The sequence below is a fragment of the Lissotriton vulgaris genome, chromosome 7, assembly GCF_964263255.1.
Source record: "Lissotriton vulgaris chromosome 7, aLisVul1.2, whole genome shotgun sequence".
NCBI classification, from domain to species: domain Eukaryota; kingdom Metazoa; phylum Chordata; class Amphibia; order Caudata; family Salamandridae; genus Lissotriton; species Lissotriton vulgaris.
Window position 1 is genome coordinate 1,201,263,425 of NC_141695.1, and position 144,179 is coordinate 1,201,407,603.

A 144,179-nucleotide genomic window follows, 5' to 3' on the forward strand; every position below is an offset into this window, starting at 1 on the left:
ATCATTCCCAAGACGTTCAAACCACGCTGAGGATCGAACATGGATCCCCAGCTCCGAAGTCTGCAGATCCCTCTGTTGAGCCACTTCCTCTTCTCTGCAGGCTGTGCTCGCATTAGCAGTAGCTCGCTCTCAGGCTTTTCGTTTCACTATAGAAGCGCTTTCTATGAGCCCCAGTAATATTATACAATTGCAGGTCTTCTCTCTCCTCCTTTCTCCCAGCCCCATTATCCTCCTGCCTTCTTGCACCTCCTCATGGGCCCTCTGTTCTCCCTTCACCATAGTGCCACACCCTCTCCCTCATCTCACAGCCTTTCTCGGTCTGTCACTCGCGCTCTCTTCTCTTGTTTTGTGTAGGCACAGGGAGATTAAGTGGTTTGGCCAGAATCACACATGTGTGCCCGGCGCCGAGATTCTAACTCGGTTACCAAATAGGCAGCTCTGGTCAGTACGCTATATTCGGTCCCCATTTGCCACTGGCGAGCATTTTTTTGGGGCATGCGTTCTTTCATTTTCTCCATTTGAGCTTGAGGAACAATATTGCCTCCCCCGATATGGTTGTCATGTTGGGCTTCTTACACATGGAGTTAATTTGTCGTCTTTTATCTTTCTCGGCCACTGTGCCTGAATGAGAGGTCTGACAAGGTCTGACAGGGACTAGGTATGTTAGGAAATGGGCAGAAATGTATGTTTTTAGGTTGAGCCTAAGCCATCTATCTATCGCCCTTACTCTATCTATCTATCGCCCTCATTCTATCTATCGCCCTCACTCTATCTATCTCCCTCACTCTATCTATCTATCGCCCTCCCTCTATCTATCTATCGCCCTCCCTCTATCTATCGCCCCCCTCTATCTATCGCCCACCCGCTATCTATCTATCGCCCTCCCACTATCTATCTATAGCCCTCCTGCTATCTATCTATCGCCCTCCCGCTATCTATCTATCGCCCTCCTGCTATCTATCTAGCGCCCTCCCTCCCTCTACCTATCGCCCTCACTCTATCTATTGCACTCACTCTGTCACCACAGCATCACTCAGCACCACTGCAGCATCACTCAGGGGCACCACAACATTACTATGCGCTACCACAGCATCACTGAACGCCACAGCATCACTCGTCGCCACCACAACATCAAACAGCGCCACCACAGCATCAATCTGTGCAACCATTCAACAACTTGTTCAAATATGTTCTCTCAATGTTTCAAGCTTTATTACAAATGTCACAAAAAATGTTAATATTTCACTTCTGTTCTTGGATTTGCGTCACAATAAAATACACTGAACATAATCTTCAAAAAAGTTATTTACAAAAGTTTAAGCTATTGCCATTATAAATTACAATAGCTTTTATTTAAGTATTAATTATAAAACGAATTTTAAAGCCATTGTTATTTGTAATATCAATACATCTAAGTCACGTAAATACAACACATATTGCATTACAAATGCTATAGGTGTCACATTTGCAAAAGTTAAAACTATTGGCATTGTAAATAACAAAGCTATTAATTTAGCTATTAGCAAAACCAACACATAAATAACAAATTTGTCATTTACAATACCAATTGCTCAAACTTTCCTAATGCGAGGCCTATTGCATTGCAAATGCTTGTTTATACATGCTGCATTCTGAAGCACACATAGAAAGCCTCTTGTGATTGTTTTTGTGCAGGAAGGTGTCCCTTCCTGCACAATAACAATCATCCACTCAACGCAAGCAAGGGAGCCTGCGTTGGCGTATGGCAGCCGATTGTGCACCAGCACAGGGATGTGTCATATTAGTGTAAATATGACGCATCCCTGTGCTTTTAAAATGACGCTGCGCAGTGCAGCAAAATGGCTTGCTGTGCCACTCTGCGTCATTTTGTTGTAAATAATGCCCTCCCTTTTCAATCCTCCGTCATGAAATGTAGGTAGGAAGATTGGATGGCTCCAGGCGGACTTGATGGAACCCCTAAACTGAGAAGCCACAAGGTCTAACAGTTCTGTCTGCAATCCTGCCCATATCCCATATCATTTTGGGAACATGCCTGCGAGGTTAAGTCAATCGCTCAAACTAAATGTGTGAGACCGCTGCATACTACTGAAAGGCATAAGTCGACACACAGTCCTTTTCAACATTTTATTTTGTACCAAAATAAATACAATTTGATGGCAACTCCTTAGGCATTGTGGAACAAAAAAAACTCATTTACAGTTTTTACAATGCTTCAATAATAATTATAAACAATAATCCTTAAAAAGAGCAGCACGTTTGAGAGACAAGTAATGGACGTACGCTTCTACCGATCTGATGTAGGAAGGAATAGGTCCATCATGGCTGTGCAGGCAGAATCAGTTGAATGTCAGATAAGGTCTAGCATATAATTGATTTTGCCCCACCCTACCTAACCATTAGAGGTGATTCTGGTCATGGAAAGTGGTCCTTAAACCCCTTCCTTACAGTTGACTGGCAGCCATTGAGATCCTTGTAGACATCTTGAATGTCAGACATGAGTGCAACGAAGAGCCCTTGTTGGTCTGATTAGTGCCCGAGGAGATGCCTTTCTAATAGAATTGGATCTGTTTGAAGCACTGTGAGTCTAAGAGTGTCTATTTGACAACAGGACCGGAATTTCACTATTGCCATTTTTGGGGATTTGAGTTACAAGGATATTTCTTAAGTAAAAACAATGTCCCGTGTGTTATTCCTTCTGGACAATTTTGGGCCCGATTTAGAATTTGGCGACTGCGTACTGTGCCACAAACGTGACCAAGAATCCATCCGCAAGACTCTAGATCAGGCCCCAAGTATTTAGGGGGTCACTTGTCAAAAGCATCGGAATATAAGTAGGTGTCTCACAAGTGGGACTAGAGTCTCCGGAAAATGCCTTGGGCCCCGTCTCCCTCAAAACTTAACAAACTGATATTGTCTAGTGGTTAACCTGTCGACCATGACTAAAGATTACATCCCAACTTTCCCACTTGACCAAAACATGTGATTTCTGGCACATCACATCATCTCCTTGTGCCTCGTTACCCTCATCTGAAAAAATTAGAAGCGCTTTGAACATGGTAACATTGGCATTAAGTGCTATACAGATATGGACCTTTGCATTTTACGAAATATTTGCGACCCTAAAGTAACCAAAATGCAATGGGCCTCATTTATGAGAAATGACGCATCGTTGGCTGAAAGCAGTGATGCGTCACTTCTCAGTGTGCACTCCTTGCGACATACCCGATGTGTCATATTTACTGTATGACGCATCATGTCGCAAGGATACGTCAGTATTTCTGAGATATCGGTATGGAGCAAAAGTGACGCATTGCTGGAGTGTGTCACAAAAGTGACGCAACTCCAGCAATGCGTCCTTTCACATGGGCCAAGCCCCATGTGAAAGGGCCTGCATCAGTCTTACGCCTGCTGTGAGGCAGGCGTAAGATTTTGACGCAACGGCATCCTAGAAGGGACGCAGTGAAATCTCATAGATTTCACTGCTTCACTTCTAAGAGGCTTTTTTGCGGGGGAATGCCCCCTGCATACATTATACCTGACGCAGGTATAATGTAGCGCAGGGGTTTACAAAGTGACGCATCTGTTTAGATGCGTCACTTTGTAAATAGTGCACAACAGGAGGCATGTTTTACGCCGCCGATGCGTCAGAAAAAGTGACGCATAGGAAGCGCAAAACTGACGCAAAAGCCTCGTATTTGGGTGGTAATTATCCCACCCAATACATTCTGATACAGCCAAGTCGGAATTTATCAGGTGAAATACATTTTCCATCAGTTACTGGTTCTCTCATAATGAGTACATTGTACATGATTTAAGATTAAACCGTTTTTTAAGAATAAAGGATTAATCTCCCACATATTGTAAAATTCCTGAGAGGTAGAGAAATAATTCCAGAAGAATTGTATGGTTTCAGGAGTAAGGATTCATCTCCATCTGAGCCAGAAGTTTGGGGAGGATGAATAAATACAGCACAGAGTAATGAACCAGCAATCTCCCAGTCGAGTGAATGGAAAGTTTTGAATTAATGGATTCATCTCCCATTAACATAAATGCCCAGGAAAAAGAACGGTCTCCCAATTGGCAAAATAAAGTTCCAGAAATGATTGGAAAATCTCCTAAAAAGTTTAAATGGATTCTCTGAGAATAAAGTAAGAACCTCCTTATATATTTACCTATGTCCAGTGCGGAGTTGGGGGCGGCGGAAGGGAGGGGAAAGAATCTAGATTCTGGAGTTTTTGCCTATCAGTCGATAGAAATATGAATGGGACAAATTCATTAATTTGAAAACTTGCATAAGCATCAGGGATTCATCGACACATAAATCAACTCTTCACGGGAAAAACATTATTCCCCATGCACATTACAGTGTCCATGGACTAAGCATTATTTTTATATGCAGTGTTTGGTGGGTAGCACACACCCTGCAATATGTTACAAGAAGTCTCTTGAAGAGCACAAGTCTTTCATGACCAAGGGATCCTTTCCAAATAAGTCTCCGGGAATGGACTATGTGTTCTTTGCACTACTCTTCATGTCTTATTTCCATTTCTCCACTCATTGCCTCTTCTTGGCGATTTTCAGCTTTCGATGTTTGGTGCTGTCGATAGCATGTTGTCTATGGGGCGCTTGAAGTATGGTGCACTCTATAGAGAGCCTGACGTAACCAACAACTGGAGCAGTTCCCTCCACCTTGTATGTTAGTCTAGCCACCCTTCTGAACCTCCTCTCTTCACAGAAGAAAGTGACTGATGTCCTGGAACAGACTGCTGCTCATAACAGGAGAGAGCGATGTTCTCTACTTTTTGGTCTTGACAGAACAGCCCATAGTTAGAGACATTCAGAAGGGCACTCTTAAGTGTGTCTTGTGGAAACTTGCTTGTCTTCCTCCTCCACTTAAAATATTGGGATCCTGCAGTATATATATACTAATCCCAGCAGTACCACCATCTCCATTTGGGCATTAGTGGTGTCAACAACAGTGTCACTGGTTAGGATGTTACTGAGGTTAGCCTTCCCCAGTGAGAATGTGTTGTGGCATTTATTTAACGACTCATTGCATTATTGCTCCAACGTAAGCTTGTGCACTGAACATACAACAAGGAATCACACACTTCAATATGGCATCCAGGTTGGCCATCAGTGTTCTGTGCTTCTGAACACTACAGAGGCAAAATGTGAATAGTGGCATAAAGTTTATGGGATCCCAGTCCACATACGTTCACCGATTGGGATTCGAGAACAGTCATTTATACAAATAGAATCAGCCTGTACAATTTCATTCATGTTCAGTCCATTGAATGGAGCTCCCTAAACCTCTTCTCATCATGAAGCAGGGGAGATCAGAGTCTTTAATGTTTATCGTTGATAGCAGGAGAGAGGTTGCAATCTGTTTTGCTTTGTCAACCATAGTGTGGAGCCCCACTAACCTCCATCTACCAAAAGACTAATAATGGGAGAAGCAATCTCTTGTTTTGGGTATTTGGCTCAACCTCTCACCCCTAGGGTGCCAGCATTTCCACCACTGGAATGCCTGCAGTCAAAACGTGCATCCTGATGTGGACCACAGTCCTTCCAGGACTTGGTGGCAGATGTTTCCTCGAGCTCTTGGCCAATCAGGGGCAGCAGACTGACTTCTGGAACGAATGTCCATTGGCCTCAGCCCTCGTGGGCCTCCTTGTTGTTTCTCCTGCGCATCTACAGGTCAGATGGTGGAGATGAGGGATTTGAGAGAGGTCTGGTTGGTGTCCGAGAGGTTCTTGTAGCTGTCATAGAGGCATGAGCAGTCTGAGTGGTCATCCCGGACTCGACCAGCCTTGCTGCAGATGACTACCTTGGTGTGCTTGTACGCCACAGACCATGGTTCACTTCCCGGGCAGTTGCACCGGGCCTTTGGAACTTTCACTGTGAAGACCCCTTCTTGGTTTTTCTTCTGGAAATAAAGGCAGGTCCTGTGGATGGAAAGCATGGGGTTAGTTGTCAGCACATCAAGCAATGCATTCCGTCAGAGTCAGCACCTGAAGCAATATCTACATCACCCACCCATCTGGCAGCAAGAGGCAACAAACTTTTAGGAGGGGAAGGTTTGTGAGTTTAATGCTCAACACTGATATCTGGTTGACCTGCTGGTACGATGTTCAGTTTAAGCAAAGCAACTCCGCCATTTGTCATTGACAGGTCAGTAAATTGAAGCATATAAAATGAGGTATAGGAACTTGTCGTTCGTAGTCTTTAGGGGCAGAAAAAACTGTAGATGAAGTAAAACTTTTTATTTCTCTCGGGCCGACCATTCTCCAAAACCACCCAGTTCTCTAATGTTTCTACTCTGTTTTTGGACTAAATGTTTGCAGGTAAGTGTGCATTGTGAACATTTCTAGGATGAACAGAAGGCTATATGGGGAAGTAAATGGTAACAATGAAATTACTTAACGGTATTTCCATTACTCTGCGTTCATACTTCCTATTTTTAAAGAACAAGTTTTATTGATGTTTTTATTACATCAGGGCCTGACCGGCCCTCGCATGAATGCATATACATAAATGCAACCAGTCTCGATGACACTAGTATTACATAATCAAACAAAGCAAGCAGAGACATGCCACTACCCCTCAGAACCATACTTCTTTATTTTGATCATTACTTTTGAGGTGTGTATTCCACGCCCAGACAGGTTTACAAGCTCAATTATCTGTAAAAATAATAGACAAATATGACCTCACCAGGCAGATATAATAACGTACCACTGCCTTTAACGTTCTGAAAATACCAAGCTAATGAAAAGAAATCCCCATACTTAATCACCCTTTCACTTCAATCAGACTGGAACCAAGAAAGGGAGAAATGGATGTAATGATAAATACAAGGAAGTATGAACTCGGAGAAATGGAATTAGTAGTAAGTAATATCTACGTTACCTCTACATCACCTTCCTTGTGCTTCTCATTGCTTTTGAGGCACACCAACACTATAATTTAGTACGAATGGCTTGAGTAAAACTTGAGACAAAGTAAATGCTCCCAATATCCATGGTCTTAAAATATACCATGCTTTTTTTACTTCATAGCAGATAGAACTTTAAAACCAAAGACGATTTCTTGCTACACAGCATTTTTAATCCTGTAGCTCTTTAGAAAGGTAGGTCTGTAAACAAAAAGTGCTTCGGCTAGGAGTCTGTCTGTCTTGCCTGCCGATCCGAGACAGTCGTGGTTGGCAATCGCTTGGTTGGCGAAAGCCGCTAGAAACTGGAGAGCGCATGCGCAAGGACTAGCGCATGCGTGAATATCCTATAAAGTCCTTTCTTTGGTACAGTACGACGCTTTGCGTTCCTTCCGGTTTTCGCGCATCGCTTCCAGGTTAGTGGTGGCGTCCGAGCATCGTCAGGAGAGGTCTACGGTTCCACCTCGGCCCTTTGATTAGCGTGCACCTTTCTACTCAGATAAGTACAGGTGCTTTCATGTTTAGTTGTTAACTCGAGTGCAGTTGACTGCCAGCATTTGCTTGGTGTTGGAGTTTTGTTTTGGGTTATTTGTTACACCTCATTACGGGGTTTGTTTGATTTGGCCTTAGAAGCAGGGGTAGTTTTTATAGTTTCTTGGCAGGAGCAATACAGATTGTGCATGTAAGCTCCAGGAATTCTTCTACGCCTTATTTAAAGAGACAAAACAGGTACGGCCAGTTACCTAGGGGTCTACATCTGCATTTTCAGTCTATGGTGATACTTATTATATCGCTTATGTTTTAGGGAATCACCAATAACAGACGTGTGGTACTTCTTGTGGAGAAACAGGGAGACATTCTTCTCACGGCACACTAAGCATTAGGTACCTTTATATATTGCTCATGATATATAGATTGGTTTCCATTATACCAGGAGAGTTAATCTAATATCCCTACCTTATAGGAGCAATCTTTCCTCTGCATCATTCTATCCACTTTCTGTGAAGACAACAGAAGCGAAGTCAGGTACAGGTAGATGCCCTGTGTATAGTTTCCAGGTACTAAGTATCCTTGTCAATAAATATTCATAGTCTCAGATATACTAGACCCTCTATTAATCATTGTTCTTTATTTATAGGAGAAGGTCCTGAGGCCATAGGGAGTGCTAACCAGTTCTCTGCGCATCCTGGATTAAGATTCCTGTGTCTCCCCCAATCTTTCCTTGTTGTTTCCCTGCTTTCCCTACATTGGCATCATCTCTTATCACCAGTATATATATACCTCGTTGGTGTAGAGTGAACCGGTGTGGGGGAGTTGTGGACAGAGCTTCAACTCCGTGGTGTTTCCGAGGCATCCTCCTACAAGGCATAACAGAACGCAAGCCTTAACACATATTTGCCGCCCAAACACCATGGAGGTGACACTAGCTGACTTAGCTAATATGATGGGAAATCTACAGTTAAACACCCAGGCCTTAGCCACCAGATTAGATAGGATCGATAGGGATGGTTCGGGGGCCGTCTCGGGCTCTCAGACACCAGTTATACAGGTGATTACCCCTGCTCCCCCTTTACCACTTGCACCCCCAGAACGCTTCACAGGAGATCCTACAAGATGTGCGGCCTTTATCAGCCAATGTCAATTGCACTTCATGTGCAAGCCCACTTGTTTTCCTACAGACCAAGCGAAGGTGGCTTTCATGATTTCTTATTTGGGAGGCTCAGCTTCCAATTGGGCAATACCATTGATTGAACGAGATGATCCATTATTATTGGATTACGATAGATTCAAGGGCTAACTGCGTAAATTGTTCGACAAACATACATTCACCCATGCGGCTGATACGGAGTTACTACTGTTGAAACAAGGAACTAGGGATCTGCCTACTTATATAGCGACATTTAATCGTCTAGTTGCGGAAGCCAGTTGGCCACAGGAAAAACATAGTGCCTTATTCTATAAAGGGCTACGTGATGAACTAAAGGATGCTTTGGCTCATGTGGTGGATCCTTCAGATTCCTGTCCTGAGTTGATTGATTTAGTGGTCAAGTTAGATCATAGACTGGGAGAACGTAGAAAAGATAAGACGAGATATGAATATAGCAAAACTTTCTATAGAGAAAGAAAAACAGAGTCCGAGTCTAGTACCGTGCTGCCCTCAGAAGGAGTAGAACCTATGCAAATAGGGAGTGTGAAAGGTCCAATCAGTGAAGCGGAAAGACAAAGAAGACGAGATCTTAAACTATGTTTATATTGTGGCAAGGCCGGCCATTTTCTAAGAGAGTGCCCTATCAAGCCAAGACAAAGCAAAAGGTCGGAAAACTAGAAGACCCGAAGCCAAAAGAGACTGAGGCATCGGGTCATTCAGGATCTATAGTCTCCTCAAACTCTCTCGTTCAGAGTCACTTCTTTGTGCCTTCTTTATTACAGTGGCAACATTCTCAAACACGAATACCTATTATGATAGATTCCGGAGCCTCCGGTAATTTCATGGATAAAGGATGGGCTCAACAACATGATATTCCTATAGCACAAAAAGACATCATAGAAGAAGTCTGTACTATAGATGGTAGTACTCTGAAATCAGGGCCTATTACTCAAACTTCTGATACCATCCTAGTGACATTAATGGATATCCACACAGAGAGCTTGTTGTTTGACCTCATTTTGTCACCACAATTCCCTATAGTTTAAGGCTTACCATGGTTAAGAGCCCACAACCCCTCGATCGATTGGCAAAAGGGCAGTATTGGATTTGATCCCGAAATTTGTAAGGACCATATCAATCATTCTGTATCACAAACAGAACAGGGGGAGGTGAAAGAGGTTCACTCTTTGCATGTCGAACAGAATCTGGTTCATAAAGGTTGTAGCGCTACCACACATACAGAATTGCAAATAGACGAACCAGACACTTCCTTGCCAGAAGTCTATCTTCCATTTCTGTCGATTTTTGATGCCAAGGAAGCCACATGTTTACCCCCGCATCGGGTATATGACTGTAGAATTGATTTGCAGGCTGGTGCACGTATTCCCACTAGTAGGGTTTATGCGTTAACCGAAAAGGAGAATGTGTACCTGCGAGAATATCTCGATAAGATGCTAGACTTAGGTTTCATAAGGGTGTCTAGATCTCCTGTATCCTCAGCCCTTTTTTTATACCGAAAAGGGAAGGGGGTTTGCGGTGTTGTATTGATTATCGCTCCCTCAATGCTGTTAACCTTAAAAACCGCTATCCGCTCCCTCTCATCTCCTCTTTATTGGATCAGGTAAAGACTGCCAACTTCTTTACAAAATTAGATCTAAGAGGTGCTTATCACCTAGTAAGGGTAAAGGAGGGAGATGAGTGGAAGACGGCTTTTTGCACGAAATATGCTCTTTTTGAATATTTAGTGATGCCGTTTGGCTTGTGCAACGCCCACTCTGCTTTTCAATATTTCATTAACGTTATTCTGAGAGACATTTTGGATCAATATGTCATCGCTTACATAGATGATTTATTGATATATTCCAGTGCACTGCAGGAACATATACTTCATGTACAGACTGTCCTACAAAGATTACGGGACAATTTCCAGTTCTGCAAATTGGATAAATGTTTTTTCCATAGATCACAAGTAGCCTTTCTAGGGTATATCATTTCATCTAACGGATTGGAAATGGATCCTCATAAGGTACAAGCTGTGTGCAATGGCCTGCACCTACCTCAGTTAAGGAAGTGCAACAGTTCATTGGCTTTGCCAATTTTTATAGGCGCTTCATTAACTAGTTTTCAGACATAGTGACACCCATTACCAGACTCCTACGAAAGGGAATTCCCTTCGTATGGACATCCGAAGCTGATGTAGCATTTCAAAAGCTGAAGACAGCCTTCACTAGTGCTCCTGTTTTGAGACATCCTGATCAGGGTAGTCCGTTTGTGGTAGAAGTGGATGCTTCACAGGTTGCGGTAGGAGGAGTATTATCACAAGTCCATCCAGAAACAGGAGAATTGCATCCAGTAGCGTTTTATTCTCACAAACTGACCGCTCCCGAAGTGAACTATGCTGTAGGGGAAAGGGAGTTGCTCGCAATAAAGAAGGTACTTGAAGAGTGGAGACCTTATCTGTTAGGCACTAGATACACGGTTACCATCATCACTGATCATAGAAATCTCCAATACCTTAAGACAACTAGAGCCCTTTCTATGAGGCAGCTCAGATGGACTCAGTTTTTCAGTGGGTATGATTTTGAGATACATTTCCGATCCGGGAAGAAAAATGGGAAGGCTGATGCTCTTTCACGGTTAGGGTTTGATTCCTTACCTTCAGCAGAGGTACCACCTCCTATTGTAGACACTAAGAGAATCATCGGGGCTGCCAGTAAGGAAGAAAGGTTTATGAAAGAGGTGCATGATGCACAGCAAACCCCCCAAACTATGGAGTACCTGAAAGATCAGGAAACCCAATGGAAAGACGGGTTAGGTTACGTACAAGGAGGTCTATATATCCCCACAGTGCCATTGAGGCAAGAAGTTTTACAATGGTGCCATACACAGGGCTTAGCAGGACATCCAGGATGCAAGAGAACTTTCGAAATGGTGAAACGTTATTGTTGGTGGCCCAGTATTTCAAGGGATATACAAGAATATGTGAATACATGCCATGTGTGTGCACAGGGTAAAGCTTCTCACACTAAACCAGTAGGTCTGTTAAATCCTATTCCGACCCCTCCAGGTCCGTGGCACACAGTGTCTATGGATTTTATTGTGGAATTACCTCACACAAATACAGGGAACACTACAGTATTAGTAGTTGTAGACCTATTCACTAAGACCGCACACTTCATTCCTTTGCCTGGTTTACCTTCTGCAATGAAGCTTGCCCAAGTATTTTTAAGGCACATTGTTCGGTTGCATGGCATACCCTTTGTTTTGATCACTGACAGAGGAACCCAATTTGTTTCACGTTTTTGGAGACAATTATGTGGGTTATTACAAGTGGAAGTACGTTTGTCATCCAGTCACCACCCCCAAACGGATGGACAAACAGAGCGGGTTAATCAAAGCCTGGAACAGCTGATTAGATGCCAATGTCTCCAGTCTCAGAAGGAATGGGACGAAGTCATCTGGTTAGCTGAGTTGACATATAACAACAGTCACCACTTCTCCACGTTATTCACTCCTTTCTATGGGTCTCATGGGTTTCATCCTAGAGTATTGCCTATACCCCTTTCCATCACCTGCAACACTCCCTCAGTATCTGCTTTGGTGCAACATCTACAAACTGTGCACAATGCAGTGTCTGACAATTTGGACAAAGCCAAAACACAATATAAGAAAGGGGCAGATGCGCATAGAAGACCAGAATCTGTCTATAGGGCAGCAGATAAGGTATGGCTGTCATCTAAATACATAGCATTGAGAGGGGCTTGTAAATTTCAGCCTAAATATATTGGCCCTTTCCTTATCTCTAAAGTCATCAACCCAGTTGCCATGAAGCTTGATCTCCCTGTGTCCATGAGAATCCACCCCGTTTTCCATGTCTCGCTTCTTAAGCCAGATGTGCCAGGTACACGTTTGCCATTGGGTCCACCTCCTGTTATCGTGGATTCAGAAGAAGAATATGAGGTAGAAAGTATAGTGGACTCCCGTAGGAGCAGAGGTAGACTGCAGTACCTCATACATTGGAAAGGGTATGGCATTGAGGAACGCAGTTGGGAGCCTGCAAGTCAAATTCATGCACCTAGGTTAGTGCGTTTCTTTCATAGACGTCATCCTGGAAAACCCAAACCTGTTGGGGGCAGTTTAGGTGGGGCGTACTGTCATGCCTGCCGATCCGAGACAGTCGTGGTTGGCAATCGCTTGGTTGGCGAAAGCCGCTAGAAACTGGAGAGCGCATGCGCAAGGACTAGCGCATGCGTGAATATCCTATAAAGTCCTTTCTTTGGTACAGTACGACGCTTTGCGTTCCTTCCGGTTTTCGCGCATCGCTTCCGGGTTAGTGGTGGCGTCCGAGCATCGTCGGGAGAGGTCTACGGTTCCACCTCGGTCCTTTGATTAGCGTGCACCTTTCTACTCAGATAAGTACAGGTGCTTTCATGTTTAGTTGTTAACTCGAGTGCAGTTGACTTCCAGCGTTTGCTTGGTGTTGGAGTTTTGTTTTGGGTTGTTTGTTACACCTCATTACGGGGTTTGTTTGATTTGGCCTTAGAAGCAGGGGTAGTTTTTATAGTTTCTTAGTAGGAGCAATACAGATTGTGCATGTAAGCTCCAGGAATTCTTCTACGCCTTATTTAAAGAGACAAAACAGGTACGGCCAGTTACCTAGGGGTCTATATCTGCATTATCAGTCAATGGTGATACTTATTATATCGCTTATGTTTTAGGGAATCACCAATAACAGACGTGTGGTACTTCTTGTGGAGAAACAGGGAGACATTCTTCTCACGGCACACTAAGCATTAGGTACCTTTATATATTGCTCATGATATATAGATTGGTTTCCATTATACCAGGAGAGTTAATCTAATATCCCTACCTTATAGGAGCAATCTTTCCTCTGCATCATTCTATCCACTTTCTGTGAAGACAACAGAAGCGAAGTCAGGTACAGGTAGATGCCCTGTGTATAGTTTCCAGGTACTAAGTATCCTTGTCAATAAATATTCATAGTCTCAGATATACTAGACCCTCTATTAATCGTTGTTCTTTATTTATAGGAGAAGGTCCTGAGGCCATAGGGAGTGCTAACCAGTTCTCTGCGCATCCTGGATTAAGATTCCTGTGTCTCCCCCAATCTTTCCTTGTTTTGTTTCCCTGCTTTCCCTACATTGGCATCATCTCTTATCACCAGTATATATATACCTCGTTGGTGTAGAGTGAACCGGTGTGGGGGAGTTGTGGACAGAGCTTCAACTCCGTGGTGTTTCCGAGGCATCCTCCTACAAGGCATAACACTGTCCTGGTGGTTTTCAGCTTCTATTTGCTGAATTAAACAAACAAATCCTCAGTTTTCGAAATTAAGCAAATCTATCTAAGAATCTGCACTCTTGACACTCAAGGTTTGAAGACCTTCCTCTTCCAGAAAAGTAGAAGAAGCACAAACCTCAGGCACAATAATAGCAAATGTCAGATATTCTAATGTACGGAGGCTGGAGCATACACGGCATAACTCTATTCTCTTGGCAGTAGTGATTGCCACCAAAATGAACAGCTTTAGAATTAACAGCTTTAAACCAATCTACTCTAAAGGCTGAAAAAGAGACGTTTTTAGAGATTAGAATACTAACAGGCACAGCATATAACAACTAGGAATCAGGTTCATAATTGAAGGTCGAACGCAAGAGAAACCCGTGAACAACCACAATGCCAGATGAATCTGATTTATTTGCCTTCTTGTTTGGTTGGCATCTCCTGCAAGAAGATCTCTTATTGGAATATTGGTTTATATCCCCATAACGCCAATAAGATGACTTTCCCTTAAATAGGACAACATGTTTTCAGTCTTTAAAAACCACTGTAAAAACTATTTAAAGTACTCTTTAGCAAGGTTGTTTTCTCTGAAGTATTATCTTTCCAGTCTCTGATGGCGCTTGCCCACAACAAATGCTCCTGGGGCCAGTACTGATGTCCTGATTGTACCATATGAAATGTGGCCTCTTGCTCCATATGGATCAATAATTCAGAGCAGCCCTCTTCATCTTGCATGACAGCAGCAAAATATTCAAAGTCGTTCACTAAAGATTGAGCTACATAAGCTGTAGAAGTCCCAAAGTCATCCAAAGGAACACCCTTGTAAACCCCCAAATTACTTTTAAGTATTCAAATACTTGCCTCACTCCTTCACTATGTATATATTTTCCAGAATGAGAAGTGCTTGACTCTGTTTGTGATGAGGATGACGGAGAATCATCATGATGCCTGGATGACCCTTTTTCCGCCTTTTCACTTATGTTGTTTGCTCATAATAAAACTGCCTTCCCCTCTAAAGAGGAGAAACCCCCAATAGGACTCGCTGGTTCACTCCAATTGGATAAATGTCTCTCTTTAGGAGACCACTTAGACTACGGAGTTCACTCCTCTATTTATGCTCCCCATCCATGTTCAAGGCTCCTTCCTCCCTTACTCATGAAGAAAAAAAAAAGCAGAGCATTTTGGTGGTTTGCAATACACGTCTAGCACTGGATTCCGCTATCTCTGACATATCTTTGAAAACAGAAAGGGATTTAGCTGATAATGTGGAGACAAAGGAAGAGCTCTGTTCAACTGGTCTGAATCCAGATTCTGAAACTCCTCAATAGGACTGCTGCAAGATGTTTCCGATGCCTCTCCCCACACTGAAATATTGCTACGACAGTTAGATATAGGGGCTTTGAATGAGTACCTCCTTGGTCTGTTTGCATAAGTTTTTTCACTTATGTTGTTTGCTCATAATAAAACTGCCTTCCCCTCTAAAGAGGAGAAACCCCCAATAGGGCTCCCTCCAAATGGATAAATGTCTTTCTTTAGGAGACCACTTCAACTACGGAGTTCTCTCCTCTATTTATGCTCCCCATCCTGTGATGCTGGCATCTGTCATCACCAAAGTCCATTCTGAACTAGTTTCCAGCACTCTTGACATCACATTCGAAGGAATAAGCCCCCACTCAAGATCTATCCTTGTATCTCTTCTGTTCTGAGACCTCAATTTCAAAAATTGATTGACAAAATGTTCAGATGAAATCAGGTACATGTGAGTAGATATGCAGATGATGCCATGTCCTCCTGTATTTTAATCATTCCTTGTTCTTTGGAACATTCTATGTCAGGTAAGTCTATAGCTGATTCTCCATCTTTTTCCAATTCATTACTGGAAGATAGACAATCATCTTCCCTGTCTGGAATCTTGCTCTTGCTGTTGCCGTAAACAGTAATGTGTAGTATAGATGCCCTGATTGTACCATATGAAATATGGCCTCTTGCTCCATATGGATCAATAATTCAGAGCAGCCCTCTTCGTCTTGCATGACAGCAGCCAAATATTCATAGTCTTTCACTAAAGATTGAGCTACATAAGCTGTATAAGTCCCAAAGTCATCCATAGGAACACCTTCTGGAAACCCCAAATTACTTTTAAGTATTCAAATACTTGCCTCACTCCTTCACTATGTATATGTTTTCCAAAATGAGAAGTGCTTGACCCTGGTTGTGATGAGGATGACGGAGAATCATCATGATGCCTGGATGGGCCTTTTTTCTCCTCTCCCTCTCTGCTTTCAGGGCATTGGATACTGCATCCTAAACTAATGGATGGATGTCTGTAGATGTCAAGTCAATACTCTTGGTGCATTCTGATCCAGAGACCTTGCAGAATGTCTAGAAGTACTCCTCCTATGTCTCCCCTATATTCATGAAAGGAGTCAGATGCCCTTTCTTAGAGCCTCTCTTGTCATCCATTGATAAGCAGATTATGACAAGAAAAAATAATCCCTTTATTTAGGGAGAAAAGGTCTTACCAGCAATCACAATGAAGAAAAGGTACCCCCTACGTATTTTCAGGTCCAAGAGGAGAGGGAAACAACAATAACTGAGCAAGAGCCTCTTATCTGACCTATATTGCTTTTTAATATGGCCTCCTAGGGTTCATTTGCAAGACAGATCCCTAAAATCAGTGTCATACACCAATATTAATTCAAAGACTTTTTTGTGTTATTATTTATATTCTGCATGTAGAAAAAAATATATATATATTTTTTTTAGTTTACTGTTATTCGTTGCTTATAAAAATTCATGATATACAGATACATATAACAGTTGTACAAAAAAAACAATTGCCAATATACATGTAATACTTCTAACCTTTTGTGTGTGATAATTCTACAGAATTTGAACATTATGTATCAACACATAGCAGTAGGTTGAATTTGCATAGTTACAGAAACTAACAAACTCTTCATCTGTGACTGTATTGGAAGCAGAAAAACTGTCAATACAACTTAAAATCAAAATACATGCAATTTATACATATATAAAACCCCACACTCAGTCATCAACACTTCATTCTCACCTGTCAAGCCATCTCACTAATATTTTGCATATATTTATAAACTCTCTGTTGCTTTTCTACAGCTTCAGAAAATAAGCTTCAGAAGTTTGAAGGGAATCTCATAAAAAATCTTCACAAATGGACATGGTATTTTGAATCTAGATCCCTTAGCATTTCAAAACAAATATCTTGCCTTCCAAAGTGAAAATATATACTGGTCTGCAGACTCGGCCATGTAATTCAAGATCAGTAGAGGTCATCTCTACCCAGAATTTTGGGGTAAATTCCATACCCATCATTTTTACAACCTCTTATATATGTGTACACTAGGGGACAAGCTATACAAGGGGGACAAACTAGCATTTGCTGTTTTGCCGAGGACATGCAATGACTGAGGTGGTGGGAAAGCTCCAGCGGGGATCCTTTCCCATCAGTGACTTACCGTTTCCTGAGGCTGAAGGAGGCAATGACCAGGATCAGCAAGAAGGCTGCAGTCCCCGTGTACATGGCCCAGGCTAGGGAGGGACAAAGAGAGGTGTTAGTGGTGAAAAAAAGCACTGAGCTCTGGGATCAAGCATGGACCAGGATCAGGGTCAATTAGGTGGATCACATGGGAAGGAGAAGCATGAATCAAATATGGAAGATGTTCAGGGTTTGAACAAATGCCTTAAACAGGGATCAGATAGAATGTAGGCTGAAATGTTGAACAAGTGACATATCAAGGATAAACACAGAGAAGGATCAGGGTATAACCCACTGTAAGCTGAGAGCTCAAACAATGAAACAGGGAACAACAGCAGAGGAAGGTCGGGGTCACTTATGGAGAAGGATATAGGATAAAACAAGACTCTCTCAGCTGATTTGGAGTAGGGTATTCAACACCCCACAAGGTTAAATGTCAAGGGGAGAGAGGGGTCTGGTGTGAGAAAGAGACCAAAGTAGGCAGTAAAATGCAGAACAAGGACTCGTGTCTCTATTTTCAATTTACAGTTCTCTGGGGTCGTGGTGAAATACAAAGCAGTGTGGAAGTACAAATACAGAACATTGCACAGAGTCAAGCATGGTTATGGGCCAACTAGATTAGGGTTGGGGGGCATACAAATAGCAGGTTCACAGGCCAAACAGTAGCATCAGGGGAAGAACATGGAGTAAAATTATGAGGTTAACTAATAATATTAACTTTTATCGTTGGAGTAGGTGAAACGAAGAGCTTGGTTAAGAGTCAAAAATGAAGTAAGCTAAAATAGTTTAAACGAGCCTGAAAAAGCTCAAACGAGCCAGAACTGGCGGCAGCCTCTTCTCCCTGACTGCTGGCAGGCTTTGGAACGCTCTTCCCCTCCACCTCAGGAAAGAGACTGGTCATCTTGCTTTCCAGAAACAACTTTTGGTAGCCGTGCGCTTTATATATGTTCTTTTCATTTCATTTAAAAAAGGAGCTGAACAAGCCGTCAAAAAAACAAAAAGAGCCAGGTTTAAAAGAATTAAGAGAATTCAGGGCCCAAACAATGGTCTGGATTTCCAATATATATGAGTTTTGCATCAAAAAATGGAGCACGGTCAGACATCAAAAAAGCGAGACGTCAATAAGGTGACATACAGATAAAGGTCAATGGTAAAACAAAAGACCTGTATCCGAGTTGGGCTAGGGGTCACACATACTTGGGAATCAGAGGTCACACATAGAACAGGGTCAAGCCACTATTTGAAAGTAGATATTTCCACATATGGTTTGCTGCATATGCCTTTACGTTCCGTTTTCAGTTCTTCCAGAAGTGTCTGTATCGCTGTCGCTCGTTCCCTATTATAAAGTGATTGCACAGATTTCAGCACCAAAATGGAGCACTAGAGAGGTAAGGGAAAACATGTGCTTGAAGATGTAGACCCAATAGTTGGGGTTTAAGCTCTAGCCTTACTTCCATTGCCTTGCTGATGGTATTGAAACAATCTCCCGGTCTCTTCCTCAAGACTAGCCTCGACTACGTCACTACCCCAGACCGACTTCTCCTCTTCCTTTTACATTCCCAGGCTCTGAGTCACCTCCCTCTGTCTCTCAGCCTACCTTGTACATCATCCGCTGGGACTAAACTTACCTCCAGTGCTGCGGGCAGAGTCCTGCGAGGTAAGGGTCCAGCTGGAGTTCAGTCTGTGCGTGGAGGTGGGGGGCAGCAGGGAGCCCCCACTGCTGTCCGTCTGGGATGCCCACTGCTTTGGAGTCCATCCATTCTGCACACCTGGAAGAAGAGTTGTATGTTAATTACAGAGGGGAATCCTTCACCAAAACGGGGGAGGATGTCTACTTTTTCAGTATGTCAGCAAATGCCAAACGCTGAATGGGCTCAACTCACTGCCATCCTGTGGTCGGTCAGAGGATTGCACTGTCTCTCACCCAGTGGGGGAGCAGAAACCAGTCGGTGCAGCACTGACACCCACTGACCCTTTGACTAAAGGTATTGCTCACTGGTTACTCCTTACTGCTAACTCACCTGTCTCATATTAAACCTGTTGTTACTTTGTCCACAAGCAACATTTTACTGTTGGAACAAGTAGTTTCACGGTTCCCAGTATAAGGTAGGCTTATCATTTTCGGCACACTAAGTACTGTTGGCTAAAAACACACAGCGGACTGACCATGCCACTTATCATCACACAAGACCACTTGGTAACTATGAATACTTTTGACAGATGCGGAGGCCAGTTTAGGCTAATCTGAAATTTTTGTGGGACTCGGGTCACGTATGTGACGCATGGCTCTTCTCTGGTTTTATGGTGATAACTAATGGCCACTAAGGTTACCGGTCTTTAAAAAAAAAAAAAAAAAAAATCAAACAAGCTTTGGCAAAGTCAATAGTCTCACCTTTATGATACGTGTGCTGAGGTGTTGGCATTGCCAATGTTTGTCTGTAAAGTATTCTTTTTTAAAGGTAAAAGAAAAAAAATCGAAATTCTAGATGAAAATTTAACACATATCTTGTAGTATCTCAAAAATGTAAACTGAAAGCAATGTTTTCAATCTTTATTTAAATGGCATGGTTTATTTTTCAAATAGGGAATTGTCAGCACGTAAAGGGAAAAGCTTGCCACGGTTTAATAACATTCTACAGCATTCAGTAAATTAGACCTTGTACGGTATACCAGGGACAGATTTATGGACCTCCAGGAGAAGTGTTATGCTAAGTACACTTTCTGCCTCAGACAGCTGCTGATTCAGTGCAGTAGATGTCTCTTCTCTCTGCACCATAAAAGCATTTTTTGTGCCATAGTCTGTGATTTCAGGCAGTATCTGAAATGCAAAACATACCAAAAAAAAGTCTGCTCTTCAACCATATCCCGGCAAAAACATCCCTGATGCGGTGCTTTTTTTTCTAGAAATGCTGGGAGGGGTGCGGAGCAACAAAGCATGAGGGGGGTTATTTGAATAGAGGGAGCAGCACACGAGGGCGAAAGAAAACACCTGCACTCTCATGGAGTGCTGAATGAAATAAAAAATAAATTGTTTCCTAAATGTGTAAGTGGAATAATACACATCAGCCAATGAAAAAGGTCATAAAGACTATGCTCCCGGTAAGGGACAAACTCAAGAAGAAGGAAAAGCAAATTAAAAATGACAATAAAGCCAACCAATGGAAAGCAATGTGCAGGCTAAGTTCACAAAAGGTCTTCTGGAATCACACAGCTTGCGGTCTGGTTGGCAAATACAGACTTAGCTGTGGCAGTGTGTTGCCATGATAAGAGCAAGGCCTGGAGTAAATAGCCCTGGTTGCTCCCCCTTCTGCTGTGCTTGGGGCCTTTGCACACTCACCGCGGTAGGCCATGGCGAAGCCCTGGGCATGGAAGATCTGGTCAGAGCGGAAGGTGACGATGAGGTAGTTGGTATGCAGCAGCATGACAGCTTCTGGGCGGTGTCCGCCATCGAAGCGGCCCAACAGCAGGCGGCTGTGCCCATCTCTTAACTCCAGCCGGTCGTTGCGGTCGCGCACCTCAAACAGCTTGAAGGTGATCTCCAACGCCGCCGAGTCCGAGGCCTTCACCTCCCACGTGCAGTTGCTATCGGCTCCGTAGTCGTCGGGGAAGTCCGGTGAGTAGATGACTCCGACAGACTCTGTGGCATTTCCTTCACAGGCTCCGACAGACACTAGAGTGGGGCAAATTTTCGGTTTCACTATCAGTACCACTGCTCATTTATGCACTGCACAGTACAACCTGAACCTTTAATGGCAGCTTGAAATATCATGAGGCTGACTTACAAAACTACTGGCATACCTTTCTAACTGACTCAAGTTTTACGTTTCACCTATGTTTAAGATTTATTTGAGAGTTCCTCTTAACTAGCAATTGTTCCCATTAGCACCGATTCTTTGCGCATGTACCTTACTCGTTGCATGAACAGCCACAGAAATATTAGGTATTTACATAGACATATGTTGTGTCCTTAAGAATGTGTAGCTTATGCACTAAATATGTTATCCATGCATGGAAAATAAAAGAAATATGATTTTGGTTTAATTCTAATTTCCTCTATTATAAACAAGTTAACATGCTTTCCACATCTTTCTACACGAACTTGAAAATATTTAAGTGTATTGTGCACTTACGCCACCTTTCATTCAGCTTGCACAGGTACATTTAGGTGGTACTTAATTTTCAGAAAATGGTTGCATGTGCATTTCTAAACTTCTGTGAATCTCCCTGAAATCTACTACTTTGTAGACATGTATTCATTTTACATAGCATAACCTCCATCATTCATGCCATGCCTACCTTTCTTCAAGGATACATTTGGAATTCCTACCTCTTCATATTTAATGACATCAAATTCAAGCACATTTTGTAGTATTTACATTTCTTATGAATGATCATTTTGACATTTCAGAGTGTACACATGACTCGGTCGTGGTGAGAGGCTAGGTCCCATACTGGCCAAAAAGCATGTTGAAACATGTTGACTATTATGGGGATATAGGGACAATAACATTCATAACAATCTAGATACACTACTTCTAACCATACTCGGGCATACACAATAAAGGGAAACTGTGGTGACCCTTAGATATTTATACTTTGTATAAACCTTCACTAGGATAATATCGAAAGTGCTTCTTCTGACAAGGGTAGTCCCATCCTGGTTTATAGATGTCAGGATGAGACCCAGTGATGAAGCATGCCACTAATAGAGTGAGAGCGGTCTCAAAAAACAAAAAGATTAATACACATGCAAGTTCCATTTCCCCAACAGTTGGATCACCGTAGGGTTGCTGGATACTTTTTGTGCATTCACTGTATTAAGGGAGATAGTATCTTAGATCTCTACCAAAAAGCCTCTTTTGCTCCCCCCAGCCCACCTTTAGATGTTGAAAAGTATATGGAAGATATGTCTCACATATGCTCTGCAGAAATGATCAGTATGTATGTTCATGTGTGAAAGTACGCTAATGACAATCTTTGGTATAGCACACAACACAAACTGATGTTTTTGCATTTCATAATTAGTTTATATTACGGTTTAACAAAATCTATTTTATCCAACCTTAGAGTGACAAAAGATTTAGTTAAATCTTGCAGCGATTCAAAAGTATGTCATGCAGGTTACATGGAGCTGGTTGTAGAAGGAGCAAAACTCAACAAACTATATCAAAATTGTAACTTGCGACCTGCAAATAACACAAGGATTCCTGCAGAAAAAAATTAACCCACTGAGCTATTGTACATACAATACAAAATCTGTGAACTACCCTTACACCTTTTCTCTAGAACAGGAACAATAAACCTCTCAATGTACTCAGAACTATATCATAGAGGCCATGATGTATATGGAAGATATTAATATTGTGCATAAGGCCAGCTGAATCAGGTGCTGAGGTAAAATTGCTCTTGGAATAATTACTCAAAAGTTATGAAAGTGGTTGACATTTACAAACTATGAATTAAACTTGTGCGCTATACATTGTATTAATAATTTTCATATGTGCTTTTTGTAAGCATGATTGTAAAGTGCATCTTGGGTCTGTTTTCACAGCTCTCTGATATCAACATGGGTTACATCTGCGACTATATATACTGCTGTACATCATAGGCATATTGCAAGCTACTGAGGAGTGCCATCATTATATGGATGCACGGGTCCAAGTGCTTTTATAAGGTAATTGAACGCTAAGGTGACTTGCAATACTAATGTGAAATCAGGGGATATTTAATTCTTTATAATATGTGGGCATTTCACCTTGAAATCAACCTTATAATCTCACAATAATAACTCATTTTTTATAGTGCTTAAAACTGCACCTTTTAAATGTCTATGCGCCTTACTATACAAGTATACTGTTACTAAGCATGGGCGGAAAATCCGTTACGCTCGCGGATTTTGCGGATTTTCGGGAAATCCGCAATCCGCGAGATTTGCGGATTTCCCGCAAAATCCGCAAATTCGCACGCAGCGGATTTTTTTGGCGGCGCGCGGCGTTGGTGATACAATTTTTGCGGCGCGCGGCGTTTATCATCGTTTGCCGAGTTGTTTTTTTCGATAGTTTGCGAGTGCTGCGCCATTTTGGATCTTGCTGTGTGATCCCGCGGGAATTGGCGAGCGCGATTACGTCATCGCGGCTTGCCAGCGATAGTTTGTCAACGCGAGTACGGCGAGATCACGTCTCGCGGTACTTCGCAATTGCGAGATTTGAGATGCGGCGAGCGAAAATATAAATTTGCAATTCTGCACAAGAAATCCACCAGCAAGCAGCATAAACCTTCTAGAAATGATGATTTTTATGTGAATAACTCCTTAGTTTGACATTTGCCTGCACTTTTTTAGCGAGGAGTCCATTTTGGGGAGGGGGGCAGGGGGGTGGGAGGAAGGAAGTGCCCCATAGTCTTCAACTTCCTGTTCCTGTTCAGCAGGCTCCTCCCAGTGCTTTGTCCATCTCCTGGTCACTTTTCATTTGGATGTGGACCTGGAAGGATTACTTTTTGTGGATGCTGCTGGATCTTTGGATTTGAGGCCTTTTTGACTTTCTTTGGATCACTGTTGGATTAGAAATTTTACAAGTAAGTTTGTTTGGGGCATTACAGTTGCTGCAACTAAAATTTTGGGATTTTCGATTTTTGGGCTGTTTTGGGGCCTTTTGCCCAGGGGTACTCAGTGGTGGGTGGACTGATTCTTTCTGTGGGTTGTCTTGAACTTAAACATCATGGAGGCCATAGATGAATTGGGATTGTGCTGATTTTTCTGTGTTTTTCGATTTTTTTTTGTTTGTAAAATTTTGTGTTTTTCGATTTTTGACCTGTTGTTGGGGCTTGACCAGGGGTAGTGAGTGGTGCATGGGCCTAGTCTTTCTGTGGGCTGTCTTGAATTTAAACATCATGGAGGCCATGGATGGAATGGGATTGTGCTGATTTTGCAGTGTTTTTCGATTTTTGGGCCTGTACTTGTGGCCTTTTCACCAGGGGTATTTGAGTCTAGCATGGGCCTAGTCTTTCTGTGGGCTGTCTTGAATTTAAACATCATGGAGGCCATGGATGGAATGGGATTGTGCTGATTTTGCAGTGTTTTTCGATTTTTGGGGGTGTTCATGGGGAGGGACATGCCATGTGGCTGGTGGCCATTTTGAGTGCAGCTACAGGCACTGGCCATGTGCTGGCAGGCAAGTGGCCATTTTGAATGCAGGCTTTGTTGTTAGGCCTCCAACCATTTTGCCTACTTTTCAACCTTTATTTATGCCCAGGGGTAGTGAGTCTTGCATGGGCCTAGTCTTTCTGTGGGTTGTCTTGAATTTAAACATCATGGAGGCCATGGATTGAATGGGATTGTGCTGATTTTGCAGTGTTTTTCGATTTTTGGGTGTGTTCATGGGGAGGGACATGCCATGTGGCTGGTGGCCATTTTGAGTGCAGCTACAGGCACTGGCCATGTGCTGGCAGGCAAGTGGCCATTTTGAATGCAGGCTTTGTTGTTAGGCCTCCAACCATTTTGCCTACTTTTCAACCTTTATTTATGCCCAGGGGTAGTGAGTCTTGCATGGGCCTAGTATTTCTGTGGGTTGTCTTGAATTTAAACATCATGGAGGCCATGGATTGAATGGGATTGTGCTGATTTTGCAGTGTTTTTCGATTTTTGGGCCTGTACTTGTGGCCTTTTCACCAGGGGTATTTGAGTCTAGCATGGGCCTAGTCTTTCTGTGGGCTGTCTTGAATTTAAACATCATGGAGGCCATGGATGGAATGGGATTGTGCTGATTTTGCAGTGTTTTTCGATTTTTGGGCCTGTACTTGTGGCCTTTTCACCAGGGGTATTTGAGTCTAGCATGGGCCTAGTCTTTCTGTGGGCTGTCTTGAATTTAAACATCATGGAGGCCATGGATGGAATGGGATTGTGCTGATTTTGCAGTGTTTTTCGATTTTTCGGGGTGTTCATGGGGAGGGACATGCCATGTGGCTGGTGGCCATTTTGAGTGCAGCTACAGGCACTGGCCATGTGCTGGCAGGCAAGTGGCCATTTTGAATGCAGGCTTTGTTGTTAGGCCTCCAACCATTTTGCCTACTTTTCAACCTTTATTTATGCCCAGGGGTAGTGAGTCTTGCATGGGCCTAGTATTTCTGTGGGTTGTCTTGAATTTAAACATCATGGAGGCCATGGATTGAATGGGATTGTGCTGATTTTGCAGTGTTTTTCGATTTTTGGGCCTGTACTTGTGGCCTTTTCACCAGGGGTATTTGAGTCTAGCATGGGCCTAGTCTTTCTGTGGGCTGTCTTGAATTTAAACATCATGGAGGCCATGGATGGAATGGGATTGTGCTGATTTTGCAGTGTTTTTCGATTTTTGGGCCTGTACTTGTGGCCTTTTCACCAGGGGTATTTGAGTCTAGCATGGGCCTAGTCTTTCTGTGGGCTGTCTTGAATTTAAACATCATGGAGGCCATGGATGGAATGGGATTGTGCTGATTTTGCAGTGTTTTTCGATTTTTGGGGGTGTTCATGGGGAGGGACATGCCATGTGGCTGGTGGCCATTTTGAGTGCAGCTACAGGCACTGGCCATGTGCTGGCAGGCAAGTGGCCATTTTGAATGCAGGCTTTGTTGTTAGGCCTCCAACCATTTTGCCTACTTTTCAACCTTTATTTATGCCCAGGGGTAGTGAGTCTTGCATGGGCCTAGTCTTTCTGTGGGTTGTCTTGAATTTAAACATCATGGAGGCCATGGATTGAATGGGATTGTGCTGATTTTGCAGTGTTTTTCGATTTTTGGGTGTGTTCATGGGGAGGGACATGCCATGTGGCTGGTGGCCATTTTGAGTGCAGCTACAGGCACTGGCCATGTGCTGGCAGGCAAGTGGCCATTTTGAATGCAGGCTTTGTTGTTAGGCCTCCAACCATTTTGCCTACTTTTCAACCTTTATTTATGCCCAGGGGTAGTGAGTCTTGCATGGGCCTAGTATTTCTGTGGGTTGTCTTGAATTTAAACATCATGGAGGCCATGGATTGAATGGGATTGTGCTGATTTTGCAGTGTTTTTCGATTTTTGGGCCTGTACTTGTGGCCTTTTCACCAGGGGTATTTGAGTCTAGCATGGGCCTAGTCTTTCTGTGGGCTGTCTTGAATTTAAACATCATGGAGGCCATGGATGGAATGGGATTGTGCTGATTTTGCAGTGTTTTTCGATTTTTGGGGGTGTTCATGGGGAGGGACATGCCATGTGGCTGGTGGCCATTTTGAGTGCAGCTACAGGCACTGGTCATGTGCTGGCAGGCAAGTGGCCATATTGAATGCAGGCTTTGTTGTTAGGCCTCCAACCATTTTGCCTACTTTTCAACCTTTATTTATGCCCAGGGGTAGTGAGTCTTGCATGGGCCTAGTATTTCTGTGGGTTGTCTTGAATTTAAACATCATGGAGGCCATGGATTGAATGGGATTGTGCTGATTTTGCAGTGTTTTTCGATTTTTGGGGGTGTTCATGGGGAGGGACATGCCATGTGGCTGGTGGCCATTTTGAGTGCAGCTACAGGCACTGGCCATGTGCTGGCAGGCAAGTGGCCATTTTAAATGCAGGCTTTGTTGTTAGGCCTCCAACCATTTTGCCTACTTTTCAACCTTTATTTATGCCCAGGGGTAGTGAGTCTTGCATGGGCCTAGTCTTTCTGTGGGTTGTCTTGAATTTAAACATTATGGAGGGCATGGATGGATTGGGATTGTGCTGATTTTGCAGTGTTTTTCGATTTTTTTGTGCTCTATAACTGAACTGATGTTCCTCTGTCTTCCATTTTTTTTAGGTGCACAAGACTCAAGAGAACCACCAGTGCCAGGAAGAAGTCCTGCAGCGCTGTGTGTGTGCAGCATAACGTCACGCGACGTCACGTCTGGCCTCAGACAACTCTACAATTCGTGCAACTGCGGCCTGCTGTCTGACCTGCTCTGAAGAAGATGGCCCCGCCCCCAAAGAAAGTTCTCCGTAGCTCCTCTAGCAAGAAAGTTGCTAGTAAGGAGCAGAAGAAGCAAGTTACCAAGGAGGCTGGTGTGCTACCCGCCACTTTTTTTGGGAGCAAAAAAAAAAGTACGCCTGCAGCAGCAGGATCTGCTGGGGACCAAGCTGAGAGCAGCACCCCTGCTCCATTGGGTTCAGTGCCTCCACCACCACGCCAACTTAAGTCAAAGCCCTTGAGTGCTTCAGAGGCAGTCAGTGTACTTCTCCAATCACCATCGACCAGTGATGTTGGCTCATCGCAAGAAAGTAGCAGCAATGTCCCTGAATCAACACAGGTTGTTGTAACTCATCTGACAAGTGTTGAACAACCACAGCCGCAACAACAACACCATGTGCAAGTACACGCCCAAGTACATGTGGAAGGAGAGGCAGCAAAAGGAGATGCGCAAGCAAAGGTGCATGGAGGTTCACAAGTGCCCACAATAGTTGTTCCTCCCGAAGTAGGGGCACATTTGGAAATCGACAATGAAGCCGAGGTATCATTGGAAGCCACTCCTCCTGATGATCATTCATTGTCTTCCACATCCCTAGCAAGGAAAAGATCAAGGGGGGTGTCTACATCTTCTTCAAGCCCACCTCGTTCTGATGCAAGTGATCTGTCTTGGGAACCACAACTGCGGTCTGACAGTGAGGCACACCATGATCTGACACCGGTACCTAAGCGTAAAAGGAAGGTCGTCCAAAAACTCAAACCTATGGAGTGTGATGAGGCTCAACAAGAAGTGACAGATACTGCTGGTGATGAAGCCTCCCACGATGACGACGAGCCAGTCATCACAAAGGTCACTGCAGCCCCACCGGGCATGCAGCAAAGAGACATTTTGACCCTATCCCGAGAAGCTGCTGAGCGTGATGATGATGTCGGCGAGGAGGCAATGGAAATGGAATCATTAGATTTGGAGTTAAGTAGTACACCAAAACCTACCGCTTCCATATTTCTTCGCAAGAAGGTACCCACCTCGTCCTCGACCTCAATTCGTGGTGGTGAAAGTGCAAAACGTACTGAAGTTCGGCAATCCACATCCTCCACTTCATCTGTCATTAGCAGCAGGACCACCACCACCAGTATCGCCGCCTCCTCCGGCCCCCGAAGACATTTCAAGTCTCCAGTTTGGGACTTCTTTAGTGTTTGCCCAAAAAAGGAAAACGTAGCCATTTGTAGCCTTTGTAAGCTTCGATTTAGTCGTGGTAAGCTTGGTTCTAACTATGGTACCGGAGGCCAGAGAGGTCATCTTGAGAGAAGGCACGCTGTCCAATGGTTTCCGCACCTAGAGGCGGTCAAGAAAGCCGGAATTGCACGTAATGAAAACGTTGATTTGTCATCTGCTGATGACGAGGAGGTAGAAGAAGACGATTCAAACACTTCACTTACACCCAGTTCCCATGTCAGCAGCACACCCCATGGGAGCCACACTAAGAGTGTGGGAGAGAGTGAGACATCAATGCGGAAAAGTTCATCAGCGAGCGTAACTGGGTCGAAGAGATCATCATCATCCCGTAAATCATTGGTCCAGGGCAACATTAAAAAGATGTTGTTTACAGAAGCGCAATATGAACGCAACCACCCAATGACCCGTCTGTATAACACTAAGCTGGCTAAAATGCTAGCTCTGGACCTTCTCCCTTTTTCTTTTGTAGAAGGGGTTGGTTTTCTAGAATTAGTGACAGCGCTCTGCCCTAAATGGAAGGTTCCTAGCCGGTTCTATTTTGCCCGAGTTGCGGTTCCAGCACTACATGAAGATGTTCTGAAGGTGATTGGGGCAGCTTTGCAGAAGAGTGCTGTTCACACTATACATCTGACAACAGACATGTGGACCAGTGGCGCAGGCGCTGATTACATGTGCATCACTGCACACTGGGTCTCTTTTTCAGGGGCTAAAGCAAAGCTAAACTCAGGTGTTGACACTAACATTGTTTTTAAAGGTGCTCGGAAACATGCAACACTAGCCATGTTTGGTTTGGAGAAACGTCACACAGCAGAAAACATTTTGGATGTCTTTAACACAAAGGTCCTTAACTGTCTGTCCCCACTAAAACGCAAGGTTGGTTATGTTTCCACGGACAATGGCGCCAATATAGTTAAGGCCATGAGGGACGGTTACTATTTCAGAGTGCCGTGTTTGGTGCACTGTATAAACCTGGTTGTCCAAAAATTCTTGGGTAATAAACGCAGTGCAGCGTACAGTGTATTGGAGAACTGCCGAAAAATTTGCAAGCATTTCAGGCATTCTTTTAAGGCCCGGAAGCAGCTGAGGAGCATGCTATATCAATGTCAAATGCCAGTGAAAGCACTCATCCAGGAGGTGGTAACACGTTGGAACTCAACCTTCTACATGCTTGAGCGTCTGTATGAGCAGTATACGGAACTCGATCAATATTTCTTGAAAGAGGGTATAGAGGAGCTGAGGATGGGTGGGCCGCAATGGAACATAGTTGAAAGCCTAACACGCATGCTTCGTCCTTTTGAGGTCTTCACGCGTGCAGTCAGCAAGGAGGACTCTAATTTGGGAAAAGCTATCCCATTGTTGTACATGCTGGAGGACCAACTGAAGGAGGTGTGTTCTGTGTTTGGAAAAGATGACAAAAAGAAAGACTCTTTGCTTCTGGCTGAGCAATTATTAGAGCTCCTACAAGGTGATGAACGTCTTAAAAAGATCCACTCAGAACAGCATTACATTTGTGCTACTATTCTGGATCCACGCTACAAAAAGGCGCTGGTAGGCAGAGCATTCTTTCCTTTTGGTGATGAAGATGTTACAAAGTACAAACGTTGGCTAGCCTTGTCAGCCAAGAAGTTTGAAACAGAACGGCTGGAAATTGAAGGAAATGGCAGTACATCAGCAGGCCATCCCCAGTCAAAACAATCCACTTCTGCACCTGTGGCTGTGGCACAAGTGACCTCTCAGCCGTTAAAGACACCGGCAACCGGATCATCTGCACGAAAGACAACAGAAACATTGGAGGCTGAAGAGGATTGGCTAGCTCTGCGTGGGTTTGGTTCTCAAAAGGTCAGAGGCACAGCAAGAGCTACGCAAAGTGGAGGAACCTTGGAGGAGGACCTTGAGTCGATGGTGAAGGACTATCTGAATGACTCCACAGAGGTCTATGTTAATTCTGACCCATTGGCGTATTGGCATGGGAAAAAAGAATTGTGGCCACAGCTCACCAACCTGGCTTTAAACTACTTGTCTTGCCCACTCGCAAGTGTGTCTTCTGAACGGGTTTTCAGTGCGGCTGGTGGGATTGTAACTCCCAAACGGAGCCGCCTCTCGCCCAAAAATGTGGAGAGGTTAACAATGATCAAGATGAATCAGCACCTCATACCACCAGATTTCAGAGTACGAGAGAGCGTGCCGGATGAAGAGGAGGTGGCCAGCAACATAGATGAGGGAATTTCTACTCTGTCAGGTGGCACTGACCTCACCCTGGCTGAATTCGCAGAGTATGATGACAAAGCCTTATTCTTATTCCTGGACCGTGATACCGACTTCGAGCCCTGAAAATGAGACAACGAATCAATAACTTTCTTTTTCATCCTTATTCACTTTTATTCCTGTGTGTCTGTCTTTCTTTGTTGTGCACAGTTAATATAATTCAAACTTTAATCAGATAATCACAAAAACAAGCCCATCAGCAGAACTGTCTTCACTTGTTTGCTAATTTATTTGAAGGTGCCGCAGTCTGCATTCCTCAGGTTCACAAGTTCAGAAGAACATGCTCCTCTATCCTCCTCCTCCAGACTCCTATTTCCATCAAAGCAGAGGGCTGGTTTACGCCCAATGAAGAAAGACTCAGCACTTGTGGGGGTGTTGTTCTACCTCTTTGCAGGTGAGTTGACGGGTCTGGGGCCATTGCTGGGAAGCACTAAAAGTGGTTTGGACCAAATCCGAGGGGGAAAATTTTTTGTGTTTTTGATGACTTGCTTGCCTTTGAGGTGCTCTTAGGGGGGGTTCCGTCTGTTTGTGGGTGAGTTTCGTGGTCTGAGAGCATTGCTGGGACACTCTAATCTTGATTGCATTTGCTTTTCAGGAAATCCGTCGTGCCAACCCCGACTTATGGCCTAGCTACGCAGCGCGTTTGGACCGAAGGCCCAGAAATATTGCAAGTATGAGATTTTGCTTTTGGCCTGTTTGGGGGTGTTATGCTTCTTGGCGGGTGGGTTGACGGGTCTTGGGGCATTCCTGGGAAGGTCTAATACCGGGTAGAAGTGGCTGGGACAAAATCCAGGCCGATTTTTTTTTTGGCTATTTCTGACATTTTGCTCTATGTAGCGTTTTCGGGGGCCTGTTTGGGGGGCTTCCTGGTGTTTGCGGGTGAGTTTCGTGGTCTGGAAGCACTGCTGGGACACTCTAATCTTGATTGCATTTGCTTTTCAGGAAATCCGTCGTGCCAACCCCGACTTATGGCCTAGCTACGCAGCGCGTTTGGACCGAAGGCCCAGAAATATTGCAAGTATGAGATTTTGCTTTTGGCCTGTTTGGGGGTGTTATGCTTCTTGGCGGGTGGGTTGCCGGGTCTTGGGGCATTCCTGGGAAGGTATAATACCGGGTAGAAGTGGTTGGGACAAAATCCAGGCCGATTTTTTTTGGGGCTATTTCTGACATTTTGCTCTATGTAGCGTTTTCGGGGGCCTGTTTGGGGGGCTTCCTGGTGTTTGTGGGTGAGTTTCGTGGTCTGGGAGCACTGCTGGGACACTCTAATCTTGATTGCATTTGCTTTTCAGGAAATCCGTCGTGCCAACCCCGACTTATGGCCTAGCTACGCAGCGCGTTTGGACCGAAGGCCCAGAAATATTGCAAGTATGAGATTTTGCTTTTGGCCTGTTTGGGGGTGTTATGCTTCTTGGCGGGTGGGTTGCCGGGTCTTGGGGCATTCCTGGGAAGGTCTAATACCGGGTAGAAGTGGTTGGGACAAAATCCAGGCCGATTTTTTTTTGGGCTATTTCTGACATTTTGCTCTATGTAGCGTTTTCGGGGGCCTGTTTGGGGGGCTTCCTGGTGTTTGTGGGTGAGTTTCGTGGTCTGGGAGCACTGCTGGGACACTCTAATCTTGATTGCATTTGCTTTTCAGGAAATCCGTCGTGCCAACCCCGACTTATGGCCTAGCTACGCAGCGCGTTTGGACCGAAGGCCCAGAAATATTGCAAGTATGAGATTTTGCTTTTGGCCTGTTTGGGGGTGTTATGCTTCTTGGCGGGTGGGTTGACGGGTCTTGGGGCATTCCTGGGAAGGTCTAATACCGGGTAGAAGTGGTTGGGACAAAATCCAGGCCGATTTTTTTTTTGGCTATTTCTGACATTTTGCTCTATGTAGCGTTTTCGGGGGCCTGTTTGGGGGGCTTCCTGGTGTTTGCGGGTGAGTTTCGTGGTCTGGGAGCACTGCTGGGACACTCTAATCTTGATTGCATTTGCTTTTCAGGAAATCCGTCGTGCCAACCCCGACTTATGGCCTAGCTACGCAGCGCGTTTGGACCGAAGGCCCAGAAATATTGCAAGTATGAGATTTTGCTTTTGGCCTGTTTGGGGGTGTTATGCTTCTTGGCGGGTGGGTTGCCGGGTCTTGGGGCATTCCTGGGAAGGTCTAATACCGGGTAGAAGTGGTTGGGACAAAATCCAGGCCGATTTTTTTTGGGGCTATTTCTGACATTTTGCTCTATGTAGCGTTTTCGGGGGCCTGTTTGGGGGGCTTCCTGGTGTTTGTGGGTGAGTTTCGTGGTCTGGGAGCACTGCTGGGACACTCTAATCTTGATTGCATTTGCTTTTCAGGAAATCCGTCGTGCCAACCCCGACTTATGGCCTAGCTACGCAGCGCGTTTGGACCGAAGGCCCAGAAATATTGCAAGTATGAGATTTTGCTTTTGGCCTGTTTGGGGGTGTTATGCTTCTTGGCGGGTGGGTTGACGGGTCTTGGGGCATTCCTGGGAAGGTCTAATACCGGGTAGAAGTGGTTGGGACAAAATCCGCGCGGAAAAGCCTTTAGTTTTGGCACTTTTTGTAACTTAGGGTTCGTTAGGGTTAGCCCTAGCAGCAGGATTGCATGTGTTTCGGGGTGTTCTAGATTTTTCAAACTGAGTTCTGGGGTCTTAGAGCACTCGTGAGAATGTGTAATTTTGGTTGCAAGTCATTTGAAGAAAATCCATGGTGGGAAAGGGGGGATTTGGCATAGTTAAAGAAAGCCTTTGCCACTATTCTTAACTTAGGGTTCGTTAGGGTTAGCAGTATTTCTATTGCATGTGTTTGAGTGGGGGGGATTTCGAGTCTTGGAGCGATGCTGGCTATGGCTACTTTTGCTTGGTTGCTTGCAAGTGGTTTGAATGCAATCCACGGTGGGTAATGGGTAATTAGGGTACTTCGGCCTACTTTTACTTTCAAAGTAAGTTTTGTCACCAGTTTTCTGCTAGGCCTCGTTTTTTGAGATTTGATTGGGGGTCTTCTACATTTTTGCGACTGGCTTTAGTAAGGGTCTGGGTGGGAGCACTGCTAGGAAGATCTAATTTTGTTCTAAAACACAGTTTACAGTACACCTAGCTTGAGGGGCAAGATCCGCTACATTAATTTGCCCATACTTATTTATCCTTCAAAAGGTGACTCAGAGTACGCACTTTCAAAAACATTGTACTGTCTACTAGGAAAAACAAATTGTGACTTTTTGCACTCCACAGCCTACATACCTTATATTTATTTATCAGTGGTGTTGTAATATTATATCACTTCCTGTTTTTCGTTGAATAATTACAGGCCGGGTTTCAGTCTCTGCAATGGGGAAAAAAGGATGGAGTCAGGCTTCACAGTAGCGAGCCACAATTCAGCATCAGGCAGGCAGTGGACAGGGTGTCTTCTGGTGACCAACATCGGTGGACGAAGCGTCGGCTGCAATGGAGGAGTGCCGCTAATAGGAGGATTTTTTTTCTGCGGGCAACTTACTTACCACTTCCAACAGGACCACTACAACCACATAGATACAGTATCCCTTGCCTTTTTCTCTGACTGTGACTGCATTTCTTGGCTCTCTCTCGGCTTCTACATTGATCCCTTAACACATCACTTAGTCCACTCCACTATCTGCACCACACATAGTCATTTGTAAGTGCTCCTACGTAATTCGCAAGTCGCAGCACGCCCCAGGCCGTAGAGGACTGGGATGGCCCCAATGATGAAGCATGTCACCAAGGGGCAACCCTGGTGAGTGAGGGGACACCTAGAAAAAAAGCAATTTCTCCTTTTCTATCTACTATACCTTCTGTCAGGTTACGCAGCCCCTAAGCGCCTACCGTACTATGAAACTACATTTCCCATGAGTAGGCGGGAGACTTGCAAACTATTTAGTGAGACTATATGAGAGTACCCTTGTATGTTAGGACAGCACTTCACTGATGCCTGTCTTGTCTTCTGTTACAGGTATCCTTTCCCTGCTGACCCTACCTTTACCCATCCCACATTTTTTATTTTAGTTTGTTATTTTTCTCCCCCGCCTAATGCCTCGAACACCCTGTGTTTACACTTCTGGGTGTTGGTGACATTTGGAGGTGGAACCATATTTGCATCGACTGGATCACGGGGAGTAAACCTGACACCTTCCAGACCAACCCCATTGAGTGTTGTTGTGAATGGATTTATAGTGACCAGCAAGGCTCTCGGGTATCTGGCTACAGAGACCTTATGTTGAATATCGTTATCAATAATTCCACACAGGCCCTGTACTGTCGCATTCTTTCTTTCCACAGTTGTCGATGATATATTCTTACTCTGCTTGACAAAGAACCATTGCTAATGTGAAAGAACTTCAACCGAATTAGTAGTTATACTTTACCATTTGTTAGGCTACAATGTGGCACTGCTCTACTGTACTTCTGTCACCTGCTATATTCTCAGTTGTACCGTTGAATTGCTCAGGAGGACAAACCAGATTTCATTTTCTTTTTTTTCATAGGCATGCAACTGCCACTGTGTCACACCACTAGTACCACCGCTATGAGGAAATTTTATCCGACCAAGATTGCCAACGTTATTCGGTGTTTCCCGTGGAGCCAGCCCTGGGTCTAGCCCTACTTTCAAACACAAATTACAGGTAAGATAAGCGTTTGGTGGTTTGGGGGTATAATGGAGTATTAGTACGAGAGACGAGAGACTGAAGGTAGTACTACTAAAGTCCTAGGACTCTTGGATTCACTTCACTTAGTCTGTGAGAGGCACTTAGTGTTGAAAACATTTGGGCATTTACACTTAAAGGAAGAAAATGGAACTAAACTTTCAGGAAAACAGTCAACGTTAAACCCCCACCCACCAGGCAAGCAGTAAAAAACAGGTATGCTCAGATAAAGTTTGAAAAAGTATATTTATATCCCTAACAAAATAATCTCCCGCAAGACCCTCCCTAACCCCAACGATTGTCCTTCAAAAGTCCCCAAAAACCCAACTCCCAATTCCCACCCCCCAAAAGTCTCTAAAAAAGGGGCAAGGGACACTATGGGTGGATGCTGTTAACTTTTTGGGCCAGGGCATCATGCTCCTCGCGGAGCAAGGCGAGCTCCTGCTGAAGGCGGGACACCATCAGGGTAGTGCGGCGCAGGCGTGCCTTCACTGCCTTGCAGGTGCAAGGCCTGTGAGAGGCAGCTGTTGGCCTTGCTGCTCGGCGGTGGCGTTTGCCTTTGGCAGCCCGGCTCAGTCTCGGTGGACCACTGTGCTGGGTGGCAGCCCGTGGGGCCACGGAGGCCGATGCAGACGACGTTGTTGTAGTTGTCGACTGCACACTTTCCACGTCCTCCAGGGCCACCAGCCGCCGATATTCCGCAACAGTGGCCTCGATCCTCCGTTGCCGGGCCGCTCTAGCCAGCTCCTTCCTCCTTGTTCGTTTGGAAGGAAAACCTATATGAAGAAAGAAAGACATAGTCTGTAACCAATGCTCTTTAAGATTAACTCAATCATTCAGCAGAAATTTGTGCTGCAGTACAACTAGCAACTTGCAAGCGCATTACATAACTATTGAGGCCAGTATCTATCTAACCTCACACTTCTTCATCCTTGCTCTAACATTAGTGGGAGTTTAAGGAACAAATTCTACGAGCACTGTGGACTTCCATTGGAGTCGACTATGAAAGTACACCAGTCTTATTCTTCTTCTTATCTCTTGTTTTGGAAAATTGGTACGTTATTTTCTGCAAGCCGGCATAATGCCAGCGCGGTAAACTTGCACCCGAGAAAAAGAGACGCACGCCATGAGGAGTGACCTAGACTTGCGTTGCCGTTGCGTTACTGTACCCGTCCAGTACATGCAGGTGGTGAATCTCTTACTTTTCTATTACGGGTGGCACTGAGAATACTCTGTTACAACTCAAGGGCTACTGCTTAATTAATTTAACTTTCACCCTACAGTGGAAATGAGTACTAGAAATGGAAAATTGAAGAAGATAAATAATCTGATTATCTATCACTTCACATGGGATGTTTTTGCTTATATATGGGATGACTTTAGGTGCTTTGCTTTTTATTGAGTGACCAGTGATACATCCACACATGAATGACTGAGTACTACTAAACTTATTAAGAGAGGTAGGGAGTGGCCACCATAATAACCGGATCTATGCAGTGCTTGCAATACAAACTACTGCTACTATTTATGGTAGTATTTGGACAAAATTAAAAGTTCTTTTCCTTGCCTTTCCTACACTGGAACGGACGTGCGGGTGCAGTGTTACATGCTCTTCAAAGTTACACTTAGTTCATCCACTGACCATCTACTCTCTCTAGATCATGGGTACTCACAAACTTTCTCTCAGGGGCTACATTTACAGTGTAGTTTGGGGCCGAGGGCCGCACTGGTGGGGGCGGAGTCAGAGGGGGCGGGGCTAAAGCAAAACGATAACTTGTGACCATGAGGTTGCACACAGGTCCCTGCAGCAGATGCCCTCATCCACTGAGCCACCAGACCCAGCATTTACATACATCTCTCTCCCTCCTGCTCTCCCTCCTGCCCTCCCTCCATCTCTCTCTCCCTCCTGCCCTCCCTCTCCCTCCCCCTCTGTCATCTCACTGTGTGTGTGTGTCTATCTGTGTCAGCCTTCAGCCCGGGTTGAGACCGCTTCCTCAACGCGCACACACAGACAACAACACCAAAGTACTTAACAGGTCTTTCAAAGACCATTAACATATTATTGAGGCTTTGTTTGTTTTAGCGCCCCTGCTTCTCCACCCTGACAATCACTGCTTGCCCGGCCCCACAGAGCAGAGGCTTTGTTCTATTTCACCTCTTTGTGGCCTTGCATCTCCACTCTGCTCTGTGGGGGCCGGGGGAGCAGTGATTGTCAGAGTGGAGATGCAGGGGCGCTAACAGGTGAAATACAAAAAAGCCTCTGCTCTGTGGGGGCCGGGGGAGCAGTGATTGTCTGCAAGGTCTGCGCACCGCCAACGAAGGCTTGCCGGGCCACCACCGGCCCGCGGGCCGTACTAGGAGTACCCCTGCTCTAGATACACATATGCTATCTAAGAGTCAGATAGTAGCATGATCCAGGTATATGGACACATACAGTTTCTGTGTCACCCACCCAGGCTGTTGTCCTTCCACCCATCATTGCTTCATCATTCACCCAGCCATGCATCTCATATTCTTGCCTTCCCAGCTAGTCTTCAATCTCAATAAGTAAGGAATATATAAGAGCTTACCTCTGGCCGCCACCACCACCGTCTCAACTCTCACAGCTGCCGCCGCCGCCTCCTCCCCTGAAGAATCGCTCTCCGCCTCCGTGTCGAGCACCACCACCTCCACACTGGCCCCGCCACCAGATGTTCCACCTACAAAGTACATTTAAGAATGTTAGAATAAAGCACTCACTAGTCACTAGTATTTGGTCTAGGAATGAAGACATGTGAAAACAATGTAATTTGTGACTGTCTACGTTAAAGTTAAAAAAAATGTCCCTTTTTCCAGGGAAGGTTGTCTTGCTGCACTTTTTGGCACAACTGATGAAGGCTGTTTTTTTAACACGCACCATTTTTCTCCACACAGACAGAAGAGGGACTTCTAACAACAAGATCAAGTTGAAACCAGGTGAGAGCTCGGCTCGACCACAAGAAATGTCTTCAATTAATCGTCAGCACTAACCACTTTTCCATTATCAGTTAAACGTTTAGTTTTATTATGACTTCATTTTAATAAATGTGTTTACTTTTAATAAAGCTTTTAAACTTAAATACAATCTGTGTTTTTTGGTCCAGACTAGAGTGACTGAGCGAAAGGTTTTGCAATTTTTGCAAGCATGAGTCCAGATAGAACACTTCAAAAGACATTATGGACAATCCCAGAGGACTGCACTAAGTTGATAGAGCTATTGCTGACTAGAATCATGGGAGTTTCGCCAACCGTGCAATCTTAGTTAGCTACACAGACAGACTAATAAGAATAATCTAGTAATACCACAGGGAGTCATAGTAGAGGCAGGATAAGAATTTAGATACAGTCTACAAGAAGAGCAAAGACAATTTTGAAAAAAGTCAAATGAGGAACGCTAGGAAAAATAGGTACTAGTCTAAAATGAAAACTTACTGGGGCCAGCAGAGGAGCCCTCGCCTGCCCGATCCTGGCCCTGTTGATGAACAGCATCCGCCGCCTGCTGCTCCTGTGTCCTCCTCTCGCCCCTGGGGGGAGCTGACGTACAACATGAAAGAAAGAACAGAAAACATGGATGATTGTTGCTTGTCAATGTCAACCAAATCAAACATTTCAAAAGAACAATAACAAAATATTTCTGCGAAATTATATTGATTATGGTTACTTTTCATTTATTTGCGGACCTGTGACTTCGAAAGTCACGTAACTCACTAAACAAAGTACTGAAACGTTCACCTAGGACTGGCAGGCAGCAGTCCGCAGGCAAGACGCAAAGTGACAGACAAACTCCATTGTGATTTCAGTCAGATCAGTGACAACACTAACAGTTGCCTGCTACATTACCAGTCATTTAAATAGTCAAACTATCAATCCACCGCCACTATTTTTCTTATTGTCAGGGTTACAAAGGAAGGGGCAGATTTAAGCCCTTGCGGCTCTTTTGCGCCGTTCTTGCGTGACTTTTGTGACGCAGCAGCTAAACAAAAAAGGGCGCCATGGTGCGGCGTATAATATTATAACAACGTGACGCATTTGGGAGATGCATCCCGTTATAAAGCCCTGCGCCATCAGGGGGCGTTCCGGCGCAAGGGAGGGCATTCCTGCGCTGGAACACATCCTAATAGTGGCTGAGGGAAATCTACAAAATATCAATCAGTCACCTTTAGGACAATGATGCGTCACACAAACCCTGCACCTGCTTGAAGCAGACGTACGGCTTGACCCAGCATTGGGGAGATAGGGTACCCCAGAGCATTGATGGAGCTGCGCCATCGTTGCGACGCAACTCCAGCAGTAAAGCTTCGGTGACGTTTTGGGCCCATGGTGCGCCGCATTGCAAATACGGCGCACCATGTTTGGTGGTGGTAGCGGGCCGCACAATTAATGGCGCATCCCTGCTACTTTGCAGGGATGCGACGGTAATTGCAATTCTGCCCCTTAGGGGCATACTTACTTACGCGTTCTGGCGCATCTCCAGAGATGCGCCAGATCAAATGCGTCACGCAAAACTACCCTTGCGACACGGCAGATGTGCCTCATTTACAATGCGGCGCGCCCTGGCGCAAGGGTAGGCACTTGCGTGAGGCATCTCGTCACGTAAGAGCGGCGCATCGCTGGAGTCACGTCGCCAACGCAATGCAACTCCAGTAATGCTCAGGGCCACCCAATACTTAACATGCTGTGTCAGTCCTTTCGCCTGCTTCGAGCAGACATAAGGAATTGAATTGACGTAGCAGCGTCGCAGAAGTGCCTGCGTTAAATCTTGTACATTTCACGCAGGCAATTTTGCGAGGCGCACAGCCGCTGGACCGCCCACCCTGCGTACTAGGAACTCACCCATTGTGGTGCAGGCCCATGGCTTTATAACATGACGCATCTCCCTAGATGCGTCATGCTGTAAATGACTCGCAGGGATGCGGCACGTTTACGCCGCTGTTGCGTCACGCAAGGCAACGTAAACGTGGCGCAAGGGGCTTGTAAATGTAATCTGCCCCCTAGTGTCTAGCATTACGCAGTTCTGTAAAGTACACTCATACATAATAGTTACTCAGGCCAATGAGACCACGAAATAGAAAACAAATAAGCATAGTAGCAACGCCACTGAGAAGGAGAGCAGTGCACCTGAAATGCACAGAAGATTTTGAAATATAATTTAACTACAATGTAATCGTCATCAGCGGCATTATTGGCTTGCTCCATGTAAAAAACAAATATTTGCAATACAACAACACAGAGCAGGAGAAAACATCATAGTAGTGAGTGATTAAATGGCTACTACTACTCACCAAGCCCGGGGATCTCCAAGCCGAGCTGGTCCAGCAGGTCGCGCTCGCGGTCCAGGAGGTCCGTCCAGCGATGGGTGACCTGGCTGTAGGTGCGCTGGACCCCGTAGAGGTGGGATATGGCCCAGCACACCTTCTCCCACCGCTTCCGGCGCTCCCGCATGTTGTAGCCGCCGGCCGCGATCCTGCCGCCTCCTGCGATGGTCCTGGGCAGGCGGCGCTGGACGAAGTAGACCAGCGCGCCCACTTCCTCCGGGCTGAATATCTCCCGTCGCGTCACCTGCTCCCCCCTCAATCTCCCGCATGCTGTCCTGCCACTGGGTCCAGCACTACTCCCCGCCGCCGCTGCGGCCCTCAAGTGCCTGGGCAGCTTCACGGCGCCTGGCTTGACCATGGTCTGGGCAGGTAAGGTAGGAAGAAGTAGAAAATTAAGAAAGAATAGGATAGGGAAGAAGAAAAGAAAAGAGTTTAAAAAAGTAGTTTAAAAGTAAAGAAAAATAGCAGAAAAGACAAAAATATACAGCTAGGAAAAGAGAGGGATAGATAAGAAGCAAAATCGTAAAAAAAAAACTGAAAACAAGCAAAGGATGGCAAAGATACCAAGAGGATTAAACACCATGCCCAGACACAGGAAATGAATGAAAAACAAGATGGCCGGCGCCCGTTCACGAGCGCGAAAGTAAGTTTGCGCGAGATTTTCCTCGCGATCCCGTGCGAACCTCTAGATTTCCCGCGCGATCTCGTGCGAACCTCTACTCGCAATGCGCTTACTGCGCGAGATTATACATAGCGGGCGGAAACGGAAATACGTCACGCAAACAAAATGGCCGCGCCCGTACTCGACCTTGGGGTAAATTCGCGTGTTGCGCTGCAAGCGGCTCGCGAATACTGCAAAAAAACTCGCGAAACAACAAGCCGCAAAAAAATAAAATGCTCATTCGCACGAATTGGCGGCTTCCGCGGTCGGTTTCGCACGACGCCGCGCCCCGCGAATAGCGCGAAAAACACCGAAAAACGATTTCAGCAAAAGCAAAAGCAATGAGCAGGTGCAAAAGGTCAACCTCATGATTTGTAACGATTCTTTGTAGTGCTTCCTGAGGGGGCCCTCCAGAATTCGGTTGCCTGCTTGCAACTATTGTGTGACCCTGCTCTGACCTTAACTGTATGCCACAAAGGTCCTGATTTACAGCTAAAGGAGCAGACAAGCAGGTGCCAGGCTGGAACTTTAAATTCTTTCAGTGACACATTAATTAGCCCCTAATTCATTATTGTCAGTTGGGGCAGGGCAGGTGTTGTAACTAATTTTGCAACAATGAAAGCACTTAGCAAGTGCAAAAGATCACTAATCAGGGCGCACTAAGGAAGCAGGTGCCAGCTAAAAAAATATTCTGTGACACATTAATCAGCCCCAAATTAATTCAGGTCACTTGAGGCAGGGAAGGTGTGCTTTGCTTTGCCGAAAATAATGTACACTGGACAACCAGAGGGTGTGGTGATGAAACAGAGGGTGGCATGGGTGGGCCAGAGGGTGGCATGAGTAGTCAAAGAGTGGCAGTGGTGACAGAGAGTGGCAGTGATGAAGAAGAGTGTCCCAAACAGGCTGGACACGTAGAAACAACAAGTTCGCGAAACTTGCGACCCGACAGGTAAGTTCGCAATTTGCGACATTGTACAAAACCCTCGCGAACTGGCAGAAACCCGCGCAAACACAAAAAAAAAAAAATCTGCAAATTCGCGAGAATTCGCGGATTTTGCGGATTGCGAATCCGCAAATCCGCAAAATTCGCGAACGCGAGATCCGCAAAATTCGCTCATGCTTAACTGTTACCCAATTTTGGAGCTATTGCTTCTTACAGTGACCAGGAATCCCAGATTTGCCAGAACTGTTCCAGTTTTTTACCAACTGGCCGGGTATATGTGAGAAAATGCAGCACAAGCCCCAGATTTCAGAGGTTTGACTGAACAAACGGGAAGACACGTTTTCCAGTGTGAATTATGTTTTGTCTGCTAGCAGAAAACAAATTAACACAGATGATGTTTTAGTAAAAGTATCATTGTCTGTGTATTTGCTATGCTCTGAGCAATGTTCATTGTGTCATTCTGTGACTCTCGGATGATGCAGCATTGTAGTTCTACTGTATAATGCCCGGGTTTGGTTTTCAAAGTCCAGTCACCCTATGTTTTCCACTTCCTTCTGTAACGTACCTCCTTTTGATCATAGCTACCTGTGGCCCTCTCCCCTGACTACCTTAGCTGTCTGTTGTAAGAGCTAATGAGATCAATACACAGTTGTGGCATATTTAATACTTTCATTGACTCATTGGTAAAGTCAATGAATCATTTTCTACTTAACAAATAAATTCACATGCTTGGAACTATATCACCACCATGTCCCCACTACGTGTATTACAGGCACTGAGTGCCAGTCGAGATGGCTTTGCAAATGCTTGTTTTTGTCCCTTGCACCTAAGAAGCTATGGGCCATCCACATTTTTGGGTTGCTTCACTTCACGCGTTCCTTGTCAAGTATGTGTTTTTTTATTTTCATTCTACTTCCTGCTTTAATGTTGATGCACTGGTGGTGCTCCAGACCACAGCACTGTCTCTGTGTCCTGGAAGGAACAACATAGTGCTTTATACACTCCTGAATGGGCACAGAGGCAGAGCTACTGTGCCCCAGCCGGTGTTTAATTTGAGTCGATGTTTGCCAATCCACCACAAAGTGGTGTTTATCTATTTTTGTACCAGGGCACTTCAGCAAGAGTTTGTAACAACTGAATATACTTTAAAATATTTTAAAAAAAATAACATGTCAGCAAGGCCATCGTCACAGCCTCGGCGATCAGACACTTTTATTGGCTTAGATGGAATCGGCAAAATTATCATAATTTGGAGTGCGAGACTTAGTGGGTATCAATACCAGTGGCCTGGGCTCGAGTCGGGGTACCACGCGGGTGGAGGGCGTCCCCCCACTTATTTTACCGGGCGGACGACGTCCCCCCTGCTAAACAGCTGAACTTCATTCTTTGGCCTCTCTGGGACGAGATTGCAGCTCATACATAGCACGCTGCTCACGCGCTGACAGATCGGAGCTCACAGCGATGGGTAGCAACTGCAGAAGCAAACGGGGCCTCTCTGCAATGGAAATATGTAGGGCTGCGACATGGTCGTCGGTCTGAGAGCCCTTTTGTTAAGCATTATAGGTAGGGGTGGGCGGCCAGCTACGCTCCGTGCACGGAGTGTGCGTAGTGCCGCATACTCCGCATTTTGCGGAGCGGGCGTAGCCAGGCGGCACTACGCACGCTCCGCAGACGGAGCGTAGCTGGCCGCCACCCGCCTCCCTCCCGCCCTCACTAAATACTTTAAATGAAAAGTTTAAATTAATTAAAACGCACTTACCTTGCCCGCCGCTGCCCGCCGCGTCCCCGGGGCTCGCTATCTTCATTGTTCCGTCTTGTTTACTAATGCGCATGCGCGGGCGGCCGCGCATGCTCATTTCTCACGAGAAAATGCGCACGCGCGGCCGCCCGCGCATGCGCATTAGTAAACAAGACGGAACAATGAAGATAGCGAGCCCCGGGGACGCGGCGGGCAGCGGCGGGCAAGGTGAGTGCGTTTTAATTAATTTAAACTTCATTTAAAGTATTTAGGGAGGGCGGGAGGGAGGCGGGTGGCGGCCAGTGGTGCGTGCGTAGTGGGGCTACGTGGAGTGCGGAGGTGGGCGTAGTTTCTCGCCCACTTCGCGTAGCTCCGCGAAGCCCCACTACGCCCACTACGCCCAGGGCTAATTATAGGTTGGAGTTGAATGACTCCGTAATTTTTGGTCCTGGAGTTCCTCCCGTTCCCAGTCCAAAAACCTCTCTCCCTCCTTTGCGGTCTAATTCCTCAATTCAGTTAGTTAATAAGACAGTGTATTGTGGGGAGAGGAATGTATTTATTTTGTTTTTCTTAGGAAGTGTCCTAATTGCAATAAAAGAGGGACTTTGCATAGGGCGATTCTGTGGAGGAATCGAACCTTTCTCATATGGTATGGTCTGTAATGGGGGATGGAGCTATGGTTTCTGTAAAGTAGCAAGGCACGCTATGTTTTATTTGTGAGTCTCTTTTTTAATTCTTACACATTGCAGAAACGTATCTAACAACGAGAGGGCACAGCCAGACAAGTAACACACCTCTTTCTCCTGTTTCTGTGACCGCAGTGCGCAAGTTTGAGTTGTACCTAATAACTAAATTGTGACAGTTTGCCCCCTACTTGCAGTATTATCACATCGAAGGGGTGAGCGAGGAGAGGCAATGCCACCATTCGTGACGTCACTCCCTGTTGTGACGTCACTTCCGGTGACAGCGTCCCCCCACTTCTTTTTTTAGGACTTGTGCCCTGCCAGTGGCTTTTGCAGCGCTGTCTGTGGGTGTGGGGGGTGCAAGGGAGAGGTGTCTCTCAGTGGCCAGAGCTCCGGGCTCACAGTACGATCCCCAGAGTCAGCTCAGCTCAGCATCATCTGATTCTGGGCAATAGTTCGCTTAGTCTCCCCGATGACCCACCCAGCGCCTTGAAACCTTAAGGGATGATATATTCGCACTTTACAAATAGGAATTATTATATTTATTATTATAACTTGCAGCGGCCTCCCGGTGAATTATCTTGGGCCCTGGCACTTCTATTTTTGATAACAAATGAAGCACTGGCGCTAGCTTACTTCATGTTGGGAAAGCAGCCTACAAACCATATAAATAAATAATAAATAACATCACACCACTGGAGGCAGTCCCCAGGCCCTAAAGCTGATTCTTACCGTTGTAGATGCCGATCCTGCCATCACCCCCGCACAGCTGGCTTGACTTGCCGAAGCAGACCTGGTCACACTCCACAGCGCTCACTGGTTGATGCCTCTCCACGTCCACATCGTTCCCACAGAAGCAAGCGTAGCCTGCCTCCACCCCGGCATACTGAAACAAGAGAATCAAAATCCTGGATAAGGCCCATCCTCATTCCAGACTCAGCACCAATGCACTCACCAAGCATCTTATCAAAGACCCAACTTCCAATCTCAAACCTAGTATCTAAGCCATGATCCATTACCTGAGCAGAGACCCAGCATCCATGTACAGGCCTCTAATGTCCACAGGTGCATAAGAATGTCATCTCTCCTTAGGCCTTGCATCTATCCACGGGCCCGCCGTGTAGCAAAGTGCTCACAGCATTGAGCCACAGTCCCAGTTACCCTACCAAGATCTGAGCATCTACTCAAGCTTTGGCATCTATCCACAGGCTCAGCATCTACCCACAGGTCTAACCTCGGTTCTATATTCAATCCAAAGGCCATAAGTACAGGCTAAACATCTACGAAATCAAACATATACCCAGATTCTAGCTGCAGATTCAGTATCCATTCAGTCACAAGCCAAACATCTGCCCACATACCCACCATCTACTGAAGACACAGCGTCTACAGCTGGCACAGCATCTGCTCATAGACCCTGCATCTCCCACAGGACCATGTTCTATCCACAGGTCCAAACTCTATCCCAAGGCACCACATCTACCCAAGGCCCAGGGTCTAGCCACAGGCCCAGCATCTACCCACATGACCAGGACCTATACACAGGCCAGCATCTAGTGGTAGCATCCATCCACAGGCACAGTATCCAATGAGAGGTCCAGCATCTATCCACAGCAACAATCTCTATCCTTAGGTGTAGTAGTTGGATCACTTACAGAATATCGAGGACAAAAATATTGTGTGTCAAAAATATTGAGGATCAAAATATCCAGAAGGTCAGTGTAAATAGGCAAGTATAGATATACTATTAAGAAAGGATGATTAGTGGCAAGGCTTATCATGCGCAAAATGTTTTCAAATATTCCCCTAAGTTAGGTACAAACTATTTATATAGTGTGCTCCAAGGACGGGGACAGCCACTCATATCCCCAGAATTGGACTAGTGAACCAGTCCAGTAGAAAAAAAATAGATTGTCCTGAGCACAACACCATATGTATCACAAAAAGTCCAATCAATCTTCTTTATCCACAATGATTTTATTCTCGATGTTTGATAAAATCTTCTCCAAATCACATATAGCCTATTGATTGGACTTTTTGTGATACACATGGTGTTGTGCTCAGGACAATCTATTATTAGATATACTATTCTTAACTCCACATCTACGTACCTTGAAGATATAACTATCATCAAGTTACATATATGTGGAGTTATATATAGTAAAACTTTGCTAACCTATAGAAACTTACCTTCACCATATTCTTGTCCCCGATATTCATGACACAATCATTTGTCCCCACGATATTTTGGACTCAGTATTTTGTCCAAACACCTAGTAGCTCTCTATACACAGATATAACATCTATGCACATGTCCATCATCTCTCCACAGGCCCAGGAGCACTCCTTGGATAGAGTACCTACCTACAGGAGCAGCATCTGTCTACAGGTATAACAGCTATCCGCAGACACAGTGCCACGGGCCAGGATTTAGCCAAAGGCACAGCATATGCTCACAGGTCCAGCATCTATCCACAGACGCATCTCTCTCTACAGACCCCGGGGCAGATTTACAAGCCCCTTGCGTCACTTTTGTGACGCTGCAATGGCGTAAAAGTTGGGTCCCTTTTACAATGTGACACATCTAGGGAGATGCATCACATTGTAAAGCCCTGCATGACATTATACCTGCATCAGGTATGATGTACGTAGGGTAGGCGTTCCCACGCAGGAAAGCCTTGTAAAAGTGACGCAGTGAAATCGACAAGATTTTACTGCATGACTTTTAGGATGCCGCTGCGTCAAAACCTTACACCTGCTTGAAGCAGGCGTAAGGAGTGACGCAGTGTATTGGGAATAGACAATTGCCAATACTGCAATTTACTTACCTCACGACTAGGCCATGAAGAACAGACTCAAACTGGTTCTTCGAAACAATTATTCATTTGAATCAATCTATTTATTTCAAATTTAGGAATCAAAACACCTTTTTTGAACAACAACTTATTCTTAATTATCAAAAATCACATTAAATATACAGGAGAGAGAAAAAGGAAAAGAATGCTACCTAAAAGCGTTTGCATTCTCTTCTACCACACGTTCTAACAATCATTCGCTCATGTGTCCTCATTCATACTCATATGCAATGTTCCCTCTAATTATTTTCCTCTGTGTGCGTCAGAGTAAGGTCTCTGTGCGCTGTAGCCAAGGCTATGTGCGCTAAGAACCTGACCGCACGTGTAGACCAGGGCTTTGAGTGGGATGAAAATACTTGCAGCTGTTACTTTTATGGCCGCGTGGTGCTCGTTTTGCCTTGTGACTTATAAATACTTTGACCAGAGCACCCTCGGTGGCACTAATGGACACAAATAGATAGTTTAGAAGTTATTGTGCAATATCTGTAGCCAAACACTTTGTTTCTGATATAATTTACTGCACTAACTGTACCGCACAATATATTAATTTTTAGGTGGTAACAACAGATCTCCTTAAGAGGATATGTAAATTCGATACAATTCTATTTTAGCATATAGTGCTACAGATTTGCCCCAATCTTACTTCATCCCAGTCCAAAGAGACCACCCAAATGACCCAAGCCCTACCTACCTCTCAACACAACAAGCCCAGCCATAATAGTGTGCTCGGGCTCTGCCCGGTTTCACCTTCTTACTAACAGAATAGTGCGGATGCTAACTAACGAGAGGAGTGAAAATGGGAGACTCCCCGACTCTCTGCTCGTCCTGATAGTGCCCGTACTCAGGGGCTTCCTTGTCGTCCAGTTTGTAGTCAGAGAATTTAGAGTAAAACTGCACCCCGTTTTCCTTGGCCAAATGGTAGTTTCTCAAGTCCTGTATGATGTCCATAATGAGGTTGAGGACGGCGCTGTCTCAGAGCTCGACCGGCTCAGTTCTCCCTTTGCAGCCTCCAGAAAGGGGCTCCTCGGATGGCTCATGGCAGTCAGGCAGTTGGGGACAGCCTCCGACAGCTCTGGCTCCTGCTGCGAGACGCAAACACATGTTCACGGGAGGAAAACTGCAAGACCCTTATCAAAAAATATGCAAACATCACCCATGCACTTTCCCTGCAATTCTCATGTATGAAGAACGGCTGTACGCACATAGAATTCAGCTTAGGGAAGCCTGCCTGCTGTGCTGGATGCACTCTGCAGGGCATACAGGCTCTGCTTAAATATTGTTCTAAACACATTTACTGAGCATTTGAACACTTCCCTTTTCATCAATACATTCTTCCATTGACTATGTCTGTATACAAACCCCCGTCCCATCCGCCCATCCATCCCCTAGCCATCTATCCATCCAACCCATAGTGTCAATCATCTAGCATCCAAGTAAACTAAATCCATCCATCCATTCATCATCCACATATCTTACATACACACTATCCACACACTCAAACCCTTCCAGCTACCCCTTAAGCCCACCCATCCAACCCATAGTGTCTCTGATCTAGCATCCAAGTAAAATAAATCCATCCATTTAGTCATTCATTCATCCATCCACATAAACTTACATCCTCCGTATCTACACGCTCAAACCCATCCAGCTACCCCTTAAGCTCATACATCCTTACATACAGCTCATTCACCCACTCAAACCCAGCCAGCTCCCAAACCCATAACCCGTCCATCTAGAGTCCATCCATCAGCACATCTCGAATTTAAATAAATCTATCTATCTATCTATCTATCTGTCTATCTGTCTATCTATCTGTCTGTCTATCTATCTATCTGTTTCTGTCTGTCTGTCTGTCTGTCCGTCTGTGAGTCTAGCTGCAGAGAGAATGCAGACAAATATGTGTGTTCAGTACATCTACCTCTGCCAATGTGGGTACCTTCTGTATATTTTCTTTATTCTTCCCTCCCCTTTGTCTTTTTGGCAGCATGTCTATTGTCATTCAACCTGTACATACACTATACACTAGCTGTATGCATTTATATTTTTCTTTCAACTTTTTCTGTATTTGCCAATGTATGTTTTTTATCTCTGTCTATCTATCTCTGTCTATCCATATGTGGAGAAGTGTGGCTCACTGGTTAGAGCAGGCAGACCCTGAAGCAGAGGTCAGACCTGGGACCAGGGTTCAATTCCCGACGCGGCAGGGTCTTGAGCTCAAATGTCCATGGACTCGATAATTCTCGCTTCGGTGCCTGACCTAATCATGGGTTCACACTCTGCAACTCTGGGCATTAAGCTTGCTTAATCTCCACAACGGCCCCCCTGCGGCGGGATGCCTGGCTTTCACCTTGGGGATGCCCTGTAGGGGCTATCTCACAGGGAAAAGCCAGGACGGGTTCCCAAGGCAAGCGCGGAGATACCCCTTCGGGGGTTGATTCAGGCGCTATATAAGAAACATAATAATAATAATAATAGTTACCTCGGTGTGCAACTGTTTGTCAGTCAGTACATCGTTAAGTGTGTTGTCTATATTTGTCTTCCGGGCTTTTGTCCCTGCTGGCTTCTCTGTGCCTGTGTATTAATTCTATGTGTCCGTCCCTTTCTCTCTCATTTTCTGTTTCTGCCTGCTTGCATCGTGGCCGCCTGTCTCCTAGGAATGTCTGTCTTATCTACCTTCGTACTTGGGAAACTTTCCGCTGCTCTGGTTGTCTGTGTGTATGTCCGTCTGATCGAGGGTCTGCCTGCCTAGCCAAATAATCTAAAAGTGATTGTTGCATGCGTGCCACTACCACAAACAGTGTAAAGTATTTCAAATACTGTAGCAGGAACCTGCACATAGTCTTATAAGTAAGCAGAAGTGTGACATCAAATAGATATCACCCCAGCCCCACGCCCCCTCTGATGATTTACCTGCTTTTGACACGACTTCCAGGTGTGCCTTCCTTTCCTAGATTCGATGCCTCTTTCATGAAAGATGAAGCACCAGAAGAGACAGCAGCCCCTACCTTTTATCATAAAAGTTTGCAGACAGTGCTTTGAAGGGAACTATAGAAGTGCAGGGACTTACTATTTAGAGTACCTGCTTGCTCCTGAGGGGTGCCAGTACTCCCCAATTAAATGTATTGCATCACTTCTGAAAAGTGCCGGTATTCAAATTAAAAAAGCGCAAGTACTTGGCACCGGACAGTACTGCCCATTTAAAGCACTGGTTTAGGACTCCAAGAGCAAGCCAGACATGCTCAGTTTGCCAAAATAATTAAACAACAGGGGGTGATGATGGACAGAGTTTCTGAATTAAGCAGAATACTCTCACCCTCTCAAGAGATCAGGGCTGGATCCAACACCGTTTTTTAGCTCACTGCACCATCCCAGCTCAGAACCTGGCTATATGCAAATTAGTCTGTTCCTGTCCCAGTACATGATGGGAACAGGGCAAACCAAACTACAAAGCCAATTCTTTCACTGGGAAGGAAACAAGCTTCCGGGGACCGGTTTCTGGCATTACAGCCGTCTTCGGCCCGGCTTGCTTGCACCATCAGGATTCAAGCAAACCGGGCCGAAGACGGCTGTATTGCCAGAAACCGGTCCCCGGGAGCTTGTTTCCTTCCCAGTGTAAGAATTGGCTTTTGTAGTTTGGTTTGCCCTGTTCCCATCATGCACTGGGACAGGAACAGACTAATTTGCATACAGCCAGGTTCTGAAACTGGGATGGTGCAGTGAGCTAAAAAACGGTGTTGGATCTAGCCCGGATCTCTTGACTGGGTGAGAGCTTTCTGCTTAATTCAGAGACTCTGTCCCTCACCACCCCTTGTTGTAAATATTTTTGTCCACCCCAAGCGTGGAAGGGTATACTCAGACATGAGTCCCTTGCTCATTGCACCATCAGGATTCAAGCAAACCGGGCCGAAGACGGCTGTAATGCCAGAAACCGGTCCCCGGGAGCTTGTTTCCTTCCCAGTGTAAGAATTGGCTTTTGTAGTTTGGTTTGCCCTGTTCCCATCATGCACTGGGACAGGAACAGACTAATTTGCATACAGCCAGGTTCTGAAACTGGGATGGTGCAGTGAGCTAAAAAACGGTGTTGGATCTAGCCCGGATCTCTTGACTGGGTGAGAGCTTTCTGCTTAATTCAGAGACTCTGTCCCTCACCACCCCTTGTTGTAAATATTTTTGTCCACCCTAAGCGTGGAAGGGTATACTCAGACATGAGTCCCTTGCTCATTGCACCATCAGGATTCAAGCAAACCGGGCCGAAGACGGCTGTAATGCCAGAAACCGGTCCCCGGGAGCTTGTTTCCTTCCCAGTGTAAGAATTGGCTTTTGTAGTTTGGTTTGCCCTGTTCCCATCATGCACTGGGACAGGAACAGACTAATTTGCATACAGCCAGGTTCTGAAACTGGGATGGTGCAGTGAGCTAAAAAACGGTGTTGGATCTGGCCCGGATCTCTTGACTGGGTGAGAGCTTTCTGCTTAATTCAGAGACTCTGTCCCTCACCACCCCTTGTTGTAAATATTTTTGTCCACCCTAAGCGTGGAAGGGTATACTCAGACATGAGTCCCTTGCTCATTGCACCATCAGGATTCAAGCAAACCGGGCCGAAGACGGCTGTAATGCCAGAAACCGGTCCCCGGGAGCTTGTTTCCTTCCCAGTGTAAGAATTGGCTTTTGTAGTTTGGTTTGCGCTGTTCCCATCATGCACTGGGACAGGAACAGACTAATTTGCATACAGCCAGGTTCTGAAACTGGGATGGTGCAGTGAGCTAAAAAACGGTGTTGGATCTAGCCCGGATCTCTTGACTGGGTGAGAGCTTTCTGCTTAATTCAGAGACTCTGTCCCTCACCACCCCTTGTTGTAAACAGTTTGCCAATGCTTGTTTCATGGACAGTCACAACTTGGGGCAAAATATTTCCATTTTATTTGTCACGGCCTGATATGCTACTATACTTCACCCTATTCAGATTAATGTCACTTGTTTATACACAATATCTGTGTGTTTTCTTTCCCTAAAAATGCCTCTGCAACTTTATTCTGAAAGTGTACAAACGGGATGGCATGCAGGCTGCTTGTGTGCGAGTCACAAGAACAGCTTCACCCTGTTTTTTATCTGCGTGGCTAGACCTGGCCGATTATTTATCAATTGAGCAGGCTACACCATCACCGCTCCCGGCTGCCTCTTATATAGCATAGGATTCTCCTGAGGTAGCTCTCAATATGATATTATCGACATCCAAGTGGGTGGAAAACAATAAAAAAAAAGTTGACTTGGCAACCTTTGGCGAGCGTGTGCTGCTGAAGCGCTCCACGCAGTTGTGGTACTAGGAGGGCTCAGGCACTTGTTACTCTTTGTAGATGACGAAGCCGCAGACGTCCCAAGTGGGCAACCCCCGGAGTTCCACCAGTGACACGTTACGAGCCATCCGAGTCTCCCAGTGCCCTTCCCAGCCATTGTGAAAATATTCCTGTTAATTGCAGCGCATGACGGGCGCTGCGATTAACAGGAATCCTTTCACAAAGGCACGCAATCAGCACCCAGTCACGCTGTATTTAGAAAGGAAATTAAGCAAGTCTGAAAGCACGACGTGTACTTTACACGTCCTGATTTCAAACTTGCTTCATTTATTTTCTAAATACAGCGCCGCTGGGTGCTGATTGTAGGCCAGTGTGAAAATATTCCCGTTAATTGCAGCGCCTGACGGGCGCTGTGATTAACAGGAATACTTTCCCAAAGGACTCAGACAACCAGGGAAATTGCTGCTTTTCGCCGCTCGCATTTTAAAAAGCGGATGGCGGCGGTGAGAACGTGTGCGCGCTTAACATTGTACCATGCGCGCTCGATGCCTTAAAGGTGCGCGGGAGCGCAGCCGCGCTGGTTAGAGGGAACACTGCTCATATGTACAATTTTTCAAGCAACAGTGTTTTGGATACTATTTCTTTACACAACAAAGTAAGATAAGGTTTTCGTTATTGTTTTTCAGAACCATTCTGAGGTCCTGATGAGAGTTCCTCATACAAGGAACTCGAAATGCGTCGACCATCACCGTGTTAGGCCAATCGTTTTAAGAATTCCAAATAAATCATTTGAATTTGTTCAGTTGCCTAAATGGCCCATTGTCTAAAATTGTAAATGTTGTCCCTGTCAGTATTTTTCTAAATGTACTGTTTGATTAATACTAGCTTGCATAATTGAGCTACTGACATTTGTGATTGTTTCTTCCCCCCCTTTTTTCTTTCATTCCTTTCCAACACTTTCTCACGTTGCTTGAAAAATTGTACATATGAGTATGAATGAGGACACATGAGCGAATGATTGTTAGAACGTGTGGTAGAAGAGAATGCAAACGCTTTAGGTAGGATTCTTTTCCTTTTTCTCTCTCCTGTATATTTAATGTGATTTTTGATAATTAAGAATAAGTTGTTGTTCAAAAAAGGTGTTTTGATTCTTAAATTTGAAATAAATAGATTGATTCAAATGAATAATTGTTTCGAAGAACCAGTTTGAGTCTGTTCTTCATGGTCTAGTCGTGACATAAGTAAATTGCAGTATTGGCAATTGGTTGTTGTTTCTTAACTTAGAGGGTTGGCCTTACTGCAGATCAGCCAAACCTTATATTGGTTTACGTGTATTGGGAATAGGCCGCAACACGCATTGCTGGAGTTGTGTCGTGCTTGCGACACAACTCTAGCAATGCGTGACTTTTCCGTCAACAGATGCGTCAGAATTTCTGACGCATCTGTCAATCCTTGCGCCATGGTGCGCTGTATTCTAAATACGGCGTATCCATGGTGACGCAAGGGTTTTGCAATGTGATGTTGGGAAAGTAACGCATCTCTACAGATGCATCACTTTCTTGTAAATCTTCCCCCCAGTAACTATCCAGGGGAAAGGCATCTATCCACAGGCACAGCATCAGTCCACAGGCGTGCACGGTTGCTACTCACAGCTTTAGGACAGGTACATCTTCTTTACCACGCACATTCAAATACCCACACACCACCCTTACCTTGTACCCTTTCCTGCGGCAGAAGCGGATGCACACTTGCACTGTAAGTTTAGTGGAGGTGCCACTGCTTCCCCCAAGGGCTGGGGGGTTGCCAGTGTCCAGGAAACAGCCTAGGTACCCAGGCACTGTGGACAAAATGAAGGAGCGGTTAGTGGATACTGAACTCTACACAGTAGGCAAAGAGATAGGTATGCTGAGTGCCCTGAGCACTGATTCCTTACCAGGGCTGGCTTTAGTGCTGGTGGCCCCCGGTGCAAAAATCATTTTTGCCGCCCTCACACCCTATGACCGCCTCCTTGGATTTTCTCACTACCACTGAACAAAAGTGCCCCATATCTCTCCAATTATAAGTTATTGCTAAACACAGCGCACTCCCCAACCTACCCTTAAGGGCAAAACCCCCTCTACAGGTCAGCACCCAGTGCGGCCGCACCGGTCACACTGCCTTTTCGCGTTCGCGTGCCTTGCGTGTTCCTTGCACTACACTTTTGTATTCAGTCCCTGGCACTGCCACCCAGGCTGCTGCGTGGCACTCGGACTCTCATAAAGGTTGTTCTGGTGCTGTCACTTACTGTGGCAGCTGGGGATGTCACAATATTTCCAGTAGACCCCCTCCTCCGTCTCTGAGACATAGCACCAGGGCTGCACATCCCCATCCGGGTTCCTGCATAAAGAGAGATAAGGCATACATCAAAGACAACCCATGAGAGCTGGCTGTTATTCATATTGTGCTGTCATACAGGCACCTTTCATGACCAATAGACACCACAAAGCGCCAATGTACACTTTACATGACTTTCAGGCACCCTTAGGCATCCAAGGATAATGTTTCAGGGACACGATTTACAGCCAGTCGCCAAAATAATTGCCTTATATAAACAAGCATTGGCAAAGCCAATAGGTTTCTCCTGTGGAAGAGCTGTTGGCTTTGCCAATATGTGTTAGCAATGTTGTACACCAGCGTGGCTGCTGTTCAGCATGGCTAAACATTAGTAGGGTAAAGGAAAGCGGTGTAATGTGTCATAAAGTAGAATAGGGTAGAGCGTAACAGATTGGCATAGAGTGGCGTTGAGTGGCATATAGTAGAGTTGAGAGGAGTGGAGTGCCATGGAGTAGTGTACAGTTTTGTGGAGTGTCGTGGAGGAATTAGATTGTTATAGCATGGAAGGGTTTAGAGTTGAGTGGCGTAGAGTGTAGCACAGTGTCAGAGTTGAGTAGAGTGTCAGAGTGGAGTGGCATAGAGTGTTGTGGAGTAGAGTAGAGTGGAGGGGCACAGAGGGTGTTGCGTAGAGTGCAGCATAGTATTGTAGAGTACAGAGATTGTCATAGAATAGAGTGGCATATGGTGGAGTGGACTAGTGCGTCACAGATCAGAGTGGAGTAAAGTGGCATGGAAGTAGTGCTTAGAGCATCACAGTGGAGTAGTGTCTTAGAATGGCACAGAGTGAAGTAGAGTGCTGTGAAGTGGAGTGGCATAGAGTGGAGGAGAAAGTCTGGAGCAGAGTCTAATAGAGTAGAGCATCATAGAGTGGAGTATTGTGGAGTGGAGTGTCACAGAGTTTAGTGGAGTAGAGTGGAGTAGAGTGGCCTAGAGTAAAGTGGCATAAAGTACAGTGGTGCAAAATAGAATGGTGTAAAAATCAGTGGCATAGAGTGCATTGGTTTTGAGTAAAGTGGTGTAGAGTGCATTGGCAAAGAGTGCAGTGATGTAGAGTAGCATAGAGTGCAGTGGCATAGAGTAGAGCGGTAAAGCGTAGATTGCAGTAACGTAGAGTGAAGTGGCACAGAGTGGAGTAGAATGCCTTGGAGTAGGGTGACGTAAAAAGAAATGGCATAGAAGGGAGTGGTGCAGGGTAGAGTGCAGTGGCGTAAAGTAGAATGGCCTAGAGGGTAGTGGTGTAGAGTTCAGTAGAGTGGTGCAGAGGTGAGTGGAGAAGAGTAGAGTCCAGTGGTATAGAGTGAAGTCATGCAGAGTAGCCTGTCAGAGTGCAGGGTTGGAAAGTGCAGGGTCGTAGAGTGTTGCAGAGAGCAGGGATGAAGAATACAGTGGTGTAGAGTAGAACTGAGTGGCCAATAGTGCAGTGACGTAGAGTGCCGTGGTGTAGAGTGATGTAGCATACAGTGGCATAGAGTACAATGTTGTCAAGTATAGCGGCGTAAAGTGCAGTGGTGCAAAGTAGCTGGCGTAGGTGCAGTGGCATAGAGTGCATTGGTTTTGAGTAAAGAGGTGTAGAGTGCATTGTTGTAGAGTGCAGTGGCTTAGAGTACAGTGGTATAGTGTAGACTGCAGTGGTGTAGAGTGCAGTGGCATAGAGTTCAGTGGTGTCGATTGATTCAGAGTAGAGTGGAGTGGTGCAAGGTAGAGTAAAGTGGGTTCAGGGTAGAGCGTGGTGGCATAGGATAGAGCGGTGTAGAGTAGAATGGCACAGCATTGATTATAGTGGTGTAGAGTTGAGCTGCGCAGAGTGGAGTAGAGTGGCATAGAGTGCAGTGGCATAGAGTGCAGAGGCATAGAGTAGATTATTTCAGAGTAGAGTTAAGTGGTGTAGAATAGAGTGGTGCAGGGTAGAGTGGAGTGGTGCAGGGTAGAGTGGCCTAGGACTGGAGTGGTTTATAGTGCAGTGTCATAGAGTGTAGCGATGCACAGTAGATTGGAGTGGCATTGAGCGCAGTAGTGTAGAGTGCAATAGAGTGGCATAGAGTGATGCAGAGTAGAGTAAATTGGCGTAGAGTGCCAACGCGTTAAGTGGCAGAGAGTGTAGTGCTGCAGAGTAGAATGCCGTAGAGTGTAGTGACATAGAGTAGAATGGTGTAAAGTGCATTGGCATAGTACAGTGGCATAAAGTGGTGTTAATGTTATGTTAACAGCATTTATAATGTGCACAGCTACTTCATAGAGTGTCTCAGCGCATACGCTACTAGGCGGTTAGGAGGACCAGGACAGATTACTTAAAGACCAAAGTTTTCAGTTTCATAACTCAGGCAGGAGTTGATTCCAGGCCACCGCCCTAAACAGGTCAATGATCTGCCGCCAGCCCTCTGTTTGAGGACCTTAGCAGTGCATGCCATTAGCTTATTTGATGATCGCAATTACCTGGACAGTAAAGTGGGTACAGTAAAGTGACAGAGTGTAATGGTGTAGAGTGGCATAGAATGCAGTGCCATAGAGTAGAGTATAGTGGCAAGCAGCGGTGCAGAACAGATTGGTATAGAGTGCAGTGGCATAGCGTGTATTAGTTTTGAGTAAAGTGGTGTAGAGATCATTGGTGTAGAGTGCAGTGGCATAGAGTGCAGCAGTGTAAAATTGAGTGGCGTAGTGTGGAGTGGCATAGAGTGGATTGGCGCAGCGTGGAATAGAGTGGCATGGACTGCATTGGCATTAGAGTAGATTGTTTCAGAGTAGAGTGAAGTGTTGTAGAGTGCAGTGGTATAGGGTAGAGTGCAATGGTGCAGAGTAGATTCAAGTGGCTTAGAGTGGATTGGCATAGAATGCAGTTGCGTAGAGTGGAGCGATGCAGAGTAGAGTGATGTAAAGTTCAGTGCCTGAGAGAGCACTGTTGCAGAGCAGAGTGACATAGAGTTCAGTGGCATAGAGTGGAGTGGAGTGGTGTAGAGTAGAGTGGAGTGGTGCAGGGTACAGTGCCGTGCCATAAAAGTGGCATAATGCTGAGTATATTTGTATAGACTGCATTGGCACAACTTTGAGTGGTGCAGTGGCGTAGAGTGCAGGGGCGTAGAGTGCATTAGAGTGGCGTAGAGTGCAGTGGTGTCGAGTGCAGTCATGCAGAGTGCAGTGTTGTAGAGTGCAGTGTTATAGAGTGCAGTGGTGTAGAGTGCTGCAGAGTAGAGTGGTGCAGAGTAGCATGGTGCCGAGAGCAACCCTACTTTGGTAAAATGATGGAATCCCTTATAAACCAACAGTTAGTTGCCCACCTCGAAAGTTATGAACTACTCGATTCTTCTGGATTTAGGGCGGCAGACAGCACTGAGAAAGCTCTGGTCAAAGTTATGTCTAATGTCAGGCTGGCTTTGGATAAACATCAGTCCACCTTTCTAGTCCTGCTCGACCTGTCTGCCGCTTTCGACACCATCTCCCATAGCATTTTAGAGCATCGGCTGTGGGAGATTGGTGTCAGGGGAAATGTCCTAAAGTGGCTCAAGAGCTACTTGGCCGACCGTGTAACTGCAGTTCAAATGGGCAAAAATGTTTCAGGGGAGGGACCAGCGGCGATGGGGGTACCTCAGGGTTCTATTTTGAGCCCGACCCTTTTTAATCTATATGTAACACCTCTGGCCAAGGTGATCAGATTCTATGGTTTTGATATCACATCCTATGCGGACGACACGCAGATTCTGATCACCATTGGCGATTCAAAACAGCGCTTCAAGCAATGCATGTCTCACATTAACAGATGGATGAATTCCAACCATCTCCAACTGAACGGAGATAAGTCCGAGATCTTGCTGTTTGGCAAAGGCCAGGAGCATTGGTCCCAGGACTGGTGGCCCTCTAACCTCGGCACCTGTCCTACCCCTAAATCCACAGTTCGGAAACTGGGCGTCTACATGGACAATCAACTGTCTATGGATAGTCAGATAAATCATATCTCTGGCATGTGCTTCGGAATAATGCGTAGCCTCCGGAAGGTTTTCAAATGGATTCCCAGTGGGGCCTGGAAACCATTAGTCCAGGGGCTAATAATCAATAGAATGGACTATGGAAATGCCCTACTGTATTCAATTAATCAAAACCTGTTGAAAAAGCTTCAAATTGTTTAGAACACGGCGGCCAGGTTGGTTCTTGACCTTCCACCTAGGACTTCTGTTCCCTGCTTAAGATCATTACACAGGCTTCCAGTAAAGAAGCAAATTCAGTTTAAGATCTTATGTTTAATCCATAAGCACATGTATGGAAGGGGGCCGAAATACTGGTCCAGAAAACTACAGTGGTACCAGCCAAGCCGGACCCTTAGATCAAGCAATACATCATTGCTCACCCCTCTGAGAATTTGTACTGCCAGGAAAGGCAGTCGATCTTTCTCTTTCCTTGGTCCGGCATCATGGAATAAAATCCCTGTTCACTTACGCATCATCCCCGACCATAACCGTTTTCATAAACTGCTCGAAACATGGTTATTTCACAATTGAGTTAATGTCTAATCAGAGCCGTCTGCAAGCGCCATGAGACTTTTTAGTGATATGTTTGCGCTATACAAATGTACCTGATTTGATTTGATTTGAATGACGTACAGTACAGCGGTGCAGAGTAGAATAAAGTGGCGTAGAGTGCTGTGATGTACAGCACAAGTGTGTAGAGTGACATAGCCTGCAGTCTCATAGAGTGCAGTAGCATAGAGTAGAATGTTGTAGAGTATACTGGCATGAAGTGCAATAGTGCAAAGTAGATGGCATAGGTATAGTGATGTATAGTGCATTGATTTTGAATAAAGTGGTGTAGAGTGACTTGGCATAGAGTGCAGTGTTTTTGAGTAGAGTGGTGTAGTATAGAGTGCAGAGCCGTAGAGTGGTGCAGCATAGAGTGAAGTGGCATAGAGTGCAGAGGCTTAGAGTAGATTGTTTCAGATAGAGTGAGGTGGGGGAGTGCAGGGTAGAGTGAAGTGGCATAGAGTAGAGTGACGTTGAGCAGAGTGGTGCAGCGCTGATTGCAGTAGCATAGAGTGGAGTGGTGCAAAGTGGAGTAGAGTGGCGTAATGTGCAGTGGAATAGAGTATATTGCTTTAAAATCGTTTAGAGTGGCATAGAGTGGAGTGGTGCAGGGTAGAGCGGAATGGTATAGAGTAGTGGTGATGAGTGCAAGGCTGCAGACTGGAGTGGCATGGAGTGGTGAAGAGTACAGAGGTGCATTGTAGAGTGGGGCAGAGTACACTAGCATAGAGGAGTGTGGTGCAGAGTACAGTAGCGAGGTGTGAAGTGGCGTAGAATGCAGTGTCGAAATGCAGTGATGCACAGTAGATTAGAGTGCAGAAGAGTGGCACAGAATGGTGCAGAGTAGAGTATGTGGCATAGAGTAAGGTGGCACAGAGTAGAGTGGCACATAGTTTAGTGGCAGAGAGTTCAGTGGCAGAGAGTGCAGTGCGGCAGAGTAGAGTGCGATAGAGTGCAGTTGTGTAGTGTAGATTGGTGTAGAGAGCATTGGTGTAGAGTGCAGTGGTGCATAGTAGAGTGACGTAGAGTGCAATGGTGTAGACTAGAGTAGCGTAGAGTGCAATGACATAGAGTATAGTGGCGTACAGTGCAGGTGCATAGTTGATTGGCCTAGTGTGCAGTGGTGTAGAGTGTATTGGTTTTGAGTGCAGTGGTGTCAAGTGGAGTGGCATGGTGTGGAGTAGTGTAGAGTGGCGTGGTGTGGAGTGGCGCAGAGTGCAACAGAGTGACATATACTGCAGTGGCAGAGTTAATTGTTTCAGAGTAGAGTGAGGTGGCGTAGAGTGCAGTAGTATATACTAGAGTGTGAGTGTCATAGAGTGGAGTGGTGCAGAGTAGAGTGCAGTGGCATGGGGTGGAATGGTGCAGAGTGGAGCTGGGTAATGTGGAGTATGCATGGTATGGTAGCATACTGCCATTGCAGAAAAGACGTCTTCAATGGAAATGATTATTAATTACATTTGTACTCATATACAGTTTTACTGGTAAAAGTATACAGCGCACAAATGATACACCGTGGAAATGCCATCACCCAATGTATTGATTTGATCATCAGCACAGTTAATTTACAGACATTTAAATGTTGTTGTGTGCTAGAAAAAATGAAATCTGTACGGCCTTCCTCAAGCAGACCCCCAGTAGACAGCATGATTGTCTCATAAATCCTTTCACTTTGATGTCAGAAAAAGAAGAATAAACACCAAGCTCCCTGGAAGATACAGTCTGACATTTGACCTCTGTCTTTGAATGCACAGCAAATGTGACAAGATTTATAGTCCTGTTTTTAGAAAGCGAACTTGTGGAAGAGTAGAGTAAACAAGATTTGGGCAATGGGAGCGACCGACTCGAGCTGAACAGCCTAAAGCAATTACAGCCAGCAAACAGAAAGCTAGAAAATGTGAGTTACAAACCACAAAGCCAGTGGTAAGCAACGAGCGGAATGCATTCCTAAGGTCAACTTTCTGAATGTCCCCAAGATGTCTTCTGGAAACCAGACAACTGCGCTGTCTGGTGGTCTGCGACCTAAAAAGACCATTATGAGCCACTTGTTTCCCCTCTTTATTTTAATAGTGGCATATTCCTCTTTTGTTTCCTTTGCAAATTGAATCTGCACCCCTGCGTTTTACTGAAATACTTGGGGAAGCTTGGGCCAGTGTAAGCATTACACTCTTTGCTTTTTGTAAAGTAACAGAGCAGTTGGCGAAAGACTGCTAGAGCAGCACTTCAGCTGGCCCACCCTTCTACTCACTCACACTGAGAAAAATGCTGGAGAAAAATGCAGCCCACTGAGCCATCGGTGCTTTGGACACTGTTCCCGGCAGTAAAATTGCAAACATCTGCAGCAGACTCCTTAATGCACATAAATTAATAGGTAGTATGGGTAACTTCCCTCAGGCCACATTTCGACAGATAACATTGCGTTTCCCTGTGCACAAGCCCTGAAGCCACTTAGAAAAGGCCTTCAGTTCAGAATTCCAAAGCACCCACATCAGCCCCGGTCCTGAGGAGACCTCCTAAACACAAGAGGTCGAAACGCATCGACAGCAGAAGGAACAAGGGAACAGGGCTAAAAGAGATTCATTAATGATTCTTCCAAGTAAAAATTCTACATCCATTAAAAATGCCTTTGGCAAGAACCTTAAGCATGGAACAATGGAAGAAGGGCACTGAACTATAAGGATATCTCTCCCCACACAGACCTTTTTTGAACAATGGTCTGGTGTACCCCAAAAACGATATACGGAACTCTCCATGTTTTAATGATCATTTTATGCAGAATATGGCATTTTTCACATGGGGGTATTGGTTTTCGCAATTATGTTTCACTATGTTTTGCTGGGGGCAACTACAGGCGCATATTATTTAACACATGTTAAATGATGGTATTTATCTGCAAAGTGCTCCGACCTAATGTTTTGATATGAAGATAGAGATGACAAGAAGAAAGTAAATTACATTGATTGTGCAACTTGTGCTTGAGGATACAGTGGGTTAAAATGTACTGTATCTTCTAAAATAGTAAACAGCAGCATGATAGGCAACCCCTTTTTACACAAGTGCAACCTTCCCTAACACTAACAGGCCCTTGTCAGGTGGCATTAGGTACAGTGCAAGGCTGCCTCTCTCACACTTTCAGGATGCAATAGTTACAACATTCATCACACAGGCATCGCTGACATATGCGAAGTGGTAACGGTACCGACAACAGCCATGCACATATCCTACTACACATTTTTATACACTTGCTCGAGAGTACCGAAACACTCTACGGAAACCGATCATCATAATGCATCGATCCTCACACAGATAGTGTTTGTCTGGCTCACTTGGGGTTTACCCACGCGATGGGGACTGATCTGGTTCTCACAGCGTGGGTTATATACACACACACTCAAACATCCACCCGCACACACACCATGAACAACAGTATTGCAAGTTCCCATCACATAGTCAAATACTCAGAACAGATGCATAACGTGCAACAGCAGTGCAAGTTTCACACATGCAGGACATGAACAAACAGGAATCACCAGAATGATACAGCTCCTAGAGCATCTAGGGTGGGGACACGGCCTTTACAACATACAGCTCCTAGAGCATCTAGGGTGGGGACACGGCCTTTACAACGTCCCCTTGACAACGGAGGACCTGAACAACGACTCCTTAACAACTTGAATCATGAGTCGTTTAACCACTAACGCATGTACAATTACCAAGTCTTATTATTACGTTTAAAATTACCTCATAAGGCCAGTAGATGGCCCTCTTGGATTGTATATGACAGATGTATTACTATTGATAAAATGGTGGATGCCCCTATTTTATATGGTTTTGTAGAGCGGAAGTTTTTTCTTTTAACAAAACAAGTTTAGTAAAATTGTGTTTATTATGTGAAATCGTGTTTGAATTTCGTTGTGAATGCATCAAAGATCAAGGCATACTCGTAGTAAAGAAAAATCACATTAAAATGTTAAAATGTAAGTATTTTGGTAAGTATTAAAGGTAATACATGTATATATGTTTTTTTGGGTAGTAATTGCATTTTTAGGGATTCGCGTGGGTATGGTTTTTGGGTGGTAAGTGTAATTTTAAGATTTAGGGTGGGTATTGGTTTTTTGGGATTGCAAGGGTAATTTTAGGATTTAGGGTGGGCATGGTTTTTGGGTGGAAAGGGTAATTTTAGGATTTAGGATGGGTATGGGTTTTTGGGACTGGAAGGGTATTTTGGGGGTTTAGGGTAGGTATGGGTTTTTGGATAAATGTTTTTTTTAGGGTTTAGGGTGGGTATGGGTTTTTGGATGGCAAGGGTCATTTTAGGGTGGGTATGGGTTTTTGGGTGGCAAGTGTATTTTTAGGGTTAAGGGTGGGAATGGGATTTTGGGTGGCAGGGGTAATTTTAGGGTGGGTGTGTGATTTTGTGGTGGCAAGGGTAATTTTAGAGTTTAGGGTAGGTATGGGTTATTGGGATACAAAGGGTATTTTTAGGGTTTAGGGTGGGTGTGGGTTTTTGGGGTGGAAAGGGATCTCATAGGGTTTAGGGTGGGCATAGGTTTTTAGGTGGAAAGGGAGTTTTAAAGGTTTGGAATCAGTGTAGGTTTTTGGGTGGAAAGAGATTTTATAACATTAATAGTGAGTATGGGTGTGTGTGTGTGTGTGTGTGTATATATATATATATAGAAAAAAAATTCTGAATTTTCACAATGGTCGGAATTCACAAATGTATTCATACAGTGATCAAGTTTTTAGGGCTCACCTGTTTTTGACAAAAGTTTCCCCGCCCTAAAAAGTGCAATTGCAAATACTTTTTCCGCCGCAGGTTGTAACACTCCCACTGCATACAAAATAACCAATCAAATGCTCCCATCATTGGTGAATGTGCCCTTTAAATTTCTTGCACCTCTCTCAGTGCGCCATGTGACCAAGGCCTCTGTGCAGGCCGAAACGTTATGCTGCCGTGGTGTGCTGTTGAATAAAAGAAACTCACCTGCACTCTGGGTCTTCCTGTTCTTTCCTGTGTGGGGTCGGTAATTGGAGACTGTCGCAGTGAAAAGTGCAGTGCGGATATATATATATATATATATATATATATATATATATATGTATTAATCAACAAAACGCCCTTGAGCTCCAAGAGTGCACACTACGATGTTCCGCCCATCCGGACTGTAGGCCTCTCAGAGTTCACCTGCCTGCTTCTCAAACTTTCACTCCCATGCCTGACGCGTTTCGAGGCCAAGACGCCTCTTCCTCATGGCCTCTTCTATTAAAACACAGACAGCTCACCTCTGATTTCGATGGATTATTTATTGAATTGAATTGAACCGCCCTCCGTGCGCGTGGCTTATGCACACAGGCAGTATTGTAATTATAGTCCATCGAGGTGAGTCATATTATGCTTCCTGTCGACAGCTCGCCTGACCGTGTTTCTCTTCCCTACTAAAGGTTACAAATTTGGAACTTCTAATTAATAATAAAACATGGAACCTACTCAAGGAAGCATGCCACAACCCCTCCAGTGTGTATCTGCCCTTGGTCTCCCATATGCAAGTTATCCACTTACCTTTTACACTCATTTCTCACAGATGGGTAAGCGCTGAAGAGAAAAAGAATACTGAGTTTTGGAAATACGTTCAGAGAGGGAGGGACGCCACCTGGCCAATATTTTATCAGTATGGTTAATATTTTTGTAAAAAGAAAATCATTAAAATCAGCAACAACTGGCATGCCCCCCCCCCCCCTTTGCATTTAAATGTAAACCATAAATTCAAGATGAAACGATTCAATACTACTGTCGAGCTGTCTGGACTAGCCCCAAATACCTTTTGAAAAAACAGACACAGACACAGAATTGCTGTTTTGAAAAGCAATACCTACAACTAAACTGGATGAAATATGCACAAAATCCAAGGCGTTTGCACAGGTAATATGAACTTGTCTTTTATGGACACACTGTTTTAGCAATATTGCCGTTACGCGGTACCTCCATTGAATGACACTCATTTTATCGACCATGGCAGAATGAAGAGTTGAGGAAGTCCCGAAGGGTTCGAAATGGTGACCTGCCGACCACACAAACACGGATGCTCCATGCCTTCACTCGCTAACCAATCAGGTCAGACGGTTCGGTCACTCACTTTGGTCCCCCAGCCTCCGCCTTACCTGCAGTAGTTGTGGTTCCCCAGCCCCAGCTCTCCGTTGGGGTACTTGGCTGTATTGTAGGTGTGTTGGTAGGTCTGGTTCCAGAACAGACATGGTCTCCCGCCCTCGGTCAGCGAGGTACGCGACTGTCTCCCCCGGTAGTCTGCTCCATTCACCTTGAAACATTCCGAGAGCTCTGTGGAAACATCAGAAGCCAGGCGTCAAATGGGTGCAGGTGTGATGTACATGCACCAACAGGTTGTATGCCAGAATATCACTGGAATAATATGGTCCTACAAACATATTGTAAGTAGAATACTGATCACCACAATAAGGTGAAGGCAAGTTTGCAGAAGTAAGTATAGATTTACTATTCTTAATTCTATTTCTACGTACCTTGAACTATGTCCTCAAAGTATATATGTGTGGAGTTAAAAAGACTACATTTATACTTACCATCATATATACTTACCTTCATGATATCATGGTAGTCAATATCAGCCACGGCCCGTAAGGGTAAGATCGGTGGGGCTGGTGGGTGGGTTCGGGGGGTTTGGGATTTCGACAGACAACGCCGATGGAAAGTTAATTATTTATTTCATTTTCCCTCGTGGTTGTCTTTCGAATCCCCGCCCAACCCGGCCCACTGCTCTTACCTGCATGGGCCACGGCTGGTCAATATCCTTCCAATGATAGTCTTGTAGGACAATATTGAATACATATACCTATTCTGGTAGGAAACCATGCCAACATTTAGGAATGGCTAATTTAGGGTTGCAGGGCAACGCGGATAGGAATAATAACAAGTCATGCGGTATGGTCAGAGATGTATAGACGAAAAAGTGCGCTGTCAAGGTGCGGGCGGGGCCTGGTAAAAAGCCTAATCTCTAACTCTCCAAAGAGGTGCACTATATTCAGGTTTTTGTCTTACATTAATGAAAGAGTGGACCTGGGTGGGTGAACTTCTGTGATTGCAGAGGAAAATACAGAGCCTTTACTTTGGGCCGCGGATCATGTCTGTACTGCACACATGTGATAACATGTATTCTTGCACGTCTTTTTTGAATGCAGTGTTTGAGACATTGGTCTGTGTTTGGATGCAAGTGCACTTCTATACCAGTGCTTTGCACCGCTATTCCATCTGTTTAGTAAGAGCAGGAACCAAGGGGACATTTTTGTTCACAGTTTGACATTGATAGTTGTTACTGTTTAATGAGGGCCAAATGTACTAACAAGTAATAGAGAAAACAAAGGTATCCCAATATGTGAACCTGTGGTGGTAAGCTGTTTAGGGAAAACAGTGGTTTTGGTGTGGCCTAAAGGTCCATTCAGAAGTGACCCTGTGGGGGGCACTATGATTGAAATTTAAGAAGATAATTTCTTAAAAGGGAGTGGAAAGTAGTATACAGAGGGACATGTAGGTCAGGCCGCTTCCCACGCCACACAGCACAGCACCTCCTGTGTGTCCTCACCTCTCCCCTGCTGCTGCCGTAAATTCGCCGCTCCTCCTCATCGTTCTGTGCCCGTGACTGCTGCACCTGTATCTGTGGTATTTGTTGCCTGCTTCTCTCCACTTTCCTTTTGTGCCCCTTTATTATATCACCTGTTTTTGTGCTGATCCCCCCGTTTTTGCCTTTTGTATCCCGTTTTCCTGCTCCTGCGCCGCCGCCCCGCCCCCTCACTCGCCTCCACCTCCCAGCTGCTCCTCCCTCCCCATATATGGAAGCTGCAGCGCGGCTGCGCCGCTGGCACACCGAAGGCGTGCCTAAGGCAAGCCAGTCTGCGCCCGTCCACCCCTGGACCGCGCCCATCTCCAGAACCGCTGGCCCCGATGAACACCACAACGCCGACTCTGCTACGATGCCAGCACCCTCCACGCACTCAACCCCGGACGAGATCACACCGGCTACCAGGCCACCCCGAAGCGCATCCAAGGACCCTTCACCTGCCAGAACTGCAGCTTCACCAGCATCCAGCCCACAAAACCGCCAGCCAAAGAACCCAACTACCTCAGATGCATCCTCCTCAACTCCCGCTCTGCCTGCAAACACGCCGTTGAGCTCTGGGACCTTCTTGACTCTACCTCCCCAGACGTCGCCTTCCTGACGGAGACCTGGCTGAACCCCACCTCAGCCCCCCACATTGCCATAGCCATACCGGAAGGCTACAAGATCACCCACAGGGACCGTTCCAACGGCGTTGGAGGAGGAATCGCCATCGTCCACAGAAACACCCTCAGAGTCTCGACCAACACCGACGACACCCTCAGCACCGCAGAACACATGCACTTACAGATCCACACCGACCCCAACACCACCCTCAGAGGAACTCTGATCTACAGACCAGACTCCATCGCCGACTTCATCAGCACACACGCCCACGTCTCCACGGACTACATCCTCTTCGGGGAAATGAACTTCCACCTCGAGAACAAAAACAACACCAACTCCACCACCCTGATCGACAACCTCACCAACCTTGGACTCAGACAGCTTGTGACAACACCCACCCACGGTGCTGGCCACACGCTCGACCCCACCGTCACCGCAAGCCCCACGTCACCTCCAACCACACCTCCAAACCCCACTGGACAAACTACCACTGCATCCACTTCAACTTCAGGAAGCCCACCACGCACCACCGCACCCAACAGTTGCCTCAACGCTGCTGGAGCAAAGTCACCAAAGACCAGCTAACCACCACCCTCGCCCAGAGCCCGCCCGCCGACTCCACCGACCTAGACACCGCTGCCCGCAACCTCAGACAATGGATCGACAACAGCGCCACCACCCTCGCCCCGCTCAAGACACCCTCCAACATCCACACCAGCAAGAAATGCACCTGGTTCACGAGGTCCTCCAGGCCTCCAAACAAACATGGCAAAAACTGGAGAAGAACTGTCTTCGCGAACGAACACCAGACAACTACGCAGCCCACAAGAACGCCACTCGCAGACACCATCAACTCATCAGGGCCACCAAGAAGGCCTCGTCAAAGACCGCCTAGATAACAACGCACACAACAACAAAGAGCTATTCAACATCGTGAAGGAACTCTCCAACCCCAGCCACAACACCAACGATATCCCGCCTTCACAAGACCTGTGCGACTCGCTGGCCACCATCTTCCACCACAAGATCACCGACATCCCCAACAGCTTCAATGCCACGACCGCCACAACAACCACTGCCCGCATGACCACCACCCGCTCCTGGACCAGCATCAACAGTGAGGACACCAGCAAGATCATGAACACCATCCACTCCGGATCACCGTTAGACCCATGCCCTCACCACATCTTCAACAAAGCCTGCACAGCCTTCGCCCCCCATCTCCGGAAAGTAATCAACATCTCCTTCAAGACAGCAACCTTTCTGGAAAGCTGGCAGCACGCCGAGATCAACGCCTTACTCAAGAAACCAAAGGCATACCCCAAGGCCCTCAAGAACTTTCGACTCATCTCCCTGCACCCATTCTCGGCGAAGGTCACCGAGAAAATCGTCAACAAACTACTGACCCACTGCCTCAAAGAGAACAGCTTCCTGGACCCATCCCAGTCTGGGTTCCGCAGCAACCACAGCACCGAAACCGCCCTTATTGACGCCACCGATGACATCAGGACCCTGCTTGACAATGGAGAATGGAGAAACAGCAGCCCTCATCCTCCTGGACCTGTCTTCCTCCTTTGACACGGTCTGCTACCACACACTACGAACATGCCTACACAATGCTGGGATCCAAGAGAAGGCCCTGGACTGGACCACATCCTTCCTCTCTGGGAGAAATCAGAGCGTCCGCCTCCCCCTTCCACTCCAGTGCCACCAAGATCATATGTGGCATACCCCAGAACTCTTCCCTCAGCCCGACGCTGTTCAACATCTACATGGCACCCCTCGCCCATGTCGCTCGACAGCACAACCTCAACATCATCTCCTACGCCGAATACATCCAGCTGATCCTCTCCCTCACCAAAGACCCTCACACCGCCAAAACCAACCCCCACAAAGGAATGAAGGCCATCGCAGATTGGATGAGGAACAGCCAACTGAAGCTGAACTCGAACAAGACGGAGGTCCTCATCCTCAGCTCCACCCCTTCAGCCTGGAACGACTACTGGTGGCCGACAACACTAGGAACAGCACAGACACCCACCTACCACGCACGCAACCTAGGGGTCATCCTCGACTCCACCCTCTCCATGATTAAGCAGGTCAACGCCGTCTCCTCATCCTGCTCAACACCCTCTGAATGCTCCGCATGATCTTCAAGTGGATTCCCATCAAAACTAGAAGTACAGTCATCCATGCCCTCATCACCAGCAGGCTGGACTACGGAAACGCCCTCTATGCAGGAACGTTGGCCAAGCTCCTGAGATGATTGCAACGCATCCAGAATGCCTCGGCACGTCTGATCCTCGACATCCCCCGCCGCAACCACATCACACCCCACCTGAGAGACCTGCACTGCCTCCCCGTCACCAAGAGGATAACCTTCAAGCTCCTCATCCACGCACACAAAGCTCACCACAACACCGGCCCAGCATACCTCAACAGACGACTCAGCTTCTACACCCCCAGCCGCCAGCTCCGCTCCACCGGCCTCGACCTCGCCACAGACCCCCGCATCCGAAGAACGACTGCCGGTGGCAGATCCTTCTCCCACCGCGCCGCCAACCTGGAACACCCTCCCCACCAACCTACGGCAGACCCAAGACCTACTGACCTTCAGAAGACTCCTCAAGACCTGGCTCTTAGATCACTAGCAGCACTCCCCCCCCCGCGCCTTGAGACCCTCACGGGTATGTAGTGCACGTTATAAGTGTCTTGATTGATTGATTATTCCCAAAAAATAGTATTCAGGTGCTCAGACAATAATTGACAATAAGAGTGACGTGATAAATAAGGATGGTATTAAAATAAAGACATTGCATTGACAACAGTAATATGACCTCCTTAGAAATGTTTTACAGAGTGAAAGGAGAACATGTCGACGGTGTTTCAAACTCAATTATTTGAGTTCATGATCAGGACATACATAGGTGAGCAGGCTGAATTAAGTTATGAATGCTGTTAATTAATAATCTGTGGTAGCCAGTGCCTGTGAAGCATGGCACTTTTCTTTACATGAGCACGGAGGACTATAGTGCCGGTTTTAATTCTGGACGTGCTGATCTTTAGCAATGTAGTGCGATTGTTCGGTGCAGAATAATTATTTTTAAGAGACCAGGGCATTTAATGAAGGCCTGGAGGCGGAGAGCGGGATGCGTTCTTCTGCTGAGATTGCCTGCTTAATATGGCAATTTTGGGCCTCGCGGCTGAAAAGGCGCCAGGCCTGGACAAGCTTCCAGGTGACCTTTATAGGCATGAAGTTAAGATCTGGGCCCCGTATATGAGGGTGCTGTTCAACGCAATTCTGAACGGCATGACGATCCCCCCAACTTGGCTGGGGGCAGAGATAGTCCCTATATTTAAGAGGCTCGGCTCTGCTCCCAGCCAACTATAGGCCAATAAGCCTGATAGATGTTTCCCAGAAACTCTTCACTAGGCCACTCCTGGATCGTCTGTCGGAATGGATGTTGGATTACGATATTCTGAGTCCATTCCAGGCGGGATTCAGAAGGAGGATCTCCACCACAGACCAGGTCTTCCGGCTCGCCCTCATTTTTTGGAAAACTGTACAGCAGGAGGGTGGCAGCCTCTACACTGTATTCGTGGACCTGAGGGCGGCCTTCGACCTGGTCCTCCACAGAAAACTCTGGGAGGTGCTGGCCAAACTTGGGGTCCCTAGGGGCTTGCTGGAGATGATTATCCGTCTCCATACTGCCAACTTTGCTCAGGTGAGGTGTGGTAAGGAGGGGGCGTTGTCAAACCGATTCCCCGTTGACAGGGGGGTAAGGCAGGGTTGTATGCTCGCACCGACCCTGTTCTGCCTCTACGTCAACTGGGTAATCGCCCACCTCAATGGGGTTGCCAACTCTGACGCTCCCAAGTTGGCAGGCAGCAGGGTGCCGGCGATTATGTTCGCCGACGACACCCTGCTGTTCTCAAAGTCCCCAATGGGGATACAGCGCGTCCTAAATGGCTTTGTGGATTTTTGTGGGGAACACAGCCTAGAAATCAACACCCTAAAGACCAAATTTATGGTCTTTAATCCCCCACCAAAATTACGATCTACCCCTACCATCGGCCAGAGCAGACTTGAAAGGGTGCGTACCTTTGAGTATCTTGGAGTCATGTTAAATGAGAATATGACCTGGTGTACACACCAACAGAAAGCACTACTTAAATTGGCCCAGTACTCGGGAGGGGTTATGAGGCTCATGGGAAATAACAGGTCATCCATTAAACCCGTCGGCCCACCACTCCAGATTTACAAGGCACAGGCAAGGGGGGCCGCCATGTATGGTTGTGAGCTATGGGGTCACGTAGCTTCTCCAGAACTGGCGAGAGAGGAGAATAAATTCATTAGGCAGGTGGTACGACTTCCGCCCAGCACGCCCCTTGTTACACTAAGGTTTGATCTAGGGCTGCGACCTCTAAGCGAAGAACTGGCACTGCGTCCCTTGGTTTATTGGCGTAGGCTGTGGGCAGTCCCAGAACTGATTAGTTATAGAAAGGGTCTACAGGAGGTCCTAGCCATGCCTAACGCTGGGAAAATTAAATGGCTTAAATTCATTAAAACTGAGCTGGAGGGTCTAGGCCTATCGACACTCTGGTCTGATCCTTCAACCGCATGCCCACTAATTCCCAAAAAGAGACTGGCAAAGGTCTACTACGACAGTAAACTAGCGGCACTCTGTCGTCAGGAAACCCTGGGGACACTTACGGAGTCCTTTTTACGCATTAAGGACAATTACAGTTTTGAACCAGCCCTGGACAAAATATATCCTGTTCTACTCAGGAAACTCTACTTGCAATGGAGGCATGGGACCCTTCCACTTCGAGCTCTAACTAGTAAGTGGAGTGAATCAGCAACTAGTTTATGCCCGGCTTGTAGAGTGGCCAATGAATCAGAGCTCCACATAATCTTTTTCTGTCCGGCCTATAATGTTTCCCGCAAGAAATGGATTGTCCCCATATGTAGGAGCCTGGGGTCTGCGGAGTGCCTGGCCGCGTTTAGAGTACTGAAAACAGACTTGACTGATCACATTGTCTTTGCTGTGGCTAAATATTTAGGTGCAATGTGGTTTCTGAGAAGTCAGTGCCTTAAGGCTGGACATTGATTATTGATTGACTGTAGCATAAAATCTGAAACTCTGTATCATTGGAAAACTTTTATGTACCCGGATGGATTGTGATGTTTTTAACGTTTTATTGTTTTAATAATTATGAAATGAATTCTGTATATCTTTTATGGTGATAAAATTACCGAAATAAAGATTTATGAAATGAAATGAATCCACTTTGCGAATGAGGTACCACCTCCTTTGAGGTTTCATAGCATTTTAATGGTATGCGGTCACAAACCATTAATATATCTCATTACAAATCGCAAATAGGAGGGTATGCCTTTGTCGTGCCCACACCTAATTGTGGCAAAACCCCATTTGCAATTCAGAAAGGCTTTTCCAAATCTCAAAAGGGAGTTAGCAAATATTAAAGAACATATTTAAGTTCCAAGCCCTGAGATACTCTGAAACACAGGGTTTGTGACTGCAGAATGCTTTAGTTTCTCTGGCCCTAAGTTCCTCTGTTTGCAACAGGGAGTCTTTGGGCCTCTGATAACAACCCTGCACACAGCTGGCTGACACACTGACCTTCGTCCAGAAAGATTTAACCACATAGTCACAGTCTTCAAAGAACACAGCTGGAGATCCCTGCTATGCCAGATCTAAATTTACAATGATCTGTGTAACACTGAAAGCTACCCACGCCCCTGCCCTCAAAATAACAGAGACAAACTAAAATCTCAAGAATTATAAAAAATATGGAGAGGCAAATCTCTCAGGCTGGAAGATCCTACAGTTACACCAAGAGAAACACTCTCCTAATCTTTCTCTGGACTGCTGCATAGACACAGAACTCTCTCCTAGGTGGACACAGCCCTCTTTACTTTTCTGCTAATATCTTGACAGTGACGTCTCTGCCAAACACTGATATCTGCTCCCTTCCCCCTGCTCTTTTAAACCTTCTATTGGCTTGTGGGTCATTGCACTCAAGGGTCCTAATGCTAGACCGAAGGTCTTTGCAAATCATTACAATGTTTATTTTCTCTCTAACTTTAACATCGTTAGATATTCTTTGTAAAAATACACTTGAGTCCCACCTCATTTATGAACAGCTCTGTGGTGCTATTTCGTTCTAGTCCGAATAATATTAACATTGTCATAAATAAAAATAAAGTACAAAAAAAAATCTCAAAACTAAGCACTGGGCTCCAATTGCGAGTGGCCGCGTAATTCCAGTGGCGTGAGTAATAGCAGTAACTAGACCCATGGGAATGAAGAGGTCTGTAGTGACGCTGTGGATCTGCTTACTTTCACCCAGAGATTTTGGCTGCTTTCAGCGGTACAAGTCGGGAAGGGGGTGGCAGTGCTTGTGGTATTTTTTGTGTCGCAATGGTTTATCACAGCAGATGTTCCTGTCGTGGTCTGTGCTCATCCTCCCGGGCAGTCTTCAGAGAGCACCTCAAGGGCTGGCTTTTCGACGCAGACGCAGCAACATCAGCGCCCAGATACCCCTAGGAGTGAAAGTGCTGTGCTTTAGAAATGACTAATTGATTGATTATTTTCTGAGTAGCTATGGCTGCATTGTGCCAGAATTCCCATAACTGGGGGAAGGAACAGTCAACCCTAACAACAGTGCAGAAATTGATCAGTCTATTAGACCTTTCCAAGGGGAGTGTGTGAATCAAAGTTAGTACAATTCGCTCTTTATCTTGCGCCTCAGTCCCAAGAGTCCCTTTACCCATCTCTGTGATCCTGGGCTTGTCCCCAGAGTTTTCTTGACAGTACAGGTTTTGCATCTCCGGCACAGCAAGGTTGGTGGATGAATGATTGGGACTTCTAATATCTTGATCTAGCTCCCCTGCTCTGATTGGTTGCTGAAGAAGCAGGCCCACTAGTTGGTCATTAGTTTTAAACTCATCTAAAAAATAAAGAAGTAACAAACTATCTGACGTTCGTTGAGACATGGAGTAGTTGAATTTTTGCTGGACCTTGTTAGATAAGTCTGCTCTTACTTGCAGTGAGCAGGATAGCATATCTGTCTCTAAAATTCAAAAGTTTGGCCAAAGGGCTTAGGGCATGTGGGAGTAGGGGCACGTTCCCAATTCAGGCCTGCAGAAGAGATGCTGACTGTGTCCCTTCCCCTCCCGGTCGATATAGGATCAGTTTTAGAACCTCCTCAGTCTACTTTTAGGGATTTAGTGCCACACTTTATCTGGGTGGCCTACCAGTAGCGGCTGGTATCAAGTGAAAGTGGTGAGGCAACAGGGGGGACAGTAACACACAAAAAAAGAAAAAAACGGACCTGCCGCTCACCACCGTTCTGCTCCTCTGCTAGTGCATAGGCTGAGGCTACCTGACTCCCCTACGGCCAATCCATATGCTGCTCTCATGCTGATAAAACTATTTCTCAGCATGAGAGAAGCACTGGGATTGGCCTGAGCAGGCTGGTTTTGTGCTCCAATAGTTACTGGTAGCCCATGCCTGCTGTTCTCAACCTGGCAACCCAGCTCGGGTTGGAGAGATATCAGAGCGCATGTCAGTTTGGCCATCCTAAAACAGCCGGCCAAACTGACATGCGCACTGATGGCAGGCCTACCACTCCACCATGCTTCCTGCAGTGATTTTACAAGTATGGCCGCTCCCCAAGACTCGGCTCCTTGAAGAAAAATAAAATGATAAATAAACTGTTTTATTATCATTTTATTTTAAAGTTTGTCTCTGTTGGCAGTGAGAACAACGCTTCTCCGCCATAACAGAGAAGGGGCCGCTGTGGCCTACATTTTCAATGTTGCAGAACCATCAGCGTCCCTTTGTATTTTGAACCTTCAGTGTCTGGTACTTGTTGGTGGAGACGATGCCCTTTTCTCTAGCCCTTGACGAGCTGAGGTCTGAGATTCTTTAAACAACTTCAATGATCCTTGCCCAAATCTGCTCTTATCAATTTCACATCGATTTCCACTGTTTTAACCAAACTTCTAGAGTGGATATTCTGACCTGGATTAATTTTGGAATATCAACTGTTCTTGGTCATCCTATGTATGTTTCTTCTTTCATCCTTCAAGGCTGGGTCTTCTGCGGGGTTCTTAGCATCAGAGAGTGTGCATTTATCAATATCAAATTTAATCTGTTCTGACCTCATCATCTTGCCTTTGGATTTTGTTGCCTCCAGATTGCCTTCTGTGTTCTTCTTTGTTGCTTTGAGCGAACATAGGTTCTCATACCAACTTTCTACATCAAGACACAGAGCCCCTACATGCATACTCCCTGCGGAAAGTCCTAACTGTAAGGTACAGTGTCACAGACTTGTTTATAGAAATGCCCTTGTATTGCATGTATAGTACATGTCCCTTCACTGACTACATTACGTCTACAGGTGGATATACAGTGGAGACAGATAAGAAGCAGGGAACCATAACAGAAGTTTGTCTGAACTTTTATTGTGACTTTATTTTCGGGGCTGTGTTATTCCCATTGGCAGTAGGTTAGGGGTAAGCTGTTTTACCGCTAGACAAGGGATACCTCTCTCAACATGGCTGTCAAGAAACAGTGCTCTTTCTCTGTTATCGTAGTTGCTCCCAATATGATGCTTCCATGCATTGCTTTAAAGAATAGAATCTTATGATCCCGCATTAGTCCCCAAAAACTTCACCTCACGTCGTTGTTACCCTGCTATACCTAGTAAGCTGTCCAGTAAAGGTCCCGCCTCCTATAGAGTAACTGCCACTGACTGTGATGGCCTCTGCAACAGGGAAAAGGCATGCAATGAGCCAATAATTTCTTAGGGAGAAGGGACTGTCCCCTGAGACTCAGCAAAAGTAACCACAGAGCACACTGGCCACTCAGAGGCCTATGCCCCTCGCAGCAGCATAGCAGTCTCTGCCAGAGTGCCAGGCTCCACACCATAATCCTGCCAGCCTATACAATCCAGAGTGGGCATGACAGAATGTGGGCAGGATGCCTATTTCCAGCCTCTCATCTGAAACAGCTCAGAACTACAGCTCACTGGCAAGCTCGACCATAGATAGTGCAATCCAGGCAATCAACATTTTAGCGATATCCCTTACCCTTCAACGCGGCGCTGGCCTTTTTGAAGCTATAAGCCATCTTAGATGCCCAGCCCAGGACACCAGAACCTGAGGGACTTCTCTTCAGCTCCGGGGATAGTGCAGACAAGTGTCATCAGTGCATGCAGGATGGCTTTAAGTAGCTGAGTTTGCACTCAAACATTAACTAACCTATCCTTCCTTTTGGATTTTGTTAAATTCATTTGGGGAGCTTTAGATCGTATATGTAGGGCAGACTCCAGCCTTGTTACTTAGAAGATGGGTAGTTAAGCATTGATGACTAGGTAATCTTTATTCAGCACAACTTTAACTCCTGTTATCAATGTATGTGAGAATTGCTGCTCAACCCCTCATTCTTTGATTTTTCTGTATTTTGATATAAACTGAATAAGTAGAGATAGAGTATTGAATTGTATTTCTTCAGACAAATGCTGTACATGTATTTCTTCAATTAATTTGCAATATCATGGTGAGATATCCTATATAAAATATAGATTGAAAAAAATTACTCAGGGCCTGATTACGATGTTGGTCAGAAAGCCTCCGACCGACAGTTGGATTCTCCTAGACCGTGTTGAAACCCATCCGCCCGACTTGTTCAGAAATATTTCTGACTGACCGATTATGATGCTCACGGTTGGAAGGGGACACGTTCTGTCATTCTGAATCGGTTCCGACCGGCATTCGGAGAATCTAAGTCGGTCGGAGCAGATTCCTACAGCTCAATGAACAGCATTTCTGACCGACTGATTACGATGTCGGATTTCAACAGCCTTTCCGACTTGGGGCATGATTTCGATGCGGTTAGGAAATCATTCCGGCTGAATTGGTTTGGGAATGATTTCTGACCGACTCAGATCGGGAGAGTCCGACCAACCAAGTACGATGTATCCGGATACTTTCAGATATGATTTGGTTGGACTCCAATTGCCTTCAATGGGAGCCTATGTTCCGACCAAATGCATAGGCTCCAATTGAAGAAAGGGGTGGCTGGGGAAAACAGGGCTCCCTGTGGTGGGCACCCACTGGTACCTGCCACACTGTGCATGGCTGGTAAGAGGGGAAGGCTCCAGGTGTAAGGGGGCCCACTACATGCCCCCAAAGTCTTATTCTGACTGCTGATTCAAGTCTGACAGCACAATTCAGAAAGGCTGTCTGAATCCAGCATCATAATCGGTCGTTCGGAAACGCGACCCCTTAGAGACATACGATTCTTCACCATACGGCTCGGTCATTCCAAATGCCGTCAGGTTTGGATTGAGATATTCCTAATGCCTAACTCGCATCATACTCGGTCGGTCGGAAACCATTCCAATTCGATCGGAAAGACACGCTCCTGATCCAATTCGGTTTGAGCAAATGCCATTAGGAGACCTTTCTAACCCCATCAGGATCAGGACCTTGGTCTGTCATACACAAAAAGGCTGTCGGAATCTGCCTTTGGGGGCCCCTAGCAGGCCCCCTTTCATCCTGAGTCTTCCGGTTTGGGGTCGAGAGGGTACCCAAGGCACACCCCCCCTGTAACAGTGCACAGTGTGGCAGCCACCACTGGGGTGCCCACGATAGGGTGCAATGATTTCCGCAGACACCCATATTCCCATAGGGGCCTCTGTTGTCAGTCGGAACACAGGCTCCCATTAATTCAATGGGAGTCCTTCCGGACGATGTTTGTAAGCATCATAATCAGTCGGGAGGAACCGTCGACTGCGTGTTGGTCGGAACTGGATCCGACAAAGAGTCGGGGGTTTAGTTTCCGACCAACATCGTAATCAGGCCAAAAGTGTTAAGCAAATCCCTTATAGGCATCCTTACCTGCTTACAAACATTAAGGAAAGCGCAGATATCCTCTGGGATATAAATGATTTGCTGAGGTGATGGCAGGATCCTTAGAGGATCATATCTAAATTTGTTTGGGATCATTTTATACCCCCCACCCTGATTTTCCTGTGTTGACCCTCCTTCCTTATACATACTCTTATTGATCTGTCTCAGGTTAGTCTTATTGTTGCCTTGTAAGCAGCATGAAATCTCTCACTTACACGCAGCCTCTAAAAATGTGATAATATGCCAAACTAAAGAGTATGGCATTTACTTTGCTGTGTCAGAGATAAAAATCTATTGGTAAATGATATCGGCCTGATCTGCCTTTATCGTCTTCTCGATGTGCTAGACATGTCCTCATCATCATGAAACATCATTAGCTAATAATTTTTCTTTTTTAGTATCCACATCATGTCCGAAAATATCAGCACAGCCACTTGGAAGTGGTGCCCTGCATCTCATTCTTATATCTTTCCTTCTGTTACTTCTGCAGTTCTGCATACTGCTCTAATGCCTTCCTATGCAGAGGTCCTCAGAGATCCTCGCTACCACTCAGCTTTTAAACAAATTTCCACATGCCCCATGTATATTCAGGATGCGTGACTTAATATCACACTCCACCGTTTCTACTTTAAGTATGCCACACTATTCATCCACTCTAATTCCCACAAAAGGCCAAGGTCTTTAGGTAACAGATGTCTTAATAATACTTGCTGCAGTAGTGCGTTGATCCCCTCTGAAAAGGGTGGTGGGGTATCTGGCCATTGCCTCTGAAAGGTCCAACATAGCATACGCTGAGGCAGTCACATGCCAGGACTATTCAGAAAGGATCAACACTACTAGGTAAAAGTCAGTCACTTTAGGAAACAGGGGTTATCAATGGGGCAAACCTCTCCACCACTGTGCAAAACTAGCTTCTAGCGCAGGAGAGAGATTGAACGCTACTTTTGAGAATTCCTGTTAAGGATCTGCTGTATCAACACTTGAGTCAGGAAATCATTCAGTTGAACCCCCAGAACAATTTAGTAAAATTGAAAATAATGTTAATGTTAAAATCAGATCATAGCAACAAAAATTGGATCAATCACTGCAAAGATATAGAGTTTTAAAGTAATAATTTGATTGTACGCGTTCCCTCAGATCTGCATAGACAGTCCATAAAAGCTCTGTCACTTTACTCACAAATGGCCACTGAAGGTTTCTTCCCACTGTAGGAACACCGCACAACACCCTGCGCCAGGCTAACCCTTGCTTTTAGTCAGGTCCGAGGGTCTGGGCCAGAGTCAGTCACTTTGTGCAGGCAGGCATCGTTCACAGCTTCAAACCATCACAGAGTTCCTTTGGTTGTGTTTACCTTGTGTCCTCATAGTAGAAAGAGTCTCTTCTTGTCCCTCCTAATCTGCTGCCTAATCCAGTGGATGGTGCCCCAGACTTTCAGGGTGCGTGTCCAGTCTTTGCTGCTCTGACACCAGAGTCATTGCCTTCCATTGGGGAGTTTTCTTTCTGGATACCAGCTCACCATGAGAGGAAATTAGATTTATCTGTCATTTCCAAGTTATAACTTGAGCCTTCCAAAAGAATCAGTTATAATGGGTCAACTGGCCCACTTCGCATGAAGAGTTCTCTTTTGGGTCCTTGTGTGACCCTGGGGCCACCAAAAGACCATCTGACTTTCATTCTATTTTATACCACACAGCTCTTGATTGAGCAGTCACGACTCTCTCCCACAGTTCCAGCAGTCTCTTGTGTGCACCATAAATGTTTGTGGCATGGCAATGTATTCAGACTTCCAGCCTCTGTGGGGGACGGCCCTATTCAGATGCACGACCGCTGGCCAGGTGGGCCTGGAGGAAGTAAAAAGGTGACAAGATGGGGTGGGAATGATAACCCATGGAAAAAGGTCTCCAGAAGGGGTGGAGAAAAGGAGAGGGGTGAGAGAAACAGAGAGTGGGTGGGAGGGACCGGGGGGGGGGGGGGGGTAGAGATGGCCTGTAAACATAGCCCTCTTAGAATAAATGACCACAAGTTTTTTAAAAGTACCAGGAGAAATGCAGGACCAGTGGAAGGGCACTGGCTGCAAACAGGAAGCTGCACTAGGTCCATGCTACATGCCAGAAGGAAGCACAAGACTCTTAACAATAAAAAAAACAAGGAAACGAAGGTGTCGTCGAACTAACCAATGATAAATAGTGGTTAATAATGAACAGGCCCCAAACCGGTTTTAAGCTTTTTTTAAATTTAGAAAATATTTAGCCAACAGTGCCGTGTCTCAGGTGAAACTTAAAAATGAGAATGTGAGAGAAAGGTAAGCTTGAAATAGTAAGGATGAGAGAGAAAACATTGGTAGAGAGAAAAGGAAAAGTAAAAAGGGGAGGGGGCTGAAAGAAGACAAGAAGAAAGGAAACATGAAAGGAAAGAAAGAAAAAAATAGGTGAAACTAAGGAGGGATGGGACGGGGAGAATGAATGGATGGAAGGTTGAATGGAAGAGTGAAAGGTTCGACATGTACAGGAACTCTTGTCAGGAGGGTCAGGTATATTTGCTTTGCATGCTATGGATGATTGAGAGGTGCATTTCGAGTGCGTGGTATTTTCATTTACAGGCTACTCCCTCGGGGATATGATTGAGATATTTTAAACTCCCGTCACTCACTAAGCTTTTCCTGAGGCTCCTGTCATTGGTCCCTGTCCTGCCGGTCTCATCCTCTCCTCTCTCCCCGGTCCTCCTGCCCCTCAGGCGTAGGACACCCAATACCCGCTATCTCAGCAGGGAGTTGAAGCACCCCAGCAGGCAAATACCTTCTATAAATGCAGGGTCACCACCAAAGTATAAACTTGAAGGTGAAGTTCACAGGGCGGTAGTCACGAGTGAGTGACGTGGATGAATGTACGTAAAGGTAACTACTGTGAAGTCCAAGGGCATAGTTTCAGAGGGGTGTTCGGGGTGTTACAACCCCTAATAAATGTATTTTCTGGTGAATAGTTAGGTGCAGGTGCTTTCAGTTTGGAACGGTGAGGTGCCTGTCGGATTTCACCTGGGATTTTTGTATGCACACACTGACAAAAACACACACTCTCTCTCTCATCTCTGTTTTGAAAGTTCTCAAAATGTTGATTATTTTACAAAATATTGTTTTTCTCACTTCTAGCAATCTGCATTTCTTCCTTTCCACTTCCCCTGAAGCCCCTCTCATGCAGTGTTTGTCATATAATGTATTTTACTATTATATGCCAGCGCGATTGTTGGGACATTGGAAGCTCACACCCCTCCACTCTTTCTGCCCAAGCTACGCCCCTGGTGAATACCTATCACTATCATGTGTGCGTGTGTACACACACTACCTGGTCAGACATCGTGGGCCTACTGTTTTTGTGATTGCTTTGCTATAATTGGGGGGTTAAAAGCAATAAAAAAAATTTTAAACATATCTCCGCAGCCTCTGTGCGCGGTCGAGGCCTCGTTTGGAATGGTTAAAATATGACAGCCCGACTTTGAAAACTAGAAAGTCTGGTTCGCGGACGGCGAAGCGCCAGGAAGGGCTGTGCCAATGACAGTCTGACACACCTGGGCTCCTGAAGTGAGGTATTTTAAATAGATTGAAGATTGACAGGGTAGCATTGCATATCTCATGGAAGCTTCTCGACGCCAAGGAAGTCACTGGGTGTTAAAGGTTTCTGCCTCCCTCCCCTTTCCCATTACATCCACTGGGGTCCTGAACCCCTTAACAAAGTGTGTGGCGCCATTTTTGTGAAAAAGCCAGCCGCGTCAAGACTGACCATTGCATCTTTTGCTTGATTTTTCTTATAGGAAGATGTGCGCAAGGAAAGTCTATTTTTCTCAATTAACTTGCTTCAGGTCGATTTATTGTTCCTCTTAATCCCAACAGCCTCCGTAGCCCCCTTGAGCATTTTACATTGCAGTCATTCTGTGCACAGTGTTATATCGCGAACATCAGATCTACCCGGGCCACCAGTTCCCTCAATCACTAGAACATGAGGTATCGGCTGTCCGTGGCCAGATAGGTCAAAATGCACCCATCGGAGAGTATATTTACCTGTTGACACCCTAAATATATGGAATATGCTTTTGTGGGAGCATTTTTCAGCTTTAACGAGCCTCGTTGTTACGAGTGTGACTTGTTTTTTCCCTCACATAGATGCAATCACCATTTTCACAGCAGTTAACTCCATAGCCTGCACCCTCGTGCCCTTGTCATCCACACATCCTCCAAATAATATTAGAAAGGGGTCATAAGTTACTAATTAGCTATACTAAGATCTGAGGGCCATATGTATCATACTATCGTTTTGCGAATTCCAAATAGCGAATTTTAAGGAATCGCTATTTGGAAATCGCAAAACGGTATATATGTAAATAATCACTGTTTTTTAGCGATTTCCAATAATTCCTTATTTGCAAATTCGCAAGTTGCGAATTCGCAAATAGTGAATACATCCCATTCATTTCTAAGGGCCTCTTGGCCCATAGAAATGAAAGGCAAAATTGCGATTAGCAATTTGCTAATCGCAAATTTTGCGAATTTTTCAGGGTGCAGGGGTGTCTCAAGAACACCCTGCTGCACCCCTGAAAATGACATGTGTGCGCATATGGCGCACATACATGCCCAAAGGGCATGTATGAGCGTCACATGGCACCTTTGGTTTTTAAAAGAAATGCTTTTTTAAAAGAATTCGCAATTTACCACCAACTACAAGTTGGTGGTAATTTGCGAAATCTTATTCCAAAATCGCAATTTTTAAATATTTCATACATATCATTTAGGAAATCGCATTTTGCGATTTCCTAAATGCTTGTGCAATGTTAAGGAATCGCAACATTTGCGATTCCTTAACATTTGCGATGCGATAATTTCATACATCGCATTTCACGTTTTTCTTGTCGCAAACGCTGCGAATTTCCGATTCGCAGCGTTTGCGACAAGAAAAACGCTTCATACATATGGCCCTAAGTCGACTAAAAACTCTGCTGCACTATGCAGCGTTCTGCAAGCAGGGGAGTACGTGACGTCGCGCCGCTCGTGCTCTTTTTTAGCGGCAGGTGTTTGTCCCGCGCTGGAAAACCAGCCTGAACTGCACCATGCGCAGCGCAAGAGGACGCGGCTTCTTTCTGATGCTCGAGTAGATGTTCTACTCTAGCAACACCTTCCTCAACGCAATCCGATTGTTTCTCAACACGAGCAGTAGCGGCCATCCGCCCACCTTGAAAATCTTGCCAGGTGGTGGTCTGGAGTAAGATTTTCCTTGCTTGTGCACGGCAACTTAACGTTGGTGAGCATGATGAAAAACTCTGCTCTGCGGAGCAGAGTTTTTTGGGAAATTCGCGCACTACGCAGAGCGGGAAAAAATCTGCAGACTCCACGAGCGGAGCAGAATTTCATGACCAGGCCTACTAAGATCCCCAATATTGCCCTATTAACATCCCTCACACTTTGCTAAAATGTGATTATTTTCCATCACCTCAATATATGTAAGAGGAAAGAGGACTTTTCCAGCATCAGTGTTATCCACTGACACCACCTTCATCCTAACCAGAGCATAGAACCATTTGTACAAAGTTTTAACACTGACCTCCTCATGTTTGAAACAAAAGGTAATCTATTTAAAGCTTCCTATTGTGCTCTACTATTTCCCTCTGCAGGTCCAGTTCCCAAGCCTTTTTAGGTGTTTCAACGGGTTGGTTTCCCTATGTTGCACCTGGATTATGGCAATCTTCTTTACCTGGGTGCTACTACGAAGTGTATGCTCAGACTCCAGGGGGTGCAGAACGCAGCAGCGCGTTTGGTTCTTATGTGCCCGAGGAGGGCCTCCGCGAAGGCAGGTTGCACTCCACTGGTTGCCGATAAGGGAGAGAGTCCTGTTTAAGGCACTATGTGTATGCCATCGTATTATGCAGGGGACGGCTCCCTCCTATCTGTCTGAGCTACTCACCCCCTATGCCCCAACACGCAAATTGAGATCAGGTGGGGTGGGTTTGGTGTGTGTTCCCGCTATTACTGGGAGAGCTAGGATGGGTGGACGCTCCTTCCGCCTGCTGGCTGCCCAGCACTGGAACAGACTCCCCTTGTGTCTCCAGATGGAGACCCGGGCGAGCATTTTTAGGAAAAATCTGAAAACGTATCTCTTCCCCCGTGATAGGAGAGGGGAGGTTTCCGGGTGTGGAAATCTTTGCAGTTGCACCGCAGCGCGGGGACACTCTGGCCGAGTGTAACCATGCGCTTTATAAATGTGCCTATTATTATTATATGTGAATAGTTGTTTGTAGTTGAGGGGAATTAGTCCCATTGTGCTTGCTAAATTCAGCATTGATTTCTAAAGGATGGTCATGTTGATAGGTGTTACTGATCTAATTAAGACCCTGAGACCCGCTTCCTGGGGTCTCAGGGTATTAAGAGGTTACCGGGCTCCAGTTGTAACAAGGAGTCATTCAGTGGCGGCTGCAGCGCTGAGATTGCACAGGGAGTCTGTGATGCTGTTCCGGGGGCTGCTTGGGCCAGGAAGACTGAGGTGTGACGTGGGAGGCAGCAGGCAGCTTCAGGTAAGTCTCTTATTTAAATGATTATTATTAAATCTCCCCCCGCTCTCCCCCTCCCTCACTACCCCTGTGCCCCCTCCATTCACCCCACCACTGTTTGTTTGCGGAAGCTGCCACTGTTCAGGAGGTGTATCCCCCAAAAGGCTAGTCACATCCAAACGGGGGGCTACCTGGTCTGTACAGCTGAGAATGACTTTGGTCATTTTTAAAAGTGGTAGAATAGAGGGTTCTGGGGAGAAAAGGTGACCTACTGGATGTGGTGGACTAATCTGCCCATCGGCCACTTGCACCCAAACCTCTAATGCCCCTAAATCCAGTATTTAAGGGCTACCCCTGACACAAAACCTCAGTTCTGCTCTGACTTGCATAAAGGACACAGGAAGAGACGAGAGCTACACAAATTAAAGGCATGATACTTTGCACCTATGGCAACCTTCCTGATATTCTGCCCCTATGGCAACCTTCCTGGAACTGCACGACTGCTACTCTTCCAGGACCAAAGCTCTGTTCACCCAGGCAGAGGACCCCTTTGGGAGGCAAGGCATCACCTGACTCTTCTGGGCTAGTGGCATTAGTCCACTGCACAACATAGGTAAAAACAACAACCAAGAACCAAAGTATCGCTGGCCATCGGACCCTCCGAGGGATCGTCCAGAAATTGTTGGTTCTATGCATTGTGGGAAACATAATCCTGACCTCCACAAAGTTTCAGGTGGCTCCTGTGTTCCCCCGGACCTCCAGACGGCGAATTAACGTTCTGATGTGCTTTCTGCTACCAAGGCTTAATGGTCACCAGTCTGGCAACCATCCCCTTTATTTGACACTGCATCTTCTGGGAAATCCACAAAACCTTCATCTGATGTCAGCAGTGGCTTTGTTGTTGACTTTTTTCACCCTGTTCCCCACCAGCACTGTATAAGCGGTAAAACCAGCTCTCCCGTGGCTCACGCTTCTGCACCTCTGACAGCCAGGACAACTCTGCACACGGGCTTCTCGAACCATGTAATATTGAACTGACTGTCATTGCTTGGTCTGGACCCGCATCACCTTTACCCTCATTGGGTTCCACACAACTCGACCTGCAAGTGACCGATTTTCACTAGTGCTTTTTCCCATTGACTGTAATGATAAAGTTTTACAGTACTGTTTTGCACTGATTTAATATTGGTTCTAAAATCCATAACTCCAGTTATACTTATCTGTTTTTCTTCGTTTTGGTGTCTAAAATTATACAAAAACCTGCTTTATTTTTATAACGTGGTGTTAGATTTCTTTCGAGTTGTGTCAATTACTTATCACCTATGTTGCTACTCTGCAATGCTTTAACACATGTTCCTTTAGTAAAGCCTGGCTGGTCTGTGTCACTCTACCAGGACTGAGCTAGGTTTTATTAGTGTGAGTCCAAAGGCCATTTTTTGGGGTATTGTGAGACTATTGCATGGTGAAGCTTAACCAGTATCACCATATAATACTCCGCCTTCCTACACAGGGAGAATATATATCAGGCCCGGTATGAGGCAAGAGTGTAAAGGTTGATAGAAAATGAGGGGAATGAGCTCAATGAAGACCTGTATAACCTCTCCCATCTGTCACTGCTCAAAGTAAAATGAATTGGACTGGTTGTTAAGGTCATAAACTATTAGAAAACAACGAAGCCCGAGTATTTTCTATCAAAGTTAATGTTTTATTTGAATTAAGGCACGTATAATCAAGGTACTTAAAATGATTTCTTAGATGACGAAAATAATCATAAAACAATGTAGGCCAACTCATATTTTGCAACTTATTAATATTACAGCTAGCCCCTTCTTCAAGGTCTTTCTATTAAACAATGACTCATATTTGAGCAATTAAGAAAAAAATGCTCTTAATGCTCAGGGCATTTTCTCAAGAAAGTTATACAATTCCAAAGATTCTGACACCTAACCAATACTTTCCTAACTGACAGGACACACCTTGTGCTTTGTGATACCTGAAAGGATTACTACATAATTAAAGATTTCCTCTTCACCTCCAACAAGATGGAATCCAGATGATGCCTCTGAGCGAAATACATAGTACAGAAGGATCAAGATTGCCTCCCTCTTGGCTCCTGCCAGTGGTAAAATGTGGAGCACAGCGGTAGAGGCATGGATTGCCCTGATGTGTTAAACCCTCTGGATGGCAATGCAAGTGTAATGCTCCACTGTACTTCAAAACCATCTCTGGGAGAGCTAAAGATTGAGATCCTGTAGCATGCACATGCTGGGGTGTAGCTATCAAAGCGATTCGACACCTGGTCATGAGTATTAAGAGCTATATACATGAAATTACAATACAATAGTACAGCAAGCACAGGGGCAGGGCCCACAGGTGTGAAGGCTGTCTGCTTCCCGATGAGGGTCTGTTTCTAATGCCAAAACGGGATGAAACCCCAATGCCTTTGCTTGCATGAGGGCCCATGGCACCCTTGCTACGCCACTGCTGACACACACAAATGCAGCAGGCCCTTCTGAATTTGTGATGCAGTGTTAGCATTTCACCTGAATAAGCCTATTTATGAAGCGTATCACACATCCCCATTCTCATGTTTACAGTGGAACATTGTTCATCCCTAATGCCGGTACCAGCTGTGTGAAATGCACTATGGGTCATGATTGATGGGCAATATAAAGAAAATATGTCAGAACTCGACCATTATACGGTTATTACAGTCGAGTGCTGCTGTCACAATACCTGCTGCCAGCAGCTGAGGTGAAAGGCAGGTCAGGTCACCGAGCATAATTAAAGCAGCTTTTTAAAGCAACAAATGGAACATTGCTTTTCTTTGTTTCTGCTCTATTTTAATTACTTACAATGACAAGCACAGAGAATGTTTATTTTTTTTATTCCGTAAATAGAGAATAGCTATAAATTCCTGCATGTTTCTACAAGTTCGAAGCTACTGGAGCTTTTTTTTAACTGACTTGTATTGAACTGTTTCTAATATCTGTTTGCATCAAATATCTGACAGGTTTTTGATGTGTTTAATCTTGTACTAGAGATTTTATTTTTCATTCTACATTCTTGCAAACATGCTCGCTCTTTCATACACGCCATGGTTTTAAGTGGTTTGTGGACAAGGTGATGGTGTGACCATGTATTATATGGGATAAAGTACCCCCTGGCATACACCATAAGGAAAAGTCATCTCGGAGTTCTGTAACCTTAGTAAGGACCTCGACCTTCGGCCTTGTTCCTCCATATGTAGGTAGCTATAGTGAGAACCTAGTTTCCCTAGGAAATGCATTTTTCTTTTTGCTAATAACTTTGGCGCTGTTTAACGAATCTTCACACATTTTTCAGCATTCGTTTTCCAGTCACTTCAGCTGCTCCTTGGAAAGTTTCAGGGTGATTCGTCAAGTGGGGCCTGAGAAAAAGGGGGTCCCAAAACAATTTCCGCCCAGACAATTTCCAATAGGGATTTTAGACACCACTATAGCCTCAACTGCTGAATTACACCAAATTTGGCAGAAAGCTAGATCTTGGTGTAGAAAGAGTGCTTTTTGTAATTTGGTGAAAATGTGTCCAGTAGTTTGGGATTTATTAAAACAAATTATGTATATCTAGTGATGTGGATCCACACACCAACAGAAATGCAGTGATTGACTGACCGCAACCTGAGAGAAAAGTTTTGGGTGCCATTTCTGTGAATCCGGACATAGTTCTCGGTGGAAAATTAAGTAGAAATAGGATCTAGGGGTCAAGATTGAGGTATCCTGACCCTAAGGGACTGACGGAGGGGTCTGTGATGGCCCCCTCATGGCAGAAGAAATTGTGGGAAATGTTTTTTCTGCTGTATGAGTTAGAATCCGTGGATCCACTGTGGCGCTTAGCGTGGCCCTGTGTGTGAATTCACAGGAGATGCAGACCCCAATTAAAGAAAAACATACACCCACTCACACACTCTCCCGCACCCCAACACAATCATTCACATACTCACTCACATATCCATACACCCACTCACATACCCAAACAGTCATTCACACACCCTAACACACAACCGTACAGTCACTGATACATCCCCTGTGGGAACCACTCACACACCTACTCACAGACCCACACAGGCACTCACGCATGTGCTCACACATCCACGTACACACCCATACAGTCAATTACACACCCACTCACAGACCCATCCAACCATTCCACATCCATAAACTCAAGCAGCAAAACCACTGGCACGCCCACTTACTCACACATATACTCAAACACCCACTCAGAGACCCAGAAAACCACTCACACACCCATACAGATACTCACAGACCGCACCATATGAATCAGCGGTGGATCTGCAGATCCAGACCTCAATTAAAAAAACAAATACACCCACTCACACGATCTCACACCCTCACACAACCTCTGTCACATCCATACATCTACTCACAAACCTATACACTCACTCACCCTCTCACACACCAATACAATCAATGACACATCTACTCCGAGACCCAGAGAATCACTCACACACCCACTCACAGACCCACACAGGCACTCACACAGCCACATACACACCCATACAGCCACTTACACACTAATTCACAGACCCACTTAGCCTCCTACATGCCAACTTATACTCCCATACAGCAAAACCACAAGCATATCCGCTCACACACCCATACAGCCACTCATACACCACTCAGAGACCCACACAGCCACTTACATAGCCACTGATACACTCAGCCATCAAACATCCACACAACCACTCACATATCCATACACCCACTAACATACCCATACAGTCATTCACACACCCTGTCACACAACCATACATTCACTGATACATCCCCTCTGGGAACCACTCACACACCAACTCACAGACCCACACAGGCACTCACGCATGTGCTCACACAGCCACGTACACACCCATATAGCCAATTACACACCCACTCACAGACCCATCTAACCATTCCACATTCATAAACCCAAACAGCAAAACCACTGGCAAACCCACTTACTCACACATATTCTCAAACGCCCACTCAGAGACCCAGAAAACCACAACACACCCATACAGATACTCACAGACCGCACCATATGAATCAGCGGTGGATCTGCAGATCCAGACCTCAATTAAAAAAACAAATACACCCACCCACACAATCTCACACCCTCACACAACCTCTGTCACATCCATACATCTACTCACAAACCTATACACTCACTCACACACCCTCTCACACACCAATACAATCAATGCCACATCTACTCTGAGATCCAGAGAATCATTCACACACCCACTCACAGACCCACACAGGCACTCACACAGTCACATACACACCCATACAGCCAATTACACACTAATTCACAGACCCACTTAGCCTCCTACATGCCAACTTATACTCCCATACAGCAAAACCACAAGCATATCCACTCACACACCCATACAGCCACTCATACACCCATACAGCCACTCATACACCACTCAGAGACCCACACAGCCACTTACATAGCCACTGATACACCCAGCCATCACACATCCACACAACCACTCACTCATCCATACAACTACTCACACACCCACTCACATACCACCCCATGTGAATCTGCTGAGCATTTGCGGATCCAGAGCCCAATTAAAAAAAACACATACTTCCACTCACAGAGCCACTCACACACTCTCACACAACCACTTACACATCCATACACCCACTGACACACCCATACAGACACTCCTACATCCACTTTGAGACCCAGCAAACCACTCACACACCCCTACAGACACTTACACATCACCTCTGTGAATCCACGATGCATTCGCAGATCCAGGCCCCAAATAAAAAAACACATACTCCCACTCACAGACCCACTTACAAACTCTCTCACACACCTACACAACCACCTACACATCCATACACCCACTCGCACACCCATGTACACACCCACACAACCACTCACACACCTGTACAGCCACTTGCACACCCACTCAGAGACCCACAAAACCACTCACAGGCCCTCACAGCCAGTCACAAATGCACTCACACACCCACTTACACACCTATGCAAATCCTCACACACCTACTCACACACCCATACAAATATTCACACACCCACTCACCACCCATGCAAATACTCACACATGCCTCCTTTCTTGCAAAAAGCTTATAATCAAAGACTTAGTACCAGGATCTTCCCCCTACTTGGAAGGAGGCAATAATCACCATCTTTTAAGAAGAAATCCAATGAAGACCTGTTAGACTTTAGGAATTTGTGCCCTACATCTTTACTGCCTGCACCTGCAAATATCCTTGAAAAATACATTAATCAGGTATTCATGAAGTTCCTGATTACTCAAGAATCTTTTGGATCCTTTGCAGAATGGTTTTTGGATAGGCCACAGCATGGTGTCCGCCCTACTGGTGGCTATGAATGTTATACGTCGTCAGGTGGACTAAGTAACTATAACTCGCACCCTCGCCATGCACTACTAATTACCCCACATATTACATCCACCTTCAATGACATCATTCATAATATCACTGCAAAATTTGTAGTGAAATTTCTGATGAGAAAACTGCATTGTGTGAGTTATAGTTACCTTAGGGCACGAGTTATAGAGGGCCCATGGAATTATACGGCAAGAGAGGACCAAATTATGCAGCAGGTTTGCGTAAATTATGCTGCAAGAAAAGGCAAATTATGCAGCATAATTTGGCACATTTTGTAATAGTATCACTTTCTCGTTATTTCATCATTTCTAAAATTGGTAACCTTGTCTGAACATTGGTTGCACCTCACTAGTAACATTTTAATACCAAAATATAGCAATAAGCAACATAAAGGTGACCAGGTCAGCTTTGCAAAGGGCCTTTCACTGCATGGAAAGACGTGTCACTTCATTTTTAGTTCCTTTTTTCACCATTTGAGCTAGAATCAATGTATTTTTTGTTAAAATCTGCAGATTGTGCAGCAGAAGATGAATTATGTGGCAAATGCGGCACATCTATAATTATACATAAATTGCTGTAGCATAATTCCAGTGGCCCTGGTTATAGTTGCTTTAGATAACTATAACTGCTGAATTTGTATGGTTTTGTGTGTGTAAAATCTGAATTTAGCTATAACATCCATGTAACCTTTGTTTTTTTGTAAATTTCTAAGGTTTTTAATTCTATTTCCTAACTATATATATATGTATATCTGAAAAAACCATAGGTTTCAGACATGTTATAGTTAGGAATTAGCATTTAAAAAACCTTAGAAATTCACTGAAAAAAACATCGGTTTCAGGGATGTTATAGTTAGCGGGACATTTCACTCGTACAAAACCATTGAAATTCCTCCATTATAGTTGGTTGTACTAACTGTAACTCGCGTGCCCGCAATCCACTGCTGATGATGTCACATACTACATCATTCATGACATGGTCAGTGACATCACTGATGACATCTCAAATACATTTTTTACAGTTGAAAGAATGTGTTTCAGTCATACAGGCAATTTTTAAGGAATATTTGTAGTTTGTGAAAATAGACACTTAAAAAACAAAGGATTCCTATGGAAGGAAATACAAGTTACTGGTAAGTACAGTTAGAATTACTTTTCAGGGTCACTGCTGGGCTAAAAGATGCAGCACTGGGTTCTCTCCTGATAACAAGTGAGTAATAGTAATTTGTTGTTCGGATGATTTTAGGTGAATATTTTAAAGTTCTAAAACTCCTCACTTAGAAGATTTTCCAAGTGAAACCAGTCAATGTTAGCCTATGGAAGGAAATTCAAGTTACTGGTAAGTAAGGTTAGAATTACTTTTCAGGATCAGTACTGGGCTCAAAGATGCAGCACTGAGGTCTCTCCTGATAACAGGTGAGTAAATCGGAATTCGTAGTTCGGCTGATTTTAGAGGAATATTTATAAGTTTCAAAAATCAACACTTAGAAACTTTTACAGCAAAAAACAGGCAATGATATTCTATGGAAGGTAATTCAAGTTACTGGTAAGTACAGTTAATTACTTTTCAGGATCAGTACTGGGCTCAAAGATGCAGCACTGAGGTATTTCCTGATAACAGGTGAGTAAATCGGAATTTGTAGTTCTGCTGATTTTATAGGAATATTTTAAAGTTCAAAAACTCCACACTTAAAAGAATTTCCAAGTGCAACTAGTCAATGTTACTCTATGGAAGGAAATTCACTTAGCAGGTAAGTAGTATTATTGTTACTTTTTCTTACTCAGTGGTGGATCCTGGATCCAGCACTGGTGCATCTCCTGTAACCAGTTGGAAGAATGCGTTTAAGTCATACAGGCGATTCTTTAGGAATATTTGTAGTTTGTGAAAATAGACAGAAACTTTTCTGGTGAAAACCAAACAATGGATTCCTATGGAAGGAAATACAAGTTACTGGTAAGTACGGTTAGAATTACTTTTCAGGGTCACTACTGGGCTAAAAGATGCAGCACTGGGTTCTCTGCTGATTACAGGTGAGTAAATCGGAATTCGTAGTACTTCCAGTAAGCGCCACAGTGCTGCATAGAAGAGAGATGTATAAAGGGACACGGCCTACACCACCTCTCTGCAACATAGCACAGTGGCGCTTCATGGAAGCACCTGCTGGGCTACTTGGCCCCCATGGTCCCTCAGGTTATAAGTGAATGTTTTCCCCAACTTAAAACGCGCCACAGGGCGTGTTTGCACACATCACGTCAGGCCCGGCCCCTTCCCTTCACCACTGTGTAAACGCGCCCTGTGGCCGTTCTAAGTTGAGAGATTGAGTCCTGTTCAATCCTAAGGGTCCCTAAGGTCAAACTAGCCCACTAGGTACCTCCAATAAGTGCCACAGAGCTGGGTTGAAGAGAGGTGTAAAAAGGGGCATGGCCTCTGAACACCTGTCTGCAACACAGCTCCCTGGAGCATACTAGAGATACCTGTTGGGCTATTTGGCCCTCAGGGAGCCTCAGTATTGAAAGAGAATTAATTCCCCAACTTAAAACGCACCACGGGGCACGTTTGCACAGTGGTGAAGGAACGGGGCGTGGCCTGAGGTGACATGTCTGCAAACAAGCCCTGTGGCGCGTTTTAAGTTAGAGAATTAATTCCTCCTCAATCCTGTGGGTCCCTGGAGGCCAACTAGCCCACAGGTACCTCCAGTATGCGCCAGGGGGCTGAGATGCAGAGAGGTGTTCAGAGGTCATGCCCCTTTTCACAACACTTGGCGCTTACTGGATGTACCTGGTGGGCTAGTTGGCCCCCAGGGACCCTCAGGATTGACAAGGAATTATTTCCCCAACTTAAACTGCGCCACAGGGTGTGTTTGCACACATGTGAACCTCAGGCCCCGCCCCCTCCCTTCACCACTGTGCAAACGTGCCTGTGGCACGTTTTAAGTTGGGGGATTAACTCCCCTTGAATACTGAGGGTCTCTGGGGTGCAACTAACCCACCAGCTACCTCCAGTAAGCGGCACAGAGCTGTGTTGCAGAGAGGTGTAAAAAGGGGCATGGCCTCAGAACACCTCTCTGCAACGCAGCCCCCTGGCGCATACTGGAGGTTTCTGGTGGGCTAGTTGGCCCCCAGTATTCAAGGGGAATTCGTTTTTGGTTTATGAAGGGGGGCTGTGTGCCCCCCCCTTCTTTTCTTAATATTTTGGCCTTGGGGACCATATCCCCAAGGGCCTGCCCCTAAAAAAAAATATAATTTAAAATTCGGGAACCGGCCGCGTGGCCTCCCTCCTTAGCCCATTTATGGCCCCGGAGAACCCATCCCCCGGGACCGGCCCTTTTTTAAATAATTTACATTTTGGGGAGGGGGCGTGTGGCCCCCCTCCTGGGCCACTAATAGCCGTGGGTTCCCCCGGAGCTGGCCCACTCCGTTGGGGTCCCCGATTCACCCATGGTCCCGCCGGCTCCCTGCCTCCTGCGGGAGCAGGCATTGCTTTTCCACACGGGGAACTGCTAAGATGTGGAAAAGCAATTTGCTTTGCTACTTGGAAGAGAGAGCAGGTTTCCTGCTCTCTCTTCCAAATAGCAAAGCAGTTTGCTATGGCAGGGTGGGAGCTGTGAGGCTCCCGCCCTGCCATAGCAAACTACAGTGTCCCGGAGGTGGGCACCCTGGGACACTGCAGGAGCCGGCCCTGGGGGGTGGCGGTCCCCAGGGCCATCAAAAGGCTCCAGGAGGGGGCCACGCAGCCCCACTCCCACCATCTGCAAAGGTGGTGGTCCCCGGGGCTGGGGGGGTCCGTCATGGACTCCCCAATTTAAATATTTTGTGCCCCAGGGAGGGGTAGGTGGCGGTTCCCGGGGCTTGTGAGGGGTTTGAGCCCCTCCACACAGAGTATGTATATTTAAAAAATAAAGCCCCAGGGTGGCGGTCCCCGGGGCTGTGGGCAGTGTTCCCCCCGCAATCAAAATTTGTCGAGCCCCAGCGGGTGGCGTTCCCCAGGGCTCGGGGGGGCCTTAGAGGCCCCCCAACATTCAAGTATTAAGCCCCGGTGGGTGGCTGTCCCCGGGGAAGTGTGGGGGGGGGATTCACCTCCCACTTTTTTTTATCAACATGCCCTCAGGATCATCCAAGCACGGGAATCAGCTCTTGCTTTTATCGGCAAGATCCGCACATCCTGATCCTGATTTTTGCGCGTTTTTTTAAATTAGGTTTCTTATGCCTCGGTTCTACCGAGGCATAAGATGGCTGCCAACACTTCCTAGTTTGGAGTGTTGACAGCCAATTAGAATACAGCTCGTGCACTGCAGTGTGCACGGATCCTTTGAGGCCATAGATATATATGTACTTTTGATTTTGATTTTCTCAGGAACTACTGAACGGGGTTACACCATTTAAGCAAAAGGCACGAGTCAGAACCAAGGACTACCTCTTTGCCAAATTTGGTGTCATTACGTTCAGCAGTTTGGGCTGTAGCCGCGATGAACGGTTCCTATGGAAAATTGCATGGGGAAAACACGTTTTTGGGACCCCCCTTTTTTCTAGACCCCCGCTTCATGAATCACCCCGAGACTTTCAGGATAGGGGCGGACCGGATTGCCCCACCAGTTTTGAAAATTTCACGAGGATTCGTCAACAGACGCCAAAGTTATTCCAAATAGAATTTCCATCAATAGGAATAGCGCTTTTGGTTTCATCAGTAACTTTGGTGCTGTATGACAAATCTTCATAAAACTTTCCAAAAATTACAAAAGTTCATCCACCTCTGTTCCTTTCTGGAAATATTGAGGGTGATCTATCAAGCAGGGACTGACCGCAACTAGGAGAAAAATGTTGCAGCTGCCATTACAGGACACATGGACTTGGTTTGTATGTCCTGAATTTGTCGGGGGAAAAAAAGACAATTTAAGGGACCGGTTGGGACACCCTGACCTCCTGTCACTCGTGAGAGGGACCCAGAAGAACCCCTCCAGGGGCCGAAAAATAAGAAAAATATATTTATAGTGCCACTGGAACCGCTGTACTCCTGTGGGATCCAGCACAGATGAGCTGTGAGGTACCCTCAGTACTCCCGCTGGAGCTGCCACACATGCTTCATATGAGTAGTACTGCAGGACCATGAAAGTGTGGCATCTGCGGGGGGTGGGTGTAGAGCCAGGCTGGTAGTCAAGTCCTGCGGCCAGACCCAGGCTGCGCAGAGCCAAAGGTTATGCTGAGGAGGAGGAGTTAACCACCTGGAAGGTGTTGAGCCGGAAGCCAATCCAATGCTGTATGTGGCAGAACGCCTTCTGCAGCAGGGCTTTGATGTCTGCAGGGGGTTGGGCATAGTGACTACCATAAACAGGCCCTGTTTTCAACCTCCTGAAGGGCACAGCCAAAGCCTGTGCGCAGTGGGAGACTATGGTGAATATGATGAAAAAAGCAGAAATTCACTCAAAAAAACTAAGGTTAATGTGTTGTTATAGTTAGGTATGGTAACAAGATCTTACCTTAGGTTAAGAAAACCTCATAAATTCACCTGAAAAACGAAATGCTAAAGTAGCATTATAGTTAGGTGTTGAAATAACATAAAAACTAATGTTTAAAAAACAAATGCCATGCACTGCTTATGATCTTACATATTACATCACTCGTGACATATTAAATTACATAATTGATGATATCACTGATGATATCACTGATTATACCATTCAATGTATTTGATAGCTTTCTATATGATTTTTTAACTCAACGCTATTCACCAAACTACAACTAGAGCCAATATTCTATCACAATTGTGGTTCTATGTGATGTAACCTTTCGAAACATGCAGGATATGGACTTTATCAGTAAAATCAACCATATTTAGAAGATATGATTTTTTTCTAGCGGTATTTGTTGGACTTGGCTTTGTTGGCTAAAGTGCCCTTAAACTTTTTGCTTTTCCCCTAGACCGTTTTCCTGACAGAGAGTTGTGAAGTTAGATGCTGTAGGTACTTGCCTCTGCTAATCAGTGTGCAAGTAGAGATGTTCCCTGTATAAATTGTAGTGGTGATTAGTTGTCTCTGATTGGTATGTTTGCCTCACTGTGTGTGCCAGGACTATTACTAAAGAAATGCGCAGAGAGGGAATACAGGTCTTCAGTGTAGGGCCTGTGCGCATTACGCTAAATTAGCATGTTGTCCTGACAAGTGCTACCACTTGTCAGGCCTTACTTTCCCTTTTGCATACACATGTGGCCCCACTGTAGGACGTCCTGGGTAACCCCTAGACAGGGTGCAGTGTAGGTAAAAGGCAGGACCGGTGCCAGTGTGGGTGCTAGGCCCTGACAGTGGAAAATACTCAATTTCATTTTTCTTGGTGAAAGGCCATCCTACCCATAGGACAGAATGGGGGCGGCTGGGTGTAGTATTGCTAGGCTAGTTTACCAAGAATTGGAACTGGAACAGTGAAGTTTGGTATGTCTGAACTCATAGCGTCATAACTCGTCGTTGTATTGTGTGGCCATTTTGTATATCTTTTTACATAAAGTATACTAGTTTTATACAAACTCGTGTGGAGTCCATTCGTGGTGACATCATTGGGATTGCTGTAGGCGTGGTTGCACATACTGAACACTCGTGCCTTGGAGATAAGCCTGGCTAATCGTGTCAAGCTACTAAGGGGGAAAGCAGGGCTGTCTGGGATAGTGTACTTTCTTGGCCTAACGTGGGAGTGGGGGGGTCAGGGTTGCACACTTGACAACAACGGTGCGCATGGGAACACCTGCTTCTAACAGTATTCAAGTGTGAAAGAATCATAATGGCTTTGTAGACATTAACGTGATCAGCAGCTTAGCAAACTTGAATAATAAGTGTCTGGTCATTATTTACCTTAATGAGATGTCTCTGTTAAAAAGCTCATCCAACATAGTATTTTAAGTTAACGGCATTACATTTATACATTAGTCAATTATAAATTATGCACAAACAAACCCTAGGGCCAACTCTCTGTAATTTGTAAAAATACACTAAACACATTCCTGAAATGAGCAGAATAGCGTACACCATTAGACCAACGTTTACAATCATACTGCTGGCAGAATGGTTTGATTTACCCAAACATTATACATTCTTTAACAATATATAATGTCTTAGAATTCCACTGAACTTATGAAAATAATATCTTAATTTTAAAAATCTCCAATTCACATAGATATAGTTGTTAGTACTATAAGAGAACTCTTCAATATCACTATGTGCACAGAAATCCACAGGGGAATTATGCATTGTGAGGAGAATCTTTGATGTGTAGGTTTAGCCTAGAAAGTGCATGCGCTGTCTTTTCAAAAACTTTTAGTTTCTAACTGTAGCCTTAGAGGCCACCCATTGCGTGCCATATATTGGCTTATTTGTCACTCTAATTTCTAAGCTTCTTAGCAATCAGCAAAAACCACAGTTGATGGACAGAATGTAGAACAATGTCTTACATTCACCCCAGTACAAAGATCTGGGCCTAAATCCATCGTTTTTTTGCACTCCACACCACCCTAGGTCAGACAATGGCTATATGCAAATCAGGCTTGACCCTGTGCCTCATGGGAACAGTCCAGCCCGAACTACCAAGCCATGTCTTTCCTAGACCGGAATCAAGCATCCAAGGAGCAGTTCGGGCTGGTCTGTTCCCATGAAGCACAGGGTCAAGGCTGATTTGCATATGGCCTTGTCTGAACTGGGGTGGTATAGAGTGCAAAAAAACGATGGATTTAGGCCCAGATCTCTGTACTGCGTTGAATGTATGACATTGTTCTGCATTCTGTCCATCAACTGTGGTTTTTGCATTTGTCACCCCGAGTGGGATGGGTATGCTCAGAGTGACGTGAGTCCCATGCTCTCCACACTACTGGAGTCAAGCTATCCTGGCTGAAGACGGCTGATAGCCAGAAACCGGTCCTAGGATGCTTGAGTCCGGTCCAGGAAAGACATGGCTTGTAGGTTCGGGCTGGTCTGTTCCCACGAGGCACAGGGTCAAGGCTGATTTGCATATGGCCATGTCTGAACGAGGGGTGGTGTGGAGTGCAAAAAAACGATGGATTTAGGCCCAGAACTCTGTACTGGGGTGAATGTATGGCATTGTTCTGAATTCTGTCCATCAACTGTGGTTTTTGCATTTGACACCCCGAGTGGGATGGGTATGCTCAGACGTGAGTCCCATGCTCTCCACACCACTGGAGTCAAGCTATCCTGGCTGAAGACGGCTGATAGCCAGAAACCGGTCCTAGGATGCTTGATTCTGGTCCAGGAAAGACATGGCTTGGCAGTTCGGGCTGGTCTGTTCCCATGATGCACAGGGTCAAGGCTGATTTACATATGGCCATGTCTGAACTGGGGTGGTGTGGAGTGCAAAAAAACGATGGATTTAGGCCCAGATCTCTGTACTGGGGTGAATGTATGACATTGTTCTGCATTCTGTCCATCAACTGTGGTTTTTGTATTTGTCACCCCGAGTGGGATGGGTATGCTCAGACGTGAGTCCCATGCTCTCCACACCACTGGAGTCAAGCTATCCTGGCTGAAGACGGCTAATAGCCAGAAACCGGTCCTAGGATGCTTGATTCCGGTCCAGGAAAGACATGGCTTGTCAGTTCGGGCTGGTCTGTTCCCATGAGGCACAGGGTCAAGGCTGATTTGCATATGGCCATGTCTGAACTGGGGTGGTGTGGAGTGCAAAAAAACGATGGATTTAGGCCCAGATCTCTGTACTGGGGTGAATGTATGACATTGTTCTGCATTCTGTCCATCAACTGTGGTTTTTGCATCTTAGCAATCAGCTGCAGTTGGTTTCCTTTCTCTTCATGTTTTGTCCTATGCCTGGAGTATGGACGCATTACTTGTATGCTTTCACCACTCCTTTTTGTAGGCACTATGGGCCCGATGTAGGTAATCCCAGATTACCGATTCTTAAATACCGAATCATACCGATTCGGTATTTAAGAACTGGCAATCGGGATGTAGGTATATTTACCGAATCGGAATGATTCGGTAATTACTGAATCGGTAAATACCGATTCGGTAATTGCCATTCATTCCTATGGGCCTGGAGGCCCATAGGAATGAATGCCAATTACTGAATCGGTATTTACTGATTCGGTAATTTAAGGAAACATTGAAGGGTGGCAGGGTGTCACTTTGATGCCCTGTTGCACCCCTCAATTATGTATAGGTGCACATGTTGCAGACATACATGCCCTAAGGACATGTATGTCTGCAACATGGCACCGTTTAAAAAGCAAAAAAAATGCTTTTTAGAGGGTTTTCATTATTTACCACCAACTTCTAGTTGGTGGTAAATTATGAATTCTTACACCCCTGTAGCACTGATTTCAGTGCTACCTACATTCCAAAATACAGATTCGGTATTTTTACCGATTCGGTATTTTACAGAATCGGTAAAATTACCGATTCTGTATTTTGAAATGCCCCTACATATCAATATCCAAATACCGGTCGGAAACGGACGAAAATCGGTATTTTCGGCCGTTTCCGACCGGTATTTCGATACCTACATCGGACCCTATTTTTTTGTTTGCCTTTAAACACTTTCACGGGTGAGTCTTTTTGAGCTGTCTACCTTGCGTACTTTCCCCCAATCAATCAGGGGCTTGTAAAGCATGGCTACTCACCCATGAGTGGCACATGGTGATGGGAGGGGGTGTGGGGCTGCTGGTCCCTCTGGGAGTAGGATCATTCGAAGATCCAGGTCTTGAGGTCCTTCTTGAATTGGGTCAGCGATACGGATTGTCTGAGGTGGAGGGGCAGGATGTTCCAGGTCTTGGCTGTGAAGAAAGAGAATGAACTTGCACCAGTTCTGATTTTATGGATCCTGTGGATGGCGGTTAGGGTGAGTTCAGTGGAACGGAGTTGTCCAGTGGGTATGTGGAATGCGAGGCGGTGGTTCCGGTATGCTGGTCCTTCGTCCTTGAGAGCTTTGTAGGCATGTGGGAGGAGCTTAAGGATGATTCTCTTGTTGACTGGAAGCCAGTGGAGTTGTCAGGGGTGTTGCATGAAGTGGCTGTAGCTGGGGATGTCAAGGACCAGTCTGGCTGCGGCGTCTTGGACATTCTGTAGCTTCTTGAGCTGTTTCTTCGGTGATGCCGGATTAGAGTGTGTTGCCATAGTAGAGTCTGCTGGTGATGAGTGCAAGAATAATCGTCTCTCTGGATCCTTTGGAGATCAATTTGAATGTATCTCGAGGTAAGCAGAGCATGTGGAAGCAGGCTGCGGAACCTGCATTGATTTGGCGGTTCATTTTGAGAGAATTGTCAAGTATCATGCCGAGGTTGCGAGCGTTGTCTGTGGGGGTGGGAGGGGGTCCCAGAGTGGCTGGCCACCAAGACTCGCCCAAGACAGAAGGGGAGGGTCCCAGGACGAGTACTTCAGTCTAGACCGAGTTGAGCTTGAGGCAGCTGCCTTTCGCCCAGGTGGCAAACACCTTCATTCTGCTGTGGAAGATGGTTCTGGCGGTTGTGGGTTTGTTGGTGAGGGATAGGATCAGCTGGGTGTCGTTGGCATAGGAGACGATGTTGAGTCAGTGGCTTCTGACGATCGCTGCAAGGGGAGGCATGTAGATGTTGAAGAGGGTGGGACTCACGGAGGTGCCCTGGCGACCCGCAGCTGATCTCTGCATGTTCTGAGAAGAACGGGGTTAGCCAAACTCACTGAATCCAGTGGGTCAGGAAGGAGTGGATCCAGTTCAGTGCCTTTTCAGGGATGCCGGCGTCATTGAGTCTTTTGATTAGAGTGCGGTATGCGACGGTGTTGAAGGCGACCGATAGATCAAGTAAGATGAGGGCTGAGGTCTCATCTCATAATGTGATTGTTTCCAATTTGAAAAATTTGGCAAATCCCATGTAAGAGACACCCTACACAGTTTATGTCCACCACGTGTTTTGAATGACACAGTAATATTTCGATTTTCAATAAGGATACAATACAGGGCCTGTCATACCCCATACTCCACATTTCCCTGAATGTATATTTAAGTTTCAGGTAAATGCTGATCCTTTTCTATTGCCAATGCTCCAAGGTTTTAAGTATGCCATACTGCACAGTCCGCCTACGACATACACATGTGTACAAATGTATGTATACATTTCAGCACATGCCTAGATTGTTGAGGCCTTGTTTGCATGAAGTTGGTGTCAAAGGCTTTTCCTCAAATAGTCTCAGTCTGATATTGAAGTAGTAATGCACAAAGGGCTAAAATAATATGGAACATTTGAATTGGTAGCTCCATAATATAAAGCCATGTTTCACCATCACCCCAGATTCAGGGAAGATGTCCACATACTGCAGACAGAAATAGATAGAAAACGTAATTTTCGACAAGGCAAACATTGTGACAGATGTGTCAGGGCACAGGTTCCACAACTCTGGGATGCTACTGAGACATCACTGAGATCCATGTAAACCTACCTCTTATCCATAAAAGTCTGAAGATAGTTTTTTTTAGGCAAAGCTATTAACAGGTCTACAACACACTTGGCCAGGCATCTGTCCAAAACTTGAAAGACCAATCAACTCTTATCACATAGCTAGATGATTTACAGGGCTGGGCGGTAACGCTCTGGAATTATTGCCCCCCGCCCCCGATGCACTACCCCCTGAACAAGATTGTGGAAGTAGGTAGGGGAGCACACACTGATCAACTGCAAGGGGAACTAAGGTAGGCATCATTCGCTTTGAATGCTGTATGTAATGTATCCTTGATCTGCCTTAGCACTGTGGTGGCGTCTGATGTTTGACAACACGTTAGAAAGGGGGAACGTAACTATAGATTAGAAAAAAGAAAACACTCTTACCCCATTGCTGAGAATCAACTAGTCAGTGTTTTGCAGGTTTACACTCCTATATCATCTAGCTGAATTGACAGAAATAATCTCTGCAAGAGCTACACCATCCACGCTTATCAACACTTGAAGAGGCCGCTTTAAAAAACAGTGGTATCTAGGCAATAAATAAGTAAAATAAAATGATTCTTATTGGAAATTGTGTGGGCACTGGATGAGGAGGTCATGCCAAATGCTCATAGTAAATGTAGTGGCATTGGTTGTTCAGGTGGTAGTAATTAATGCTGACTCTAATTGTATTGGTGGTGTTGGACTTGGTTGGTGATAATCTTGGTAATATTGCTTCTGCAGTAAATGTATAGAGGTAGTAAATGGTGCAATTGGAAATACTGGCGTTTGTGTTGTTGAGGTTGTTGGCTGCGATGGTGATACAGGGATGGCTTTGCTGGTGCTTATGACTTAAGTATTATTAGCATTTTAGCTATTTTGGGCTGTTTTGCTAGGGGTATTGGTTGCACGGCCAATGCTGTTTGTGGATTTGATAGAGGTTTGTTGGTAATGGCTGCAGTGTTGTGGATGGCAGTATTGCCATCTGTGGTGGTATTGGTGGTGGTAGAAATGATGTTGGGGTTGGTAAATGTATCTATGATGTTTTTTAATGCATTGTTCATTAATATATTTCTTGTAGTGATGTAGGCAAAAGTAGTGTTTGTAGTGATGGTGTTGGCAAGACTGGTGGTGATTTTGTTTGTTTGCGACATTGGTGGTGATGTTATTGGTCAGTCCATGTGATGTTTGTATTACAAGTGAAGTTAGTGCTGTTGTTATTGCTGGGGTGGCTGGTGGTGTTACAGGTGGTAGAAGTGTTGGTATTGGCTGTAATATTGGTGGTGATTTCAGTTATAGTGCTGGAACTTGTTGTCCTGATGATAGTGTTGTGGCAGTGTTGACATTCCTGTAGGTTTTAGTGAAAGTATTGATGGCCTTTGCCATGGGGGTGTGAGTGTTGTTGGCACGGTCATTAGAGCTGGTAGCGTTAATGGAGATCTAGGTATGTTGTTTTAGACACTTGTTGTTTGTGGTGTTTGTAACATTGGTAGAGGTGATAGTTTTGCTGAAGTTGTTCTTGGGTAGGATGCTACTATGGTTGTGTTTATGGTGCTAGTGTTGATATTTGTACTATTTGTGTTGGTGATGTGATTGTTGCTATTGAAGATGTTTTTGGTAATTAAATTATTGTAGAATGTGGGAGATACTGTTGGTGTTTTGGGTGTTTGTGATTTTGGTGGTGATAATACTGAATGTACTGTTTGTGTTGGCGACACAAATGTTGGTTGCTGCTGGTAGCTGAAAATCGTGGTGGAAGTACAGTAATATGGGAGTAGTTCCCAACCTTTCACTGGTGAGGACCCCCATTGAGTCACTACTGGAAGCGGGGGACCCCCAAGCAATTTGTATGATCTAAATGTCAAACGTTAAAACTGTAATTCGAAAAAAATAAACACACATGTGTGCACATCAAACAAAGACTAAACTTGATTTACTAAAGAAATTTGTATTTTTATATTAAAAATCTTTGCAAATATTGAAAAATCTTAATGAGAAAGTTGGTGCTGCATCTCGCGACTAACTTTTCATTGTTTGGTTTTATTTTGCTACTCCCGCTCTGACCAAGGCTAGACTGGAAACCTAAAGTTGCTTTGGCAAATGTTGTCAGACTAGTCCCTGTACAGTGCACACCAAGTATAGCGAGTGAACCTGACCACTACAAAGGGGGCTTTAGGGGGCTCTCCCCCCTGGAAAATATGGGGGGAAATGGTGTATTTTACAACACATTTGACATTTAGTGAATTTTATTAGCTTTTAAAGCATAGTAAATAATGACCTTACCATGCATCAGGATACAACAATCTTTTGTCAATCTTCAGTGATTGGTAATCTTCAATGATTCCCTCACTACTACCCTCCAACAGCCCCTCTCATCTCTCCATAGCCCCACTGCCTCTTGTATTTAATTTATTTTATTGCACCTCTCATACCACTGTAGGGTGTCAGAGCACTTTACATCACACACATACAGAGACAATGAATCATAAACGTGTAGATCAGTGAATAGAAAATGTTACACAAGGCAAAGGGGACTACAAGATGTATGATTCGAATGTCATGCAGACTGGGAGGCATTTTTTAAGAGTACTTGGCCTGGAGAAGCACAAACTCAGGATTCAGAACATAACACAGGGGTTAGCGTTGACTTTAATCATAAGGATTTATTTCTACCCTAACAAACCTTTTTAAGAGCATAGGGATAATGAAAAACTGGGACAAAGCATAACTTACTAACTTGCACCATGCAGTTTGCATGCAACTCTTTGGTGGCAGTTCATAGCTCACAATGCTAGATTATGATTGGAACTTGTGAACTGCACAATAACAAAATAATCTGTGGTAAAAGCAGGAACCCACTACGCTATGCACAATACAAAATACTGTTTTAAAAAAAATGTATGGTAGACATTCTTCGCAGCAGGCATATTAACCATCTGCGCTTCCTTAGATAAGTCAGAGTTTCCACTGGACAAACCCCCCATCTTTCTCCAGCAGGTACATTAATCAACAGTTATCTTGACACTTGTATTGCTGCCCAAAAACTGCTGATTATACAAGGAACTTTGCAGTGCTTTTAAAACTGCTGCCTGCGGACCCCCTGGGAATGTGTCACGGACCCCTGTGGGTCCACGGACCCCAGTTTGGGAACCACTGTTAGACTGTATGTGATTTTGATGGTGATGTTGCTGGTAATGAGGGTTTTGCTAGTTCTATTGGTAGTGTTGGGGCAGTATTCCTGGCGGCAAATTTGGTTTTGTTGTTGGTGCTACTGCTGCTGCTAGAGGTGGTGTTACTGGTACACTTAGCATAGCTTGTAGTTTTGTTTTGGTGGTGTTTTTGTGTTGTTAGTTTTTTGGTTGTGGCTTTGGTGGTGTGAGTGGTAGTGTTTTTCTTGGTGTTTTGTCACTGTTGGAGTTACTGTTGCCAATGGTGTTAGTTCTGGTATTGAACTTGTATAGTCCTTGTTGTCTGCAATGTTGCTGTTTACACTGTTGACACTGGATGGGGAGTTACTTGTGCTGTTTGTAGTGATGTGTGGTGTTGGTGGGGAAGTTGACATTGCCATTGATGGTGGGCATTGATGAAGCTGGCAGTGATGTTGGTGGTGCACTAGTTACATTGTTTGGTGTTATTTTTAGTTGTACTGTGATTGATAGTAGTTATTTTGGCGTTGCTGAAGTCAGTGCTGGTGGTGTCAGAGTTTCTGGAGTTTTGTTTGTGTTGGCATTGCTAATGGAGATGGTATAGTTAGTGGTTGAGGTGGGTATTAGTGCTGCTGCTGGCAGTGTTGCTGGCATTGACATTTTTGTGTAGTTATTGCTGATGCTGTTGAAACAGGTGTTGCATGGCTATGAGTGTGGGGTTAGTGAAATTCTTAGTGGTGGTGTTTTCGGATGATGTGATGTTGGCATTGTTGGTGCTGATGGTGTTGATAGGGATGCTGTAAGTGAAGCTGATGTTGGTGGTGATGATAGTGGTATTGGTGGTAATGGTCTTGCTGAAATTGTTGGTGTTAAGGATATTGGTGTTGCTAATAATGTTGGTGGTGTTGTTGGAGTGATTTGTGTTTGTGGTGTGGTGGTGGTGGTGGTGCTGGTATTGGTGGAGATGCGGATTTTGGTGATGTTATTTCAGCATCATTAGTGCTTTTGGTGTTGACCGTGGTATGGGTGGTTTTGCAGTGTTTTACTGATGCTAATGATTATTGTTTGGATGCTGCTAGATTTTCTGTTGGTGTTGTTCGAAATGGTGATGTACTTCATAGTGGCTTCAGTACTTGTGCTAGTTTTGGTGGCGGTGTTGTTGCTGGCTTTGTTTGTGATTTGTCTATTCCAAAGAATGAGTGTGTTGGCTATGTTATGTTATGTCAAGTTATGTTAAATGTACTCATATAGCATGTATTATGCTTAGGGCTCCCTGTTTTATGGTATTTTTTTTTAACATTTCCATCTGTATTTATCAATATTTATTTTTTGGCCATTTTATTGGTATTTATCCAAATTTATTTTATGTTTTGAGACTAAATGGAGTTGGTAAATGGTATACTTCTACATTTATTTAACTGCTAAAGATACACTCATACTTTGATACCATTTGCGTTTTAGCAAATGAAGCATCCAAATATAACAAAACACTACACCGCCAGGTAAATATTAACATTAGGTACAAATATATGTTAACATATACCTGAAGGTAAGGGTATCTAATCCTGTTTTTAAATCCCCATTTTGTCTATTTGCTTAGCAGTTGGTCTGGAATTCACGAAGTACAATAAGGAGAGTAACTTACAAGAAGCACAATTTTCTGTATTTTTCAGCTTTTAAAAATAAAAAACGACAGGAAATAGACTGTTTTTGTCTGTATTTATCGATAAAAACTCAGTAAAACCAGAAAACTGGAAGCCTTAATAATGCTGTTGGTGTGTATTAGCTGTGATATCAGGTCCTTATTTTTAGGATTCCAACGTAACCAGATTTATGACCTGTAGAACTCTGGTTTTACAGGAGTGGTGTTTAGGTGAATTTCGTGATGGAGCTACTGATGCCTATGCTGTTGATACTGTAGAAGATGTTTTGCTGGTCTGTAGTTGATTGTGAAGGTGGGGTGCTTACAGTGAATGCATTTGTAAAGATTTTAATTACGTTTTGCTGATATTGGCTTTATTTTTCCACGGCAGTGCTGGTGTTATTGGCGGTGTTGGTTTTGATTCTAGTGGTATGTTGTTGATTTTTGAGGTGGTGTTTTGAGGTGGTATTATTGCTAATGGGTTGGTAGCTGTAGTGCATGTACGTCACAGAGGAAGCCTCAACGCACTAAGAGACATCTAGTCCGCAACTCGGATGTGTTTAACTGTTGACCAGACCGCTACTAAACAAGCTAAGCATCTATTTTTCTATGAAACGTCCTGTGATATTTAAAAGCAAGGACATGTGATCTAGAAAGTTCTACAGTCTGGTAAAGAGCTCTAACAAATGCTTGCAAGACAAAGCCTTGAATACAGCCTACTCTGGACAAAGCTGAGAGGCCATTCTTTTAAATGGTCTGGCACTACGAAGTGGCTTCTTGTCAGGATCCAGTGCTATACAAATTAAAAAAGTAAATAAATATAAGTAAAATAAATAGTGTAGGAATTGGGAGATAAACTTAGAAACGAGCTCAGGGAGAATCTCTGAAATTCCAAATGCTGCCTGAGCAGTGAACTCAGGACTAAGGTTAGATAGCCCATTTATCTCTTCTGCTGATCATCAGAAACAGATCCTTAGGTTGGGAGCAATGCCTGATCTTTAGTAAAATTACTGAGGCACATGGAGAGGCCCACAGGTTTTGTAAAGGGTAGCAGTTACATATATTCTTTAGAGACCACAGATTGTGTGACAGGTCAGAGGACCACACGTTATGGTACCGTTCAGACTTACATATATTCTAAAATAGATCAAAGGTCAGAAATTCTTGGAGAAATCTGATCACACAGAGTACACTGATTAAGAAACCAATTACGAAATCACAGTCCCCAACCCAGGTCCATATTATCTCAGAACTCTGTGGCCACACATTCGGTAAAAGGTTAGGAGGGACTGATTCTGCTTTAGGGGGCAGTACACAGGTCATGGCACAATTTATGGTATGCACATATCCCAGGCAGGCAGTGGCCACACATGTTGTCACTTTTTCTAGAACAAGCTGAGAGTCCAAAGATTATGGGACAGACTAGGAGGCATCAATTTTGAGACACATTGGTGGCCTAGATTATAGGTCTTTTCTATCTACGCACCAAGAATTTGGAGCAACCTCCCCACGCTGCCTCAATTCATTGTGCTTAGTTAATAGAGTTGAAAAGTCACATCTTTAAATAATACTGCTTCACATTGCATTAATCGTTTACAGCTTAGTTTCCTCTCCAATTACTCACTGACTTTAAGCTTATCTTTGACCATGTACAGCGATCTGATGCCTTTTGGCTATGTTCACACTGCAGTAATAATATATACATACATACATACATGGTGCAAGTCAACCAGCCATTGACTTTCGTACAGGGTGAGCTCCAATGATATAAAGGATACCCTTGGCGTATCAGACAGTTCGCCCCTCTCTCGGGTCTGTTCACCTGTGAAGTTCGACCGGTCTGCCTGCAAAAGTGCATGTAGGAGTGAAAAAGCAGGGAAGACATGAAAGCTTCCCTTGGACCATCCTTGAGGGTACCATAGATGAAAAGTGGGACTGGATTGCCCTGCTTCCTAACAGAAAAGAAATAAGCTTGTTCAAGGCGTGCTGTAATCAGGGGATTCCCAGAAGTGCTTGGTGACCCTATGTGGCAAATGAAGCAGCAGTCGGTGCAGGTAAGCGCGGTGGGACAGATCGAGCAATGACAGACACACTGTAGTCCATAAGGCAAGCAGATATGGATAGTGTGTGGTAGAAGCAGACAGGGCCGTAGCTTGGTCAGTATGACTGTGGTGTGGGGGGGGGGGGGGGGGGGGGGGTGAGCTTCGTATTTTCTGTCAATCACACCAGCATATCATGTTAACTTTAGGAGAAGCACGGCATGAGGGGACTTAAGGGCAAAATGAAAGGAATGCGGATTGTGATAGTACTTAAAACACAGTATTTTGTAAAATACTCATGGTTTAAGACCTTCAAAACAGAAATGTGTGTGTGTGTTTTTGTCTGCGCGAGTATATAAAAACCCCAGGTAAAATGCGACGCGGTCACGCACACCATGCCATACCTGATGAAAGCTCCTGTACCCAAACTATTCGCTAAATATTACATGTATGATAGGGGGGGCACACATCTGAAGCTGCGCCCCTGGAAGCAGAGGTGGTGGCACTGAAGAGATGCTGAAGCCAGCGCGTGTTGACGATATCAGCAGCTGGAGTGGCATCTCTCTACCCCTTCCCTCTCCCAGACGCCCGGCCTCGCGCCCCCGCCCTCCCTCCCCCCGCGCAGTTCAAAGGCTGCAGAGGCGGCTGAGGTGAGTGAGGGAGGCTGGAGATGAGAGGACTCACCTGGTCTTTGAAGAGCGGAGGCTGCCGGCGGCCGCAGGTGTGCCACCAGGAGCAGCAGCAGGCAGCCGAGCCGGGGGCGGGCCGGCGGGGGAAGCCAGCAGCGGCCCAGACGCAGCAGCAGCTGCAGCAGCATCGCGCGGAGCGTCCGGGCCCTCGAGCGCCCGTCCTGCCTACCGCGCGCCTGGAGGTGCAGCTTGCTTTGCGCCCCGGGCCAACTTCGATAGACTCCTGTCAGTCCGGAGGGTTAGCACGCTCTCTGCAGTCTCGCCCAGTGCGCACACCTCCTCGAGGTAATAAAACGCTCACTCGCGCGGAGGCTTTCCAGTCAGTAGTGTACGCGACTTCAAACGATAGCGCAGGTCCTCCGCTCTCATTTGTAGAAACAGCCTTTGGAGTTTGATGCCATCCTGTTCTCGTAGGCTCTGTTCTTTCGTGCTCCGAGAAAAAGTCCTGTGGCTTCTGGTGGCTCGTGAGCGTCAGTAGTGCCTCTGTTGTCTCCTCAGGTTCTCCGTGCTTCAGTGTCACGGTACCTCTTGTAAACGCAGTCTGTTCTGGTGTCCAGTGGTGTAGTGCCCACTGCTCCTTTGTCTGTAGTGTCTGCAGGAGCCCTGTGCAGTGCTCTTGTCTGGAAGCCCGTGTGTCGTGTGCTTCCTCTCTGTACCCTCCTCAGACCGGCTGTGCTTATACTCTCTGTAGGAGGGTCTGCCTGGGGCTCGGGGTGTACCTCCCCTCCCCCTCCCCTGCCTGCTCCTCTCTCCCTCCTCGTTCTACCCTCTAGGAGACTCAGCGGGAGGCGGTGCCTCCTCACTCTCTCCTGCTTTCACTGACTGCCAGTCTCTCCGCTGAGTACCTCAGCTCTCATTCGTAGGGTGACAGCAACGCACTTTTTAGAACAGTCCCACTTCTCATGAGCCTCGGTCGCTTCAAAGAGTTTAATACGCCTCACACCTCAGAGTGAAGTCCCGTACCAAAAAAATTGTCATGCCAAGCTTACTCTATTCTCTCACCGAGGAGACCAGTCTCACTTGTTGGGAGCGAGTCTCGCAGTAGAGCACAGACGCATTATTGACCAATAACAAGGGACATAATAATCTTTATTATTATCTCACACAATGGAATATGGCTCTATACAGTGAAGCACAGTCTCACTCCAGGCTAGTCTCAACGGCCCATTGATGTTTAACAAGTCTCGCACCTTTATGCTGGCACGATTAGTTTTGTCCCATACCCTTCGAACCCCAACCCCCTATACTAATGGACCTTGAGATATGCTGCTCCCCTAATTTTCATTCTTGTCGCTCCCTTCGCCCATGTCTCTCCTCTCTCCATCTGCATTTGACCCGGCTTTCCCAATTTTTTCTCCCCTCTGTCCTTTTTCTCCCTCTGTCACCTCCCTGCAACCAGTGCTTCTTCTCGCCCCTTGCCTTTCTTTCTCTGACTGTCTCTACATTTGTTTCTACTACTCCGTCTCTCCTCTCTCTTCCCATTCTCACCCCTCTCCACCCACCGTTCTCCAGAGATCATCTTTTACAATGCTTAATTTGTAAACAACATAAGTGCCAGGGCTCTCGTCTGGAGGGCACTGCAGCTTGCACCAAACATTGCCCCTGCCATGTTGCCAATGATAGTAACAACACAACTACTAACCATCACATTCCTACAAGTGTGACAATTCAAACTATTTCAGGCTCCCAAAGCGATAATGGCTGGGGGGCAGGTAATAGTAATTTTTAATGTACATGAGTTAATAGTTAATTGTTGTTGTGGTCATCTCTAAATTAGCCAGACAGCACCACCTTGTGGCAGACGGTCACAAGTGCAGGTATTGACAATTAAGTACCACTGCTAAGTATCGGAAACCACTGGTGCAAATTAAGCACTGTCCTTTTACCCAGTCCCCCCTATTGTACTGTGTAGCATTGTGTTGTAGCATTGCAGCTCTTGTTGCTATGTTACGTTATGTTATGCAGATTTGCATAATGCACTATCACCCAGGAGGGTATCCTGGCGCTGAGCAAGTGTGAGCTTAATCAAACCTAGGGCCTACTGAAAAAAAAAACAGGTCTTCAGCTTCTTGCAGAATGTGTAGTGGCAGGTCGTTCCAGGTTTTCGGAGCAGTGTAGGAAAAGGCTCCACCGAGTCAAATCACTTTTCAATTGTGCAGTGCGGACTTCCCCCAGACATAGAACATGTACAGCATGGGCACCGGGAATGCACACTTCCCCCAGACACAGAACATGTAAAGCACGAGCACCAGCAGTGCCAACTTCCCCAGACACAGAACATGTACAGCACAGGCAGTGAACACTCCCCTCAGACACATAACATGCACAGCACGAGCACTAGCAGTGCCAACTTCCCCAAATACAGAACATGTGCTTTAACTCCAAGCAATGGTGAAATCGTTTTTTGTGGACATTCATAGCTGACACACGTTTTTTCTGACAAATTAGCCAATCTGCTTTTTCAAGGCAAACACACAAATCATTGCTGCAATCAGTGTAGACTAGTCCAAGATGGAATATCATACTTCTTACCTCGGCCCCGTAGCATCAGCAGACAGCACTATACTAATGCTGTTTACCTGACACAAAACACAATGCTGGTTTTCCCTGACACACAGGTATTTTTCTTTTTGATGTGTTAAGTTTGAGATAGTTCTTTAGCATCCAAAGTTCCATGGTCATTACACATTCACTAAGTCTGCAGGTCATGACTTGAAAAGAGTATTCCAGGTTTATAATAATTTGGGTGAGGTTGAAGGAGACCACAAAATCTGGAAGAGGGGCTTGGTAGACATTGAAAAGTAGGGGTGACATTTTTCAGCCCCGAGGGACGCCAGGTGTATTGTGAGGTGTTACAGGGAGCTAGTGAGGCAATTCGGATTCTCAACTTTAGGTTGGATTTTATCCTTTTCAGGACAGAGCCCTGTATACCTGTGTTGTAAAGTCATTGTGAAAGTGGTATGTGGTCAGCTGTGTCAGTAGTGGTGTCTGTTGATTTCGGAAGTTGCCCAGAGGAGAATTAACGCTGACTGTTATTCTTCCAGCTCTGAAACTGTACTGTCTATCAAACAGTAGTTTAAGTGTTGCGTTTTAAGGCTGAGATGTGTAGGAAATCTGCCTTTCCAAAATGTTTGCATAGGAAGAAACCACTTGATATTGGCCTTTAGTTTGACGAGGCAGCCATGTCAAACCCTGTTTCTTTTGCATTGTATTGAGAATTCGCATGGGAATTTACCAGATGATATTGAGTAATTGATGATGTGTCTCGTGGTATTGCCCCAGCAGACATTAGAAGAAGGGGTTTGAAGATGCTCATGCAGCAGTGATTAGTTAGTTTATGCCTTTGTTTACATCCTTGGTTTCTTTTTTCAGTCAAAAAGTTAAATGAAGTTTTGAGATCTGGTTAGCCACGTTTAGAATGGAAGGCGGTGCCTTGATTGTTGTTAGTCCCCTTTAAGCGAATATAAGATTAATGGTCAGTTGCTTTTAAATGAAGTGTTCCTGTAAGGTATGCAGAGTTCTTGCGAGTGGTTTTTTTCTGTGTTGATGGGATGGCTTGGTTATGGAATTCATTGACTGTTTTGAAGAGCTTTTTCTTTTGGCATGTGGCATAACTGATGTGTTGTGTGTAGTTTGATCTATTGGGCTTTGTGATGGAGGTTCTTTAGATTTGGTACTCCTTTGGAGTCACTTTTGTTGTTTAGGTTTTTTTCCTGTTTATTTTTTTCATGGGATGTGGTTTCTGTCTTTTAAAGTTTTACCCGGAGTTGAACAATCCATCTTTTCTGCTGTGAATTTGTATCCTTGTTGATTGCAGTGAAATCATCAAAACGAAAATCCTAGCTAGACGCTGGTGGGACTGACTTAATGATAGTTCCCTGCCAGCCAGAAAGGAATAGTGAATTTTTCTTGTAGTAAGATTAGGTCGAAATTCTTCCAGGGTCTAATAGTAATAGTTGCATTGAATTCTGAGGGAGCTTGCATTGCCAAAGGGTGGTTGAGCATCTAGTAGATGATTTGCCAAGCCACCACTCTAAAACACTCACTGTCTCTCCTCTACTGTACAATTCTACCTCACAGTCCCCAAAAACCCTCCCTCTCAGGCTCTATTTTGCCTGGCCCACTCTCACCTCCCTCTCTCCTCAAACTGTTCACCCTTGTTTCCTCACTGTCTCTCCAGCCTCTACTCTTCTTTCTCATTCACGACTCCAAGACTCTGACCATGGAAAGAAGTGTGTAAACCACAAAGATGGGGGACACTCAGTGTTTTGTAAAATACCCCTCACACACCAACAGGCCCCTTGGTGTCATGCTTCATCATCGGGGTCTTCGCACCCCACTAGAGGGATGCGGCGTGCTGCGACCAGCGACTACGCGGGAGCTCTGTCAGGGTAGACTATGTGTGGTGTGTGTAAGGTGCAAGTGAATCGGTATTTGAAAATGTGAGTGGTGGGGTATAGTGAGGGTTAAAAAGTACCTGGCTCGTAGGTTATAAGAAGAAAACTTTATTCAAAACCTCGGGCTGGTACTAGTAAAAGAAGTGCAATTTGAGGTTAGTTGTCGTCATTATGGACATTACCTCTGGTGTGCGTCGACATGTTTCGGAACTGGTGTTCCTTCTTCAGGACGGGGGCACAACTTCCCCACCTTACTCACGTATTTTTATAGAATTTTTTTTTTTCTTGGGTGTAGAAGTAAAAATAAAAATGTGACATTATTTACAGTGAAGTACTAAGGCTATGGTGTGCCTACAGCGGTATTGGTCTATGCAGTTGCATGACCTACAAAAGAAAAGAAAATGGATAAATTTGGTTGCCACAATGGGCTGGCTCAAACAGGTGCAGTCACCTGGGGCCCCAAATGGTATGTAATCCTGTAAAGGAAAAAAGACAGACACAACACACAACATAGATAACACACATAAGTTTGAAGTGGTTCTGTGAACATACTCATTATTTTGTATTTTCTTGCTTCATGAGCATTTCCAGAACGTCAGGGTTGGTTGATAGATTCGTAATCTATGTGGATAAAGAAGTAATTTCAGTATCCTATTACTCACAGTTTGGGTCGAGAATGGTGATCTTTGATTGTTTTGCCTACTCAATACTCACAGAATCGGCCAGAGATTACCTCCTTGTACCTCCCAACGCTGCTTCGCTGATAGTGACTAGTGACCAGAGCCCTGTCTTATATAGGTCTTGAGGTGCTGATTGGTTGCTCTCTAATACGCTAATTGTCGGATGTAAGGCGTTACCCATATAAGGGAAATCCGATGGTGCGCCTATCGGAATAGTGGCCTCGTTCCCAAAGTGCCGGGTGTATACTATGCGCATGTGTCATGGACTAGTTACGCTTCGCGCATGCGCAATAATACGCTAATTGTCCAATGTAAGGCGTTATCCATATAAGGGACAACCGATGATGCGCCTATCGGAATAATGGCCTCGTTTCCAAAAAGCCGGGTGCATACTGTGCGCATGCATCATAAACTAGCGTGTGACAGTTACGCTACGCGCATGCGCAATCAACATCTGCGGGTCTCTAGTGGCTGCGTAGGCGCATGCGCGTACTTGAAACCCCGTGATGTTACTTATGCGCATACGGGGAATTCGTTCTAACTATCCGTGGGTAATGCTTATTTATTTATTTATTTATATTCTTATAACGCGCCTGAATCAGCCCCGAAGGGATATCTCCGCGCGTGGCTCCTGAATAAGAGAGATAAATCATATTTGGGGGATGACAGAGAAAGGGTCAGGTTAACCAGATATGAATAGGAAAGTTTTTAGTTGCTTCCTAAAGGAAAGAAGATTGGAGATTTGTCTCAGCTGCGGTGGTAGAGAGTTCCACAGCAAGGGGCCTTTTAGGGAGGGTGCTCGGCCACCCTGCCTTGCTCTGGTAACTTTCGGTATGTGTAGCAGCATAGTGTTGCTAGATCGCAGAGCACGTCCGGGGCAGTAGAGGAAAAAAATATCTTTTAGATATTTTTAGATATTTTTAGATATTTTTAGATATTAGCTTACGGAGGAGTACATTATATTCCGATTCTGTGTTTAGTTTAAATTTATTCTCGAAGGTTATAAATGCCTAATGGCATAAAGTGTCAATGTTAGCACCAGTATTCTGTTCTAGTGGTGCTGCTCAGACTCAATATAGTGATGACTGAGTAATGTGAAATATGGGGAATATTGAAAAATGAAATGGTAATTCTGTTAGGGGCAGTTTTTTAGGGTGTTGTTAGGAGGTATCTCGAATGGTCATTAGTGGGACATGTCTGTGAGTACTGTTAGTGACAAACAAGTATAGTGTCCGAATCCAATTGGTCCACAGTATCACAGTTAATTGATACTTGACAATTGGCCCATGGAACGTCATCATTGAGGCCATCGGTGTGGGTACTCAGACGGAAAACCCATCGTTGTTCCCTTTGCAACAGACCAGTTTCAGATGGTAAACGTTCAATTATAGTCCATCTCAAATCATTGACACAATGTTGGTTTTCCAAGAAATGTGACGCCATTTTTGTGGTTGTTTTTTTACAGCGTATGTTGCTCTTGTGTTCACCCATTCTCACTTTCACAGGTCTGGTGGTCTGGTGGTCTGTTGTTCACAGTCGTGATGCAACATGGTATTGGTAGTATAACTGAAGGCTTTTAGAGTACGAAATGGTTCAGGTGCAAATGATGAGTGTAATGGGGAGAGCACGTGGGGGAGGAGGGGCGCTAGTAGCTTTAGTTAAAAGTGAGGAGGTTCCGCTGGTGACTAGCATTTTTTCAGCACAGGAAGAAGGATGTTTGAGAGCAGGTACGTGGCAGGGGGAAGTCGATGGCAAGCGTTTGGTTCACTGGCCTATTACGTAAAGATTTAGTAAGCTTGTATAGTAGAGTTTTATGTACCAGCTAAGGATGACCAGTTTAAAAACGTTTGGGGTGGGAAGAGCGAGGGAGAAGCTTTCAGTCAGCAATGTGAAAAAATGTGATAAGAAACGTGAGCTGAAGGGCAGGATGTTGATTAATCACCTCGGGGGTGAAAGGGGCTCATAGCGCAGGGTGAGTTTTTATTTAGCATTAACACACGAGTATTGTAGCGATTTGTATCAGGATTGTCTATAAAGTACAATGCCATGTAAACCAGCAGAGCATAACTGTTGACAAGAGGACATATGATAAAATGTCCGGACAGCACGCAGCGCGTTTTGCAGTTCATGATAGCTAATGTTATTATTTTTTGCGCCAGGTATTTTACAAGAGGAAATAATGTATATTTATTGGTGTGCATTGTATTCATTGGTGTTCAATTGTTTTCACAGTTACCCCTGACGAAGGGCCCCCGGAGGCCCGAAATGCATTGGGTTATGTTAATAAACTGCTTTTGGATGAAATGAGCATTTCTGCGTATTCTTGAACGAAGAGGCACGGATGGCCCATCTCGAATATGAGAAACTTTGAAAATTGACTTCGCACTTGCATGTGGTTTAAATTACGAGTACAAAAGCGAGAAGAGGATGAAATAAGGATTACTAAGTGTTAAACGGATGACATTGATTGATATTTACTGCAAAAGCAGACAGCAGCAACTGTGCCATGGTCAGGGGCACTTCTATAAGTGTCCCATTATTGTGTCTAATTAATCCACGCGCCATTGGAGCTGGACGCGGAACCATTGAGCACGCTAGACTTAGGTTACAAAGATGTGTGAAATTTGATGGAACTGAGGTGTGCAACCCACCCCCACTACGTGACACGCTAGTTTATGACGCATGCGCACAGTATGCACCCGGCTTTTTGGAAACGAGGCCATTATTCCGATAGGCGCATCATCGGATGTCCCTTATATGGATAACGCCTTACATCGGACAATTAGCGTATTATTGCGCATGCGCGAACCGTAACTAGTCCATGAGACATGCGCATAGTATACACCCGGCACTTTGGGAACGAGGCCACTATTCCGATAGGCGCACCATCGGATTTCCCTTATATGGGTAACGCCTTACATCCGACAATTAGCGTATTAGAGAGCAACCAATCAGCACCTCAAGACCTATATAAGACAGGGCTCTGGTCGCTAGTCACTATCAGCCGAGCAGCGCTGGGGGGTACAAGGAGGTAATCTCTGGCCGATTCTGTGAGTATTGAGTAGGCAAAACAATCAAAGATCACCATGCTCGACCCAAACTGTGAGTAATAGGATACTGAAATTACTTCTTTATCCACATAGATTACGAATCTATCAACCAACCCTGACGTTCTGGAAATGCTCATGAAGCAAGAAAATACAAAATAATGAGTATGTTCACAGAACCACTTCAAACTTATGTGTGTTATCTATGTTGTGTGTTGTGTCTGTCTTTTTTCCTTTACAGGATTACATACCATTTGGGGCCCCAGGTGACTGCACCTGTTTGAGCCAGCCCATTGTGGCAACCAAATTTATCCATTTTCTTTTCTTTTGTAGGTCATGCAACTGCATAGACCAATACCGCTGTAGGCACACCATAGCCTTAGTATTTCACTGTAAATAATTTCACTTTTTTTATTTTTACTTATACACCCAAGAAAAAAATGTTTTCTATAAAAATATGTGAGTAAGGTGGGGAAGTTGTGCCCCCGTCCGGAAGAAGGAACACCAGTTCCGAAACATGTCGACGCACACCAGAGGTAATGTCTATAATGACGACAACTAACCTCACATTGCACTTCTTTTACTAGTACCAGCCCGAGGTTTTGAATAAAGTTTTCTTCTTATAACCTACGAGCCAGGTACTTTTTAACCCTCACTACACCCCACCACTCACATTTTCAAATACCCCTTCACTTGCACCTTACACACACCACACATAGTCTACCCTGACAGTGCTCCCGCGTAGTCGCTGGTCGCAGCACGCCGCATCCCTCTAGTGGGGTGCGAAGACCCCGATGGTGAAGTATGACACCAAGGGGCCTGTTGGTGTGTGAGGGGTATTTTACAAAACACTGAGTGTTCCCCATCTTTGTGGTTTACACTCCTCCTATTTTCCTTGAGTAGGATTCTTGTTGTTTAATTAACAGTGGCCGTGGAGTGAGAATCCTATCTCCATACTCTACCTCCCCCCTGTTGTTAATATTCATGGAAAGAAGTGACCTCAGACTCATCACCAGGTCTTAAACTCAAGTGTCCCACTGCCATCTGGGGGAGGGGATGTGGATGGGAAATAGCAAAGAAATCGAACTGCACATGCACTGCATTCTCACTTAGTGAAGTGATGAAGGCGACCAACACTCACCAGTGACCACTCAGGACAAGAGTGAAGAGACAGGCACTGCAATGCGCTTCCAGAAAAATACAGTAATTTTATATCAATTTGATGCACGCATTGCTCCAGCCAGGAATGAGGTGCACTGGCATTGCTGTGCATGGGTCTAAGTACCAGCTGATCAAGGGGTGCTGTAGGGGAGGAATGTGCAACAGCAACAATCAAACATTCACCCACCCACCAGTCAAGAGATCTGGGCTAAATCCATCATTCTTTTGCTCACTACGCCACCCCAGTTTGGACCCAGCCATATGTAAATCAGTCTTAACCCTACTCCTCATGGGAACACTCCACCCAAACTGCCAGGCCAGGTCCTCACTGGAAAGGAAACAAGCATCCTGGGACCGGTGTCAGGTTTTCCCCCCTCATCAGCGATGCTAGCTTGATTCCAGTGGCACAGCAAGCAGGGACCCACGTCTGGGTATACCCATGCCACATAGGGAGAAAAGTGACACAGCAACAAATGATGGACGGAATGCTGAGTAAATCAAACAGTCACCCCAAGTCATCTTGTTGTGTTTGCTGTAGGGGTGGAATGACAGTCCTAGTATAGGCAGGCCCACTGGAATTATGTGATTATATGGCTGCAGCACTTTTCGCATAATCATGGATTTGCCACCTAATCCATCATCTACTGCATAAACTGCAGATTTTCACAAAAAATGTTTCTAGCTCAAAGGCATCAAAAGTTATTAAAACCGGGGCGACATGTGTCTGTGCGCAGTAGAAGGCCCCTAAGGGGTAACTGATCATCTTTCAGTTGCTCATTACTCTATTTGGTTGTTAAATTGATACTTATGAGGTGAAATATTTGCCTAGACAATATTATCATGTGATAAAAATGCAAAATAATTAATTAATACTATTTAAAAATATGACACGCTATGCCACATAATTTTCCTTTTCTTGCCGCATAATCTAGTAAACCCTGCTGCATGATTTGGTGCTTCCCTGCCGCATAATTCCAGTAGCCCAGTGTATAGGGACATGTGATGAGTGAGGTGCATTTGCCGGACTGGGAATAGAATCCGGCCCTGGCAAACTGCTCAGCTGCCTCCACCTGGGCTGAGGGGGAGAGCAGCCGGGTAGTTTGCGCGGGCCATTTTCGACCGATTTTATTACCGGGGGCCGATATTGCCGAGCCCCCGGTAACAAAAACGCCCCGCCCAAAATCGTCCCCCACCCTAGCTGCCTACCGGGGAAACACCCGGTGCCCGCTATGGCCAGTCCGGCCCTGGTTGTGTGTTTGGGTTCCAGCGCTAGAATAACCACAGCGGCAGTAAGCGAGGATTGACAGCCATTGGCAGAGGTGTTTGTTGACCCTTGGGAGGTTTTTTGTCTTCAGATCCAATTGGCTGTAGGAAGCCCAGTAAATCTTTAAAGCATAGCCCTAGGATTCTAAATACCAGTGCGATCATTTAACATGCCGGAAAAAATCTGGCCTACTATATTCAGACTTTGACTTTTATGAAAATACGTGGAAATGAGCTACACTACCGCATGTTTTCCCACGTAATTGAGTTTGCATTTCATCTCCCTTATGCTAGTGTAGACCCTTCAGGGTTACTCCATGATCTGATGCTGAGATACGGTAGGATCGAAATCTGCGGAAAAACAAAAATGACCAGAAACTGGGTAACTTGTAATTTTTAAAACCTTAATACACTTCACCATGGAAGCATAAATGGGGGTGTTGGTCTGCCACATCTGTGAAGGACTCCATCGTTTCCTTGTATCTCCATTGGTAGATGCGGCCGAGCACCAAGGGCGTAGTGAACCAGCCACTATACCAGATTAAGCGGGGTTGCTACTGCAGCAGATTGCATTCTTTAATGGCTGTTTTTAATATTTAACTTTGGCTCTCAGGTCGTCGCATGTCAAAAGTTAAAACTAATACTTTCCGCAAGAATAAACTGTGATAACAATGATGTGACATATGGGAGGCCTCTCTTCACATTCTGCAGGGTGGGCCCATCATTTTGTCTTAATGGGGTAATGGCAACCAAGGGTTGTGGTGAATTAGCAAAGCAATGCGGGACGCTTCCAAATCAAAGTCATCACTATTCATGAGGGTCTTATCACAGTTATTACTTAAAAAAATTATCTTTATTGCACACTGAGATCAGCAGAAGAGTTGAGATGTTGATATCTTTTTGTGAACCAGATTTGCACTACCTCTACCAAGATGTATTTTTCTTTTTTAGGCCAAAGAGCATTATCCAAAAATGTATATGTCACTTAAAGGTGGAGAACCCACATTTTCCCTGCATATGGTGTTAAGGAAAATTGCAAGCAACCAAATTAAACATGTTCCTGACCTCAGCAGCACCTGATGTGTCAATGAGCATACGGGCTCATGGAATGAGGTGTGCAACAGTCTTCAGGGCTGCATTGAGGCCTTAGTGTTTCTCATAAAAAGGGAGATATCTGGCCATTGCTTTGGACCTTGTACTAATGGGCTCTCTCACTAAATATTGAGGGCTCAACAACTCCAAGTTAACCATCCTGCACCCTTAACATTGTGCTTTCCTGGACACTATCAGAGAAAGTCTTTGACGTGACTGGTCAGTGGAACCAATATTTGTCTTATAGATACATACTTTGTCAATCTGGGAGTAAGATAACAGCTGAAAAAACAATCTCCGCAAGCCCTTGCATTCTCTCTGCTGCACAGACGTCAACTTGATGAAGGACTGAACTACTCCACTAAGTTGTTTTTCTTCTCCTTAAAGGGTACATGAGTTAGGCTTGCCATCCTTGTGTTTGCATCAGGACACAAGGAGCACAACCATATCAACCCAGTGGTCTTAAAACTTCGGCGTATTCACAGGGAACACCCAATTTAGTACCCAGGGGTCTTATGTCAAACAAGTGATTGACTTGACAGATCTTTTTCCGGCCCAAAATGGGTGAATATGGGCCGATCTAATTGCCTTCACAAGCTTTGAATTTTGTTGGGCCATTTTATTCATTTAAGTTGAAGTTTTATACATTTGTTTGCTCATCATTTTGATCTATTAAATGTTGTAGAATGGGGCAAACATATTCTTCTATGTCTTGTTAAAACCTTCCACCAACCCACAGTGGTAAGAGGCAGAGTACTCATAGGTTACCCCACACTTTTTCCATAGTGCCTTCATCTGGGTGGAAATAAAAAGCCTAATTGTGAGACCAACTGGAATATTGTGCACTAAAACTGCAGGTGGGAGTTCTCTAATTGTAGCTTGTGTTTTGTTCAACGAGGATTTACCGCCCCTTTCTGAGTTTTTCTGGTCAGAAAGTAAAATAATATGTTGTTGCTTCACCGTACCCGAAATACACCCCTTTGTTTTTCCAAAAATGAAATGTTTATCCAATCAGATTCCTCTAAGCTGTAGCTAGAGGGATTTCTGTTTGCTAAAAATCCTGGGGACAATTGAAAAGGAGTGCATACTTTGTAAATCTATTTTCAGCCAAATTTCAAAACATATCCAATATGATCCAATTCAACAACATTCAATTCTCAGGAGTCTTGTGATTGTGTTTCAGAATCATTCATTTTTCCAAACAACACTTTTTAATCAGCCCAGCCTGCGCATTTTGTCCAATTGGACGTAATCAGGGTTTGGCATTCCAATACTGTATATAGGCAGAATGTAGGTGTTTATCGTGACATTCTGCCTTGGTTCACAAAAGAAAAACATAAACTAGGGGGTACTTCACTACACAGGGAAAGCAATTGTTTCCCCAGGAAGAAATTGAACCAGATGTCACACAGCACGTTGTTCAAAATGTACAGAATTGGGATGCTAAACACTGATGAAGTCCTATTGGACGAAACGCATTGGCTGGGCTGATTAAAAAGTGTTGTTTGGAAAAATGTAGAAAAATTGGATTCTGAAACACAATCGCAAGGCTTCTGAGAATTTAATATTTTTGTATTGGATCATTTTGGATATGTTTCTGGACTTTTTGATGGCTTGAATTTTGGCTGGAAATAGATTTACAAAGTATACGCTCCTTTTCAATGGTTTTTGGATTTTTTTTATTATTATTTTTTTTTTTAAAACCTTTATTATATCGTTCAACACAGGATACAAAAATAGCCCTGCAACAGCAGGGGCCGGTACCACAGGTATGCAGCACAGATCAGTAATGCCAATAACACAGCTATTCAGCCGACAACCCATGGGTCCGGCAGCGGTAAAGGATAGACAGTGTATCGGAAACAATGTGAATCAAGGATATGAATAAGGTTTCATTTTATATTTACCTCCCCCCCCCCCCCCCCCCCCCCAAGAATAAGATAAGGAAGAAAACACAGGATATCCGGAGCTGCACATTCGGAGGTACAAATAAAAAAAATGCAGGTAGGTGTTAAAAGCAGTCGTGAATAAAAATAGGTCAACAATATAGATGCAAGCGTCAGTCAGTTCACTAAAAGTAAAGAACAAAGCTACCTATCTATCAACGCAGCCACCCACCCCAGACCCCGCCCACTTATTTAATTCAGGATGAAACCGAAAGTTATCGCTACCGAACCCTGCAAGAAAAGAAGAAGAAAAGGGGCCATTGAACACAACAAAGGCAAAATAACAAACCCCCCTCACACCCCCCACCCTGCTGCCCTGCAATGGCTACGGCCTACCCCACTAGCAGCGCGCCTGTCGCCCAGAGGAAAACCCGAAAGGTAGAAGAAAGAGAAGAAAAAGGGCCATAGAACAAAGCAAGGAAAATTTATAGGCCCCCCCACCACCCTGCACCCCTGCAATGGCTACGGCCTAACCCACTAGCAGCGTGCCTGTCGCCCCCAAAGCATCCCTAAAAAAGAAAATGGCGGAGGAGGAGAAACAGAAAAACACACTCCCGGACTCCCCTATCCTCAGCCAGATGCGACCCCCCGGAAACAGGTTCAAAATAAATGCAGCGAAATACACTATCGATCCGGGGAAGCACCAAACATACCACCCGACTCCCGCAGTTAACTGGTCACAATCCCAACAGCAGAGTAAATTGATGTCCCGTATGCTGAAAAGCCCCACAAGTTAACCCTGGCCAGTACGAACGTTCACTGGAGCACTTATAACCCAGGCCATAGCAACAATGAGAGCGATAATGCTTGCATGAAAATTCAAGTCAATACGAACAAGCCACGTAAAGGATAAAAGTTCACGATCCATCCAAAGCAAGCGAGAAAAAACGTGGCAGACTGATAAAACTCTCCAATAGTCACAGGTGATCTTGTTCAGGCAGTCAAGGTTGTCCACAGCGAAATGCAACGAGATAGGGTTCAAGCAAGGAACACAGACAATGTTCACGGGCGCGCGAGACGTTGTATAGGAATCCGCAGCGCCAAAGGAATCCAGCGTCTGCACTGGGACCTCGAAGTCAAATAGACAATGTTCCGCTGGCGCCAACGCCGGCTGCAATGATGGCAAAAAGCCACCGTCCGGTCTCCGGCAAAGATCGTCTACTGTTGCCGACAGTGTCTGGTAGTTGACGGTGAGCTGTGAGTGGAGCGCTCTAATGGCCGCCATTACGGCGTGCAGCGGTGGCGAGTCTTCTGTCCCCTCCATCTCCCCTCGCAAGCCACAGATCAGGGTGCAAACCCCGGAGGCCGGCTTCTCCGGGGTAGCAAGCAAATCTGGAGCGGACACCGGCAGCGGGCGCTCTCACATCACGACGTTACTCCTTTGCCGCTGATCAGCGCTCCCGTCCTCACTCCCACGACAAGCTTATTGTGTCTCCAGACATAGGATACGGGGCCGCAGCAAACGATGTGACACGCCGTAGCGTGCGTGTTGCAGGCAGGATATGAAATCACCGTCAAAAACTGGAAGAACGGGAACCTACCGACTTGTCCAGATATGAACAACTTTGGGTCACGGCGGGGCTAATGGTGGCGAAACGTGACATAGCACAGCGCTGGGGGCGGCAGAGCTACCAACCAAGTCCCAGTGGTGCCTGAACATGGACCGGGTAATGTTGACCGAGCGAGCAGTATACTCCAACCGAGCCTGCCCAGGGAAATGGAATAAGATTTGGTTGAAGTGGAATGAATATAGAGGGGACATCTGCGAACCATTGTCAGAGGATGATCAGGACGACTCCGACGACGAGGGTGAGGAGGGCTGAGGCCAGGCGGGGTAGATGGGTGAGATGGAGGCCTTGACCGCTTCATGAGGCCTTACCTTAGAGTTAGAACTGTGAGTCAAGGGGGGTGGGGACATGCGTTGTAGGTAGATGCATGTACGTAATGGGATATGATGTTGGATTTACCTTCTCCCAAGAGACACTTGTAACTTGAACTGCACTGATCCGTACCAGACCGTAATGTCATTCCTACCTGTTTACCGTTAAGAGTTTGTTATTTTACAAAAAAAATGAAAATTCCATCAAAACCTCATTCTCTGCTTATAATACTTGCTTAAACTGCACTTTTATTTTTTCAGCAAGCTCCGTCGGACAATTAATGTAACTGTTGCATTACTATCCATTTTGCTGAAACACACTGTGAACGACGATCTTGAAATGGCGGCCGGCCCGCAGGGTTGTAGGCACTCCGCTGTGTACTATGCAAAGTGCAATAAAGGTTTTGGAAAAAAAAAACAAAAAAAAACTGGAAGAACCCTGGGCTTGTCCGTTCGGGAGACCGGACAAGCCCAGGGTTTGCAGCCGATGTTGTTCAATTCCAACCCGGATGGGTTGGAAATCGAGGCCCCGGCTTCCGCTCCGGAGTAGGCCGAGAATAAAACACGGCGTATCTCTGTCACCCGGTATGATAGAAAGGTCGGGATTGCGCCTTCAGGACCAGTTGCTCCTCGCACACATGGGAGCTCGGTGTGCAGTCAGGATAATTCACAGGATATACGAGCTGCTGGCGGAGGTCGGCGGAGCCGGGAGTTTACGCGGCCATCTTGGTTGCTAGCGTAGCTCCTCCCCCCGGTTTTTTGATTTTTAATGACTGCAGCTTCTAAGCAGTGGAGTCATGAAAAGTAGAGTGTACGAGTTCTCAAGATATGTAGCTAAAGCCACACCTGGTGTTAATTTTTGGTGAAAAACACTGGGGCATTGACATTTTGCACAATCTGGAAACAGAAGTAGCTGATAACGCCATTTGTACTAAACTTCCAATTTTTTGTGGACTTCAGAATGAGAGCAGAAGTTGGCTACCCACTCTGATATGATTTTCATGGAAATAATAACAACCACATCTCAATTTACTAGTAGGGCTCTCAAGCTCCTATGGGCCAGTTCTTCAGGGTACTTTGCCATGCAGTTTACCATGAAAAATATATATTCTGTGAGAATGTGAGCAAGTCTAAAAGGCTTCCTTTGATCACAATACTGTCTAAAGTATTGGGGTGGCCTTTGTGTGATTTTATCTGACAGCCTGACTTTCCAGACATTTGGCAATGTGGACTCGTTCAGCAATGTCCCTCAGTACTTATGGCCATGAAAGGCCAGTAAAAAATGAGAAGATACTCCGATGGCAGGGTAGACAGGCAACTTTGTACTGCCTCTGGAGACGTGAGAAAACTGAAAAAGATCTAGTCTTCCCAAAAATCTTTGAAACTCCTACACATGTATGCTTCAGACTGTGCCTGGGTGTGCAGCCCCTGCAGAACGGAACACTTTGCTTTGGTCTGAAGGAATTCTGCAAGTCAGGCACCAGGGCATCTCGCCAACTGCAAGTTCCTTCCTTGCAAGAGCGAACCACTCTTGTTTCCTTCATGATGACTAAGCAGTGGCAGGTTATTGCTCCCTTGCCTAAGTATTTCTCTGAGGATGGGGGTCGCTCCCCTGGAACGCTTCAGGTAGGGCAGCCACCTGAGAATGAATCAGAACAGTAATCTAGATCCTCAGTTCCACAGGGTTATTGCCAGTGTTTAATCGGAGTCGGTGATTACAGGTGGGGCATATGGTAAAATAAAGACTAGGCAGCCTTAGCATTCCGGTACGCCGGATGTTCCGCAGCAATGCTTATTAGAAAGATTTGGGCCCCAGTAGTTACTCTTTTACAAATAAAGCACTGGTTATTTTTCAGTAGACTGCCCAAATTACCACTTTCTCAGAGAACCTTTTGATGTAGTTGTGGCAACTTTCTCAGAGAACCTTTTAATGTAGTTGTGACAACTTCTCCATAGTCACAGGGCAGACAGGTGTAACTGGGTCCAGACTGAGATAATTATTGCCTTTTACGACTGGCGTCCTGGGGCTTAGTCTTACTATTAAGCCCAAAACTGAGCACCAGCTAGCCCCTTTTGCATGTGACCCACAGTTGAGCAGTCCAAGGATAACTCGGGGAGGTGGGATGTGGATCAAGACTCAACAGAACATCAGATAACTACCAGTTAATCACTGCCCAGCCAGTACCTTGGTATTTGAAAAAGTAAACTAGTTTAATACTAACACATCATGAGAGAAGCATAGTTATCAGAAGGCATTCATCAGCTGCACTAATGGAAAACAGTACGCACATAATCTGGAAACAGTGTTTAGTGGTGAAGTGTATTAACCCTTGGACCTTCTTGGAAGGAGACTCACTGGGGAGGAGAATATCTCGGTGACACAGTTGCAGAAGTCCTCTCCACTATGACTATGGCTGCCACCCTGCTCTGGAATTAAACATGCAGTATTCTTGCCTGGATATGCGTTCTCTCCAATTCAGACTGCTATGGTGGCAGCCCAAAATGAGCGAGACAGTGATCCTGCCTCAGCCTGACTAGCGCATGCATCGCACCTCTGGTGCAGACAAGTAATGAGCGGAAGCCACATCCTCACCAGATGAGAAAGCTGCGGTGGAGTTGCAGTGCTGACGGTTTGTCGTCTCTGGTGGCAGGGATCTTCCTTGGGCCCAAACAAAATCACCACTCATCCAAACAAGCTAAGTGTCAATTGTCCTGGTGAATATGTAGTCCTTGGTGTTAGCCCCTCAGCAGGTATGACTCTCTCCAGGCACTCTTGGTTCCTTTTTGGGAAGACATCAGAGGTGGTCTGGTCTTCTCTTAGCACCACATGGCTTGGTGCTCTTGAGTTGGGGATCTTGGCTGGCTATGAGTTCCTCAGTACTCTTGATCTACAGAAATAGTCAGTTCGATAACATTGCAGGGTCACTTCAGGATCCCTGGCCTCATTGTTACACAAGGGTGAAAGTCCTTCATGGAGGCGACATTGGACGTTCTTGGCTATTCCTGCCTCTACTCCTTCATGGGTCCTAGGCTTATGAACAGCATCTTCCTCATACAAGGGCACCTCCAGTGCCCCTCTTGAGCAGCTAGTCAGTTTTTGTCTTTGAGGCAGGGTCCAGGCAGCATCTTCAGCTAGCAGTCTATGGCCACATTTTCAGGTTACAGTGCTCCCAAACCTCATAGGATAAGTTGGTGACAGTGACCACACACACACCCCAACCACAGAGATCAAACCGTTTTTTGGTTAATACTAGTGTGAAGATCGTGGGCTCAGGAAAATAAACCTTCACACTCTGACTGGAGGTTTCTGTCCCATCTTTATATCCATGTGGCAGACAGTTCTTGTGTATTCCAGCAGTTCAGTTCTGTGTCCTGTTCAGGGCAGTTTTGCTCTTTTGCTGTTTCCATGCACGCTGAGCTAGCCATGGTCTTTGTCATACCCATGAGCTGGAAGTCTCCATTCAGGAGAAATGCAAAACAACTGTAGTAGCACTGGGCACAGATTTATGGACCTCCAAGGGAAGTGTCAAGCTAAGTAGACCCTCTACCTCAGACACCAAGTCAGTGAGCGCAGCAGATGACCCTTCTACAAGTGCCATAAAAGCTTTTGTGTGCTAAAGATTGTGCTTTCAAGCAATATGTGAAATGACAGAGATAAAACAAAAACAACCTTTTAAGTCTGCTTTTTAACCATACTTTAGCAAAAATATCCTAGTTGTTGTCCTTACAGACAAACTAGGATAAGTGGGGAGCATAATGGGTGGGAGAATGTATTTAAGGGGATAATCTGCACATGAGGGAGAGAGCCAGAAAACCTGTGCACTCTCATGGAGTGCTGACTGAAAATGAAAAAAGTAGTTCCTAAATATGAGCAGCGAACGGATGCAAGCCAGCCAAGCAAAAAGATAGTAAACAGGACAAGCTCCTGCGGAGGGACAAACACAGTAAGAGGAAGACAAACTATCAAATAAGAAGCAAGCAGATGAGAAGACCATTAAAGCCAACCACTGGTAATCAATGGATGAGTGTTAGACGGGGACCCGGAGGGTCGGCCGAGTACAGGGGGGAGAGGCCTCCGGTGAGGGTCCTCTCCGGTAATCGTACAGACAGGTAACTTCCCCCCCACAGATAGACACCACACAGGGATGGTTCTTCACACTTTTATATATCTTAAGAGCAAGGTAATTGACGGTACAGCAGGACCAGGATACGAGGATCCTGTTGATTCTAGTCTCTTTGGGGGAAAGGGTAGCGGGACAGTCTCAGTACCGGACAGGTACAGGGGTAGCAGGGGTGGAGCTCACAATCCTTGAGCTGATGATTCGCAAGTAGGGGCCGCGGCAGCACCAGCAGGCCTTCACGATGGTTCACGAAAGGATGAGCCGCGGCAGCGCCAGCAGGCCTTCAAGATGGTTCACGAAAGGATGAGCCGCGGCAGCGCCAGCAGGCCTTCAAGATGGTTCACGAAAGGATGAGCCGCGGCAGCCCCAGTAGGCCTTCAAGATGGTTCACGAAAGGATGAGCCGCGGCAGCGCCAGCAGGCCTTCAAGATGGTTCTTGAAAGGATGAGCCGCGGCAGTGCCAGCAGGCCTTCAAGATGGTTCACGAAAGGATGAGCCGCGGCAGCGCCAGCAGGCCTTCAAGATGGTTCACGAAAGGATGAGCCACGGCAGCGCCAGCAGGCCTTCAAGATGGTTCACGAAAGGATGAGCCGCGGCAGCGCCAGCAGGCCTTCAAGATGGTTCACGAAGGGATGAGCCCCGGCAGCGCCAGCAGGCCTTCAAGATGGTTCACGAAAGGATGAGCCGCGGCAGAGCCAGCAGGCCTTCAAGATGGTTCACGAAAGGATGAGCCGCGGCAGCGCCAGCAGGCCTTCAAGATGGTTCACGAAAGGATGAGCCGCGGCAGCGCCAGCAGGCCTTCAAGGATGAGTTTGTCTCGGTGTCTCTCGACTCCAGGATACAACTGACTTCCTGCTCTGGAGCTGCCCCAGTTATAGGCCTGGCGCCCTTTGATGTACGGACCCTCGCACTTGTAGGTCGGGAGGTCCGGGATGAGGGAGTCCAGACACCCAGCAGGGGGGTGGAGCCAGCGCCCGGGGAGGCTGGGGGCGATCGACACCTGGCGGAGGGGAGCCGTTGACACTCCTTCTCCCATTGACCTGCCAAGTGGTCTCTTCACCCCCTGGGTGGATGGTGGTGCCTCGATGTCGGGGCCTGGCTGGGCCCGAGTCCGAGGTCGACCCGAGGCCACGAGGCCTGGTCGAGTAGTGTCCAAAATGGCGGCTGGGCCCGGGACAGGGGTTCTGGAAGGGACCCGGGCCAGCCGATACGGTGGTGTTCAGGAGCCAGTGTTCCATCGGGGAAGGGCCGGAGGTTGCCCCGGTGGGTTGCGGGGGTGGTTCCTGTCCGGGGAACAGGAGTAGCAGGGATCCGCGACCCGCCATGCGGGGAGGGTACAGCCCGGCCACGAGGCCTGTCCAACATGCGTCCCCCCCAGCTGAAGGCAGGGAGAGTCAGCCATCCTCTTGGGTACTCTCCTCGCCGAGGCGGAAGAAGCGGGACAGGCCGTCTGCGTTGGCGTGATCTTGGCCGGGGCGGAGCTCCACAGTGAAGTCCATCCCCTGCAGGGAGATGGACCAACGCAACAGCTTCGGGTTTTCTCCCCGCATCTGCATCAGCCATTGCAGGGGTCGGTGATCTGTTTGTACCCGGAAGTGGGTACCGAAGAGATAGGGCCGGAGTTTCTTGAGGGCCCACACTACGGCGAAGGCCTCCCGCTCGATGGTGCTCCAGCGCTGTTCTCGGGCCAGCAGGCGTCGTCTGATGAAGACCACTGGCTGATCGACCCCCTCGGTGTTGAGTTAGGAGAGGACGGCCCCTATGCCATGATCTGAGGCGTCCGTCTGCACTATGAATTCCCGGCTGTAGTCGGGGGTTGGAGTACGGGGGCGGTGCACATGGCGGACTTCAGGTTCTCAAAGGCCGCCTGACATTCCGGCGTCCAGTTGACTTTCTGGGGGTTCTTTTTGGATGTGAGTTCTGTGAGTGGCCCCACAATGCTGCCATAGTCTTTTACGAAGCGCCGGTAGTACCCGGTGAGCCCCAGGAAGGCTCGGACCTCTGTCTGGGTGACCGGGGGCTCCCAGGCTTGGATGGCGGCAATCTTGAGCTGGAGGGGGGCCACCAGGCCACTTCCCACCTGGTGTCCCAGGTAGGTCACGGACCCTTGGGTATCTGGCACTTGCTGGCCTTGATTGTTAGCCCGGCCTGCCGGAGGGCGTTCAGGACCTCCCGGAGGTGGTGGAGGTGTTCTGCCCAGTGGCGGCTGTACACAGCAATATCATCCAAGTAGGCGGAGCAGAATTCCTCCAGACCCGCCAAGACTTTGTTCACGAGCCGCTGGAAGGTGGCGGGTGCGTTTTTCATTCCGAATGGCATCACCTTGAAGTGGTAGTGGCCGTCCGGGGTGGAGAAGGCGGATCGCTCCTGGGCACCTGGAGTGAGGCCGATCTGCCAATAGCCCGCTGTTAAATCGAAGATGCTCAGGTAGCGGGCGGCCCCCATGCGGTCGATCAGCTCATCTGCCCGGGGGATGGGGTGAGCGTCGGTCCTGGTGACGGCGTTCAGACCCCGATAGTCTACACAGAACCGGAGCTCGGGGGCGACGCCCGGGGCGGCGGCCTTGGGGACCAACACGACGGGGCTGGCCCAGGGGCTGTCGGACGGCTCGATCACTCCCAGAGCTAGCATCTTGGAGACTTCCGACTGGATGCAGGCGCGTACTCGATCAGGCACCCTGTACGCCCTGTGTCGGATAGGGGGGCTATCCCCGGTGTCAACGTCGTGGAGGCACCAGGGGGTGACCCCAGGGATGAGGGAGAACAGGTCGGCAAACTGTAGAAGCAGTTCTCGGCAGTCTTGGCGTTGCGCTGGGGACAGGGCCTCGGAGAGGTGGACTCCCTCCACGGAGCCGTCTTTCTCAAGTGTTTTCAGGAGATCGGGGAGTGGCTCGGAGTCTTCTTCAGCCCCACTGTCGGTAGTTATCAGGAGGCTAAGTTCAGAGCGCACAAAGTGGGGCTTGAGTCTGTTGGCGTGGAGGACCCGCAGGGGGTTTCGGGGGGACTCCAGGTCCACCAGGTAGGTGACGGGGCCCTTGCGCTCCACCACTTCGAAGGGTCCTGTCCATTTGTCCTGGAGGGCGCAAGGTTCAACCGGGGACATCACCCAGACCTGTTGTCCCGGCTCGAACTCGATGGATGAGGCATTCTGATCATACCAGCGCTTCATGTCCTCTTGGCTGGCTTCGAGGTTGGCTTTGGCAAGTTCCCTGAACCGCCGGGTCTGGTTACGGAGAGTCAAGAGGTACTTGTATACATCAGGGGGAGTCTTCTGAGGGGCCACCTCCCATCCTTCTTTGACTAGGCTGAGGGGGCCCCGGACGGGGTGTCCATACAAGAGTTTGAACGGACTGAAGCCCAGGGATTTCTGGGGGACCTCCCTGTAAGCGAACAGGAGGCACGGGAGCAGCACATCCCACCACTGCCACCAATGTTAGACAGGGACCCGGAGGGTCGGCCGAGTACAGGGGGAGAGGCCTCCGGTGAGGGTCCTCTTCGGTAATCGTACAGACAGGTAACTTCCCCCCCACAGATAGACACCACACAGGGATGGTTCTTCACACTTTTATATATCTTAAGAGCAGGGTAATTGACGGTACAGCAGGACCAGGATACGAGGATCCTGTCGATTCTAGTCTCTTTGGTGGAAAGGGTAGCGGGACAGTCTCAGTACCGGACAGGTACGGGGGTAGCAGGGGTGGAGCTCACAATCCTCGAGCTGATGATTCGCAAGTAGGGGCCGCGGCAGCGCCAGCAGGCCTTCACGATGGTTCACGAAATGATGAGCCGCGGCAGCGCCAGCAGGCCTTCAAGATGGTTCACGAAAGGATGAGCCGCGGCAGCGCCAGCAGGCCTTCAAGATGGTTCACGAAAGGATGAGCCGCGGCAGCGCCAGCAGGCCTTCAAGATGGTTCACGAAGGGATGAGCCGCGGCAGCGCCAGCAGGCCTTCAAGATGGTTCACGAAAGGATGAGCTGCGGCAGCGCCAGCAGGCCTTCAAGATGGTTCACGAAAGGATGAGCCGCGGCAGCGCCAGCAGGCCTTCAAGATGGTTCACGAAAGGATGAGCCGCGGCAGCGCCAGCAGGCCTTCAAGATGGTTCACGAAAGGATAAGCCGCGCCAGCAGGCCTTCAAGATGGTTCACGAAGGGATGAGCCGCGGCAGCGCCAGCAGGCCTTCAAGATGGTTCACGAAAGGATGAGCCGCGGCAGCGCCAGCAGGCCTTCAAGATGGTTCACGAAAGGATGAGCCGCGGCAGCGCCAGCAGGCCTTCAAGGATGAGTTCGTCTCGGTGTCTCTCGACTCCAGGATACAACTGACTTCCTGCTCTGGAGCTGCCCCAGTTATAGGCCTGGCGCCCTTTGATGTCCGGACCCTCGCACTTGGAGTTCGGGAGGTCCGGGATGAGGGAGTCCAGACACCCAGCAGGGGGGTGGAGCCAGCGCCCGGGGAGGCTGGGGGCGATCGACACCTGGCGGAGGGGAGCCGTTGACACTCCTTCTCCCATTGACCTGCCAAGTGGTCTCTTCACCCCCTGGGTGGATGGTGGTGCCTCGATGTCGGGGCCTGGCTGGGCCCGAGGCCGAGGTCGACCCGAGGCCACGAGGCCTGGTCGAGTAGTGTCCAAAATGGTGGCTGGGCCCGGGACATGGGTTCTGGAAGGGACCCGGGCCAGCCGATACGGTGGTGTTCAGGAGCCAGTGTTCCGTCGGGGAAGGGCCGGAGGTTGCCCCGGCGGGTTGCGGGGGTGGTTCCTGTCCGGGGAACAGGAGTAGCAGGGGTCCGCGACCCGCCATGCGGGGAGGGGACAGCCCGGCCACGAGGCCTGTCCAACAATGAGCTGTAAGCCTCCTGTAGGTTTACGAACAGGTATTTTGCAAAGAGACAGCTTGCGCTTTCTGGTAGGGAAGACCTAAAAAATGATAGGACCTCGAAAGCGAATATTTGCAGTTGAGTTATCCATCTCGTTTGAGAAACCCTGGGCCTTGGCTCATTTAAATCCGCGTTAGGATTGGGAGCGGACTGTCTGTGGGCTCTAGCTACTTGAGGTCAGGTTTATATTGCAACCAAGGGCCTCTCATTCCTCTGCAGCCTCACGGTTTGATGAACGGACTGCATGAGGACAGAGGCACAAGTCCAATAGAGGGAATCTGCAGTTCACTAATAAGTGTATCTCGACACGCTGATGCATCACAGTGTTAAGGCTGTTGTCCCAGAACTTGGCTCAAAGAGCTGCAGGGGCAGGGTACTTTGGTATTCAGCCTTTCTGTTTGGAAGCCTTTCAATTTGACGCAAGGGTCAACTGTTGTTGTATGTTATGACCAACCAGAAGAGATCAGACTTTAATCTCGAAGTTTGTCTAAATATGTTCTTGGCCCTAAAGATTCGGATGAAAGGCCCTATTTTGCTGCCACACATGATTAAAATGTGTCCCATTGGCAGGGCCATTAGAATTATGCAGCAGTGGAGGGAAATGCAGGTGTATTGACTAAATTATGCATCAAGTAATCTATACTGCATATATGAGCCCTAATTCTGCAGAACAGTTCAGAACATTTCCTATTTGTTATGGTGTCTTACTAGGAGGTATGTTATGGTTCGAGGCATGGGATAATCCAAATAGATGCAACATTGTGCGATTCTACTAAAGTCAGAGCCCCGTGTTGAAATATCTGCAACACTGAGAATAGTGTCAATGGTATGAACATACATTTTCAATAATGTAACAACAAAAAGTGACCAAAAGAGTTCACTGTGCACATTCTGTTTAAAATGGGTTTAAAGGATTTATGAATTTTGCTTATTGGTGCATACAAAGTCCCTTCAATGCTTTCACTATCTTTCACCATCTCTGTAAATATCTGATTACAACATTCAGCAGCTGGAAGTGACTATTTAACTAGTTTGACTGTCTGGTGCAGCAATGCAACCTGGGTGAAGCAATTATAGAAACTTTTTTGCAGTGGCCCTGGTTGCAGGCAAAGGGTGAGTCTCATTGCCCTTGGGGCAGAGTATGCTTGCCAGACAGTCACCACTTGGGCTGTTCACCTGCACTTGCAGTTGTCTTGGTCAGTCTCATCATCTCACCAATTTGGTTGCAATTCCTCTTCTAGGGGCAGCTTGAGTCTCAGAAAGGCCAAATGGCTGGTCCTGGGGTACTATCAATCCACCATTTTGCTGGTGGAGGCTTCCAGTCTACAGACATGGGCTCCAGGCAGGTATTGGGGCCAGAACTATGCGTGCTCCAGTGGGGAAATAGGAAAGCAGTAAATGCCACAATTGACGTGTTAGCAAAACTGTGTGAAGAAACCACTTCTGGAATAGCACATATGTTGCAGGTGAAGGTTGAGGTGCATCAGCACAGATCCTACTACACCAGGGATGTAGGAGGTTCAGGTTAAAGTGAAGTGGCAAAGCTCTCTGTGGGTCCTGGTTATGTTATGATGCTATGATGGTTGCTTGTAGAGCACATAAAGCATTATATCAATCAACATAAGAGTGTCAGATAAAAAGAACAGAACATCAGAACAGAGAACACAGAGTCAAATGTGCAAGTAGTCAGTGTAAAGATTGACACCGACTGAAAGTTCTCACATTAGTAAAGAAATAGAGTGCACGTGCTTGGTGTAGAAAAAGGACCCTCAGGCCCCAACTGAAAGTTGGTAGCCAGTTGTCTTCATTGGGTCTCTGCTAGTTTGGAAAGGAAATTGGAATTGTGATGAAAAAATGCTTTAAAAAGAGTGTGGGCTACTCATCAAGCAATTAATTTTATTGAGACGGTAGCTCTAACTCTATTAAAAACGGTGAGGAAAAGGAAGGACTAGTGATTGGTTGGGTTAGTTTAAACCATCCTATTAAATCAAAGTTAATTGAGTAATAAATCTCAACTATAACCTTGTTCAATGTATATATATATTTTTTTTTTTTAAACAATTTTAATTATTTTTCAGTGTAATAACCATACACGTTGACAATCAGTAGGACAATAGTTCTGTTAAGATCTAAATATACAGTTGCACATAATCGGAGTTAACAAATACAGTACCACGTGAGGTAGTCCACTATGTAATCTATTGCGGCTAGCAGTTCAGTTGTCACAGTCCCATTCCCCCTCCTCTTCTTCGTCTGAGCTGGCGTCATCATCTTCTGACAGCGGGTCGCACAGTTCCCCCCTATATACATTCCAATTAGTCCAAACCTTGTTCCACTTACGAGGGCAAGCCCTAATTACATACACCACCCTTTCAGTAAACATCAATAAGTCCATGTTCCTGCTCCATTGCGCCAATGTGGGTAGTTCTGCAGCGCCCCATTTTTGTGCGATATCCCGCTTCGCCACCATGAGGGCCAACGTGCCCCATATTAAACCATACCTGGACAAGTCATTTGGATCCCAAATATTCAAAATACATTTCCGTGGCTCTGGAGTCAGGGACACCTTTAGTGTTTGTGAAATCGTGCGCATCACTTGACGCCAGTAGGCTGCTATGAATGGACAGTCCCAGAGGGTATGGAACATGGTACCTTCTTCACCACAGTTCCGAAGACAGTAGGGATGCGGAGCCCTCTGAAGTTTGTGTAGTGTGGTTCTAGTATAGTATATGCGATGTAGGATTTTTAATTGTACGAGCCTGAACCTAGCCGAGATACCCACCTCCCTTGGGGACGCCAGCGCTTCGTTCCATTCCGCATCATCCATGTCACCAAGTTCCTCCACCCACCTCTCGCGCAGTTTCAATGTGGGGTCTGTGAGGTTATTTAATCGTTTTTTGTAGGTAAGGGAAGTGGCACTATGTTGCATGTAATCAGTGAGTAGTCTATCCACCAGTGGGGAGGACTCCGGGACTTCAGTATCTGTTGGTATGGCCTGCAGTAGTGCATGTCTGATCTGCACGTACCTGTAGGTTTCAGTCAGACCCAAATCATATTGTTGCTGGAGTTGGGTGAATGGGATTACTGTCCCCTTATCCCTATGTTGTCCCATTGCGTAAACCCCTTACTCCTTCTCAATTGCCCCAACACCTTGGTGTCCCAGAGTGGGGTGAGTTTGGTGATTGTTCCCTTCCAGCCCAACTTTGCCTGTGCTATGTGCCATATCGTGGTCATGTGTTTCGTTGGACCTAACAACCTCGCTGCCTGACCTTTGTTATAGAGCGTTGAAAGCATGCTGTCTATGCCTAATTGGATCCAGTCAGCCCTGTAGGCTGGATCATCCCGGGGTGCATGAATCCATTGGTTAATGATTTTGAGTTGGGCTGCCCAGTAGTACAATTGCAGGTTTGGCAATGCAATCCCTCCCTCATACCAACTTCTATTCAGTTTGGTATGGGCAATACGCGCAGGTCGGTTATTCCATAGCAGGTTGCACACCACTGCTGTCACCTGCTGAAAGTACCGCGGTGTGACTGGGTAGGGTGAGTTTTCCAGGGCATAAAGGAAGCTTGGGAGGGCCATAATTTTGTAGAGTGCTGCTCTACCGAGAAGCGTCAGCGGCAACAGCGCCCAATGCTTCACATCGTTTCGTAGTCGGTCCAGTGGTGGTTTCAGGTTTTTGTCATAGAATTCAGTCTGACTATCAGTGATATATATACCAAGATATTTAAAGGAGGTCGTGGCCCTCATGAGCGGGCATTCCCTGTCGAGCGTGGGCGCTGGCCCCTTCAGAACATACAGGACTGACTTTGACCAATTCAGCGTGTATCCCGACGTTGCCACATATGCGTCGCATAGCGCCAGAAGTGCTGGTACACTCCTTTCTGGATCCGTCAGATACACCAACATATCGTCGGCGTACAATGACACTCGATCCTCCCACCCCTCTTTCCAGCTAATGCCTTTCAATAAAGTTGTACTTCTAATCAGAGCCGCCAGCGGTTCCAATACCAGGGCAAACAACAGGGGCGAAAGGGGACATCCCTGTCGGGTCCCCCATGCCAGATGGATTGTGCGCGAGATGTGACCGTTGGCTACAATATGAGCAATGGGATTGGCGTATAGAAGGCGTATCCAGGCTATGAATTTAGGGCCAAATCCCATGCGGGTCAGAACTGCGAATAAGTGCCCCCATTCCACCATGTCGAACGCCTTTATTGCGTTTAATGAAAGGATTACAGCTCCTTCTAGTAATAACGGAGCTCGTGCCAGCACCCCATGTACTCGTCTGAGATTGAAAGCGGTGCTCCTTTGTGGCATAAAACCTGATTGATCAGGGTGGATCAATAGTGAGAGATGGGCCATCAATCTAGTGGCTAACAGCTTCGCGAGAATCTTCGCTTCCGCATTGATAAGAGAGATAGGGCGGTACGACGCACAGTCTGTCAGTGGCTTACCAGGTTTCGGTATCGCCACTATCGCGGCTGTCCGTTGATCCCGTGGGAGTTCCGCCTTTGTGAGGCTTTCCATGTACATAGCCAGCAGTGGTGGGCTGAGTGTATCTGACATGAGTTTATACCACTCTATGGGGATCCCACTGGGGCTCAGGGATTTTCCGGATTGTATCGCCCGTATAGCTAGTTGTATTTCATATATAGTGAGGTCAGCTTCCAAATCTTGGACTGCCGCCTGTGGAAGTGTCCTGGTCACTATGTGGTTAAGGGAGTGTAGGGCTGCGCTTTCCGTGACCTCACGGTCAGGGGTATATACCCTCTCAAAGTGATCTGCCAGTATGTTCACAATCTCCTCGGGGTACGCCTGAGGTTGTCCCTCAGTAGTGTATAATTGCTGTATGCCTCTATTGCTCCCCCCTTTTTTTCCAACCATGCTAACATCTTTCCGGCTTTATCTCGCACGTCGTAGACCCTGTGGGTTGTAGCCGAGATATTATCAAGGACTTGCAGGCGGATGTGGTCCCTATAACGCTGCTGGTGTAACTGCAAAATGTGCGCTGAGTCTGCCGTGGGGTCCGCCATATGGGCTACGTTCGCCGTGTGCAGGGATAGTTCTAGCTCTGAGAGTTCCCTTTGTTGTGCCCTCTTGTGCCCCGTAATGAACGCCATCGCTTGTCCACAAAGGACTGTTTTGTATGCTTCCAAAAAAATCGAGGGAGAGGCCACTGATGCTTCATTTTCAGTGAAGTAGAATTGGTCGCTTTCTTAAGATCTTTCTTGATTTGGCGGACTTTCAGGAAATTAGGGTAGATGGGGTATATTCTCCTCCTAGTCTTCTCCTGGCTGGAGAGAGTCAGTACTATCGGTGAATGGTCTGATATGCCCCTAGGGAGGATTTCTATGGTGTCAACTTTGTGCATCCCATTTCCCAGAATTAGGAAGTAGTCTATACGGGATAGACTATTGTGTACTGTCGAGTGATAGGTATACTGTGTCGTAGTGGGGTGTTTGTGTCTCCAAATATCTGCTAGGCCCAATGCTGTTAAGAAACCCTGGAAGCCTGAGGGACCAGACGCATGGGTCCGCACTGGAAATTTATCTAATATTGGGTCTGCCACTGAGTTGAAGTCTCCCCCAACAATGATGTCTCCCTCCGGGAGATCCAGCAAGAACACTCCCAATGCTGGTAGGGCTACCGTTTGAAGTGCCGGTGGTATATAAACTGATACCACATTTAAAAGCCGGCCTTCCCCTTGCCCATGTATCGCTGCAAAGCGTCCTTGGTCATCTATTTTTTGTTGCAAGAGAATGAACGGGGAGGTCTTTTTCATCAGAATACCCGTCCCCCTGGAACCAGATGTGAATTCAGAGTGTGCTACCATTCTGTAGCCCCGTCCGTCTAGTGCTTGACATGCCCTACCCGTGAGATGTGTTTCCTGCAGTAGGACTAGTGCCGGGACCTGTCGTTTGATAGCCTGCATCACCAGCCCCCTCTTGATTTTGTCTCCCAGTCCTCGGACATTCCATGTCAACATTCTTAGGGGCGGAACTGTGGTTCTTCGCATCAAGCCATCATGGGCGGTGGAGTGCGAGTGTTGTGACATAGTGGAGTGGTTTGGGTGCGACTAGCCCTGTCTCCCTCAACAGTACAATACCTCTGCCGCCTTGTTGAGTGGTGTGTGTTAATATCTCGTCGTATTGTGCCATAATGTGTGAAACATAAACAATAACAATTAAACTCCCCCCCCAACCCACCTCCTTGCTTTCCTGCTCCACGGACCTGTAACCGCCCTCCTCCCCAACTTAGCAGAGTGCTTGTCCCTGTCCCAAACCATTGTACTTGCTTGCGGGGGTAAGGAGTCTCATGATGGCAGCGGCCCCATCTGCCCTCCTTAGCCTCTCCCGGTCAGAATCCAAGGGCAACATGCCCCTCGCAGTAGATGACAACCGTTGTATCCACTTGAGCTGGTCTATTATGAGTCCGGCTGATGTTCGCCATTTTCAGAACCCATCTCTGACGGGTTTTCCAGGTTATCGCACCCCGACGTCTGTGTTTCTGTGAGGAGCTCATGTCGCAGGTTCCGCTGGCCCTTGTTGGTGCGGCGGGGCGCTCCCACTGGTCGCCAGCCCTCCAGCCAGTCTTGCGCGGCCTCAGGTGTGTCGAAGAACCATGTCTTGTTGTTGTCATCTATTCTTAGCCTCGCCGGGAACAGCATCGATTAAGGAAGTTCTTTCGTTCTTAGTGCTTTCTTGACCTCCGTGAAAGTTTTCCAACGACGGGCCACTTCCGCCGTGTAGTCCGGGAAAAAGGCAAGTGTTGAGTTTTGAATTTTGATTGTGGTGAAACCCTCGCTGCTTGGAGTATCGCATCCCTGTCTAAAATTGAATAGTCTGGCTAGCACCAGTCGTGGTGCCGCACCCGGCTTAGGCACTCCTACGGGCACTCTATGCGCTCTTTCAACAGAGAAAAAATGTGACAGTCCTTTGGGTTGCAACTTGGTCTTGATCAGCTCCTCAACATACAGGTCCATTGCTCGTTTGCCTTCTGATTCCGGCACTCCCAAAATTCGTACGTTATGCCATGCAGCACACATGCGCCCTATGCGATTTATATTCAGGATCTAGAATTAGGTGATTTTACCGCCATTTTTTGGCATAACTATGGATTTGCCAAAAAATCCATCATCTGCTGCATAATTTGCAAATTTCAGCAAAAATTTATGTTTTTTTTCTAGCTCAAACGCATCAACGGTTACTAAAAACATGGCAGCACGTGCTAACGAGCACTGGAAGGCCCATCGCAAAGGTTGTATTGTCACCTTTCTGGTGCTTATTTCTGTATTTGGGTGTCAAAAAAGTACTAATGAGGCGAAAGTGTTAACGTTTAAAAGTGTCAAAACAATAAGATATTGTCATTTGCTGTTGCAAGGCTCTTCACTACAATTGTGCATGGGCCCTATAGCCCTTTCGGAATTTGGCGCTATTTGTATTGTACTGCAACATTCATGTAGCGCTTTGTGGGGTGCTAAAGCCATACATGTTTTCTACTTAAGTGGCCTTACGTTACGTTTCATCTCCAAGATCAAATGTATGTATGTATGCAACGTAACGGTGCCCTGGGCATGCACAGTCAGCCCGATTCTTGACGGTTGGAGTCGGGAAAAACAGATGCAGGCCTTATTGGCACTGACATCACCAACGCAGCGCTGAGCCCAGGGGCCGGGGGACCGTTGGCCTTGAAGTCGCGCGCAGCTTCTTCGGTTGGGGTGTGAAGGAGCCGCGTGGCGCCTGCAGGGACGTGTTGGCCTCGCGGCCCGACGCACCCTGAGCTGGGGAGCGGCCCTGGCGCGCGCTCACTCACGGTTGCGCTCGCCGCGGGGTCCACGGGGCCATTTTCTTCGCGAAGATTATTATATGTTTTTGGGAGAATTAGATGGTAAAAAAAATGAAAGGCTCGCATGGCTCGTGCTGGAGCGCTTTGAAAGGAGGCGCGCGCAGGCAGGGCGGCACCGAGCGGTTCCATCCTGGAGCGACAGGAGCGGCCGCGCTTGGACCGGCGCCGGGGCCTCCAGTAGCATAGATCTGGATCGCTTCCCCAGAAACAGAGGCAGGCCGGGAGATGTCGGGGATCTTAGGTTGCTTGTCGCTCCCGGCTACAACAGCTGCCACTCTGTCGAGATCTGTGGCCAGCGCTCCTAGGGGGGTTTCCAGATCTTATCACTCAGCGCTACGGTTCTTTTAAAGCCTAAACCTCTGTATCGCTCATATAGCGGCCGCTTCTTCGTGTGTAAAGTATATTCCTCCATCTTTTGCTATTAATCCATGTACTAGATGCTTCCTGGCCCTGTTGCTCTTGTTCCTGGTCAGTGCTTGAAATAGAGAAACAGCTGCACCAGAGTACCTGCTTGTTTCTCAGAAGTGCCTGTACTCTCCAAATAAAAGTATTATGTTTTTCTTGAAAAGTGCAGGTACTATCTGAAAGGAAGACGAAGGCAGCCTTCAGGTGAGTATGAAGTAATCTTTATTACCACCAAAACAGCAGAGCAAGGACCGCTGGACCATAGGGCGCAGCAGCACAACGGTAACTGACTCCACTACCAGAGCTTCTCATTCTGGAACTTCATCCTGTCATGGAACTAACTCCGTCACGGGAAAACAACTAGCAACATGTAAACACAACACATCTTCCCCCTATGTGATAAAAGGAAATGAAATTACAAGAATTCATAACAGAACAAAAGGCAAATATAAATAAATGAAAAATATACAGGAAACGAACATGCTAGTACATAACATAGTCATGGAATTTGTTGGGTAATCTCATTGTTCTGG

The 144,179-nt window shown here is 46.1% G+C and overlaps 1 protein-coding gene across 1 annotated transcript; it reads right to left on the reverse strand.

Annotated features, from left to right (window-relative positions):
• Nucleotides 1–1,892: 1,892 nt before the first annotated feature.
• On the reverse strand, nucleotides 1,893–111,079 carry KREMEN2 (kringle containing transmembrane protein 2). Its single transcript, XM_086931708.1, has 9 exons — nucleotides 110,931–111,079; nucleotides 66,032–66,206; nucleotides 55,279–55,370; nucleotides 54,707–54,831; nucleotides 45,580–45,733; nucleotides 20,738–21,070; nucleotides 19,029–19,169; nucleotides 17,381–17,453; nucleotides 1,893–5,948 (listed from the first exon to the last, which is right to left on the reverse strand). The coding sequence occupies exons 1-9, from the start codon at nucleotides 111,061–111,063 to the stop codon at nucleotides 5,702–5,704; spliced, it is 1,473 nt and encodes a 490-aa protein (XP_086787834.1). The 5' UTR covers nucleotides 111,064–111,079; the 3' UTR covers nucleotides 1,893–5,701.
• Nucleotides 111,080–144,179: the final 33,100 nt, after the last annotated feature.

What these genes read in the sequence shown, in the direction of transcription:
- KREMEN2 (XM_086931708.1), bottom strand. Translation starts at nt 111,063, where the DNA reads ATGCTGCTGCAGCTGCTGCTGCGTCTGGGCCGCTGCTGGCTTCCCCCG. An exon ending in CTCCGCTCTTCAAAGACCAG is followed by an intron (nt 66,207 to 110,930) that starts GTGAGTCCTCTC and finishes ATGTTTCCACAG; the next exon opens with AGCTCTCGGAATGTTTCAAG. An exon ending in TCCTTCAGCCTCAGGAAACG is followed by an intron (nt 5,949 to 17,380) that starts GTAAGTCACTGA and finishes TTCCATCCACAG; the next exon opens with GACCTGCCTTTATTTCCAGA.